Source organism: Salvelinus namaycush, chromosome 15 (assembly GCF_016432855.1).
Source record: "Salvelinus namaycush isolate Seneca chromosome 15, SaNama_1.0, whole genome shotgun sequence".
In the NCBI taxonomy this organism is placed as follows: Eukaryota; Metazoa; Chordata; class Actinopteri; order Salmoniformes; family Salmonidae; genus Salvelinus; species Salvelinus namaycush.
Window position 1 is genome coordinate 24,413,619 of NC_052321.1, and position 144,179 is coordinate 24,557,797.

General features: G+C 41.8%; 5 protein-coding genes and 1 pseudogene across 6 annotated transcripts in view; 3 read left to right on the forward strand and 3 right to left on the reverse strand.

Moving 5' to 3' along the window:
* The first annotated feature begins 464 nt into the window (after positions 1–464).
* On the forward strand, positions 465–9,123 carry LOC120060340 (pecanex-like protein 4). Its single transcript, XM_039009561.1, has 11 exons — positions 465–652; positions 1,334–2,100; positions 2,229–2,408; positions 2,594–3,132; positions 3,218–3,318; positions 3,416–3,538; positions 3,754–4,114; positions 5,800–5,903; positions 5,999–7,107; positions 7,250–7,436; positions 7,622–9,123. The coding sequence occupies exons 2-11, from the start codon at positions 1,403–1,405 to the stop codon at positions 7,871–7,873; spliced, it is 3,654 nt and encodes a 1,217-aa protein (XP_038865489.1). The 5' UTR covers positions 465–652; positions 1,334–1,402; the 3' UTR covers positions 7,874–9,123.
* Positions 9,124–10,713: 1,590 nt separating this feature from the next.
* On the reverse strand, positions 10,714–15,711 carry LOC120060010 (annotated as a pseudogene).
* Positions 15,712–41,062: 25,351 nt separating this feature from the next.
* LOC120060341 (protein phosphatase 1A) lies at positions 41,063–66,665 on the forward strand. Of its 2 annotated transcripts, none has more exons than XM_039009563.1 (6): positions 41,063–41,402; positions 42,401–43,246; positions 43,443–43,560; positions 43,699–43,810; positions 44,123–44,180; positions 66,074–66,665. In XM_039009563.1, the coding sequence occupies exons 2-6, from the start codon at positions 42,416–42,418 to the stop codon at positions 66,101–66,103; spliced, it is 1,149 nt and encodes a 382-aa protein (XP_038865491.1). In that variant the 5' UTR covers positions 41,063–41,402; positions 42,401–42,415; the 3' UTR covers positions 66,104–66,665. The 2 variants fall into 2 exon arrangements, with proteins under 2 accessions (XP_038865491.1, XP_038865490.1); XM_039009562.1 differs by lacking the exon at positions 66,074–66,665 and adding an exon at positions 48,954–49,586.
* Positions 66,666–97,143: 30,478 nt separating this feature from the next.
* LOC120059895 (homeobox protein SIX6) lies at positions 97,144–99,323 on the forward strand. Its single transcript, XM_039008967.1, has 2 exons — positions 97,144–97,715; positions 98,750–99,323. The coding sequence occupies exons 1-2, from the start codon at positions 97,144–97,146 to the stop codon at positions 98,913–98,915; spliced, it is 738 nt and encodes a 245-aa protein (XP_038864895.1). The 3' UTR covers positions 98,916–99,323.
* Positions 99,324–128,966: 29,643 nt separating this feature from the next.
* LOC120059896 (homeobox protein six1b) lies at positions 128,967–130,735 on the reverse strand. Its single transcript, XM_039008968.1, has 2 exons — positions 130,173–130,735; positions 128,967–129,263 (listed from the first exon to the last, which is right to left on the reverse strand). Exons 1-2 carry the CDS (start codon positions 130,730–130,732, stop codon positions 128,969–128,971), a joined length of 855 nt encoding a protein of 284 aa, XP_038864896.1. The 5' UTR covers positions 130,733–130,735; the 3' UTR covers positions 128,967–128,968.
* Positions 130,736–138,922: 8,187 nt separating this feature from the next.
* LOC120060012 (homeobox protein SIX4-like) overlaps positions 138,923–144,179 on the reverse strand; it is a 6,680-nt gene continuing 1,423 nt past the window's right edge. The window contains exons 2-3 of the mRNA XM_039009082.1: positions 140,536–141,221; positions 138,923–139,557 (exon numbers count right to left, since the gene is read on the reverse strand). Coding sequence (XP_038865010.1) covers positions 138,923–139,557; positions 140,536–141,221 — 1,321 coding nt within the window. The remainder of the gene's footprint in view (positions 139,558–140,535; positions 141,222–144,179) is intronic.

Genomic DNA, 144,179 nt, shown 5'->3' on the forward strand with positions numbered 1-144,179 from the left:
GTATTCTTGGATCAGGAAGCAGTTAATATTTAGATTGTTGTGTCAAATAGACCACTGAACCAGTGGAGGCTGTTGGGGGGATGGCTCATAATAATGTCTGGAAGGTAGCGAATGGAATGGCATCAGACACCCATGTGTTTGATGTAGTTGATACCATGCTATTCCACTCCAGCCATTTCCACGAGCCCGTTCTCCCCAATTAAGGCGCCACCAACCTCCTGTGTGCTGAACAGTTGGCTAGACACTAGAGAATACTGCTTATATAATTGATGCAGCCAGATGTTAGGGTTGTTGTTTGAGTTTCGTCATGGTATAGGTGTGTTTGGGGTGGGAGCAATGACTGTAGGCTATGAATGGGTGGAGAGGATGGATAGGTGGAGTTTGTCAGATTTCTTTTTCACGGCCACTCAGTACACCAATTGGTCGAAAAGTGCAAACCCCGCCTATCCTAGTTGGAGCACACGCCCTCATCTTGTTGTGGTTATGCTTTGTTAGCCAGCTACTGTTGTTAGCTAGCTAACTATCGTTGGTTATCACAGGGAAAGACGCATTTAGCCATCTTTTTTGTATCTTAACAAATTGCCATACTTACTATTGAAGATGAATAAGACAGCCGTTTGATTCGAAGGATATCCCTTCTCTCAATTCATAGGTAACGTTAAGTAACATAGCTAGCTAACGTTAGCTACTATAGGCACTGCAGTTTGCTAGCAATATTGGTAGTTAAATCTGAACATCTAGCGTTATTCGCCTGCTACAACGGTAGCTAGTTAATGTTATTGCGTATTTCAAGTAATATTCACTAACCTTGTGTCTGACATTCGCCAAGTAGCTAGTTAGCTACCCCCATAGATTAATGTAGCTAGCTTATATTATGTTTTATTGGTAACCTTGTTGCGCTAACGTTGCTAGCTAGCCAGGTTGCTAGCCATCATTGTTTACATTTCTGAGTCAAGGTTACTTCGTTTATACAACATCTACTGTAGCTATGCAATAATATTGACCTGACTACGAACTTAGTCACCACTATATACCACCACTAATGACACAGCCAGGCAGCCAGCTCTCTTTGTCAGCAGTTGAAAACTTAGCTAGCACACCTGTTGACAACAATGCATAGCCATGTTTGGTAGGTTGAGGGAGTTTGTTCCATTTAATTATGTGTTGTTTTTTACAATACATTAGGTGTTTCATGATATTCTACATTGTTTATCAATATTTTCGTAATATACCTGGCATTGGTGTTTATTCAACTGCTGTCTTTGTATTGAGTACATTTGGTCTCCTGCAGCATTAATTTTATGGCAGACAAATGACTCAAGCTGCCTCTTAGATCTTGTCCTATAGGATGACACGGAAGTGTACTGCGGCTCCGGGGAGATGACCTGCACCCCCCTAGGGCATGGTCAGGATGGGGCCAGATGTGCCCCTGCTCAATGAATACAAACAGGAGTTCTTCTGGAAGCGCTTCCCTCAGACGGTGCTGGGGGGTCCGCGCTTCAAGTTGGGCTACTGCGCCCCGCCTTATGTCTATGTCAACCAGGTGGTCTTGTTCTTGACACCATGGCTGTTAGGTGGCATTGGCACACTGCTGTGCCAGCTGCAACTGCTGGAGGAGCTCCACGCTGCCATGCTCTCTGGTCTGCTCATGCTTGGGGCAGCAGTGGGTGTGCAGGCTCTGGCACTATACGCTGCCCGCAGGAATGGCATGGTGGAGCGGCTGGGAGTGCCCAACATCCTGGCTGATGAGGAGGAGGTGGAGTTCACCCACTGTGTAGGCCCAGAGACGGTGAGGTTCATCGCCCCGGGGAAGAGGTTTGGGCTGAATGTGGTGCTTCACACCGTGCTGGCAGGGGCCCTCTGTGGCCTGGGGACATGGTATGTGCTCCTGGGCAGGTTGACTGCACTCTATGGCAGTGTGGGTGTAGCCTTGGTGGTATTTGTCCTGAGCTGGGTGACTCTGTGTACAGCGGAGTACTCCCTTATCGTCAACACGGCCACAGAGACGGCCACATTCCAGGCACAGGACACCTATGAGATCACCCCACTCACCCGACCACTCTACATATTAGCTTTCATAGCTGTGGACCTAGCTGATCGGTAAGATAGAAATAACTAAATTGGCCTCAATGACTGTTCTGAAACTTGTTATGGATACATTTTCAGAGATTATTCATGACATTTTGTGACTCTTTGCATCTTGATTTTTTCCCCATGCTGGTATCCAGATTTACAGGTCCAGTGCCAGAGCTCCAGCTAACCAGTCAGGTGCTTCATGTGGTGTTCCTGGTCCTACCTCTGCTGTGGGCGCTGGGTATGTTGTCACCACTGGACGCCCTCCTCCTTTGGGGCATGGAACAGGCTCTGGTGTTCGGTTTGGGCGGCTCTCCCATGTCCAGTAACCTTAGGTATATTTTCCTTGCTACATCAGTTGTTTTTGTCAACATTTACTTTGTCAACATGTAGTTACATCTGATTATACTTGCCACTGATTAGGTTCCCTGAGATCTTTACCATATGCCTGTTTCCTTGGCATGGTTGAGCTTGAGCAGCTCTTCTCTGACTCTCTGTGTGCTCTCTGTCCTTCCTACAGATTGCTGGGGATGTTCGCCATGTCTGTATGTGTTACTGTTTGTACCTTCTTCATCCCGTCCACCTTGGGTGTAGTCCTCTTCTCGATGGCCATGGGGTTTCTGCTTAGTTTGGATCTCAGCCAGTTTGGGACATATTGTGGAGGAGGGTCCAGGGGAGCCTGTGGTGACAGTGGATGGTGTAGGGGGGCATCACCTGCCCCTCCCAGCTGGTTTGGCTGGCGGCTGGGCTGCAGTGAGCTGCTGCTCTACCTGGGGCTGCTGCTGGGGGCCATGACTGAGGCAGGGCTCTTACATCACTTCCTCAGTCCCTCCCAGACCCAGAACTTGGCCAGGGGTTCTCAAGATGCTGTCAGTTACCTCCTCATCACCCTTTTCATCGTCTGCTGGGCTCTCCGAGAGATCCAAGGAGCCTATGTTTTTGGAGGAGTGTTCCTCAACCCCCTGTACCCAAGAGGAATGGCCAATGTCCGGGTGTTCAAGCAGCGGAGCAGGGGTCTCCACGTGGCTGGGGCTATCAGGAGGGTGCTGCTCAATCTGGGTGAGCTCATATTTTTAATATAGAGCTTGCCCTGTCATTACTGTAAAACTATACATGCATCTTATTACTTTGTTTTACTTTGCAGTGTCTCCCTTTGCAATGGTTGCTTTCCTGGCTCTGGATGGCTCTCTTCAGCAGCTCCACACAGCCTCTCTCAGCGTGGGATTCACCCGGGCCTTCAGAATGGTACACATGGATTCTCTTATGTAGAACCTAATCCTCAGACTGTTATTAATATGATTTAGGTCATGATGATTGAGTCGTGGGTCTCTGTGTTGTGCAGGTGTGGCAGAGCTCTGAAGATGCCCTGCTCCAGATGGTGGTGGTGGTGTCAGTGAGGCTGGCTGCAGGGGACACCAGACTGCCTGGGTGGGACAGCGTGGGCACAGGGGTCCAGCTCCTTCTAGTAATAACATATTCCATGACTTCTGGCATAGAGCTAGTTAGGCATGACATTTAGTAAGGTCACAGGTTAAACATTGTCATGCTTAAGTCATTGATTCATTGTCTAGTTGTTGTTGTTTCCCCCAGAATGTTTTTCTCCACTGAAAACAAAATCAAAGCAGTACTACTGAGTCATGGTTCAATCACACTCTTTACATCCCTCTTTGCCCTACCCAGGTGGGCCTGCTGAGTGATAGGCTGCTCCAGTTCCTGTCCAAGCTGAAGTTTGCCCTGGCCGTGCTGGTGACCTCCTGGACAGAGAAGAAACAGCGGCGCCAGTCGGCCGGGACCCTCCTGGTCCTGAACGCCTCCCTGTGTCCTCTGCTGCTCTCTGTGGTGGTCCTGTCAGCCATGCTCTCTGCTCCTTTGCTGCCCCTCTTCACCCTGCCCATCTTTCTGGTGGGCTTCCCCAGGCCTCAGCGCAGTTGGCCTGGGCCCGTGGGCACCGCCTGCCCCTGTCCAGACTCCATCTACTACCAGCAGATGAGTGGGAGCCTGGCCTGTGCTCTGAGGAGCGCCTTTGCCAGGGGATCACTTGGTTAGTGGGTCTCACTCTTTAGTTTTCTCCCTCTTACTTTCTCACGGTCTGTTTTTCTTCTTGAAGGTTTTTCCCATTCATTGGTGCCGTTAAAGTGCTTTGATATAACTGTTTAATCATTTCTAGACATGGCTTTTGTGTGTGTGAAAACAATGTAGCTTATACAAGATTTAATCTATTTTTTTGTACAAAAAAAGAAAAAAACGGACATACGTTGGTGTTCTGTTCTTACTGCTAGTGGTTGGAAAATCCTTTTCCCAACAGTAGGGTAAAAGAGTAAACTGAAAAAACCTAACGCAGTATCTCAATTAAATGATCTATGCTCTATTGTGAAATGTATACTATTTTCCATGTTACTGATAGTATACATTCCACAGTACAAAGCCTAGATCATTATATTGATATACATTATGTGTTGAGCATATGTTCTCAAGGTGTTAATAGTGCTCAATCACAGTGACACTGAACTTTTAGATCAGCCGGACAGGGAATGTATGCAGATGAAATAGCTGGGTGGGGGAGCCTCTTATGGTTTCAGATGAGTCGCTCAGTAGAGCCGCCCAGTATAATGCAAGCTTGCAGGATCCAGTTGTGCTTCCCGTGAAGTGATCTGAACAAAATCACTCTGATCTGTGTTAATTACATCAATGTTTCCACACCGTTAACCTCGTAATACTCTTAACCTAACTGGAGCCACTTCAAACATGTTGTTCAGTGCTCTATTTTCTGTCAGGAAGGGGGCAAGGAAAAAACAGCAAGTACAAGCTTCATTATTTATGGGTTGACGACTCAAAAGAGACAAACTGCTACAGGGATGTCATCACTCCATCTTATTGTTTTCTTGGCTAGCTGGGGGTGCCTGAGCTGTGATGTATAATTTAGGCTAAGCGCTTGTTGGGTCTTGATACACACAGTAGAAAGAGGAGGGTTTGGAGTGTAGTGTTCTCTTTTTTTCTTTGCCCCCTCTGTGACATTGGGGGCTGCGCATCAGTGAGCGGGAGCGGAAAACGCACAGCGTGTCACTTCCCATCACGAGGCGGCGTCTGACTATTCCGAGACGTCGCTATGGGATATGACATTATCCTTGAGCCATGAGAACACTAGTCAAACTTGAAACAAAGCAACCGTCGCTCTGCCACTACCATTTCACAAAAAACATCCTGTCCTTTCTCCCTTCTGTTAACCAAAAATGAAAGCCCCCCCTTGTACAAAGTCTAAGAAGAATGAATATTTAGAGACTAGTGGAAAGTCCAGGGCAGAGAAGGAATTCAATATTTAGATCTCTGTGCAGTCAGGCGGTTTAAACTGTATCATGACCTTCCTGTACAACTGAAATGGTAAGCATCAACCTGCAGCTCATCTGGCAGCCAAGTTATCCACAGAGTCAGCCGAGAGACTCACTACTGATGCTAAATGAAAGGGCTGTGTGACCAGGAGGCACTCGTCTATGTTGTATGGACTCCAAGCTTTATCATCTCCAGACCACAGAGGACATCATCTCTCTGACTGCATGACCTATAATAATAAATTACCACTGGGATGACTGGGACCAAATCTAACACCACTCAAAGGCTGTGATGAGAATATACTATGAGTAGAGTCAGCCTTGTCAAAAAGCTTGGCTGGGGGTAAGTGTATGAAGAAGCTGATAGGCCTAAGCTTGTTTTCTTTCCTCCCCTCGTAAGGTGCTCTGACTCCTGGCTCCCATTTCCTGGGTCGCTTCCAGGACCGTGTGGTTTGGATCATGATCTTAGAGCGAGGATATGGCTACTGTACTGTCAACATCAAGGTAGTGGTTCTTTAAATGGTTGTTATTTGTTTGAATCACTAATTTGGGGTGAACAGGCAGTGTAGACAACAGATTTGACGGTTGTTTTGTTTCAGGGTCTGGAGCTGCAGGAGACCTCGTGCCACACGGTGGAGGCTCGGAGGGTGGATGAGGTGTTTGAGGGGGCCTTTGAGCGCCCTGAGCGGCTTGGCCTCAACCAGGGGATAAACCTGCACTGGGGTAACGCCCTCACCCCATGTGCTGCCCTGCCTGTGCGCGTCTACTCCGACGCCCGCAATGTGCTTTCGGGCATCATTGACTCGCATGACAACTTGAGGAAGCTCCAGGATGACTTCCTGAAGGCCCTGGTGTGGCTGCTGCTGAGGAACTGTGTCCAGAGACTAAAGGCATTCCCCTGGGGCACTGAGGAGGGGACAGGGGGCGGAGGCAGGAAGTCCCAGTCCTCCCAGCTTGGCCAATCGACTGTCACCCAGCCTGCGGAGGCTATCATGGTGGAATCCAACATCTCCTCTCTCAAGTTTAGACGGGACAGCTCCAGTTTGACCTCCTTTGGGGACTGGTCAGATGAGGATGACCTGTTTGGGCCTCAGCCGGCCAGGCGGACAGTGGCGTTGGTGAGTACGGAGGCCCAGCTGGGACACACAGTGCTCCAGACAGGCCCCTCGCTGCCAGGCTCTGTGGAGATGGACAGTCTGTTTGAGAACATGGCCCTCTCTGCCCTTCAGCCCTTGCAACCTCTGGGTTTGGGTCTGGGTCTGCCAGCTGTGGACAAAGGCAGGAACCCTGAAGTCCCCCCCACAAAGTCCTCCGGCACCTTGGCCCATGAAAACTTCAGTTGCCCCCACTCTGAGCTGTTCAGCCTGCCCCCTGGGTGGAGGACAGCCCCCTTGTTACCATTCCGGTTACAGCAGCTCAGGCCTTTGTTCCCTGAGGAGTGGTTTCGGTTCACTTTGGGAAGGTTGGCGCTGGCCGTTCAGGACGACGCTTCGGAGGATGTGGTCAAAGCCCTGATGGAGGATGGGTGGCTGAGGGACCTCCATGCCCAGGTGGCACTGTCATGCCTCATCTCCCTGGGGGCAGAGTCTGCCTTCACCAGCCCCAGCTATGTGTACAGGGTGTACAGTGGGGACGTGCCTTGGACAGAGGGGCTGAAGTGGCTCTCTGAAAACAAAGACCTTTACCAGCTTGCACTTAAGGCTTTCAGGTAAAGAGGGCAGGGGTGAAACATGGGTGTAGTTTGTGCCCAACTTAGAGAATCTAAAACTTGCAAACTGGATGTGTGTTATACATATTCAATGTTTATATCCAAAGCTTGTCCCTGTAACTCCTGATCTATTTGCTTTCAGGTACAGTTTCAAGCTGCTGTTTGATCAGGCGAGTCTGGGGCCCATGGAGAGTCTTGATGAGCTGTTCAGCACCCTGGAGGAGTATGAGAGGGACTGGTACATCGGCCTGGTGGCTGAGAAAGGCTGGCAGGACAGTGTCCTACAGGAGAAACCTTTCCTCTTCTCACTGGGCCATGACCTCACCATGGTAACCTTACTGACCACACTGTTTTTCTTGTTACTAAGTAACTCACTATGGTAACCTAACAAACACATGTTCTTTGGATTAGCCATAAACTTGGTCTTTGTTGGTAGCATGTATTAAGTGGTCCTGTCTTTGGCAGTGGTCAGTACAGTAAGTGACCCCTACCTGCTTGTCTCCTCTCTCCACAGGGCACTTACACGGGGCGGGTTCTGTCCCTGCAGGAGCAGCTGGTTCAGGTAGGCCATCTGAACGGGGAGGGGGTGCGTGGCCAGTGGGCTAACCTGTCCTGGGAGCTGCTCTACGCCACCAACGACGACGAGGAGCGCTACAGCATCCAGGCCCACCCTATCATGCTGAGAAACCTCACTGTCCAGGCAGCCGATCCCCCTCTGGGGTACCCCATCTACTCCTCCGTCCCACTGCATCTCCCCTGCTTCTAACACCCAAACCTCGTCCTCTCCCTGGGACCTTCAGACTCCTCTGCTGGCCCCCTATAAACACCCTGTCTCTGGTTTGCCCAGCTTTATCACTGGGTAGGCCCTATGTTGTGGCCTGTATGTGTAACCCGCCTATTTCACTAGGGTATCCTAGGAGGGCACCTATAAGGCAGATCCAAACAAATGGTTTCATTCACAGCACAATACTTATGTTCAAAATATTTACGTAACTTTTCTTGTACGAATTACCAAATGTGTGGTACTAGTTCAAACAATGAAATGTGAGTGTTCTGGGAAAAATCTATATTTACAAGGGATACGTTTGTTCTGAATTATCATTCACATACTCTGGAGCAAAGAGTTATCACTTGTCAATGAAATGTTTTCTTTTTGTACTGTAACGTTAGTTGCAAATGTTTGTTTTTATCCAACTTATCCGTTGTACTTAAAGTGATCAGATACAACCACCTTCCGCAGAAGAAGACCGCCAACACAGTGCTCGCAATTACATGATCAACTTATCTTAAATATTTTCCCTCAAATACTGCTATGTAATGCTCCCAAAGGCAAAAAGGGACAACGAATTCGCTTTTTCGAGGATGTGCCTTGGGTTGGACTTTGCAGTCTTTGTAATGTGGTTAGTAATTTTTGATGCCATCCTTTTGTTTACAGTTCACTTGTTTACAGTTGAAGACAAATTTGTATTTGTCATGTTCTCCTGTATATACTGTTTTCGTATACTGTGATTTGTGTATGGTGTGTAATTGTACATACATAAAATAGATTTTTTCCCCCCAAAAGAAACCTGATCTGTTTACTGGAGATTTATCAGTGCTATAGACATTCATTACAGATGTGGTTAGTGCATTACCTAATTATACTTCACCTTCCAAAAAAATATCTATGACTAATTAGAATTAAGATTATTTTTCCGTCATCCCTATTCTTCTGCCTTGTAAATAGCGCTGCCAGCCTTTTAAAGCTTCCTAAAATATTTTCCTTTCACCTAAATAGAAGAGGCAATTAACCCATTTCAATGTGGAGCTCAAGCATTAGGAATGCAACAACATCATTGAAGTCCTCTTCAGGAAGTCTTGGGGTTTGTAAAGTAAGCAGAGTCTGCATCCTGTAAGAGAGTGCTTCATTTAAAAAGAAAAATATTTTTAAATGCAGATAGCCGCAGTGTTTTATGTCCTGGGAAGATACTGTCAATCAAGAAACAAGTTGAGGCTTTTGATAAAATATTAGATGGCATCTGCACACTAAACTTGTTAATTAAGTTGCCTTTGTGGAATGTTTAATGACACGTTTGACAGTGTGCATTTTCTTTCCATCTTATCTTTGCTTTATCTTGGCCAGGTCGCAGTTGTAAATGAGAACTTGTTCTCAACTGTCCTACCTGGTTAAATAAAGGTGAAATATATATATATATATTTTTTATAATTCTTAGACATACCCGTCTTGAGCATTTCTACAACACAACTGAACCAAAGGGTGACATTGTCCATCCAAACCCTGACACTAAAATGTCTGGTCAGTCAGAACATGACCTTTCTCCGTGGCCCTCAGCTGTCACTGTCTGGCAGAGCCCACCAGACGTAGTGGTCAGTAAGTCAGTTACTGCCGCTGGGAAGCAGTCATGCTCACTGCTATACCCTGGGTAGTGCCCACCCCCTTCTCTTTATCACACTGAAGCAAGGTCAGTAACAGCTGAGCCCCCCAGCTGCTAAGAGACAGCTCTAAATAGTGTCTGCCACACTGCTTTCCTCAAGTATTTTCAGACTGTTCACACAGAGTCCCCCTATCCATGGCTTGGAGAGGCAAGGTACACCTTAGAAAATGTGACAGCAAGCCCATGTATGAACAATGCCTAGTGTGATTCACCCATTCTGTCAGAGTGCTGGTCCTCCGTGTAATACACTGAGCTCTGAGTTATAGTCATTCTATAAGCAAGACAAAAAATGTATAGTTTGCGACTCAAAAACCACATTTCTAATCGACATGTTGAGAGACCTACAATAAACCAATACAAACCAGGCCAACCTTGAAGTTCTGCACCCTCTTCCTGCCCAGTACATCAGTGATGAACCAGGCCCAGATGGGAGCATACTGCCACACATAGTTGAACAGCAGAACATATTTATGCTGCAGTAGTTTATGTGTCGGGGGGCTAGGGTCAGTTTGTTATATCTGGAGTACTTCTCCTGTCTTATCCGGTGTCCTGTGTGAATTTAAGTATGCTCTCTCTAATTCTCTCTTTCTCTCTCTCGGAGGACCTGAGCCCTAGGACCATGCGTCAGGACTACCTGGCATGATGACTCCTTGCTGTCCCCAGTCCACCTGGCCGTGCTGCTGCTCCAGTTTCAACTGTTCTGCCTGCGGCTATGGAACCCTGACCTGTTCACCGGACGTGCTACCTGTCCCAGACCTGCTGTTTTCAACTCTCTAGAGACCGCAGGAGCGGTAGAGATACTCTTAATGATCGGCTATGAAAAGCCAACTGACATTTACTCCTGAGGTGCTGACTTGCTGCACCCTCGACAACTACTGTGATTATTATTATTTGACCATGCTGGTCATTTATGAAAATTTGAACATCTTGGCCATGTTCTGTTATAATCTCCACCCGGCACAGCCAGAAGAGGACTGGCCACCCCTCAGCCTGGTTCCTCTCTAGGTTTCTTCCTAGGTTTTGGCCTTTCTAGGGAGTTCTTCCTAGCCACCGTGCTTCTACACCTGCATTGCTTGCTGTTTGGGGTTTTAGGCTGGGTTTCTGTACAGCACTTTGAGATATCAGCTGATGTAAGAAGGGCTATATAAATAAATTTGATTTGATTAACAGTCTACCAGGCGATACACATCTCCTTGGCGCCATTGGTTATACCCACCAGGATGAGACACACACAACGACTAGTAGGCATCTTGTGTTGTTGGTCCCCAGCAGTGAGAATGGCCTTAGATAGGAAAGGGATGAGAAGTAAATTAATGTTAATTAAATTAACACTTTCACAAAAATGCATGGTCACCTGAATGACAATTATTTGAAGGACCATTGGCTTTCCAATGAATGTGTGTCTGTGACATCTTGACAAGAACAACATTTGTGATGCAATTGTAATGTGTCCAATGTCAATCAAACATTCAGTATGAATTCAGCAAAAATGTAATATGCGAGTTAAACCTTTTAATGAATTCTCACAAATTTGCAGTGAAACCCATCTTTCACACTTCCTCTGTGAAAGTGTTCTGGACTATCTGTGACAGTACAGGCCCTGGACATACTGTGCTGATGAGTATCCTTGGGAAGTCAACTCTGGGCAAAGATAATTGAAGAAGCCCTGTGGACAGAAGTGATTGTTATCTCATGTCTCACTCAATGTATGTGTCTAGATGGTGCAGCCCATGATTGAGCTCACTCGAAGAGCATGTTAACTGGTAGAGTATCACAGTTGCCAGGGGTGCTGCTTACAGTCACTACACTGCATGAGCCTCGCTGCATCATGTGGGGCAACACCTGCTTGGTGAATGACACTGTGCCCAGGAAGTTGTGTTCCATCAGGACCTGGTACACATCTACACTGGTCTCCAAGGACAGAGAATGCTGGCTGCGGCCACCATTGTTAATCAGGATGTCAAACTGAATGGGCATAGAGAGGGAGATAGGAACAAAGCAAGCCAGCGTAGACAGATGGGATGAGTCATGACTCATATCACCAATTACCTTTTTTTCTTTTAAAGGAATTAATTAAATGTATTCATTATACACAGGTAGGATATTCAAATACTGTCATGGGTATAACACAAAAAACACACACCCAGAATAAGAGAATAAGAAAACACAGTCTATTTTCGGCTGGTGCTAAGGAACCGCAAGTGTCAATATAGGGATTTGCAATTTTGCAATTTTGTCATGTAAAAACTGGCGCACTAGCATTTTCCACCCCTTACGCCAGGTTCGGCATTTTACCCATCTAACATCAGCTTGCTTGCTGTGGTGGGAGGGATGGAAATATTTGAGGTGTGTCCTTAAAAACATGCACCAATATGCCAATTTCAGTCAGAGCAACTGAAATATTGAGAATTTATTTGACCAAGAAAGATGCCTAAATCTCAGTTAAATCATCCAAGGGAGCTAAACAGCGCCTCTCTTTCTCAGTATGTGTACACCATGTATCTGATGCTGTCAGGACCAAATGATTATGGCATGTCATAGTATTTCTGGCCAGACAGCATCAGATACATGGGCAACATATAGGCCGTGTCTAGACTTGACAGTTCATGCAGCTTTAGTATTCTGATTAGAGTTCTGATCACGGAATTCTGAACGTGTCATTTGTCTACACTTACTTTAACGTGTCATTCGTTTACACTTACACTTTAAATGTGTCTACCGTGTCCACAGTGTGTCCGGATAACCTTTTCCTCGGCTATATTAAAATCCCAGTATGCATCCTACAAGTGGTGGAATAGGCAAAATATAATAGTTTAGTTTATTAATTCGACCATTTAAAAAAAAAACAAGCACACATAAAACTTGAAAAATCCATACATACACATGAGTAAAATCATAGAGGATAACACACAATAAAGTCTGGGACTTATTCCATTGTGGTCCACTCTGAGGCTCCAGTATACAAGAAAGTACCTTTCCCAGCATTACTCCTGAACCTGTATAAGCACACATTAGCAACATCTGATCTGGTGCAGTGATTGTGTGTATCCCTAACATCCTGAGCGCTCTGGAGCAGGATTTAATGAAGGATCTCTCTGTACTTTGCTCCGTTCACCTTTCCCTCAATTCTGACTAGTTTCCCAGTCCCTGCCACTGAAAAACATCCCCACAGCATGATGCTGCCACCATCATGCTTCCCCGTAGGGATGGTGCCAGGTTTCCTCCAGGCCAAAGCCTGGTTTCATCAGACCAGAGAATCTTGTTTCCCATGGTCAGAGTCCTTTAGATGCTTTTGGCAAACTCCAAGCGGGCTCCATGTGCCTTTTACTGAGGAGTGGTTTCCGTCTGGCCACTCTACCATAAAGGCCTAATTGGTGGAGCGCTGCAGAGATGGCTGTCCTTCTGGAGCTCTGTCAGAATGACCATCGGGTTCTTGGTCACCTCCCTGACCAAGGCCCTTCTCCCGATTGCTCAGTTTGGCTGGGAGGCCAGCTCTAGGAAGTCTTGGCGGTTTCAAACTTCATCCATTTAAGAATGATAGAGGCCACTGTGTTCTTGGGGACCTTCAATCCTGCAGAAATGCTTTGGTACCCTTTCCCAGATCTGTACTTTGACACAATCCTGTCTCGGAGCTCTACGGACAATTCCGTCAACCTCATGGCTTGGTTTTTGCTCTGACATGCACTGTCAACTGTGGGACCTTACATAGACAGGTGTGTGCATTTCCAAATCATGTCCAATCAATTGCATTTACCAGAGATGGACTCCAATCAAGTTATAGAAACATCTCAAGGATGATCCATGGAAACAGGATGCACCTGAGCTCAATTTCGAGTCTCATAGCAAAGGGTCTGAATACTTATGTGAATAAGGTATGTTTTTTATTTTTAATACATTTTCAAACATTTCTGAAAGCCTGTTTTTGCTTCGTCATTATGGGGTTTTGTACTTAGATTGATAAGGATTTAAAAAAATCAATTTTAGAATAAGGCTGTAAATAAAGTAATAAAATGTGGAAAAGGGAAGTGGTCTGAATACTTCCCGAATGCACTGTATACCACACACACATTGCTAAAGTAGACATTAACACTTCCTCTTTATATTGGATCTTTTTCAAGCTCCTGTGAAAAGTTTGGATGTGTGCAAAAACCCTCCATAGTCTATGTTGTCTTAGGCCTAATATTACACGCCCACGGGGAGCAATTATGGTGCCTGTAACTGTATTTAGATTATTTTAAAATAAGTTGTTTTGTTGTATTAGACTTTGATTAGAATTATTCAGTGTCTTTTTAGATCTTATGAATAGTGAATTTAATCTTGATTATTGACACCGTTTGGTCTATGGCTCAGACATAATGCATTTTAGGCCTACTGTAGGCTTATGTCAGTGTAAATGCTATGTAAGAATATATTTCCATATTGAAGCCATGCATTTAATTAGAACAATGTGGACTACAAACATGTTCAACATATTTAGCAAATATGGGATATCCTATATTTTGTTATTTTGTTTCTGTAGGCTATAATGGACTAACATTCTAATTGGAATTGATGACAACACAATACATAAAATACTAAATACACGGATTAAAGCAACCACATATTTAGCCATGGAGCACATAATTCTGGTTGTGAAAATAGCACAAATATTTCTGACACACCCCCAAACCTATATCACCTCCAGCACTAAGATTTACCATTGCGTTAGGCTTTGTAATATAGAGTCCTTAGAATAAGACAACACATCTAATAAGACTGAGCTGTACTGGACTTAGCCTTGAATTCCATTTTCATGTTGAGCATGTGCATTGAATACAATGTCTTGTCTTTTAAATAAGTAAGGCCAGTCTGGCCAGACTATTAAGTAAATGCTAAGAAACTATGTCCTACGTGACTAATGCCTGGTTACTTCTTAAACCTTGATTGAGTGGTTAATCAATTGGAAATTGTCAGACACTAAGTTGAGTTGAATTAAGCTTACTTAAAATCCCACTGAAATAAAGAGTGATAAGGGAGAGTTATAACTTGCCAAATTGCTGGATAGCAGTTTTAGTTTTTGCCTCTCCAGCAAATCAAGTGGAAGTACAAGAATATGCTTCTCTTGTAAATTGGAGCGCTCTTGGGGAAGAAACATTTAAAATGTTGTTAACTGCTCAGGAATTGAGGGGCTAGGTGTATAAAATCACAATTACTACTGTGAATATATTGAAGTGGTAGACTATGAAATGTTCCATTCTTAAGAGTAAAGTTAATTTTCTTGATTTATTTTATTTAACCTTTATTTAACTAGGCAAGTCAGTTAAGAACAAATTCTTATTTACAATGACGGCTTACCAAAAGACAAAAGGCTTCCTGCGGGGACGGGGGCCTGGGATTAAAATAAATAAATAAATACAATATAAATATAGAACAAAACACACATCACAACAAGAGAGACACAACACTACATAAAGAGAGACCTAAGACAACAACATAACAGCAAAACATAACAACACAGCATGGTAGCAACACAACATGACAACAACATGGTAGCAACACAACATGACAACAACATGGTAGCAGCACAACATGGTAGCAGCACAAAAACATGGTACAAACATTATTGGCCAAAGTCAACAACACAAAGGTCAAGAAGGTAGAGACAACAATACATCACACGAAGCAGCCACAACTGTCAGTTAGAGTGTCCATGATTGAGTCTTTGAACGAAGAGATTGAGATAAAACTGTCCAGTTTGAGTGTTTGTTGCAGCTCGTTCCAGTCGCTAGCTGCAGTGAACTGAAAAGAGGAGCGACCCAGGGATGTGTGTGCTTTGGGGACCTTTAACAGAATGAGACTGGCAGAACAGGTATTGTATGTGGAGAATGAGAGCTGCAGTAGATATCTCAGATAGGGGGGAGTGAGGCCTAAGAGGGTTTAATCAAGCGATGGTGTGCAAGAGCATGTGTGGCCTTCATTAGACTGCAGAACCTTCTCACTCACCCAACCAGTGACGTTTCACCCGATCCAACTCATCCACACAGCGGGCTGATAGAATCAGACGAGACCCACATCCAGCTAGTTGGTAAGCCAGCTCCTCCCCTATACCACTGGAGGCTCCAGTGAAAAACACCACCAGTCCTTTCAACTTGGTCTCTAGATAGGCTACAGTAGGGTGTTCACTGTTCATTCACCATTCTATTTGAAGGGAAATAGAATGGTGAATGAAGAGATTAGGCTGGTTCCACCAGGCTAGGGTTCTTCAACCTCTGACCTGAAAATACTGAGAAACAATACCACAGACAAAGATTATGGATATACTGACAAGAAGATACATGTCTCTCTGCCCTAACAATGGGAGTTGTTGTCCACAAAGCTGCACTACGGGCTGTCTAGCTCCCGCCTACCCTTTCTTTTGATTGGTGGATACATCTCATTATTGTAATCCTTTTTTAAATATTTGATGAGAGAGATGCTATGCTACTAGCCTCAGTTGCTCTTCCTCTCTGCTACTGCCTTGTTTGAGGGTGCTGGTGGAGGGTCATATTGTTTCATAGTACAGTTGTGGCTTTCATATGCCCTATTACCTGGCCTCATTTATCAATATTGCATGGAAACTATTCTAAAACACTACTTAAGAACTGAATTTAAAATGGTCAAACGCATAGAAAAAGTATGATTTATCAAACAATCCTATCAGTGTCTTACACACGCCGGTAGGAGAAAATAATAGATAAATACCAATTGTGCTCAGCCTCTTCTTCTTTGGTATTATGGCGGTCGGCAAACAAATATTATAGGTGCATGCCGCCACCTACTGTATTGGCTGTGTATCAGCCTACTATTCTGTAGTATGAATTAATTACACTTTGTGAAAAAATTGCCTTACCAACTAACCCTACACCCATTAAAACCTCATCACTACTCCACTACCTTGGCCCTATCTGATCCTACACCAGGCCATCAGCCTGGGAGGATAGGACACTATTGTTCAAAACAGATTGTACTGCAGAAGAGTTACAATCTCGTACACCAGGTACTTTTCTACAGCTGCCACCACAACATCCATCCTCTGTGATTTACGTTCCATTCCTGCGGTACAGTTGACAACCATGGCCATGGAACCATCTTCCTCTACTACTCTCTTCACTGCCTCAGCATACGACACCTTATGCACTACTCTGATCCTGGCAACCTCAACCTGCCTTTCTCTCACCGGACACCTCTGATCTTCAGCACCATGAGTACTCATACAGTTTACACACACACACACACAACTTTTTCCACTGATACTACACATTCCTTTGTCTCATATCCTCCTGCATACTTCTCACATCTAGGAATCTCCCTCCTACACCCTACTGCCACATGACAATAAGCTTGACACCTGAAACACCATAATGGGTTCGCGACAAAAGCTCTCCTGGGATAACTGACCCATCCTAACTTGACTTGATCTGGTAAAAACATTCAAACTCAGTAGTACAGGCAGTGTCTTCTCTGTTTCAGACACCGGGAATCTTCAACTTCAGTTGGTCCTTGTCAACACTTAACGCCACTCCAGGTATCACTCCTTTCAATGGCACCATGCTCCTGAGAGGAAAGCAAATCACAGTTCTTGTCTCCAGTCATGTGGTGCGAAGCGCATACTCCCTCTGGATGGCAGAAACACACAAAAAATCTACACAATTCCCCTTACAGTCACTTTCACCAACCTCTTCTCCATCCAACCTGACATCACATATGAATCAGCCATAAGGTAAGGATCCATTCTCTCCAAAAAATCTCACACACTGGGCAAAAAACATCTTTATTACCATTAGGAAGAGGCTCAAACTCTGTGATCTTCACCGCACCTGACACCGCAGTTAATTCATCCTCACTCTCATCATGTTCAATTTCCTTCTTCCTTCTGCAGTACTCTATATTTACTCTTAATAGCTTCCACTTTCTTCCTTTTTTTCCTGACCGCCTTTTTACCGCCCTCAATGGGTTCCCCTGACTGCCATCTTGTCTCTCTCTTTTCAGCCTCAGTGCTAGTGCACAACCATGGCAGTTTTCATTTCGAAACGCCCCTAATTAACCAAATATTGTCAAAATCATCCCGGTACCATGATATACAAGGGCACAATCCAAAATAGTTAAGAAAAAAAACTTTACGAGACTGAAATAGAGGTGCTAGCGTCAGAGATTGAGTACAAGCAAAATGTTTTATTTGGCTCGCTCAGTTGTGGCTTGACCAGTAAAAATAAAAAAGGACCATTAGGATAACTCAAGTTGCTTTAGCAATGGAAAATATACTTCAAATGAGTAAGCAACACTCACCAATAAGCCTTGCATACAAATCAAATCAAATGTATTTATATAGCCCTTCGTACATCAGCTGATATCTCAAAGTGCTGTACAGAAACCCAGCCTAAAACCCCAAACAGCAAGCAATGCAGGTGTAGAAGCACGGTGGTTAGGAAAAACTCCCTAGAAAGGCCAAAACCTAGGAAAAAACCTAGAGAGGAACCAGGCTATGAGGGGTGGCCAGTCCTCTTCTGGCTGTGCCGGGTGGAGATTATAACAGAACATGGCCAAGATGTTCAAATGTTCATAAATGACCAGCATGGTCAAATAATAATAATCACAGTAGTTGTCGAGGGTGCAGCAAGTCAGCACCTCAGGAGTAAATGTCAGTTGGCTTTTCATAGCCGATCATTAAGAGTATCTCTACCGCTCCTGCGGTCTCTAGAGCGTTGAAAACAGCAGGTCTGGGACAGGTAGCACATCCGGTGAACAGGTCAGGGTTCCATAGCCGCAGGCAGAACAGTTGAAACTGGAGCAGCAGCACGGCCAGGTGGACTGGGGACAGCAAGGAGTCATCATGCCAGGTAGTCCTGACGCATGGTCCTAGCGCTCAGGTCCTCCGAGAGAGAGAAAGAAAGAGAGAAAGAGAGAATTAGAGAGAGCATACTTAAATTCACACAGGACACCGGATAAGACAGGAGAAGTACTCCAGATATAACAAACTGACCCTAGCCCCCCGACACATAAACTACTGCAGCATAAATACTGGAGGCTGAGACAGGAGAGGTCAGGAGACACTGTGGCCCCATCCGATGATACCCCCGGACAGGGCCAAACAGGAAGGATATAACCCCACCCACTTTGCCAAAGCACAGCCCCCACACAACTAGAGGGATATCTTCAACCACCAACTTACCATCCTGAGACAAGGCCGAGTATAGCCCACAAAGATCTCCGCCACGGCACAAACCAAGGGGGGGGGGGGGGGGGGGGGGGGCGCCAACCCAGACATGAAGATCACGTCAGTGACTCAACCCACTCAAGTGATGCACCCCTCCTAGGGACGGCATGAAAGAGCACCAGTAAGCCAGTGACTCAGCCCCTGTAATAGGTTTAGAGGCAGAGAACCCCAGTGGAGAGAGGGGAACCGGCCAGGCAGAGACAGCAAGGGCGGTTCGTTGCTTCAAGGCCTTTCCGTTCACCTTCACACTCCTGGGCCAGACTACACTCAATCATATGACCCACTGAAGAGATAAGTCTTCAGTAAAGACTTAAAGTTTGAGACCGAGTCTGCGTCTCTCACATGGGTAGGCAGACCATTCCATAAAAATTGAGATCTATAGGAGAAAGCCCTGCCTCCAGCTGTTAGCTTAGAAATTCTAGGGACAATTAGGAGGCCTGCGTCTTGTGACTGTAGCGTACGTGTAGGTACAGGTATGTACGGCAGGACCAAATCGGAAAGATAGGTAGGAGCAAGCCCATGTAACGCTTTGTAGGTTAACAGTAAAACCTTGAAATCAGCCCTTGCTTTAACAGGCAGCCAGTGTAGGGAGGCTAGCACTGGAGTAATATGATCACATTTTTTGGTTCTATTCAGGATTCTAGCAGCCGTATTTAGCACTAACTGAAGTTTATTTAGTGCTTTATCCGGGTAGCCGGAAATTAGAACATTGCAGTAGTCTAACCTAGAAGTAACAAAAGCATGGATAAATTTTTCTGCATCATTTTTGGACAGACAATTTCTGATTTTTGCAATGTTACGTAGATGGAAAAAAGCTGTCCTTGAAACAGTCTTGATATGTTTGTCAAAAGAGAGATCAGGGTCCAGAGTAACGCCGAGGTCCTTCACAGTTTTATTTGAGACGACCTCACAACCATCAAGATTAATTGTCAGATTCAACAGAAGATCTCTTTGTTTCTTGGGACCTAGAACAAGCATCTCTGTTTTGTCCGAGTTTAAAAGTAGAACGTTTTCAGCCATCCACTTCCTTATATCTGAAACACAGGCTTCTAGCGAGGGCAATTTTGGGGCTTCACCGTGTTTCATTGAAATGTACAGCTGTGTGTCATCCGCATAGCAGTGAAAGTTAATATTATGTTTTCGAATGACATCCCCAAGAGGTAAAATATATAGTGAAAACAATAGTGGTCCTAAAACGGAACCTTGAGGAACACCGAAATATACAGTTGATTTGTCAGAGGACAAACCATTCACAGAGACAAACTGATATCTTTCCGACAGATAAGATCTAAACCAGGCCAGAACTTGTCCGTGTAGACCAATTTGGGTTTCCAATCTCTCCAAAAGAATGTGGTGATCGATGGTATCAAAGGCAGCACTAAGGTCTAGTAGCACGAGGACAGATACAGACCCTCGGTCTGACGCCATTAAAAGGTCATTTACCACCTTCACAAGTGCAGTCTCAGTGCTATGATGGGGTCTAAAACCAGACTGAAGCATTTCGTATACATTGTTTGTCTTCAGGAAGGCAGTGAGTTGCTGCGCAACAGCTTTTTCAAAACATTTTGAGAGGAATGGAAGATTCGATATAGGCCGATAGTTTTTTATATTTTCTGGGTCAAGGTTTGGCTTTTTCAAGAGAGGCTTTATTACTGCCACTTTTAGTGAGTTTGGTACACATCCGGTGGATAGAGAGCCGTTTATTATGTTCAACATAGGAGGGCCAAGCACATGAAGCAGCTCTTTAAGTAGTTTAGTTGGAATAGGGTCCAGTATGCAGCTTGAAGGTTTAGAGGCCATGATTATTTTCATCATTGTGTCAAGAGATATAGTACTAAAACACTTAAGTGTCTCTCTTGATCCTAGGTCCTGGCAGAGTTGTGCAGACTCAGGACAGCTGAGCTTTGGAGGAATACCAGATTTAAAGAGGAGTCCGTAATTTGCTTTCTAATGATCATGATCTTTTCCTCAAAGAAGTTCATGAATTTATTACTGCTGAAATTAAAGCAACCCTCACTTGGGGAATGCTGCTTTTTAGTTAGCTTTGCGACAGTATCAAAAATACATTTTGGATTGTTCTTATTTTCCTCAATTAAGTTGGAAAAATAGGATGATCGAGCAGCAGTGAGGACTCTTCGATACTGCACGGTACTGTCTTTCCAAACTAGTCGGAAGACTTCCAGTTTGGTGTGGCGCCATTTCCGTTCCAATTTTCTGGAAGCTTGCTTCAGAGCTCGGGTATTTTCTGTATACCAGGGAGCTAGTTTCTTATGACAAATGTTTTTCGTTTTTAGGGGTGCAACTGCATCTAGGGTATTGCGCAAGGTTACATTGAGTTCCTCAGTTAGGTGGTTAACTGATTTTTGTCCTCTGACGTCCTTGGTTAGGCAGAAGGAGTCTGGAAGGGCATCAAGGAATCTTTGTGTTGTCAGAGAATTTATAGCACGACTTTTGATGCTCCTTGGTTGGGGTCTGAGCAGATTATTTGTTGCGATTGCAAACGTAATACACAACAGCTTCCTCCTGTAGGCATATAGGCCAACATTGCTGTTCTACAGAATGAACTAACTAGTTGTGCGTTCCACCTGGCCACCTTGCTACCACATTCAGCTTTTGAGCTTCACATAACGTATCACCTACACATAAAGAGTGGAAGCCTTTTCTGTTCACATAGTTTGAAATCGTTTTGGGATGGTGATTTTATGGCGATGTGCCTTCTGTTGCTCCGTTTGTGTTTGGGAACCCATTGATGGCATCATGGCAACAAAAAAATCTCATGACTTTAACCCATTGTTGTGTTGTATGGAAATTATAGCCTGTGTTACTGTTAGTTTTGCTGATGATTGCTTCCAAAACATTGGCTTGTTGCAGCCTGGCCTCATAGACTAGACATAACATAGTAAATGTAAATCCGGGACACTAAAATTAGTATGATATTTACGTTTGGTATGGTTAATTATAGGGTGGATTGGATGGGCATATCACGCGAACGTCTAGCAACCCAAAGGTTGTGAGCTCGAATCTCATCACAGACAACTTTAGCTAATTAGCAACTTCTCAACTACTTACTATACTGAACAAAAATATAAAATGCAACAGTTAAAGTCTTGGTCCCAGGTTTCATTTGCTGAAATAAAAGATCCCAGAATATTTTGTTCACAAATTTGTTTACATCACTGTTAGTTGAGCATTTCTCCTTTGCCAAGATAATCCATCCACCTGACAGGTGTGGCATATCAAGAAGCTGATTAAACAACGTGATCATTACACAGGTGTAGCTTGTGCTGGGTAGAATAAAAGGCCACTCTTAAATGTGCAGTTTTGTCACACAACACAATGCCACCGATGTCTACATTTTGAGGGAGCGTGCAATTGGCATGGTGACTGCAGGAATGTCCACCAGAGTTGTTGCCAGATAATTTAACGTTCATTTCTCTACCATAAACTGCTTCCAACGTCGTTTTAGAGAATTTGGCAGTACGTCCAACCGGCCTCAAAACCGCAGACCACATAAAACCACGCCAGCCCAGGACCTCCACATCCGGCTTCTTCACCTGCGGGATCATCTGAGACCAGACACCGGGACAGCTGATGAAACTGAGGAGTATTTATGTTTGTCATAAAGCCCTTTTGTGGGGAAAAACAAATTCTGAGTGGCTGGGCCGAGCTCCCCAATGGGTGGGCCTGGCTACCAAGTGGGTGGGTCTATGTCCTCCCAGGCCCACCCATGGCTGTGCCCCTGCCCAGTCATTTGAAATCCATAGATTAGGACCTAATAAATGTATTTCAATTGACTGATTTCCTTATATGAACTGTAACTCAGTAAAATCGTTGAAATTGTTGCATGTTGCGTTCATATTTTTGTTCAGTATACTTTTTAGCTACTTTTCAACTCCTTAGCATGTTAGCTAACACTTCCCCTAACCCTTTTTAGATAACCCTAACTCCTACACTTAACCCTTACCTTAATCCTAACCCCTAGCCTAGCTAACATTAGCCAGCTAGCTAAATCTAGCCACCTAGCTAGAATTCATAACATATCAAACATTTTGCAAATTCGTAATATATTGTACTTTTGCAAATTTGTAACATATTGTATGTTTTGCAAATTCATAACATATTAATACGAATTGTAATTCGTAACATATCATATGAAATGGGGATGATGGACATCCACAAATGAATACATACCAAATTAAATGTAATTATATCATACTAAATGGAGTGTCTCGGATTTTCGTACAGAATAATACGAAATTCTCTGAGACCAGGTTGCTCGTGGAGGACTGTGACATGCAGATCGGCAAACTCCAACTAATAAGTGCTTGTTTGGGCACTGGAATGGCATGCGTTTGCCTTTTTAAAGTAGGTCTTAAATCCTCTCAAAAATCGGCTCATCAGATATCGTTTCCCAAAACCAACTGTACTTTCTGCAGATAAAGTCCCACCTGTCTCTAAAAACGTGCTCTATGAGAAATGCAGTGTGTACAATATCTTCAAACAGAGCAGGATCAGACATCTTTCATTCGATTTCCCATTATCTCAGTCTTTTATAGTATTTCAACAATGGTTTCACAAGTACCTCTAATTTAACAAAATACTTTACTTTATATGAATTATTATCATAACAAATGCACTGATGTGGTGAAATTATATAGCACTACCGTTCAAAAGTTTGGGGTCACTTAGAAATTCCATTAAAATAACATAAAATTGATCAGAAATACAATGTAGACATTGCTAATGTTGTAAATGACTATTGTAGCTGGAAATTGATGATTTTTTATGGAATATCTACATAGGCGTACAGAGGGACATTATCAGCAACCATCACTCCTGTGTTCCAATGGCACGTTGTGTTAGCTAATCCAAATGGATCATTAGAAAACCCTTTTGCAATTATGTTAACACAGATGAAAACTGTTGTTCTGATTTAAAGAAGCAATACAACTGGCCTTCTTTAGACTAGTTGAGTGTCTGGAGCATCAGCATTTGTGGGTTCGATTACAGGCTCAAAATGGTCAGAAACAAAGAACTTTCTTCTGCAACTCGTCATTCTATTCTTGTACTGAGAAATGAAGGCTATTCCATGTGAGAAATTGCCAAGAAACTGAAGATCTCGTACAATGCTGTGTACTACTCCCTTCACAGAATAGCGCAAACTGGCTTTCACCAGAATAGAAAGAGGAGTGGGAGGCCCTGGTGCACAACTGAGCAAGAGGACAAGTACAATAGAGTGTCTAGTTTGAGAAACAGATGCCTCACAAGTCCTCAACTGGCAGCTTCAATAAATAGTACCCGCAAAACACTAGTCTCAACACCAACAGTGAAGAGGCGACTCCGGGATGCTGGCCGTCTAGGCAGAGTTGCAAAGAAAAATCCATATCTCAGACTAGCCAATAAAAAGAAAAGATTAAGATGGGCAAAAGAACACAGACACTGGACAGAGGAAGATTAGAAAAAAGTGTTATGGACAGACGAATCTAAGTTTGAGGTGTTCGGACCACAAAGAAGAACATTCGTGAGACGCAGAAAAAATGAAAAGATGCTGGAGGAGTGCTTGACGCCATCTTTCAAGCATGGTGGAGGCAATGTGATGGTCTGGGGGTGCTTTGGTGGTGGTAAAGTTGGAGATTTGTACAGGGTAAAAGGGATCTTGAAGAAGGAAGGCTATCACTCCATTTTGCATCGCCATGCCATACCCTGTGGACGGCGCTTAATTGGAGCCAATTTCCTCCTACAACAGGACAATGACCCAAAGCACAGCTCCAAACTATGCAAGAACTATTTAGGGAAGAAGCAGTCAGCTGGTATTCTGTCTATAATGGTGGGGCCAGCACAGACATCAGATTTCAACCCTATTGAGCTGTTGTGGGAGCAGCTTGACCGTATGATACGTAACAAGTGCCCATCAAGCCAATCCAATTTGTGGGAGGTGCTTCAGGAAGCATGGGGTGAAATATCTTCAGATTGCCTCAACAAATTGACAACTAGTATGTGAAAGGTCTGCAAGGCTGTAATTGCTGCAAATGGATGATTTTTTGACAAAAACAATCTTTGAAGGACACAATTATTCTTTCAATTAAAAATCATTATTTATAACCTTGTCAATGTCTTGACTATATTTCCTATTCATTTTGCAAGTAATTTCATGTAAACTCAGCAAAAAAAGAAACGTCCTTTTTTCAGGACCCTGTCTTTCAAAAAGAATTCTTCAAAATCCAAATAACTTCACAGATCTTCATTCTGAAGGGTTTAAACACTGTTTCCCATGCTTGTTCAATGAACCATAAACAATTAAAGAACATGCACCTGTGGAACGGTCGTTAAGACACTAACAGCTTACAGACGGTAGGCAATTAAGGTCACAGTTATGAAAACTTAGGCCACTAAAGAGGCCTTTCTACTGACTATGAAAAACACCAATTGAAAGATGCCCAGGGTCCCTGCTCATCTGTGTGAACGTGCCTTAGGCATGCTGCAAGGAGGCATGAGGACTGCAGATGAGGCAAGGGCAATAAATTGTAATGTTCGTACTGTGAGATGCCTAAGACAGCGCTACAGGGAGACAGGACGGACAGCTGATCGTCCTCGCAGTGGCAGACCCCGTGTAACAACACCTGCACAGGATCGATACATCCGAACATCACACCTGCGGGACAGGTACATGATGGTAACAACAACTGCCCGAGTTACACCAGGAACGCACAATCCCTCCATCAGTGCTCAGACTGTCCGCAATAGGCTGAGAGAGGCTGGACTGAGGGCTTGTAGGCATGTTGTAAGGTAAGTCCTCACCAGACATCACCGGCAACAACATCGCCTATGGGCACAAACCCACCGTCGCTGGACCAGACAGGACTGGCAAAAAGTGCTCTTCACTGACGAGTCGCGGTTTTGTCTCACCAGGGGTGATGGTCGGATTCGCGTTTATCGTCGAAGGAATGAGAGTTACACCGAGGCCTGTACTCTGGAGCAGGATCGATTTGGAGGCGAGGGTCCGTCATGGTCTGGGGCGATGTGTCACAGCATCATCGGACTGAGGTTGCTGTCATTGTAGGCAATCTCAACGCTGTGCGTTACAGGGAAGACATCCTCCTCCCTCATGTGGTACCCTTCCTGCAGGCTCATCCTGACATATGCCACCAGCCATACTACTCGTTCTGTGTGTGATTTCCTGCAAGACAGGAATGTCAGTGTTCTGCCATGGCCAGTGAAGAGCCCGGATCTCAATCCCATTGAGCACGTCTGGGACCTGTTGGATCAGAGGGTGAGGGCCATTCCCCCCAGAAACGTCTGGGAACTTGCAGGTGCCTTGGTGGAAGAGTGGGGTAACATTTCAAAGCAAGAACGGGCAAATCTGGTGCAGTCCATGAGGAGGATATGCACTGCAGTACTTAATGCAGCTGGTGACCACACCAGATACTGACTGTTACTTTTGATTTTGACCCCCCCTTTGTTCAGGGACACATTTATTTAATTTCTGTTAGTCACATGTCTGTGGAACTTGTTCAGTTTATATGTCTGTTGTTGAATCTTGTTATGTTCCTACAAATATTTATACATGTTAAGTTTGCTGAAAATAAACGCAGTTGACAGTGAGAGGACTTTTTTTTTTTGCTGAGTTTATGTTTTCATGAAAAACAAGGACATTTCTAAGTGACCCCAAACTTTTGAACGGTAGTGTATGTTGCATGAATTAACAATGGAAATACAATGCTTGAATTATTACTCACAAAATTTCAGCATACACTACATAGCCAAAAATATGTGGACACCTGCTCTTCGAAGATCTCATTCCAAAATCATAGGCTTTAAAATGGAGTTGGTCCCCCCTTTGCTGCTATAACAGCCTCCACTCTTCTGGGAAGGCTTTCCACTAGATGTTGGAACATTTCTGCGGGGACTTGCTTCCATTCAGCCACAATAGCATTTGTGAGGTTAGGCACTGATATTGGACAATTAGGCCTGGCACGCAGTTGGCGTTCCAATTCATCCCAAAGGTGTTCTATGGGGTTGATGTCAGGGCTCTCTGCAGTTCAGTCAAGTTCTTCCACACCGATCTCGACAAAACATTGTGTGGACCTTTGTTTACGGGGGCATTGTTATGCTGAAACAGGAAAGGGCCTTCCCCAAACTGTTTCCACAAAGTTGGAAGCACAGAATCGTCAAGAATGTCACTGTTACGATTCCCCTTCACTGGAACTAAGGGGCCTAGCCCGAACCATGAAAAACAGCCCCAGACCATTATTCCTCCTCCACCAAACTTTACAGTTGGCACTATGCAGTCGAGCAGGTGTCGTTCTCCTGGCCTCCGCCAAACCCAGATTCGTCTGTTGGACTGCCAGATGGTGACGAGTGATACATCACTCTGGAGAACGCGTTTCCACTGCGCCAGAGTCCAATGGCGGCAAGCTTTACACCACTTCAGCCAACGCTTGACATTACGCATGGGGATCTTAAGCTTGTGTGATACTTGGCCATGGAAACCCATTTCATGACGCTCCCTATGAACAGTTATTATACTGACGATGACATTGCTTCCAGAGGCAGTTTGGAACTTGGTAGTGAATGTTGCAACCGAAGACAGACAATTTTTACACGCTCCGTGCTTCAGCGGTCCCGTTCTGTCAGATTGTGTGGGCTACCACTTTGTTGATCCTAGACGTTTCCACTTCCCAATAACAGCACTTACAATTGACCGGGGCAGCCCTAGCAGGACAGAAATTTGACAAACTCACTTGTTGGAAAGGTGGTATCCTATGATGGTGCCATGTTGAAAGTCCCTGAGCTCTTCAGTAAGGCCATTCTATTGCCAATGTTTGTCTATGTTTGTCTATGGAGATTGCATAGCTGTGTGCTCAATTTTTTTACACTTGTTAGCAATGGGTGTGACTGAAATAGTCATATCGACTCATTTTTAAGGGTATCCATATACTGTATAAAAAGTGTATATTTTCCCCATTACAGGCTTGACAAGCAGTTACCTTATTCCACCACTTGGCACTGTGGATAATTACGCATTGTGATGGCTGTGTGTAAAGTTACGCACACTCAAGCAAAAAAATCTCACACTGTGCGTGGAAATGATCCCACACAGGAAATCATTGTGCCTACGCATGATTGATAAATGAGCCCCAAGGTCCCTACACCTTGTTGTAATTGGCCCCTCTTGAACCTTGAGGGTAAGCAACCAAGGTAAAGGTTGTTTTGATTACATGTTCTGAAGTCTGAGCACCGTAACCAAACTTTGACGTCCTGGGATCTCCCTCAGATTTGCCATTTTATTGTGTGGACATTGCTGTTCTAGTTCTAGGACTAGCCCTGGATTCTCCAACATGCAACTGGCTCTGCTCTAAAACTGAAACGATGTAGCAATTGAAGGGAGAGCAACAAGTTACAATCAGTAGAGGTCCGTGTGTAAAATCATTGGGGAAGCCAAGCAGACAGACTTCTCACTAATCTTAGCTACTGTTGTATCAATATGTTTTGACCATGACAGTTTACAATCCAGAGTTACTCCATGCAGTTTAGTCACCTCAACTTTCTAAATTTCCACATTATTTATTCCAAGATTTAGTTGAGGTTTAGGGTTTATTGAAAGATTTGTCCCAAATACAATGCTTTTAGTTTTAGAAATATTTACGACTAACTTATTCCTTGCCACCCACTCTGAAACTAACTGCAACTCTTTGTTAAGTGTTGCAATCATTTCAGTCGCTGTAGTAGCGGACATGTATGCGGATGTTGCATACATAGACACACTGGCTTTACTCAGCCAGTGGCATGTCATTAGTAAAGATTGAAAAAAGTAATGGGCCTAGACAGCTGCCCTGGGGAAAACAGCCCCCACAATTTTTATCATCAATTTCTCTCAGCCAATCATCTGTTATTTCTGTAAGTGCTGTGCTTGTTGAATGTCCTTCCCTATAAGCATTCTGAACATTTGATGTCAATTTGTTTACTGTGAAATAGCATTGTATCTGGTCAAACACAATTTTTTCTAAAAGTTTACTAAGGGTTGGTAACAGGCTGATTGGTCGGCTATTTGAGCCAGTAAAGGGGCTTTACTATTCTTAGGTAGCGGAATAACTTTTGCTTCCCTCCAAGCCTGGGGACACACTTTCTAGTAGGCTTAAATTGAAAATATGGCAAATAGGAATGGCAACATCGTCCGCTATTATCATCAGTAATTTTCCATCCAAGTTGTCAGACCCCGGTGGCTTGTCATTTTTGATAGACAACAATCATTTTTTCACCTCTTCCACACTCACTTTATGGAATTCAAAATTACAATGCTTGTCTTTCATATTTTGGTCAGATATACTTGGTTGTGTAGTGTCAGCGTTTGTTGCTGTTATGTCATGCCTAAGTTTACTAATCTTGCCAATGAAAAAAATCATTAAAGTAGTTGGCAATATCAGTTGCTTTTATGATGAATGAGCCATCTGATTAAATGAAAGATAGAGCAGAGATTGCTTTTTTCTCAATTTCATTTAAGGTGCTCCAAAGCTTTTTACTATCATTCTTTGTCATTTATCTTTGTTTCATTTTGTAGTTTCTTCTTCCTTCTATTCAGTTTAGTCACATGATTTCTCAACTTGCAATACGTTTGCCAATCGGTTGTGCAGACAGACTTATTTGCCATTCCTTTTTCCTCATCCCTCTCAACCATACAATTTTTCAATTCCTCATCAATCCACAGGGATTTAACAGTTTTACAGTCATTTTCTTAATAGGTGCATGCTTATTAGTAACTGGAATAATGTTCCTCATTAGACACCACGGACCAACAAAATTCTTTACATCAACAACATAGGAATCACTACAAAACGTATTGTATGACCTCTTATAGACTATATTAGGCCCAGCCTTTGAAACTGGGTTTTTCCTAGATATGGCTACTATATTGTGATCACTACATCCGATGGATCTGGATACAGCTTTCAAGCAAATCTCTGCAGGATTAGAAAAGATGTGATCAATACATGTTGATGATTTCATTCCTGTGCTGTTTGTAACTACACTGGTAGGTTGACTGGTTACAATTTGAAACTTTTTCTTGAGTGGGCAGCTTGATGAAAGCCAGTCAATATTGAAATCATCCAGAAAATATACCTCTCTGTTGATGTCACATACATCAGGCATTTCACCCATGTTATCCAGATACAGACTGTTAGCTCTTGGTGGTATATAGCAGTTTCACACCAGAATGGACTTTAGGTGAGGCAGATGAACCTGTAGCCATATTACTTCAACAGTATTTAACATGATAGCCTCTCTAAGCTTTACAGGGATGTGGTTCTGAATATAAACAGCAACACATCCACCACTGGCATTTCTGATATTATCTTATTGGGTTTCAGAGATAGTCAGAATATGAATGTCATCTGTTACTGGCAAATTATTGATTTCATGAACCTTGTTTCATATGTTAACGTGGGCTATTTTGAGCACTTTTCTTCTGGGATGCTTACTTGTTTGTATTGCTTTACTGGGAAGCTTAGCAGAAGTAGATATGCTCATGCTATTTATGTTAGTGCAGGGTGAACTGCACACAATGAACTTCCTCCTAGGGCACACCGGCTCAGTGATAACAGTATAAATCTGGTTATAGGCACATGATTACTGCATACTATTGCTGTAGGATCAGCAGAGGCATTCAGGACAGTTAGAGGGACATAAATTAGGTTACTTACATTGTGTCTGCCAACGCCCCTGGTGTAATGTACATTTGCTGAAGCATTATGACAACTCTGCGTCACAATGGTAGGGATTAGCTGAGCTGGGCTATGGTCAGTGACAACTAAAAGATACCAAAAACAATGTAGTCCAATCAACATAAGCTAAATATGATGTGGCTTTCCATGTTTCTGATTTATGTTTGCGTGTGTGAGTTCGTACAAGTAGAAAAATATCTTGACTCACCCTACTTGTACAGAAACACCGAGGTAAAGACAGTTTCAGGTTGGATATTCACCTGTAGTTTTCCTTACGTCCACCAACAGCAGTTAGGGACCGTCAACATAGTGACAAATCTAATTTTAAAAATGTCAATAGCTCTTTAACCATTACTCCTAAAACTTTCAAAACTGGTTGTAGCTAATCCGATGGCATTGACACACTTTTTATTTGTCAATTTACATCTCGCACTATTTTAAATGATTTATTTACATTTTTGAATTTCAATAGCTCTTTGGTCATATGACCTACTGACTTCAAACAAGGTTCAGAATGTAAACTCAGTGGGCCTACACATTGCACACTCTTCAGTTTGTCCATTTTCATCTCACATGTTTTTACATGCATTTTTCAAACTTTAAAATTTCAATAGCTCCTTGGTCATGTGACCTACTGACTTTAAACAAGGTTCAGAATGTCCACTGACTACCCTTATATAGTCAGTGGACTATACACTACCTGGTTAAATAAAGGTGAAATAAAAATAAAATAAATCATTAAATAGTTATTCCATTGTACTGGATCTAATACATATTAGCATTTTACATACATTCATAAGTGTAATCATTTTTTATGACATACTGTGAAAAACTCTCTTGGCTGCTGGCTCTGTCACTTTCAGACATGCGCAGAGCAGACTGAAAAGGGAAGGGTAGCTCTTGACTTGAACCACAGGGGTTCTCTGTAAAGAGAGAGTAATCCAAAAGGCACAGACACACCCCTTGACTTTCAATTGGCACCCTTGACCTGTATGTATTCTCTCCTGATTGGTCTCCGTGGTGATTAGTCAATGGGAACTCAGTTGCCGTCCCCATCATAAAGTTTTTACACAGTCTGGCAGTCTGGAGGTATGAGGAGAGACATCCTCATTTGTATTTATAGGAACAAATATGTCCTAACACTTTGGATCCTATTCTTGGATAGTTAGAAGACACAATGCAATTTTTTTTATTTTTTTTAACTAATTACTGTCCATGAGTAACCTCAACCTTGTGGGTCTGTGGGTGTTTGGGCCAATAAAGTGCCAACTCAATTCTACCACTGACTAATCTCTCATGAACGGGGACACAGGGCAAACGTTTTTAATCTAAACCAGACCTTTTTTACTGGAGTACACTAACCCCTAATTGGGGCTCTTTTCTTGACACACAGTAGCAGTTTACCAGATAAGAAGTCAAGAAGATCAAAAAGTAGATTGTTGTAAGGGTGTATTACGTCCTGTGCTGGCCCATTATCATATCCATTCTGAATTATGAGTGGTAAAATCATATCTGAAAAATTCCTCTATGTATGTGTATACTGTATGTGTCTTATGTCCACCCTACATGTAGTGTTGGTACATGGAATATTCCTCAACTGCATTATCATAAATTGCTATTGTAAATAGAAGTATTATGTTCATCAACTAACATTTTCAGATATTATTTTGACAAACACACTTTAACACACTTTGATGCTTACAATTCATTCTCTATTGTCATAGACTTGATGGGCACTGTCTCCTTGCCTGCATCCGTATTGGGTCTGCGGTCAAACGACCACCCCTCATCACTGTCAAACGCTCCCTAAAACACTTCAGCGAGCAGGCCTTTCTAATCGACCTGGCTGGGGTATCCTGGAATGATATTAACCTCATCCCGTCAGTAGAGGATGCCTGGTTATTCTTTAAAAGTGCCTTCCTCACCATCTTAAATAAGCATGCTCCATTCAAAAAATTTAGAACCAGGAACAGATATAGCCATTGGTTCACTCAAGACCTGACTGCCCTTGACCAGCACAAAAACATCCTGTGGTGTACTGCATTAGCATCGAATAGCCCCCGTGTTATGCAACTTTTCATGGAAGTTAGGAACCAATATACACAGGCAGTTAGGAAAGCTAAGGCTAGCTTTTTCAAACAGAAATTTGCATCCTGTAGCACAAACTCAAAAAAGTTCTGGGACACTGTAAAGTCCATGGAGAATAAGAGCACCTCCTCCCAGCTGCCCACTGCACGGAGGCTAGGAAACACTGTCACCACCGATAAATCCACTATAATTGAGAATTTCAATAAGCATTTTTCTACGCCTGGCCATGCTTTCCACCTGGCTACCCCTACCCCGGTCAACTGCCCGGCACCCCCCACAGTAACTCGCCCAAGCCTCCCCCATTTCTCCTTCACCCAAATCCAGATAGCTGATGTTCTGAAAAAGCGGCAAAATCTGGACCCATACAAATCAGCCGGGCTAGACAATCTGGACCCTCTCTTTCTAAAATTATCTGCCGAAGTTGTTGCAACCCCTATTACTAGCCTGTTCAACCTCTCTTTCGTATTGTCAAAGATTCCCAAAGATTGGAAAGCTGCCGCGATCATCCCCCTCTTCAAAGTGGGAGACACTCTAGACCCAAACTGCTACAGACCTATGTCTATCCTACCCTGCCTTTCTAAGGTCTTCGAAAGCCAACAAACAGATTACCGACCATTTCGAATCCCACCGTACCTTCTCCGCTATGCAATCTGGTTTCAGAGCTGGTCATGGGTGCACCTCAGCCACGCTCAAGGTCCTAAACGATATCATAACCGCCATCGATAAGAGACATTACTGTGCAGCCGTATTCATCGACCTGGCCAAGGCTTTCGACTCTGTCAATCACCACATTCTTATCGGCAGACTAAACAGCCTTGGTTTCTCAAATGACTGCCTCGCCTGGTTCACCAACTACTTCTCTGATAGAGTTCAGTGTGTCAAATCGGAGGGCCTGTTGTCTGGACCTCTGGCAGTCTCTATGGGTGTGCCACAGGGTTCAATTCTCAGGCCTACTCTCTTCTCTGTATACATCAATGATGTTGCTCTTGCTGCTGGTGATTCTCTGATCCACCTCTATGCAGACGACACCATTCTGTATACCTCTGGCCCTTCATTGGACACTGTGTTAACTAACCAGACGAGCTTCAATGCCATACAACTCTCCTTCCGTTGCCTCCAACTGCTCTTAAATGCAAGTAAAACTAAATGTATGCTCTTCAACCGATCGCTGCCAGCACCTGCCCGCCCGTCCAGCATCACTGACTTAGAATATGTGGACAACTACAAATACCTAGGTGTCTGGTTAGACTGTAAACTCTCCTTCCAGACTCACATTAAGCATCTCCAATCCAAAATTAAATCTAGAATCGGCTTCCTATTTCGCAACAAAGCATCCTTCACTCATGCTGCCAAACATACCCTCATAAAACTGACCATCCTACCGATCCTCGACTTCGGCGATGTCATTTACAAAATTGCCTCCAACACTCTACTCAACAAATTGGATGCAGTCTATCACAGTGCCATCCGTTTTGTCACCAAAGCCCCATATACTACCCACCATTGCGACCTTTACACTCTCGTTGGCTGGCCCTCGCTTCATACTCGTCGCCAAACCCACTGGCTCCAGGTCATCTACAAGTCTCTGCTAGGTAAAGCCCCGCCTTTTCTCAGCTCACTGGTCACCATAGCAGCACCCACCCGTAGCACACGCTCCAGCAGGTATATGTCACGAGTCACCCCCAAAGCCAATTCCTCCTTTGGCCGCCTTTCCTTCCAGTTCTCTGCTGCCAATGACTGGAACGAACTGCAAAAATCACTGAAGCTGGAGACTCATATCTCCCTCACTAGCTTTAAGCACCAGCTGTCAGAGCAGCTCACAGATCACTGCACCTGTACATAGCCCATCTGTAAATAGCCCATCCAACTACCTCATCCCCATACTGTATTTATTTATTTATCTTGCTCCTTTGCACCCCAGTATCTCTACTTCTGCACATCAATCACTCCAGTGTTTAATTGGCATATTGTAATCACTTCGCCACCATGGCCTATTTATTCCCTTGCCTCCCTTATCTTACCTCATTTGCACACACTGTATATAGACTTTTTCCTACTGTATTATTGATTGTATGTTTGTTTATTCCATGTGTAACTGTGTTGTTGTATGTGTCGAACTGCTTTGCTTTATTCTTGGCCAGGTCGCAGTTGCAAATGAGAACTTGTTCTCAACTAGCCTAAATGGTTAAATAAAGTTGAAATATATATATATATATTTTTTAAACTGTCATCTGTGATCTTTGTGATATGACTTTAAGCACGTACTGATGAATCTGTCATTTAATATTTTTTTCTTAAAGTCTACAAACGCTCTACATTTATTCACTCTGTGATAGGGTTGGATCCTATATGCTACTTTTATTATTGTCCTGTAAATGGTTCAGTGCCTAAAATTTAGGCTGTGTGTAGAATGGGGCATAAAGGAAATTACCTCTATTAGATTATAGTGATAAGGAAATCAGCATACAGTTTTTGCCTGTGTATTCATTTGCCGATAATTAATCAGAATTCCATTATGTTTACATAAAAAAAGAGAATACTTCAAAATGAGAAAATCCTGCCACGGAAAAGATGACTGGGTGGACATAAAGTGGAAAGGAGGGGAAATATCTCACACCATGCAGCAGGACACCTTCAGCTGCTGGGTCTTTGTAATGCAGGTTCGATAGTTATATTTTCAATAATGAATGATTAGCTGTTATGTGACAATTAGGTCAAAAACTCTATTTTATTTTTTGGTGTAGATGGCCAAGGAAGTTGCACAGAACTTCGCCAACATCCCCTCCCAAATTGATATAGAACCTTCACAAAAACACATGGAGCAACTGCAAAAAGAAATGGCTAAGGGTATACTAAAACTGTCTGGTATGTAATGACATTTAATTCAAAGTAAATGTAAATTCTTTATTTTCATGTAGTTGTGAGGGACAGCCATATGTTCAGTCCATGTCTATGATTTCAGAGTTCAACAAAGCCAACAACTGCTTCATGTGTGCCACTGATAAAGAACCTGGATGTGGCCCAAAGACTGACTGGGTTAGTAACTTTATTTAACATGTATATAATCTTTTGACAACACTGACGGCATGTAAGACAATTTATGGTATAACACAATGGATGGCTAATTCGTCATACTGCATTGATATTTGATATTATTTATAACGTGTTACGCTTTGTTTTGTTTTAGATTGAATGTTTTGCATGCCAACGGTGGTTCCATGTGCTGTGCCTAGGAATGAAGACAAAAGAGTTCAGAGTGAAAAACACAAACTGGAAGTGCTGTCTTTGTTGTTGAAAATGTATGCTATACCCCATCCACACTGAAGAGGCTCTGAATGTACATCAACCAGGGATAAAGAGAAAGTTTACACTGAAATGTTTTGCACTTATTTGAAGTAACGTGTCTGTTGACATGTTGGAAAAGATTAAAGGTCTACAATTTCTGTTTAATTTGTCAAAATTAAATTTTTATTCATTGATTGTCTGGCCACCATTACTGTGGTTACATGTTCAGTATATGTATTGCCCAGCAAACTCACTGCAGCCTACCTTACTAGCTCACTCTCCATCCCTGCTTTGGACAATTAATAACATGACTCTCGTACTTTGCCCTTTTCCTTTATGGTTGATATTAACGACAAAAGGAGATATTATCTGTCTCTCTCCTATTGTGTACCGCTGTTAAATACTGTGGAAAAATCGAAAACAGGGAAAATAAGTACTTAGAACTACCAATTATTGTAGATAAATATTAAAGAAAAGGGTAAACACAACACTGGACTGAACCCCCTAATTGTCAAACTAATATTAATGTACAACAATATAGAGGATACATGACTAGAGGTTATGCAATATGGGTGTATATCCACTGCACACTTCTTAGGTGTGTAATTGACATGACCAAGGAGCTATTGAAATTTAAAACGATGAAAAATGTATGTTACACTGTGTGATTTTACAGTACACAAAGAGTGTGCAATGTATAAGGCAAGTCCGTGACATTCCGAAGTTTGTTTGAGTCCAGTAGGTCACATGAAAAATTCATGTAAAATCGAGTGAGATGAAAATGGACAAACTAAAGGGTGTGCAATATATAAGGTTAGTCAGTGTACATTCTGCAACTTGTTTGAAGTCATTAGGTCACATAACTAAGGAGCTATTGAAATTTGACATTTTGAAAAATGCATGTAAAAACGTGTGAGATGAAAATTGACAAAATAAAGGGTGTGCAATGTGTAGGCCCACTGAGTGTACATTCTGAACCTTGTTTGAAGTCAGTAGGTCACATGACCAAGGAGCTATTGATATTGGAAAGTTTGAAAAATGTATGTAATAACGTGTGAGAAGAAAATGGACAAACCAAAGGGTGTGCAATATAGAAGGGTAGTCAGTGGACATTCTGAACCTTGTTTGAGTCAAGTAGGTCACATGATCAAGGAGCTATTGAAATTTGAATGTATAAAAAGTTTGTACTTTGTTTACGCTCCCTAACTAATTCAATTAGGAATACAAAATGCTGCTCACATTTCCACATGTTTATTAGCTTTGGAAAGCGAATTAATGCCCAAATCGTGAAAATAAGACAATGTTGTGCACAATTTTTCCAACATCATGAAACTTATTTGGAGTCTGTGGCTCAAGTGGTTTGAAAGCGCGAATATCCAAGTTGAAATGGTCTTTACCTCGGTTAGAGAAACGCCTATGCATCCTCCTCTCTTTCATGTTGACGGAACAGTCTATCACTCTGTCATACCGTACACGCTTTGATTTTTTGTTGTCCTAAATTACCTGGCCAAAATGCTTGCTCGCTCGTCTAACTTCCATTCATCGGCAACGTTTGCTAGTTAACATTAGCCTTCTACATCTAGTTAATGTACATATTGAACTAACATCCTCTCAGACCAGGGGCACAACAATGGCAATGTATGAATTAATGGTTGGATCAGAATCAACATAATAATCACTGGCCAGTACGAAAAAAGAAGTAAAACCACAAGTCCAACTCCCTACCTCCATCCATGGCTAATTTAGTCCAATTTTAGCTAGCCACCGGAGGACAAGAACACAACGAGATGCAACAATTCAAGTTGTTTCTGTTAATGACATATCCTCTCAACGCGATTTGATAGGAGAGACCCCAAATCCAAGCTGGCTTCCCTTGACACTGCTTTTTCTTCACCAGGACCATTCACTGTTAAACTCGCTCAGTTTAGCTCAACGCTGATTGGCTAATTTGTTATACTTTTTTTGTCAAGGGAGGCCAAATCAAAGATTATTATTACTAAGATAGACCAGAGCCTGTTGTTTCCAATGGGAACAAATAAATCATAGCGGGCAGAACAAGCAAGGAGGTGGGCAGAGCCAAGTACAAACTAGCAAGATCATTTTGATGCGTTCTAGTATTCGTTTGCATATTTCTGTTAGGGAACGCCTACTCCATGAAGTGCGCGTGTGCAATAACTCAATTCGCCTTTGCACTCCTTCTAAACAACGCAATTTAAAAAAAAAACTTTGACGAAGGGTAAAGTCTACTTTGTTAAGCACAGATTCTAGTTTTGGGAACAGAAAACTGTATTGAGATAAAATGTTTTATTGATGAGAAAATGTGCAGAATGTCGGCCAAAATCCATCTCGTTACGTATTCTCCCACTGCAGGCCAATTGGCTTTCTCGCACTACCATATTTGGGAGTGAGTGGAAACGCCAAGCGGATGCTTCACATTTATACGTCCAGTGAAATATCTATGTCATTGTTCTATTTGTGTCCAAATGCTCACTAGCTTCCCTTGCATTCAATGCTACGGGCTGCAACAATGTCATACTCGTTCGGGCCAGACAGTATCAAATAGATGGCCTACACGCAGAGAGACAGAGGGGCACTGTTTCGCTCGCCCGTGTGCTTTCTTCTGTCAGATACTTTCAGCCTCTTGCGAATTGAAGGAACATTTTACAAAACACAACGAGATGAAAGATACATTATTTAATGTTATTTTTTGGGGGAAGCCTGGCTTCCCTTAGCGTCCATGAATACAGGCCACTGCTTACAGTGCATCTATATTGAAAAACTCATCATACAATGATACCAGTGGCAACTGCCTGGAGTTCTTGATCAATACAATTAAGGGACTGGTGCTGATACCCGGCTTGATCCCTAACAAAGTTGCCCATACTAAGGTAAAGTCAGAGTCTGCAAATATGAAGTGCACGAACTGTACAAGTGAAGTCATGCAACAGTCCATATTCTTCTGGCTGGTGTGAAAATGTTATGAAAGACAGTCACAACACAAGAACAATGGTCATATGCAGCCCTTGTGACCACTGAGCTTTAGAGAGGAAGAAGTGAAGAGAGAGGCCCAACTCGGTGGAAAATCTGTCTCCCTCCAGCAGTTGGCATTTTTTTGTTCTTATATGGAGGTCATATAAAACGTTTTGATAACCGTATAATCTCTCTTGGACAATGTGACTTTTATCAATATATTTGCCTGTATTTAACCCCAACAAATTAAATGCTAATTAACTACTAATGTGGCTATCATAAACAACTACAAAAATGCCATGATGATCTGGAGGAGGCTGCCGAATTGAGACAAAGGTAAGAATCTCTGGATTAACTATCTAATGTTAGCTAAATTGGCAAAAATATTTTTATATGTACCTGTTAACAAAGGTGGCAGCTGGAGATGACGTGCAGGGGTTTGTAGTCTTGCATGATGTCTACTTTGATGCTAATTAGCATTTTCGAATCTGAGACTAAATAGAGCTTAATATATTGATAACAGTCACCTTGTCCGAGAGATTTACATGGTTATCAAAAGGTCATGCCAGGATAAGCCTACACGAAATACAGCCCTTTATGTTTTCTAAAATCCTCTATGGGGAAAAACTATTGGAACCAATTAACTGTTTGATCACTTGGTTTTATGGGTATTATGACACCTCCACTGTGGGGCTCTATACTTAGGTTGTTATGAGTATACTGATATAAGTAGGATGTGGCATCCCCACAACTTTGAGATTTTTTTTAAATATCAGAGTTGTTTCGAGATGGCTATACATATTCAAGGTATGAGGCTAGTAACATAGCATATTTTTCCTTTGACTACAGGCGGTTGACCCCAACAACCCTCATTGAATATTTAAAAACGGATTACAATAATGAGATGTATAAGGCGGGAGCTTGACAGCCCGCTGTGCGGCTTTGTGGACATTGAACAACTACTCCTATTGTTGGGGCGGAGAGACATGTATCTTCTTGTTAGTTGTGTCGTGCATAAGAACACACCACAACTGGTGTGGCATATTGGCCATATACCACACCCTCTCGGGCCTTATTGCGTAAATAACGCATGGTATATTTGCACCATAGAATTGAATGGCTATCGTTCCTTTTTACATGTTTTCTTTGAGCTGCTTTTGAATGCAACATTTGAATTGAAAACCGCATTGGTATTGTTGAATTCAATTTTCATATTAGCAAGCTAGGACAGATGGTTTGGTTAGCTGTTTGGTTACCACGGCAACTACTGTAGCCATCTAGAACACTTGCTGGCTACTTCAGTGGATGTTGAACACATTTCTAGTGGCTAATGTGTTAAATTATAGCCATTGTATAAAAGGGTTAACTCGGGGCTCTATGCTTTCTATGGAAAATAACGCAACACCGTGGACGGTCAGTTCCACTCTGTTGGCGCGTCGTGGAACACACCTTTACGTCGTTCATTATTTTCCAGATAACGCATATGCCGCGTTCAAAACAATTGGGAACTGTGAACTCTGAAATCTCCGAGTTCCGACTTCAGTGCCTTCAAAACCACTGAGAACTCGACTGGGTAAAATCGATTTGAACGGTCATCCAACTCGGGAAATCGGGCCTCTTCTGGAGTTCCAACCTGAAGATCACTGACGTCATGATTCGACCTTGTATATATCCGAGTTCCCAGTTGTTTTGAACGCGGCAGCAGCCCTCCCACTTTTAGGGCGGAGAGAAAAGTATCTTATCAGTATTTTAATAATATTTGGCTTTAGCTGAAAATAATTTATCTCAATAACCCGGAAGCGACTATTAGATATACAAACACTTCTGGTTACAGTTTACTCTTATAGAAAAATATTATCTCGAATTTAAAAATATTTTTCAGTATGAATAGACACGATTAATGCTGATATTTGGCGCACTGTGCCACTTTAATAGAGACGGAGAGTGATACAAATTGTGACTGAAATAAATGCATACTGAGAACATTTTGAATCGCCACAGCCCACAGATATTTCCTTACGAAATGTGTTAATATGCGTGCTCGCCTTTACAATGTTGAATCCATAGAATTGGGAATTAAAATACTAATAATAGCAGTAATGTATGTAACTAGTAATTTAATAGGATCTATATGGTTGAATCAATGTATGGGCTTTTGTGTTGATTACCAACAGCCTCATAGGAATGATGTAATGCTTTCAAGCACGCAACCTGCAACATCCGGGTATTTTCTGAGTCCAGTGTTTGGTTTAGCTAGTTTGCAGGCTGTGTCAAATTCAAGTGAATAGGCTGGGGCTTGACACTAATTTGGCCATAACAGCTCCGGCCTAAAACTTCAAAGGAGGGACATTTTAATGATACTTACCGTCGCCAAATGATAAAGTAATGCATCCCTGGTTTAGTCAGAACAGGGAGTTCCGCACTTTCACAAATTGATGCACTGTAAGGTGATTGCTAGCTAGCTAACGTTACCCGCAAGCTCCCTCCATCTCGTCGGTGTTTCGGTCACAGCACCTCTGCTCTGTTGCTGTTTTTACAACTTCAAAACAGGTCTTGCGGATTTTGGTAAGTCACGGTGGTTTGTGCCTGTAAGAAATCTCTGACTGTCTACCAGGCTAGTCTGTTAGCATTACTGATTAGCTATACACAGCGGGTGTTTCGCGACGAGGATAGGCCGTGGGGCAGTGTAACTAAGGCCTGCCAAAGCTATGGTGCCAAGGCCCACAACGACGCAGCTGTTTGTTTATTTTGGTTTTCATATTATTGCGACGGGAGGATTTAAGCTAGCTAGCTAGCTACCATAGCCAGCCAGCTAGTTAACGTTGTTGAAAACATTGTTGTTCATAATTTTGTGATCATTAAAAATGTGACTTGTTATTTGAATTTAAGTAGCCCTGGCTCTGTCATTGACATAGTTGGACGATGTCTACAGTAACTAGCTAGTAGGGATAGGAGGCTATTTGACGTAACTAGCATTAGTTAGGTAAGATTACCTACGAACTAAGTTACTTCATTGATGGCTAACATAACTAAAACGCTAAACTAAATAGCTAACTACACTGTATTCTAGCTAGTTACAAAACAATAACACGTAGCTAGCTAACGTTGGCTTGGGCGTAAGGAAAGCGGAAAATAGCAAGCGGGAGGATATTGTTTTGCAATTTGGGTAGTTAACGTTAACTATTTGCAGTGCTGACTTTATTGTTGAACTCACACAATCAATGGCCAACACCTACAAAATAGGTTATTTAGCTAGCAGCTAACGTTAGTAATTCATTGATAGATGTTTCTAACTAACGTTAGCTAGTGTTTAAAATATGTATCTACAGTACTCACCTATTTTTAGACTAGAGGGTGCAACGTATGAGTGCAGCCCAATGTGCTATCTAATCTTTTTGCCATAAAAGGATTGTATCTGTGTCATCTGCTTCGAAATCATCCATATCTTAACTAATTATATTTGGCAAATATTTGGGCGTTTTAATTAGTAAACATGTAGCCGAGTTTAGCAGAATAACAAGTTATTATATTATATTATCCTTTGTTTTATTCCTGTTTTGAAGGTTTTAAGAGCTACAATGGGGGCGTTTTTGGACAAGCCAAAGATGGAGAAGCACAATGCTCATGGTGAGGGGAACAGTCTGACCTATGGCCTGAGCAGCATGCAGGGCTGGAGGGTGGAGATGGAGGATGCGCACACGGCAGTCATTGGCATGCCTCATGGGCTCGACCCTTGGTCCTTCTTTGCTGTCTATGATGGGCATGCTGGCTCCCAGGTGGCCAAATACTGCTGTGAGCACCTGCTGGAGCACATCACCAGCAACCCAGACTTCCAGAGCGGTCTGGAGCCCAACGTAGAGAGTGTGAAGACCGGCATCCGCACAGGTTTCCTGCAGATTGACGAGCACATGCGGAACATCTCAGAGAAGAAGCACGGTGTGGACCGCAGTGGCTCAACTGCGGTGGGGGTCATGATTTCCCCAGGCCACATCTACTTCATCAACTGTGGAGACTCCCGGGGTCTTCTGAGCCGTGGAGGAGCTGTGCACTTCTTCACACAGGACCACAAGCCCAGCAACCCACTGGAGAAGGAGAGGATTCAAAACGCCGGCGGCTCTGTCATGATCCAGAGAGTGAACGGCTCTCTGGCCGTGTCCCGGGCCCTGGGAGACTTCGACTACAAGTGTGTGCATGGCAAGGGCCCCACGGAGCAGCTGGTTTCACCAGAGCCTGAGGTGTATGCCATTGAAAGGTCTGAGGTGGAAGATGAGTTTATTGTCCTAGCCTGCGATGGCATCTGGGATGTCATGGCCAATGAGGAACTGTGTGACTTTGTCAGGTCCAGGCTAGAGGTGACCGATGACCTTGAGAGAGTCTGCAATGAAATTGTTGACACTTGCTTGTACAAGGTGAGACCTGTCAATTTATTGTTCACAGAATCAGTAACAGTTAAGCATTTGCATGTACCTGGATGTTACCACAGCATTTTGTCACATGAGTAGGCTTCATAGATGCCTTTTGGATTACTTGAATATGCTAAAGCAAATGTAAATGTTTTCATTTTTAACTCTGTCTGTATTGCTCTCGCTTTCTCCCTTTGAACAGGGGAGTCGGGACAATATGAGCGTTGTGCTGATCTGCCTCCCAGGGGCTCCAAAGGTGACTGCAGATGCCGTGAAAAGGGAAGCAGAGCTGGATAAGTTCCTGGAGAGCAGAGTAGAAGGTGCAGCATCTAAATATGCCATATAGAAACCTAGATAATATAAAAACATTGTCATGAATTTGATGTGGTTGAAGCTCACTTCACCCAGTGTGATATTGTTTTCTACTCACAGAGAATGTGGTTCTGCTATTCCCACAGAGATCATAAAGAAGCAGGGAAACGAAGGGGTTCCAGACTTGGTCCACGTGATGCGGACGTTGGCATCAGAGAGCATCCCTAACCTCCCTCCTGGAGGTGAACTGGCCAGCAAGTGAGTGAGCTCTTTAAACTGGACCTCAGCCAACTCAAAGTTTTTGAGGTCGATTAAGTACTAGGGAAATAGTACCATGCTTTGCAGGGTAAGGTTGAATGACTTTTCACTAAAGTGGTTTTGATAGTTTGGACTAGCGTGGAAGTTTGGGCTGTTAGTTGGGCTAATTGAATTTTGCCCTTCAATTCCAGCCTTGTATGCTCAGCATTTAGCTTTTCTGTATAAACTGTTTTGTTTTTATTGGGCTTATATACATTGGTATTTTTATTGCTTGCTAAGCTAAACCTGCATGTTAACTTTTATGTGTCCTAGGCGAAACGTTGTTGAAGCAGTGTACAACAAACTCAACCCATACCGAAGTGATGACACAGTAAGTATCTCCTGACGACTGCTATCCACTCACAAAAGCTTGTTTATTTGAATGTATGTAGATACATGTTTGTATCAAATAGTGTGTTTGTGCAGATCCGTTTGTATTTCGAGGGCAAAATACAATTACATGAATATTTTTGTGTTCGTTTTCTAACTTTCATCAACTCAATTTGTAACATTCAACATATCAATAACCATATCTGTTTTTAAAGATGAATCATGGGGAGGCAATATATGGATTTCTGTATGTTTTAGTTTATTGTCGCACTCATCTTTTGAGTATCATCCTTGTTTGTAATTCGCTTTTGATTTGCTCTGTAATCCACTTTACTCGTTACCATACCATCACAGAACTCATTTAGTTCTTCCCACAGTTAACAGCTGTTTCAGGAGTGAACTAAACTACACATAATGAATTAACACTGCAGCCAATATCACAGAACAGTTAACACATCGAGGCTGTGTTTACACAGGCAGCACAATTCTGATCTTTTGCCACAAATTGGTCTTTTGACCAATCACATCAGGTCTTTTGCCAATGATTGGGCTGACTGGGCTGCCTGTGTAAACACGGCCAATTCAAATCGTCAATGTACTTGTCAAGATAGAGCGCTACATTGTTGCTGGTCCCATCAGATAACCTGGCACAGGTTAGCCCAATGCTAACCTCACCAGCTGACAGTGAATATTTCCTGCAACAAATTCCACATCAGCCTATCAAAGATCTTAAACTTTATCCACTAATCAATGGCATTTCTTAAAATACAGTACCAGTCAAAAGTTTGGACACGCCTATACATTCCTTTATTTTTACTATTTTCTACATTGTAGAATAATAGTGAAGACATCAAAACTATGAAATAATACATATGGAATCATATAGTAACCAAAAAAGTGTTAAACAAATCAAAATATATTTTATATTTGAGATTCTTCAAAGTAGCCACCTTTTTTCCTTGATGACAGCTTTGAGACGCAGTGTCGGGAACCATCCACAACGGATGATTCTAAGAAGTGGCAAAGTGTGGCTCCGGCAGCTCTACACCCCTGTATAGCAGTAGTCTCAGTCTGCAAGAGGGACTCCAATAAGCTCCTCATTAAATATATTTGTAATCTTCATTTACAAGGTTTTGGCTATACCCTTCGCAACACACTAGCATAATAAACGTAATTATACATTTCCCAAAGGAAAAAAACAATCTCACCTGGGATTTGAATTTACCATGAAAGAACCCCCAAAAAACTCTCTCGCAATACTTTGAGCTATATGTCCAATTTTAACTTTTGTGCGTGTTTTAGTAACTTTGATTAGAAGATGGTGCCATGTGACTTCTGTTCACCTGTTAAATGTAATGTAAAATTGTAGATTTCCAACCTAAATAGACATACCCAAAAGCAATTATTTATCATGAGAGTCATAAACAATACCTAGTGATGCTTATACTGCCAAAAAATATTAAAATCTTACCTTTCTGTTTTAAAAAAATACAGAATATTTGCTTAGGTGTATTCATAAAGTATTCAGACCCCTTGACTTTTTCCACATTTTGTTAAGTTAGCCTTATTCTAAAATGGATTAAATACATTTTCCCTCATCAATCTACACACACTACCCCATAATGACAGTGAAAACAGGATTTATTTATTTTTAGCTAATTTATAAAATATTAAAAAACACCTTATTTACCTAAGTATTCAGACCCTTTGCTATGAGACTCGAATTTGAGCTCAGGTGCATCCTGTTTCCATTTATCATCCTTGATGTTGCTACTACTTGATTGGAGTCCACCTGTGGTAAATTCAATTGATTGGACATGATTTGGAAAACACACGCCTGTCTATATAAGATCCCACAGTCGACAGTGCATGTCAGAGCAAAAACCAAGCCATGAGGTCGAAGGAGCGTGAGAGAGGATTGTGTCGAGTCACAGATCTGGGGAAGGGTACCAAAAATGTTCTGCAGCATTGAAGGACCCCAACAACACAGTGGCCTACATAATTCTTAAATGGAAGACGTTTGGAACCACCAAGACTCTTCCTAGAGCTGGTCGTCCGGCCAAACTGAGCAATCGGGGGAGAAGGGCCTTGGTCAGGGAGGTGACCAAGAACCAGATGGTCACTCTGACAGAGCTCCAGAGTTCCTCTGTGGAGATGGTTGTCCTTCTGGAAGGTTCTCAAATCTCTGCAGCACTCCACCAATCACGCCTTTATGGCAGAGTGCCCAGACGGAAGCCACTCCCAAAAGGCATCTAAAGGACTCAGACCATGAGAAACAAGATTCTCTGCTCTGATGAAACCAAGAATGAAGTCTTTGGCCTGAATGCCAAGCGTCACATCTGGAGGAAACCTGGCACCATCCCTACGGTGAAGCATGGTGGTGGCAGCATCATGCTGTGGGTATGTTTTTCAGCTGAAGGGACTGGGAGACTAGTCAGGATTGAGGGAAAGATGAACGGAGCATAGTACAGAGATCCTTGATTAAAACCTGCTCCAGAGCGCTCAGGACTTCAGACTGGGGTGAAGGTTCACCTTCCAAGAGGACACTGACCCTAAGCACACAGCCAAGACAACACTGGAATGGCCTCAGGACAAGTCTCTGAATGTCCTTGAGTGGCCCAGCCAGAGCCCGGACTTGAACCCGATTGAACATCTCTGGAGAGACCTAAAACTAGCTGTGCAGCGACGCTCTCCATCCAACCTGACAGAGCTTGAGAGGATCTGCAGAGAAGAATAGGTGAAACTCCCCAAGTACAGATATGACAAGCATATAACATCATACCCAAGAAGACTCAAGGCTGTAATCGCTGCCAAAGGTGCTTCAACAAAGTATTGAGGAAAGGGTCTGAATATTTATGTAAATGTATAATTTTGTTTATAAATTAACAAACATTTCTAAACCTGTTTTTGCTTTGTAATTATGAGGTGTGTGTGTGGGGGGGGGGGGGGGGGGACAATTTAATCCATTTTCGAATAAGGCTGTAAGGTAAAAAAATTGGGAAAAGTCGAGGTGTCTGATTGCTTTCCAAATGTACTGTAAGCTCAAGTGTAATGAACATATGAACAAAATCTTCTTTTTTCTTCTATTCAACAAAAGTCGGGGAATAGGCCTTGAAAGGATTGAAATGCTTGTTATGTATATTACATATCAAATGATTATTTCACTTTTTAACTGTAAAATAAATATTATCGTACTCAGTGACAATACAAAATTGGTACCATTTCAAATTATTGACAGCATTTTCTGCCCAGTGTCTTCTGAGCGACGTGCAGAAGCCATTCAAATGTCTGCTGACTTGTACAACTTGAGCTGTAAACACGGGTGATTTAATCTTGTTTCAATTCTATGGAATGATTTTTGCATCCAACCATCTGACATCACAGCGAGATTAGACTGTGTTTGCTGCAATAGTCTCCCATTTCATATGCCTTATTTTAAGCGGAGCTGCAAATTTCAGACGGTAGTTCGATCCTTTGTCTGGATAAACCAGAAAATGTGATGCGTCGCCCCTTGTGCAAATTAGGAATCAGATTTTATATACTGCATCTCGGATGAGAGTGTAGAACGGCATGCGAAACGGGACAACCAGAGCTGTTACGTAGTGCACAGCAATCGATGTTGCACCGTTCACAGATCGCTCTCTAAACAATAAAGTTTGTCGGAACCGGTCTAGAACCGCTCAGTCCCCTAAATGGGGGACTTAACTTTTAGGACGCTGTCAAGAAAAAGTGACATCAACATTTATAATTGGTTGATATAGAATTTGTTACAGGAAATAATCACATCCAGCTGGTTGTGTTAGCATAGGGGTACGTATGCCAGGTTCCCTATGCTATCTGATGGGGAAAAGCTAACAAGTAGTGTTCTATCACGTGCAACCTCGTCAACAATTTTAATTGGCTGATGTGGATTTTGAGACGCAGAAACTATTTTAATTTAAACTGTTTCTAATGTTTCAAGTATGGCCCTCCCAGTGTTTTGAAGGCCAAATATGCTTTCTGATCTATGCGGGCAGGATTGTAGTAGCAGTGACAGCTGGCAGAGCAATCTTAGACCATTATTTAGGCTGCAATTATTTGATATCAATCTTGTGTACTTGCTCCCTAAAGTTCCATCAATGGGGATAATATTCAAGATTCTTCAAATGGGAGGATCTTACAAATAGTTTAACAAGCAATATATTCATTGACGCAATCATTCATAACAACCATTCATAAAGCAGTCATTCCTATACAAACATTCTCATGGTTACGTGAATGAGATGTTGTGCTTCTTTATTCTGACATGGCTTTCTCGGCAGGAAACATGAAATTTTATCACAGAAAATATAAGAGTGCAATTCAAACAAACCAGGAATACAATGCTGTTCCTAATCTGTGAAAATGCATTTTCTGGATTAGGAATAGCATCATTTGGGTTTGTTTGATCAGCCTTAAATTACCTTGTATCACTATCAAATGGCATATGACAAATAAAATCCCCTTATTTTACAGTCCAGAACTGGAAAAATGTAATTGGTTAAAGTGAAGACTTCAAGATATTGCTGTTAATACCAGGGATCTCAATCTCAATTGCCGGAAAGCTCTGCTCACTTATCCGTACTCTTTCTTGAACAATGTCTTATTCCTGTCCAAGTTCGTAACTAGTGTAGGACAAAATTAACCTCATGGGTGGAAAGATCAGCCCTCTTGCACGTCTCCAGGAGTTGAAATCGAGACCCCTTGGATGTAGACCCAGTGTCTGAAGGGTTTTTCCTTCCTTCCCTCCTTCAAGGACTCAGCGTCCACAGACGACATGTGGTAACACAACCCCTACCACTAACACAGCACAGAGTTTACAACCCGCTACCCTCTCAAGACCCACAGCAGCTCCGTTCAGCAGTCTGTCTCCCCACTACTCTGAGCGTTACATTTTTAAGAAGGGAATATGATGGGAGGACGAGGAGATGCAAACAGACCTCTACACCCCGGATTGTGCAGCACCAGTCCGCTCTGAAGTTTAGGATTCCCTCCATTTTGTCTCACCTTTTATTCCCCCCCTAACATTACCCATAACTAGCGAGTCCAGCAGGTTCTTAAAAAAACAAACAGCTGAAACAATTAATTTTTTTGCTGTAATTAGTTTGATTCACATTTCCTTGTGTGTTTTGTATATTTCTGTTTTTGTGAAGTGCAATTGTCGTGTACAAACAGCCTGTATTTAATGCAGCTTGAGTTCAAGTAAAACAAGGAAAGAAGTGAGAAAGAGAACCTTTTATGCACTATCTGCCTTTTTCCTGCTCTTCTGGAGTTCCAACAAATGTCTATTCAGTGAATATTACTGTTTGTCCTCCAGGTGATATTATCCTCCTGCTCTTGTTATTTTTTAGTTTAAGTCTTTGCTCATTAAAGAAACGGGTAAATTGTATAGGTTCACAGCACAGTAAGCTCTCTAAAACTAACCATATAAATCCTAATATTTACATGTTCAATTTTAATTATTTTTCATATACTTTTTTCTTTATACGCTGTAGTAACTATGGTAAAGTGTTACACAGTCCTTCATTGTGTTCCTGTCTTTTGGAGAGAAAGGATATTGTTGCTCTCCTGTAAACACAACAAAGCAGTTCCAAGATGCAAGTGAAGATTATCCCACCTGACACCTTTTAACACTTGCTGTGTTGGATTCCGTGTATGTGTGTGTGCGTGCGTGCGTATACTGGCAAGCGTGCCTGGGTGCTTGTGTGTATGTGTAGAGGTAGTTCTCTATCTGCAGCACTGTAGCTACCAGCTAATGTTTGCTATGGTTGTGCTGATGTCAGAACCACATGGGCTGGAGATTTAGGCGCCATTACTCCTACATACCTCTTCTGCACCTCATCAGTCTTTCATATCAGCACAATACAATCTCTCACTACCCCTCACTCAGATAACACTTTATTTGACAGTGGAAGGATTAAGTTGACAAATTGCTATTTGAACTTCAAAATGACATCTGCCACAACCACTTTGTAATTGTCAGTGAAGTCCGTGACACAGTTAACCTGTCTAATGACATAGTGATTTAAAAAAAAAAAAAAAAAATCTATATATTTTTGTCTGAACCTTGACTAGTTGACACGTTTTCATGTCATGAGTGTTAGATTATTTACTTTGAATAAACTACATGAGGTTGGTGTCACCTTAATTGGGGAGGATGGGCTCGTGGTACTGGCTAGAGTGGAAAAGTATCAAACGCATGTGTTTGATGCCATTCCATTTACTTCGTTCCAGACATTATTATGAGCCGTCCTCCCATCTGCAGCCTCCACTGGAATAAACATAATATGTCACAGATGCCCACCATACAGGTGCCACGTGGTCTATGATAGCATAGGTCAGCTTTATGACAGCCCATGCGAAGTTTTCTAAGTTTCAGAGAGGAGTTCAAATCACAACATTTATCTGATTTTACAAGTGTTTAAGTGCTGATCGTTAGAAACCCTAGTTACCACCACCAGTCTAATTGAACATTCAATCTTCTGTTTCCAATTTCCAAGTGGTGTTTTTTCTAAAGAAGCAATCTCCAGTTGTTACATCAATTTTTGGATTTGTAAATGAATGGTATGTTCACATTTGTTTCTTGAAGAATATAACTTATAAATGCCTCGGGCTTAGAACTGCCGTACCCCATCAGAACCCAAAATATACGCTTGTTTTACTCAAATTCTTGTAAACCAGGTAAATGTGAAAAAACGCTAGCCTAAAAATATGGATGACTATCATTTTGATATCATGGATGGTCAGTCTTTGCATGCATAGCTCTATGAATTTGATTGGTTACATTTCTCCAGCCTCAACCCTTAGGTTTTTACAGAAACAGGGGTGTTATAGTTTCAACTGCTGATTGCTGCTTTAAATGTTGCTATATTCAACTATACAACCAAGAACAAATCCACTAAATGCATTGAGCTCTCCTAGAGCACCTTGTATTTACTGTGTGGTTTGGGGTGCTCTTAGTGTAGAGACCTCCGCCACTGCACCAGGAGCTAGAGCACGGTATGCTGCTAAAGTGTATGATTGATTGATTTGCAGTTAATTTTTTACTTTTAAGAAAAGTGTATAGTATGTATTTTGTGGAGAGATGGTTTTATTTAAATGTATTTTCTTCCATTGTTTAAAATGCATTGTTGCATATGTATGTATATACAGTTTATTAGGTACATCCATCTAGAACTGGGTCGGATCCCGCTTTGCCTCCAGAACAGCCTGAATTATTCAGGGCATTCTACATGGTGTCGGAAACATTCCACAGGGATGTTGGTTCATGCTGACGCGATGGCGTCGTGCAGTTGCTGCAGATTAGACGGTGGTACATTCATTCTGCGAACAGCCCGTTCTATCTTATCCCAAAAATGCTCTATTGGGTTGAGGTCTGGGGACTACGCAGGCCACTCAAGTAAGCTGAACTCACTGTCATGTTCCAGGCAATGTTTTTCCACTCCTCAATTGTCCAGTGTTGGTGATCGCGTGCCCATTGGAGACGCTTCTTCTTGTTTTTAGCTGATAGGAGTGGAACCCGGTGTGGTCATTTGCTACAATAGCCCATCCGTGACATGGATCAACGAGTTGTGCGTTCCCAGATGCCGTTCTGCACACACCACTGTTGTACTGCACCGTTATTTGTCTGTTTGAAGCCCGCCTGGTAGCTTGCATGATTCTTGCCATTCTCATTCGACCTCCCTCATCAACGAGCTGTATATGACCTCCCTCATCAACGAGCTGTTTTCACCCACAGGACTGCCACTGATTGGATGTTTTATTGTTTGTCGCACCATTCTCGGTAAACCCTAGACACTGTCGTGTGTGAAAAGCCCAGGAGGGCGGCCGTTTCTGAGATACTGGATCTGGCGCGCCTGGCACTGACCATCATACCACGCTCAAAAGTCGCTTTGGACACTCGTTTTGCCCATTCTTACGTTCAATCAACCCGTAATTGAAGGCTTCGATACCTGTCTGTCTGCTTTATATAGCAAGCCATGGCCACGTGACTCACTGTAGGAGCGATCCATTTGTGAATGGAGTGGTGTACCTAATAAACTGTCCACAGTTTTATTAGGTTAGATAAGTGGTGAGCAAGATGCTCTTGTTTTGTTTGTTGATGTTTAATCAATTAGAATGGAGCACTGTAGGTTAAGGTGCTCTTCTAATCCCGTGGGCTCTGCTCAGGGTTGGGACACTATCCTGTTTGTCTGACACACAGGGTAACATACTGAATTTGAAATTCTCTCTCTTTAACCAACTGACAATCTAATGATGTAGGCTAACTTCAGGCAACAAACTACTACGTTGTCTCCTGAACTTGACCCCTATATATTGTTCAACATTATGAGGTCACTTAGAAATGTCCTTGTTTTTGAAAGAAAAGCAACATTTTTTTGTCCATTTTTAAAATAACATCAAATTGATCAGAAATACAGTGTGGACACTGTTAATGTTGTAAATGACTATTGTAGCTGGAGACGACTGATTTTTAATTGAATATCTATATAGGTGTACAGAGGCCCATTATCAGCAACCCTCACGCCTGTGTTCCAATGACACGTTGTGTTAGCTAATCCAAGTTTATCATTTTAAAAAGCTAATTGATCATTAGAAAACCCTTTTGCAATTATGTTAGCACAGCTGAAAACTGTTGTCCTGATTTAAAGAATCAATCAAACTGGCCTTCTTTAGACTAGTTGAGTATCTGGAACATCAGCGTTTGTGGGTTCGATTACAGGCTCAAAATGTCCAGTAACAAAGCACCTTCTTTTGAAACTCGTCAGTCTATTATTGTACTGAGAAATGAAGGCTATTCCATGCGAGAAATTGCCAAGAAACTGAAGATCTCGTACAACGCTGTGTACTACTCCCTTCACAGAACAGTGCAAACTGGCCCTAACCAGAATAGAAAGAGGAGTGGGAGGCCCTGGTCCTCTTGCTCAATTGTGCACAAGTACATTAGAGTGTCTAGTTTGAGAAACAGACGCCTCACAAGTCCTCAACTGGCAGCTTCATTAAATAGTACCCACAAAACACCAGTCTCAACGTCAACAGTGAAGAGGCAACTCCGGGATGCTGTTCTTCTAGGCAGAGTTGCAAAGAAAAAGCCATATCTCAGACTGGCCAATAAGAAAAAAAGATTAATATGGGCAAAAGAACACAGGCACTGGAGAGAGGAACTCTGCCAAGAAGGCCAGCATCCCGGAGTCGCTTCTTCACTGTTGATGTTGAGACTCAGTTGTGCACCGTGGCCTCCCACTCATGATGATGCTGATGCTCCAGATACTCAACTAGTCTAAAGAAGGCCAGTTGTATTGCTTCTTTAATCAGAATAACAGTTTTCAGCTGTGCTAACATAATTTCAAAAGGGTTTTCTAATGATCAATTAGCCTTTTAAAAGGATAAACTTGGATTAGCTAACACAACGTGTCATTGGAACACAGGCGTGAGGGTTGCTGATAATGGGCCTCTGTACGCCAATGTAGATATTCCATAAAAAATCAGCCGTTTCCAGCTACAATAGTCATTTACAACATTAACAATGTCTACACTGTATTTCTGATCAAATTTGTTATTTTAATGACAAAAAAACTTTTTTTCTTTCAAAAACAAGGACATTTCTAAGTGACCCCAAACTTTTGAACGGTAGTGTGTATGTGTGTATATAAAATATATTATATTACACACACACACACACACACACCGTTTTAGAGATGGTTTGATATGCCACCCTTTTGTTACTGTATTTTATGCGTACTTGCAGTCGTTTAGAAAGTAAACCATTTAAAGTATGTCTCAGATTAACGCTTAAATATGTTTGTCCATGAATGAGGGACTTGGACCCAGGTTCTTTTTTGTTGTGAACTTGATATACGGACAGTTGATGTACCCTTAAACTGCTGAAATGTCAATCACACAAACACTTATTGTTCAATTGTATACTTAAGTCAAACAATGCCTTCATAATTATTACACAGCATTTGCGATCTTAGAAAAAAACATTAAGTGACTGAATGAATCAGCTACCCAAGTCACTTTTTAAAAATGAGAAATGTGGTTATATTGGTTAACGTAAAAAAAGAAAGAAAAAAAAGTTGTATTTCCCCACTGTGGTTTTGTGGAAGGGAACCAAGTTTTAGGAGCACAGAGCGGGTCAGCAGTAACACACAAGCCCTAGCTGTTTTAGCGCCTGCATAGGCGTTTGGATCTTCCCCTGAGGAGTGCAAACATTCATTGTCCTTATACTCAAGTATTTTCTCCAGAAATACTGCAGTATGTATATAATTTTCAAGTACCTAAATGAAGTCAAAGGAAAATCTGTCTTAACCTGTTTTAAACTTGCAGGTTACTCATTTACTGTCAATGTTTTTATAAGGCTAGACTGGAAATAAATACATTTTATTTCAGAAATGCATTACTTTTATCTTTAGGTTAGCCGCATATTTTTCAGTCATCTGTACAGCTTGACAGTGATTTTGTGCTGCGGCGCTTTTGTTTTTAAAGAGTTTTGGATAGTAGGTTAGTGTTCTGTTGTCGACACACCAGTTTGAATGCGGACTACTTGCATATATACTGTAAGACTTGCATAGTGACTAAGGTGTTAGAGATGGGGTCTTACATGAACATGTCATGTAATTATGTGAGCCTCATAAGGAACGTATGTACAGTGCCTTCAAAGTATCCATACCCTTTGACTTATTCCACATTTGTTACAGCCTGAATATAAAATGTAAAAAATAGATATTTTCCCTCACCCATCTACTACACACAACACCCTATAATGACAAAATGAGAATGTTTTTCTAATTTATTGAAAATGAAATCCAGATATAATTTACCTAAGTATTCACACCCACGGGTCAATAGTTTTTAGAAGCACCTTTGGTGGCGATTACAGCTTTGAGTCGTCTTGGGTATATCTGTATCAGCTTTGCACATCTAGATTTGTGATTTCCCCCCCCCCCCCCCCCCCCCCCCTTCCTTGCATATTTTCTCAAGCTCTTAAGTTAGATGGGGAGCGGTGGTGAACAGATATCTTCAAGTCTTTCCACAGATTTAATGGGATTCAAGTCTGGGCTTTGGCTGGGACACTCAAGGACTTGCACATTCTTGTTCTGAAGCCATTCCAGCGTTGCTTTATGCTTGAGGTCATTGTCCTGTTGGAAGGTAAATCTTTGCCTCAGTCTAAAGTCATTTGCACTCTGAAGCAGGTTCTCATCAAGGATTTGCCTGTATTTGGCTCCATTCATTGTTCCCTCTATCCTTACCAGTCTCCCAGTCCCTGCCGCTGATGGTAGGGATGGTGTTAGATTGGTGATGAGCTGTGCCTGGTTTTCTTCAGACATAGCGCTTTGCATTCAGGCCAAAGAATTACATTTTTGTCTCATCAGACCACAATCTTTTGCCTTATGCTTTCAGTCTTTCACGTGCCTTTTTGCAAGCTCCAGGTGTGCTGTCATATGCCTTTTTCTCAAGAGTGGCTTCCGTCTGGCCGCTCTCCCATAAAGCCCAGATTGGTGAAGTGCTGTAGAGACCGTTGTCCTTCTGGCAGGTTCTCCCATCTCACCCAAGGAGTTCTGTAGTTCTGTCAGTGGTTATTGGGTTCTTAGTCACCTCCCTGATTTAAGGTCCTTCTTGCTCAGTTTGGTCAGACGGCCAGCTCCAGGCAGAGTCTGGGTAGTTCCATTTTTTTTTTTTTTTTTTTTCAAAAAATGTGCTCTTGGAAACTTTCAGGACTCTAGAAATTGTTTTATACCCTTCCCTAGGTATATTCCTTACCACAATTCTTTCTTGGCGATCTATGGACAGTTCCTTAGACTTCATGGTATAGTTTCTGCTCTGACATGCACTGTCAACTGTGGGACCTTTTTATATAGACAGGTGTATGTCTTTCTAAATCATGTCCAAACAATTGAATTGGCCACAGGTCACTACAACTTGGAGTCCACATCTCAAGGACGATCAAAGGAAATTGGATGCACCTGAGCTCAATTTGGAGTGTCTTAGCAAAAGGGTGTGAATACTTATGTAAATAAGATTTCTGTATTTCGTTTTCAATAAATGTGCTAAAATCTCAAAGTACGTTTTCACTGTAATTATGGGGTTGTGTGTGTGTGGGGCTGGAAAAGGAAAAAAATGTATTCAATCAATTTTGAATTCAGGCTGTAACACAACAAAATGTGGAATACGTCAAGGGGTATGAATACTTTTCTGAAGGCACTTTTATACTTTTCTGAAGGCACTTTCAAAATTCAGAGTCCATATCCTGATCTTAGATCCATTCACCATGCTTGAACCTTTATGTAAATCTTTCTTTGCCTCCCATTTGAAATAGGATATGGCTCTAAAAGAATGGTCAATTAGGGTGTATTTTTTTTATATTTGACTTTTGACTGGTACCATACAAGACTGACCTAATTGTTCAAAAGCGTAGCACTTACTAAGCATCCAATGTATTATTTTTTTCTTATATACCATAAAACTACAGTACCTCATAAGTTCATAGAAAACCTATTTGTCTAGTATTGGTTGTTGTTCTAGACCCCCTCTGTAGTTTTGCTTTGAAAACAGCCATCATACCCAGATTGGGCTGTTCTGTCAGAATCTGTGGAATGTCAGACTGAGTTGTCATGGAGTCGGGCAAACCCATTGTTAATGTATTTGACTGAAATGTGCAAATTTGAAATATTGATATCTATAATGTATCCACTGCAAATGCTAGTTTATTTTATTAACTAGTAAAATCATTGACCTTATACGAAAAAGAATGGCCTCAAACCCTTGCTTGTGTAATTTCACTAACTTGTTTCGCTTTTGTGATATTCAACTAGTTCAGAGATCTAGAATTGTAACAATGTTCAGGGTTCTAGAAATGTAAGATGTGTGAGAGGTATTTGGTGTAATTAATGACAATGTTTAAATATGCACTGATAGTCTTTCTTATCAGCTTTTTCACAAAAAAGTATTGTTCTAGAAAAAACTATAAAGCTATTTACAGGTTGTCCCTTTGCTCCCCTGGAACTAGTTCTGTTAGGTTCAGAGGTATATCTGGCTGGAGTAAAATAGATTTGAATGCTCGTTCCCATATTGTCCATATTGATGTACCTCAGTTGTGACGTTACTGTGTGACCCTTAGCAGTGGTGGGTTGTGTCCCCTTAAACAGGGGACCTGAACCCCATGTTGCTGACCTTTTCAGCTCACTAATAAGCTCACCGATTTGCCTTACCCAATCTAACCCTATCACTTAAGTACTTGTTTATTGGAACACTTCAAGGAGAGATGTAGACATTACTTTCTTGTAACTGAGAAATAAATAAAATCAAGTGTTTCCATCTTAGGGTGCTTCTCTTCAAAGTGGCATACTATGTTGGTAGTCACATGGTACACATTTTCAACCGTTTCTGGTTTGTATACTTTTTTTTTTTTTTTCATGTTACCTTGTTGAATCTTGAAAGCTTATTTAATTGCTCACTCCTGCAGATGATGTAATACTTTAAGCAAATGCAAGTGTATAACAATTGGGTAACCTTGTAAGCATTAGAAATGTGCATACATACATTCATGTCTGCTATATTTATAAATACATTCAAGAATGGCTTTAGACTGCTGTAGATAATAAGTATTGTCTATGTTAATTCAACTGCTTCTCAGAGGCCTCTGTGATAGACTTTGCAAAGTTCAATAACTGTATATTTTGTATTATGTCCCATCTCCAAAGGAAAGACCGAAAATAAAATGTTAAAAAGCTTTGTTCCCTGAACTAAATTGTACTACTTGTGTTGAGTCGATTGAACAAATTGCATTCCTTGCTTGTGAATTTGTGTTTTTTCTCTTCTTTCCCTGAATTTCCTCGCCGCCTTTCCGTCCTTATTTCTTTCATTTTTTTTAGCCTTTGAAGTTTGAAATAAAATGTATAGTTTGCAGAATGTATCACTAAATAAATGGGTTGTTACCTTACATAGCTCTTCTCATTTCCTGTCTTGATCTGTTCAATTCGTTGTCACATTTAAATAATTATATAAAATTGAACTCAATGTCAGATTCCTGCATAAAATACCAATGTTTTCATTAACACAGTATACTGAAAGACCCACCAACTCACTAAGTACTGATTCATGTTTTGACGATACAAAAAGTGCATCTCCCCTGGTTTGGAATAAAGGTGATCTCTAAAACTGGGGTACTTAAATACTATTTGAGAAGGTCCAGTCACACACACTTCCTAGGTGGCAAAGGTCTCCGGATGAATGTTATTTATCGGTGTAGTAAGAAACCCCTACCTCGTAACCAATTCAACCCCCAAACTGTCCACACCCCTCTTGTTGGCAGAGAGAGAAATTAGCAGTTTTACATTGTGTTTCCTTTAATTCTACACATTATGCCAGGGTGCTAAAGAAACATTTTGCAATTAAAAAACGCATTTCATTGCAATTCCACACATTTTCCATGTCTAATGTGCATGTGCTCATATGATACCAGAAGTTGAATCCCAACCGAATTTTAAAATAAAATAAAATTGTATTTAAGTTGACCCTCAGTCTGTATTGACCCACTTCTGTGTCTGGATCCGGCCTGCTGTCTGCCTGTTGAGTATGGCTGCTCTAAAAGATACAATGTAACTGTAATTGATCCTAGCCAACAGATCTGACCTTTTTAGCAGTGAATCCTCTTTTGGACTGTGCTGCTGTATGCAGCAGTATAACATTATCCAGTCATGCATGGACAACAGAGGAGTGGAGTCAATGCCAAATGGGTGTAATTGAAGCACTGAGCTTTGTGGGGTGTTTTACCCTGAGGTGGCGGATGTTGTAGTATTGTGTAGTACAGTAGACTGGTGATGACTTGTGGGGTTTATTTCTGCTTTTATTGAGTGCTACACATTCACATGTACTGTTGAAGTCGGAAGTTTACATACACTTAGGTTGGAGTCATTAAAACTAGTTTTTGAAATCACTCCACAAATTTCTTGTTAACAAACTATAGTTTTGGCAAGTCGGTTAGGACATCTACTTTGTGCATGACACAAGTAATTTTTCTAACAATTGTTTACAGACAGATTATTTCACTTATAATTCACTGGATCACAATTCCAGTGGGTCAGAAGTTTACATACACTAAGTTGACTGTGCCTTTAAACAGCTTGGAAAATTCCAGAAAATGATGTCATGGTTATAGAAGCTTCTGATAGGCTAATTGACATAATTTGAGTCAATTGGAGGTGTACCTGTGGATCTATTTCAAGGCCTACCTTCAAACTCAGTGCCTCTTTGCTTGACATCATGGGAAAATCAAAACAAATCAGCCAAGACCTCAGAAAACAATGTGTAAGTCTGGTTCATCCTTAGGAGCAATTTCCAAACATCTGAAGGTACCACGTTCATCTGTACAAACAATAGTACGCAAGTACAAACACCATGGGACCACGCAGCCGTCATACCGCTCAGGAAGGAGACGCATTCTGTCTTCTAGAGATGAACGTACTTTGGTGCGAAAAGTGCAAATCAATCCCAGAAAAACAGCAAAGGACCTTGTGAAGATGCTGGAGGAAACTGGTACATAAGTATCTATATCCACAGTAAAACAAATCCTATATCGACATAACCTGAAGGGCCGCTCAGCAAGGAAGAAACCACTGCTCCAAAACCGCCATAAAAAAGCCAGACTATGGTTTGCAACTGCACATAGGGACAAAGATTGTACTTTTTGGAGAAATGTCCTCTGGTCTGATGAAACAAAAATAGAACTGTTTGTCCATAATGACCATAGTTATGTTAGGAGGAGAAAGGGGGAGGCTTGCAAGCCGAAGGGGGTGGCAGCATCATGTTGTGGGGGTGCTTTGCAGCAGGAGGGACTGGTGCACTTCACAAAATAGATGGCATCATGAGGAAGGGAAATTATGTGGATATATTAAAGCAACATCTCAAGACATCAGTCAGGAAGTTAAAGCTTGGTCGCAAATGAGTCTTCCAAATGGACAATGACCCCAAGCATACTTCCAAAGTTGTGGCAAAATGGCTTAAGGACAACAAAGTCAAAGTATTGGAGTGGCCATCACAAAACCCTGACCTCAATCACATAGAATATTTGTGGGCAGAACTGAAAAGGCGTGTGCGAGCAAGGAGGCCTACAAACTTGACTCCGTTACACCAGCTCTGTCAGTAGGAATGGGCCAAAATTCACCCAATTTATTGTGGGAAGCTTGTGGAAATCTACCCAAAACATTTGACCCAAGTTAAACAATTTAAAGGCAATGCTACCAAATACTAATTGAGTGTATGTAAACTTCTGACCCACTGGGAATGTGATGAAATAAATAAAAGCTGAAATAAATAATTCTCTCTACTATTATTCTGACATTTCACATTCTTAAAATAAAGTGGTGATCCTAACTGGCCTAAAACAGGGAATTTTTACTTGGATTAAATGTCAGAAATGGTGAAAAACGGAGTTTAAATGTATTTGGCTAAGGTGTATGTAAACTTCCGACTTCAACTGTATGTATGTATTCACATACACTGTGGTGTTCATACCCCTTGACGTATTCCACATTTTTGTTGTTGCAGCCTGAAATCAAAATTGATGAAGTAAATAAAAAAATATCACCCATCTACACACAATACCACATAATCACATTGAAAATGTTTTTAGAAATTGGTGCAAATGTATTGAAAATGAAATACAGAAATAACTCGTTTCCATAAGTATTCACGACACTGAGTCATTACATGTTAGAATCTCCTTTGGCAGCAATGACAGTTGTGAATCTTTCTTCAAGCTTCAAGCTGATCATTGCTAGACAGCCATTTTCAAGTTTTGCCATAGATTTTCTAGCTGATTTAAGTTAGAACTGTAAGTAGGCCACTCAGGAACATTCAATTTCGTCTTGGTAAGCAACTCCAGTGTATGTTTGGCATTGTGTTTTAGGTCATTGTCTTACTGAAAGGTGAATTTGTCTCCCAGTGTCTGTTGGAAAGCAGACTGAACCAGGTTTTTCTCTAGGATTTTGACTGTGCTTGTGTATCTTTGTTCAGGTACTTTTTATTCTACAAAAAACTCCCTTGTCCTTGCCGATGACAATGATGTTTGAAAATATAAAGAGTGTTACTCTGCAATGTGTTGTGTTGGATTTGCCCCAAACATAATGCTTTGTTTTCAGGACATACAGTTAAATTCTTTGCCATATTTTTTGCAGTATTACTTTAGTGTGTTGTTGCAAGCAGGATGCATGTTTTGTAATATTTTATTCTGTACAGGCTTTCTTATTTTCACTCTGTCATTTAGGTTAGTATTAGGGAGTAACTACAATGTTGTTGATCCATCATCAGTTTTCTCCTATCACAGCCATTAAAATCTGTAATTGTTTTAAAGTCACCATTGGCCTCATGGTGAAATCCCTGAGCGGTTTCCTTCCTTTCCGGCAACTGAGTTAGGAAGGACGCCTGTATCTTTGTCGTGACTGGGTGTATTGATACACCATCCAAAGTGTAATTAATAACGGCACCATGCTCAAAGGGATATTCAATCAGTTTTTTTTTTATTTTTTTTTTTTTAACCCATCTACCAATAGGCACCCTTCTTTGCTAGGCATTGGAAAATCTCCCTGGTCTTTGTGGTTGACTGTGTTTGCAATTCACTCCTTGTCACGTTCATGTGTAGAGACGGACCAAGGCGCAGCGAAATGTAGAGTTCCACATAATTTATTATAAAGTGAAACTTAGCAAAACAAACAATAAACGAACAACAAACCGTGACTACAGAGGTGCAACGTGCACTACTCAAAACAATATCCCATAACACACAGGTGGAAAAATGCTACTTAAGTATGATCCCCAATTAGAGACAACGATAGCCAGCTGCCTCTAATTGGGAATCATACCAAAACACCAACATAGAAAAAACAAACTAGAACCCCACATAGAAAATATAAACTAGACTAAATCCCTAGTCACGCCCTGACCTACTCTACCATAGAAAATAAAGGCTTCCTATGGTCAGGACGTGACACTCATCGACTGAGGGACCTTACAGATCATTGTATGTGTGGGGTACAGAGATGAGGCAGTCATTCAAAAATCATGTTAAACACTATTATTGCATACAGAGTGAGTCCATGCAACTTATTATGTGACTTAAGCACATTTTTACTCCTGAACTTTTTTTTAGACTTACCATAAAAAAGGGGTTGAATACATATTGACTCAAGACATTTCAGCTTTTCATTTTTAATTTGTAAAAATGTCTAAACATAATTCCACTTTGACATCATGGGGTATTGTGTGTAGGCCAGTGACACAAAATCTCAATTTAATCAATTTTAAATTCAGGCTTCAACACAACAACGTGGAAAAAGTCAAGGGGTGTGAATCATTTGGGAAGGCATTGTAGCTCATATTAGGTTGAGAAGGTAGGGTGCAATATCCCTCTCTTTTACACAACAATGAACACATTTCATATTATGTACCGATAATACACATGAACATTGATTCCCATGCCTGCATGTATGTCTGCATTTGTCCCATAACCCGAGTGTGGTTGCACATGTGGGCTCTAGCTTAGCGTGGAATCATTAGCCCTAACATGGATATTGCTTGTCTCTGACTGCCTGTCTGCATCCATGGCGTAGTTGCAGCTCAGGGGATGGTCCAGGGCCATCTACAGTGACTGAGATTAGGAACCGTGGGAGGGATTACTTGAAATGTCAACATAATGTCATGAGCCGTGTTAAAAGGTCAAACGTTCAAACGGTGCTCAGTGCCAAGCCGTTGATAGATCAGGTATAATTTGGATTGTTATGATCCCCTGAATGGTCTGGTTGGGGGACGGGGAGCAGAGCAATGATCTTTAATCCCTGATTTAGTCAAGAACTCAAATCTTATTTGTCACATGCGCCGAATACAACAGTGAAATGCTTACTTACAAGCCCTTAACCAACAATGAATGCAGTGTTTAGAAAAATACCTCAAAAATAAGAAATAAAAGTAACATAATTGAAGAGCAGCAGTCAAATAACAGTAGCGCGGCTATATACATGGGATACCGGTACAGAGTCAGTGTGCAGGGGCACGGGTTAGTCGAGGTAATCGAGGTAATATGTACATGTATGTAGAGTTATTAAAGTGACTATGCATAGATAATAACAGAGAGTAGTATCAGCATTTAAATGTAAAGCATGCACTCTGTTATATAGTCCGGTTTGTTTTCAGAAGAATAGAGTAAGTGTATCCGATTCAAAGTAACATAATACTGTAAATTAATTAATAGTTTAGTCCAAGGATTTTTTGTGACGCTATTTGTCTTTTTCTTTAACAATCATCTGTAAATGGCACTGTAGTTATCCGTTTATAGACAGTCGTCCTATGTGCATCTCCGTTTCTGGAAATAAAATTGGATAAAGGTATTTTTCTTCAGCCCCCTCCTTTTCCTGCATCACCTCTTCCTATTCAGATCTGTGAATGTGACTGGAGGAATGAGCAAAGTCACAGTTACTGGTAGATCTGCATGAAGCCAGCCAGCCAGAGGGTGGCAGTGTTATTAACTGTGTCAATTAGAGTTGTGTGGAAACACATTCTCACTGACAAAACAGTAGTGGACAGTGAGCAGACATTCCACTAAAGTTATTGATCAGTGTTTTCAGAGTGGTGTCTGAATTATTTGATGACACATTTCTCAAAGACCATGTCAAGTACTTATTCCCATATTTGAGCTTTTGCTTAAATTCCAGATGAGACCATAACTCACCATTGGGTGAATTTATCAATGTTACATTTCCTGTAGTTATTTTCTATTTGCATTTTGAGATGTGTGTAATGTGGATGACTCATTAGGTCTGCGGCCAGCTGCGTCTCATACTGATTTACTACGCTGCCCTGATATTTTTCCACATCAAAAAGCGTCCGCATCAGCGGCGGCCATCATCAAATGGAGCTGGCCTGTCATCCGCCTGGCGTTGTTTAGTGCATGTCATGCTCTGTTTCTCATGGCAGAAACCCATTTGAGCCTTACTAATGCAGACACAGCAGAAAGAGGCGGGGGCGGCGGGGCTCAATGCATACTCTGCATTTGGGTTTTATAAACTGAGGTCACTGATTCCTGTAGTTGTTAGTTAGCTTTCTCTTGGTAGCCCAGTGAAAAAGACCTGACACTGAATGCCATCCCTTTAGAGGATAGGCATTTCTCCTGGATGGTATATAGAGTGTTCATGAGCCTTAGCTCATTGATAATGATTGAAGTGGGCCATACAGTAGCTCCTAGAAATGCAAGTTAAAAGCCAACAACACTTAATGATAATATTGTGGTGAATCAACATTCAAACTTTTTGAGGACTTGCATGGCTTGTCATCTCCTTTTTCTCTTGTTTGCTTCTAACCCTGTCTCTCTCATCTTGCTCTCTCTCGCTCTTGCTCTGTCTACCTCACCGTTTCCTCTATCCGTGAGTGTACTTGTTGCCCGAGGTCAGTTTGTAACAGAGAGCCAAGCTTTTCTTTCTTGGTCACAGCAATTCAATGATGGGTACAAACAAGCGTATCAGGCAGGGATGACATCTAGCTGTTCTTTCCCCTCCTCCTCTCGCCCTTTCCCCCTCTCACAGACACACTGTATCTCTCTCACATACTCACACTCTCTCTCCCTCCCCCTTTTTCTATCACACTCTCTCTCACACACACACGCATTGTGGGAGTTTGTGTCCCCCTTTTGAGGTGGGTTACACAACCCTCTGCCCTGGGAATCCCAGCCCAGCTCATTATCCTGCACCCCTGAGACGCGGATCACTGTGAATTAGGACACCAAACGAGACGGCCTCATTAAGGGCTCACGGATGCACTCATTAGCATCAGCACCTTTCCTCGTTAGGCCCTGTATCAGCATTCTCTCTCTCTCTCCCACCAAATCGTGTCCTGTCATTCCTCCACACTGACTGGAAGGTTTAGGATTAATGTCAGATATGGCCCACAGGTCACTACTGTTGTTTTTGTCCAGTTATGGGACTGATTGATTTATGTCAGCTTGAAACTTTGATATGTGACCCCCAGCCACCCTCCCTCCCTTCCTCCTACAAATATCACTGCAGGGAAATAAATCCATTGTTAGGATCCCCCTTGTTTTGATATAGCATGACAGTCGAGTTGCGTCAGAGATTCATTATGTGATGGGGCATGGAAACCATCTTCTTGTCACCTCTCCTGTGTTCATTCAAAGTTCACAGCTTTTTTCTGCCTTGTACAAAGCCTGGTCCTTAATTCCAACTTCATGCTTGCCTATTGTATCAAATGTATTATTTTGACTTTTACTTGATGTAAATTGCACCGTTCAACCATCTGCTTATTACAACTTTAATAATATGCTATCACATTCTGCTTCCCTTCGACTGGAAACTGACCTTGCGTGTTCAGCATAATTTCAAGCTCTACCTGCTGATCTGTTCATTCCTTTCTCTCCCCAAGATCAAGTATACTATTTGTTCTTATTTAAATGTGTTGATGAATACATGGCTGTCTGCTTTTTCTCTGTAGCTGACTACTGAAGCACCTGTTCTAACTAAGCATGGTCCGTGTCTGTCTGTCTGTCAGCTTGTGCTTTCTGCTTTGTGGACTGTGCTGTAGTGAGGTGGAAGTGTTTATCTCCCTCTCTTTGAAATGTTTAATTGCCTCTGCCTCTGCCCTTCAGTCAGTGGTTGTTTTCTTTCTCGGAATGCAATGCGGAAGTCAGTTTTTCCTTTGTACCTCTGAGAAGGTAGTGAGTCACTTTTCTGTCCCTCTGCATACAGACAGTTCTCAGGTTTTTGCATCTCTTTTTAGCATGTAGTCAGTAATTTTTGGTATCCATGTCCCTGCATGCTGTTAGTTACTCTATTTCTCCATCCTTCACCTACATCCTCCCCTTTTCCTCCCCAGGACATCCTCTTCTTCCGGGGTTTCAGCTAAAACAGGAACTAAACCGATGATCTCCACCCACCTTTCCCCCTGAGTGTTTGCTGTTGTCTATTGTCAGATCTTGAAGTGTTTGAATTATTATTTTCTCACACATATTTTATGAATTAGAATACACCGGCCCCCTTCCTCCCAAAGAGGCTGAGAATAGTCTGAGAATCTATCAGTGATTATCTGCACCCTCTTTGGCAAAACTGAATATTTTTCCACACACCTCACCTGTCTGAATCGATCACATAACATCCTTCCAACCAAAGGTGCGGATCTGAGAGATAAACCGGTACCTCAAAGATGTTAAATCTCTTCCTATGACCACACAGTCTATGGGCTAGCACTTACTAGTCTAAATGGTTCTCTCTTTATGATGTACTGTATTTTGACAAGAGTGCTTTGAAAGTATATTTCATTTTGTTTGGGTAAAGGACATCAATGTAGAAAGAGATTAGGGCTTCCTCAGCCTTGGAACCACACACATAACACGCTCAGTGATTCTCTGTTTGATGTTTAGTGCCCAACACCTTGTCAAGAGCGACATGAATAAAGACTCATGTGAGCAGATGACGCTCTTTCTCGAAATCTCTTCTTGTGTGGTTGGTTTGTAGGTGTGTGGTTGGTTGGTTTCTAGGTGTGTGGTTGGTCGTTGTGATACCCATGCTAATTTAGGCTAATTGGTATTCATAGTGGGTAAGTATCTGGGGGGGGAAAGGTCACTTTTCACCCTTTCACTGACACTGAGGGGTCAAGCATCCTCATTGTGTAGGCTATACATTCACAAAGACACACAGACCAGTACACTATATTGAACCTCTGATTTGGTTATTACAAGCAGTATGTACAGTTGAAGTCGGAAGTTTTCATACACTTAGGTTGGAGTCATTAAACTCTTTTTTCAACCACTCCACAAATTTCTTGTTAACAAACTACAGTTTTGGGAAGTCGGTTAGGACATCGATTTTGTGCATGACACAAGTAATTTTTCCAACAATTGTTTACAGACAGATTATTTCACTGTATCACAATTCCAGTGGGTCAGAAGTTTACATACACTAAGTTGACTGTGCCTTTAAACAGCTTGGATAATTCCAGAAAATTATGTCATGGCTTTAGAAGCTTCTGATAGGCTAATTGACATAATTTGAGTCAATTGGAGGTGTACCTGTGGATGTATTTCAAGGCCTACCTTGAACTCAGTGCCTCTTTGCTTGACATCATGGGAAAATCAAAAGAAATCAGCCAAGACCTCAGAAAAAAATTGTAGACCTCCGCAAGTCTGGTTTATCCTTGGGAGCAATTTCCAAATGCCTGAAGGTACCACGTTCATCTGTACAAACAATAGTACGCAAGTATAAACACCATGGGACCACGCAGCCATCATACCGCTCAGGAAGGAGATGCGTTCTGTCTCCTAGAGATGAACATACTTTGGTGCGAAAAGTGCAAATCAATCCCAGAAAAACAGCAAAGGACCCTGTGAAGATGCTGGAGGAAACTGGTACAGAAGTATTTATATCCACAGTAAAACGAGCCCTATATCGACATAACCTGGAAGGCCGCTCAGCAAGGAAGAAGCCACTGCTCCAAAAACCGCCATAAAAAAGCCAGATTACGGTTTGCAACTGCACATGGGGACAAAGATTGTACTTTTTGGAGAAATTTCCTCTTGTCTGATAAAACAAAAATAGAACTGTTTGGCCATAATGACCATCGTTATGTTTGGAGGAAAAAGGGGAATGCTTGCAAGCTGAAGAACACCATCCCCAACCGTGAAGCACGAGGGTGGCAGCATCATGTTATGGGGGTGCTTTGCTGCAGGAGGGATTGGTGCACTTCACAAAATAGATGGCATCATGAGGAAGAAAAATTATGGGGATATATTGAAGCAACCTCTCAAGACATCAGTCAGGAAGTTAAAGCTTGGTCGCAAATGGGTCTTCCAATTGGACAATGACCCCAAGCTTACTTCCAAAGTTGTGGCAAAATGGCTTAAGGACAACAAAGTCAAGGTATTGGAGTGGCCATCACAAAGCCCTGACCTCAATCCTATAGAATATTTGTGGGCAAAACTGAAAAAGCGTGTGCGAGCAAGGAGGCCTACAACCCTGACTCAGTTACACCAGCTCTGTCAGGAGGAATGGGCCAAAATTCACCCAACTTTTTGTGGGAAGTTTGTGGGAGGCTACCTGAAATGTTTGACCCAAGTTAAACAATTTAAAGGCAATGCTACCAAATACTCATTGAGTGTATGTAAACTTCTGACCCACTGGGAATGTGATGAAAGAAATAAAAGCTGAAATAAATAATTATCTCTACTATTATTCTGACATTTCACATTCTTAAAAGAAAGTGGTGATCCTAACTGACCTAAGACAATTTTTACTAGGATTAAATGTCAGGAATTGTGAAAAACTGAGTTTAAATGTATTTGGCTAAGGTGTATGTAAACTTCCGACTTCAACTGTATACTGTATATGCAGTTTGTATACTGTATGTAGAAATATGATGAAGTGGCTAAGAAAGCATGGATAGGAATCCAGTAGGAATATCAACCCAACACTTTTTCACTGTTCTCCTATTTGTGCTATATAATTACCAGGTCTGTGGCCATTTCCCTGTCACAGTGTAGTGTTCTGCGTTTCCTAGTTTAATTACATATCATAGACACAAACCGTGATTAGGTGACAACTACCATTAGCCTAAGTGTGATTATGAGAATTGGAGGTTGGAAGGTTACTTCCGTTTGCATTCATCATAACAGGCAGTTGTTGAGTATGAGGCAGTTATTTTGCTACATCCCCTGTAGTGTTCTCAGTATAGAACCGCTTCAAGCAAGATAAATGCATGAGCCCCTTTTTAAATACATACAACCACCCCGTACAGTTTTGTAAGGTAATTGGTTAAACTGCCTGTCTGACTGAGGTCCCGTCATTATGACTCACACACAGGCCTACAGTCTTTACAGAGAGAACCCATTTCAGAGCCAGGTGTGGGAGGAAATATATTTTTTTCTACATGAGGATGTGGGTTAAAAAGCCACAGTGACAAGAGAACAAAGGGTCTTTTAAAATGGACATTCAGCTTCCCGATGGGGACTCCTCCACTCTCCACTTTAGGAATGCTTGGGCAGCCTGGCAGAGTTAAGAGACAGTGTGTGAGAGAGAAAGATGGGAGGAGGCAGAAATCCTATATGTTGAATTCTAACCTAAACAAGTGAAAATGATTGTAGAGAAGGGTGACATGGGTGAGTTAGAGCAGTGAGGAGGCCTGAACACATTGTCAAGGACATACATATTACCCATTAACAAAAGATACTGAAAAATGAATCATCAGTCTTTGTGGTTGAGTAAAATGTCATGTTTAAATTCTGTTCACTGTGAATGAGGAATGTCAAACTTGGTTGAAAGTTCAAAGCCAGCTCATCAAGGTTAACATTTCAATAAATAATACTTTCCCTTCATATTGAAGTGTGTATTTTGCTAAATGTAATATTTTGTATCCTGGAGGAAAAATACATTTTTATAAAGATTATAGCCTTGGTGTTTTATAGTTCACTGTTCTATCTTTATGAAGCATTATAATAGAAGACACTAGCTAGGTTTCCTTCCAATTGCCGATAGATTTTCATGAGAATATTTTAAAATCTGCATAATGTAAACGTGCTTTTTCCCACCAGTGGTGTGTTTACACCAAAATTACTTGTTGCGGATAAAAGTCGGTGTGTGATGACGTAGTGCACACAATGTACTTTTTCGCTTAAGTTTTCATGTACCGAATAAAATTCTAAAGTTCAATATCTTTCCATCACATTTTTAACTCTACCATAGTTTTGTCACTAAATCTGTTGCGTTAAAATGCAAATGTGCCTACTCTGGTCTTGGCACAAGCGCTCTAGCCAACCGCTTGCAGATAGGCCTAAAGTGCGGGTAGGCTGTGTGGGTTGCTGAGTCTACATGATGAGATTATTATGGATAAGAGCGAGAATATTTTTATTTGTCAAAAGGCAGTCCAGCAACGATCATCATGTCTCCAGAATGAGACCCTCGATTTTTATTGGAAATGCGCATCCAGCTCATCACCATGCACTTCACCCTCCTGTGAAGTTCATCATCATTCATTTCACCTGTAGCCTAATAAACTGCATGATTTCCCGAGTCATAATGGGAAGACCACACACATAATCGCGTGATTCCAAGTTTACTTATATGATGGTTATTATATAAATATTTGCCCATTAATGCGTTTCCACCACAATTTCTCGCATAATAATTTTTACCAACACAAAAGATCCCACCATGTCGAGAAAACAAACTCTGTCGGCATTTATACAATTTTACCGAAACTACCTGTTTCCATCACAGCTGTCGTTATTTATATATATGTGTGTGTGTGTGTATGTAGATATATATTTTATGTGTATGTATATATATTTTATATGTATATATATATATATATATTATGTGTATGTATGTGTATATATGTATGTATGTATATGTGTATATGTATATATATATATGGGTGTGTGTGTGTGTGTGTGTGTGTATATATATATATATATATATGTGTGTATGTATGTATATATATATGTGTGTGTGTATATGTATATATATGTATATGTGTGTGTGAATACACACATGCACACATGTACATATATGTATGTGTATATATATATGAATGGTATGACTTTACTCATACAAACTGTGGATGGAAACGTTAGTTTAGCCATTTTCAATTTTGACAGTGGTGAAATCCTATATGCTCCCCGTTGGTGTGCAAAATAGGTTTCATTCTTTATATTTCGCTAGGAATTTTTGGCAGGTTTTGAATGAACTTTTTAAAATTAAGTTATAAAGCAATGAAGTCCACATTACAATATAAAATACTGAGAACAGGGACTTGTTGAATGTGATTCTTGGTGAATGACTGATCAACTATTTTTAAATGGATTATTCTAAGATTTCATAAATCAAATTAAATTTTACGTTTTGTAAATCATAGGCCATAATTAGGGAATATGTGTAGGTGAATTAATTACAGTAGGCTGTGTCAATGTTGTGTGAATGAGATATTTGGAGATATTGAGATGTTTAATATTACAACATTAGTCTAATTACAACGTGATGTATAGCCTACTTTTATTTGAACTTCTATGAAATCAAAGGACAACTTTTAAAGCTTTGTTTAGCGTATAACTGTTCAGGGGGGGGGGGCTAAGTCTACAAGCTATACAAACCCAGGATATTTTAAACCGAATTTTCAAAACAGTACTTTTAACAAAACAAAAGAGAAAAGTTGATTGCAGACGGACAAAATGAAACTGATTATAGAATTGTATTAAGATTTGTATAAGCTTAAACAATGTGTTCCCTCATGAAATTAGCCTAATTATGCACAGCGGACTGGAGCCGAGTTAACAATAATTAAAACAATAGCTAGGGTTCCATCCAATTGAAGACAGATTTTCATGGGAATATTATAAAATAAAAACATTATGCTCATTTTCCCACAGAGGGGTGTTTCCATCAAACTGATTTGGTGTTGATAAAATTCTATGCGTGATGATGTAGTACACATACAAAGAGAGAGATAGATTTTATTTGTCAAACGGCAGCCAAGCATCAATCATCATGTCACCTGAATAAGACCCTCGATATTTATTGGAAATGCCCATCACCATGCACTTCAGCACCATGTGAAGTTTATCAGAATGTATTTCATCTGTAGCCTAATAAACTACGTGCTTTCCGGAGTCAGAGAGAGGACCGCACAACATATCGTCACATGATGATATGACGATTATTATAGCCTATCAATATTTGCTCATAAATGAGTTTCCACCGCCATTTCTTGCATAATACATTTTACCTACACAAAAAGATCCCACCCTGTCTAGGCATTTTTTGGTCAACATTTGGAAAGTTTACCGAAAAAGTTTACCGAAAAGCCCTGTCATTCTTCTTTTTTTATTCGACATGTACTTTATCACATAAAAAGGTTGGATGGAAACCTGGTTAATGGCATACAAATTTACCCCCAATAAAACATTTAAAATGTAGGCATACTTAACAGTTTATTGCACAGCCATTAGGCCCATTCCTTGCATTGGTTTTCACTACGATTGCACACATTTCATGATGTGGACAAACGTGTGGTATATAAAATAACCAAATTAATGAAATTGAAAGTTCTGTCTTTTGTTTCCAAAATAGTTGAGCCTTGTGAAATACTTTTTTTCCTTCTCAGTTAACTAGGCCTACACCCCGCGATAGGCCTGTACTGGAAATGTGACTGTATAGGAGAACATTGCTCTTGTGAATGTTCATTCATGGTTTTCAGAGCATGGCAGACTCGAGTATCTTTACATTGTCCGTCAAGAAACTAGGGAGAAAATGCTGTCCTGGGTGGTCCAACTCATTAATACACTCCTTAGTGCTTGATTTACGGCTCGCAGTTCAACTGCTACCAATTAACGTGAAAACAGACAAAAAGAGAATTCTCATGATGGAGGAAACCAGCTCTAATTTTTACTCTTTCTTATAAAATTTTAAGATTAATCATACACTCGACATAAAGGTAAGACATCATAAATCTTAACAGTTTGGCTGATACGTTGACGTTAACTTATTATATTTTAAGCTGTGTGATCCCGGAATAGGCTGTTGTTTCATCTTTCTTTTCAAAATGCCGTGGGCCAGTAGAAATTCATGTAGCATTTTGCCTATATGCTCACTTTGAAATTGGTGGCTATTGTGTTGGTTATAGGCTGAAATTAATGTAAATAATTTTGTCCTACACTACTAATAAATGTTGGTCCAAAATGTATCCGGCTATTGAATTAATGTACTTAGCCTACTGATGTAAGTCATAGGACCAATTAAATATATGGTTTGATTCTATGGCTGGCTGGTTCTAAATTAGGTGGCAAACTTTGAAGTATTCTATGTGTTATTCGTGTATTATTGTAAAGTAAAACATGGCCAAGTAGCCTAACTTCATGCATTAGCCTATTACTAGCTTGAACTTGAACTGAAAGAGATGAGCCGCTCTGGTTTTCATGCGCGCGCCATTGTTGAGACGAGATGACCTTGGATCTTTATCCTCCAGCCCTAGTCATGTTGAACTAGGCTACAGTAGACACTGAAAACGTTCACAATAACATAATAAACACATGCATGTAGCCTACAATAAGTAATCCCAACCAAAATGGCACGTAGGCCTATGTCCATAACATGCAGTCTATATTCCACTAAACTTTTGGTAGGCCTAATTGCACAACATGTGGGAAGACATGTTGTGGTTAATTCAAACCTGTACAGTAAAGAGCACACATCTTGCACTAAACTATCCAATCAAAACCGGTTGGCCTGTCTGTCTGGCATAAGACAAATCATTATTATCCTTGTGTGAATGCGTGTTTGGAGTCATTCAATCAGTAAAACCAATTATAAAATTGATATAAATTCAAATTAAAACAGGCTTTTTACACAGCACTGAAACTAACATGCTACTGCACATGTTTGTTTTATTTAGAACAAGCATGCATAGGGAGACATGTAGCCTATTCTGACCCTTTTCATAACAATGGGGATGTTCACAATCAGCATTCAAACATTTTCACCATCATCTTTCAAATGTTTTTTCCATCACATAATATGGCTAATATCATATTAATTTCAGTTGGTAATAGTTGAAAACAGACCACCCTTTTCAGTTGTGTCCCTTTGTCTATCATATTTGCAGGTGTGTCCTTTTGTCAGTGTTTTTCAGTTATATGCCAACCATAATTGGGTATTGGAGATTGCTAAATGCTGAGAGGAATAGTTAAATTGGCATTTGTGTAGCAAAGTAAATTTCTGTTAAGGTCATGCACTGTTGCATGGCCCCATGACCTTGTCAAAAGCAATCACCGTAGTAACAGAGACGGTTATAGCTTTCCTCTTAGCTTAAGACATAATCTCTTTAATTGGTGTCAGAGTTGGGGTCTTGATGGTGAAAGAGTTCCAAAAACACCCACAGACCCACACTCCTGCTTGTTGCCACTTTTAAAAACAAATAAAACAGGCTCTGGTCAATGTGGTGGAACTCGTTAATTCCTTGAGAGTTGTCACCGCAAGCCCTCAAGCAACTCAAGTGTTACCAAGCCCCTGAGACCACTCACAACTGACCTCACAGACTATTAATTCTTACTTTATACACCAGTTGAACCCTAAATTAACGATAGTGTTACAGAGATTAGGGAAATTGACTATAGTTCTTAGGGATTGTATTTGTCTGAAATCCCACTGCGGTTGTGTCGATGAGAGAGACACTTATTAGTAAATACATGTCCTTTAAGAGATGTACTGAAAGAAGTGTCCTATTCAGTGTGTGTGTGTGTGTGTGTGTGTGTGTGTGTGTGTGTGTGTGTGTGTGTGTGTGTGTGTGTGTGTGTGTGTGTGTGTGTGTGTGTGTGTGTGTGTGTGTGTGTGTGTGTGTGTGTGTGTGTGTGGAGAATCATCTAGATTTTTGCTTGCTAACTGGGAAGACTGAATATGTTTGCTGAGTGCCAGTCTCTGACATTAGTTTACGTAAGAAAACATGTGGACACTATCAAAGAAAACAGTTACATGTGTATGAAAGCAACATAAAGGGTTAAAATAAGCCAGTGGCTCAGAGAAGGGCATAAAAAACGGAATATCGATGTACCGGGGTCAGAAATACTGTCTCCTTTTCCCCGTCTCTTTGAAACGCCTTATGCTCACTCATTGATGTGCAGTGAAGGCAGGAGATAGGACCACATCCCAAAGCAATTAAGTAATTCAATAGCAATCCATATGAGGTGTGAGGAGAAACCTTGAGGAATACAACAACACCTTTGCTCTTTGATGGCTACAAGTGTAATTTAACATGTCATCAGTCATGACAAGACTCTGTGGCTGTACATTGGCGAAAAAGCTGCTGACCCCTTGGAGAGAGTGGAATGTTGTTGTTTTTTTACAAAATTCTCTCAAGCATAATACAACCCTTTCAAAGAACAATCAAATCGAGGGGTCTTGAAATGTGAGGGTTTTCTCTTTGTTTTTTAACTTTTCCTCCCTTGTACATTCACCTGTGTGTTTATTCACCACCTTTTCCATCCGTTAAGGTGGAGGATAAAAGGAAGAAAACCAAGTGGATGTGGAATGTGGAAAAGTCCAGTTAATGAAACCATTAAATTAGAGGATGAAGTGTGCAAATCACCAGTGGTTGTGAATGTGTCCATTGAGGCAGTGTTCTGGTGCTAGCCCGATGCTTCCCCTAATGGCCTGTTTATCTGAAGTAGCACAAGGAATGCTACCTCCTCAATACCTCCCAACTCACTGCAGGTTTTAGAACCGCATAACAGAGCTATGTGTGAGTGTGTGCACACCCTTTTCCACTCTGAAAACCCAAATTCCAGCATCCTGTCTTCCATCCTGTATTGAACCAGGTCTTCAGATTGATGTTGTTGTCGCTGAACACTTTAAACACAAGAAGGGTTATAGTAAAGAGAGGGTGGGCCTTTGGGCTTTTTTCAATATTTTCCCCCAGTGCCCCCACAGGGTGGGGGAGGGGGGCTTCTTTACAATAATCAGGTGACAAGAGGAAAATAGTGTGGCCTTAACAAGCCCAAATTTAAAAAGAACATCATTTTCATTACGCAGTCAAACACAATTACAAGCAAATGTTTTCTCTGTGGAGCTGGCCCTGCTTTCAGGGCCTTTGTCCCCAGCTCCTTAGTGTGTGCAGAGAAAGGCCCCAGTGGTCAATGGGCAGCTGAGTGGCGTGTTCAGCGGAGGCCCACGTCCTTAGCCCCCAGCACAGAATGCGTTTTGTCAGGAGAGCAGCCATACATTCTGAGCAGATTTGTTGAATTAGAGAGCACAGCAGGAGATAGGGAGGACTTGTTGCTAGGTGACTGACAGACAACTGCAGCATGCCAGTTCTCACTGCTTGGCACTTCTTTCTGTTTTCCTTTTTGTTTTGTTTTCTTCCTACCCTCCTCCCACCAATTTACTTGTCTGTCTTCCTCATTGATGAAGTGTTGATAATGAAGGTAAAGAGAGAGTGGCTAAAACATGCAGGAGTTGTACTGTATATACCGAGCACTACTTAGGAACCCAATCATCATCTTTTTAACTATGTAGACACATTGAGAGAAAAAAACCTAAGTGTTGTGAGAAGTGCTTCAGAGATGAGGATGTAGAAGCGAATAGCTTCTTTTTTTAATGCAAAGGTGAGTTTGGAATCTGACATTAAGTATTAGCTTCATAGAGACACGTTTGCAGCATCAGCAGAAATCTGGTATTTTCCAGAGGCTGGTAAGTCACACACAAGAACATGCTGAATTCCCCCCCCCCACCCCCCCCACCCACCCACCCTCCTTCGTAGCAGGGTTGCTGCCAGGGAGTATCAGTCCTCTCTCTGCTCTTTATTGTACACATATTTTTGTTACCAAGGAATGAATCTACATGGCAGTGACATATGTCTTATAAAGTATTCCTTCACTACCTATTCCTACAAACAGTAGACCTAAAGATATGCACAAATGGTTGTCTTTCTCAGTTTTGGTCAGCCATATTAACAAACTTATATACACAAAGAAGCTGTCTCTTTATTCTTCCTAATAGTTAACATTTCCTGTGTAGACACTCTTGATCTTCCATCCTCTGTGTGCCTGGCTCCAGCACTCTCTGACTCAGCAGTCTGGCCACTCACCTTGTCGCCCCCCATTACAGCATGTCAAGCATGGCACCTCCACTGCACTGATAGCCTGCTCAGGGGCCTCTAGGGCGAGGGAGGGAGGGAGACTCCTGAGACAACTCATACACTGTAGCCATCATTGATGTAAGCTTCTGCAGATTGAAACAGCATGTGTACAACAGACTGTTTATTGAAACCTTTGAAGACTGTAGTAGGGTCTGCAGCTTGATCTTTTTATCTTTCACACAAGGAAGTGTGTGTGTGTGTGTGTGTGTGTGTGTGTGTGTGTGTGTGTGTGTGTGTGTGTGTGTGTGTGTGTGTGTGTGTGTGTGTGTGTGTGTGTGTGTGGTGGTGGTTGGGGGGGGGGGTCTTCTTGCCCCTGACTGCATGAATATTAAGGATGGGTCGAAATTACTTTAAAATGCTGACACCACACACTGAGACAGGGAGCATCTTAATAGTTTAGCATCACCCTGATGTGCCAAGGAGCCTTGGCCCCTGTGGAAGGTTATGCTGTTTATTATGTGCATTTGTTAGTTTGGCAGAATTATGTGAATGTTTGTCATGGTAGAATTTTGGTGCTGGTACAGAATTTTCCCAGGTCTCTGTCTGAAAATATAACAAAACATTAAGAATTTGTATCTTTAAAAAAAATACCGTCTATCAACATCACGTATTCATCCTAGGCATGGTGCAGAAATTCAGGGCCATCACAATGTTTTGATTTATCTCTTAGTGTTGCATTTATTTGAAGCTCAGCTTGAAGGTCACAACCGAATAGACCGGAAAACATATTGTGGATATGCTTCTCCACCCTGACTGTCCTCTTCCTCTCCACATCGAAAGCACCTTCCCTTCCTTTGTGCTGCCGGAGGCTGCTGAGATTATCAGGGCACACCTGTGCCCTAAGAAAAATCCCCCTGCTCACTCGAAAGCTGTGTATTAAGCGCAAGGCCATGACAGGCAGTGTTTCTAAAAGCATTCGAGGTTTGAAAATGGCGATGAGAGAAACTCTCTGGTTCTCAGTTATCCACAAAAGACACAACAACATTAAAAAAAATACAATTATCTCATCTGACACGCAATTTCTCTGGAATAAACGGCAGGCAACTCATCTGACAGTAAGCCTTCTGATTTAAAGGTCCAATGCAGCCATTTTTATCTCGATATCAAATCATTTCTGGGTAACAATTAAGTACCTTACTATAATTGTTTTCAATTAAAATGGTGAAAAATAAACAAAAATAGCATTTCTCAAGCAATCATTTTCCTAGGACTGTCTGGGAGTGGTCTGAGTGGGGAGGGGAAAACTGAAAACTAGCTCTTATATGCAGAGTGGTTTGGAACTCTCTTTCTTTTGGCCTCCAGAACAGCCTCACTGCATCGGGGCATGGACTCTACAAGGTGTCAAAAGCATTCCACAGGGATGCTGGCCCATGTTCACTCTAATGGTTCCCACAATTGTGTCAAGTTGACTGGATATCGCTTGGGTGGTGGACCATTCTTGATACACACGGGAAACTGTTGAGTGTGAAAAACCCAGCAGCTTGCAGTTCTCGACATAAACCGGTGTGCCTGGCACGTACTACCATACCCGCTCAAAGGCACTTAAATCTTTTGTCTTGCCCATTCACCCTCTGAATGGCACACATGGACAATCCATGTCTCAAGGCTTATAAATACATTTTTTACCTGTCCTCCCCTTCATCTAGACTGATTGAAGTGGATTTAACAAGTAACATCAATAAGGGATCATATGTAGCTTTCACCTGGCCAGTCTGTCATTGAAAGAGCACGTGTTCCTAATGTTTTGTACACTCAGTGTATATAAAACGGGAAAATCCTATTTTTGATTGCACTGAGCCTTTAACATTGTGACATATAGACAGTCTACATAGTGTATATATATACATGGTCTGACCTCTCTCTTTGCATTGTGCAGTGAGACAGACACAGTGTGAATATCCTTTGATATCATAACAAGACCCATTCATCTTGATATAATGAGATGGGACACGTATGGGCTTAGAGTGAATATAACTCAGGCATCTGTCATGGATCTTTACTGACCTCATCAGTGTTAACCCTGTCTCATTGTTAAACCAATTAGTCTCTAGTAAGTCAATGGGCACAGCAATACAGGTATGTACTGTATATGTGGGGGGTTTGAAACATTTGTTCTGTGTAAAACAGTAAAGGTTTTATCAAAAAGAACATAACTCCCTCCTTATCCCATATCAACTGTCCCCACAACTCTTAATAAATTTAGTATTTTCCACTCTCTCTCTCTGTCTCGTCTTTCTTTCACTCGCTCAATGGCTGTCATTTTATACCGATATCCTCCATTGAATACTTCATAGAATACATTTATTTCCACATGAGGGGTTGTTGATCAGAAGAAAAAAAGTATTTTGTTCTCCTTAAAAAGTGACTCCACATCGAGCTAATTGCATAAAGTAGAGAATGTGATATTGCACTTGAGTGTTTATTTTTCAGTTCCAATGGATCATCATTTCGGGTATGAAAGCAAAGGCTTACATGTAAAAGGGGGTCGAAAGCCGATAGGTGTGTATGTGTGTGCAACATAATGTTTTCTGAGAGAACACATACTGAGTTATTTGAGGCATTTTAGGATCACAACAGAGTCATTAAAGGACCAGTGCAGACTACATTGGAATCAGGAGATAGATGTGGAGGGAGAGAGAATACTTCAGCCCAAATACCAAAACCCAGGTATAAGTTCACAGGACAGTGTACACGGAACACTTTATGTTTATTGTTGTGAAAAGGTATGGATTTGTACCTTGGAGAAATTCAAATTACATTCTTTTTTTTGTTGTAACAGTACTACTGTAGCAGGTTTGAAGTGTGTGTGGTGTAGTTGCATATTCAATCAGTGGTTTCTCAGAATTTTGCCATTGTAAGGAACTGTTAGAGAGGAGAGCAGGAATTATTGATTGGCTCAATTCAAAGCCTGGCTGAAAGCATATGGGCTTGTCTGTTAGCTGATTGGATTAACATCCCCTTTGGCCACCCTGCATACCGCTAAAGGACTAAGATGTACCAAGGAGAGCCTCTCTAAGCTATGAGGGCATTATCACTGCCAAGGATTTTACTTATCTGTGTGTGTGTCTGTCTCTGTTGTGGGCTACAGTAATGTACCCCTTGACTTATTCCATATTTTGTAGTGTTACAGCTGGAATTCAAAATTGATTAAATTGTTTTATTTTTACACACAATACCCCATAAAGACAAAGTGAAAACGTGTTTTTATCAATTTAAGCAAATGTATTGAAAATTAAATACAGAAATATCTAATTTACATAAATATTTACATCCCTGGGTCAATACTTTGTAGAAGCACCTTTGGCAGTGATTACAGCTGTGAGTCTTTCTGGGTAAGTCTCTAAGCACTTTTTACACCTGGATTGTGCAACATTTACCCATTTATTTATTTCAAAATTCTTCAAGCTCTGTCAAATTGGTTGTAGATCATTGCTAGACAACTATTTTCAGGTCTTACCATAGATTTTCATGTAGATTTAAATCAAAACTGTAACTCTTCCACTCAGGAACATTCACTGTCTTCTTGGTAAGCAACTCCAGTGTAGTTTTCGCCTTTTGTTTTAGGTTAGTGTCCTGCTGAAAGGTGAATTCATCTCCCATTGTTTGCCTGTGCTTAGCTCTATTCCATTTATTTTTTTATCCTGAAAAACTCCTCAGTTCTTAACGATTACCCATAACAAGATGCAGCCACCACTATGCTTGAAAATATGGAGAGTGGTACTCAGTAATATGTTGGCACATTTTTTCAGTATTACTTTAATGCCTTGTTCCAAACAGGATGCGTGTTGTGGAATATTTTTATTCGGTACAGGCTTCCTTCTTTTCACTCTGTGAATTAGGTTAGTATTGTGGAGTAAGTAAAATGTTGTTGATCCATCCTCAGTATTCTTCTATCACAGCCATAAAACTCTAATTGTTTTAAAGTCACCATTGACCTCATGGTGAAATTCCTGAGAGGTTTCCTTCCTCTCCGGCAACTGAGTTAGGAAGGACTCTTGTATCTTTGTAGTGACTGGGTGTATTGATACACCATCCAAAGTGTAATGAATAACTTCACCATGCTCAAAGGTATATTCAAGTATATTTATTTTTAATTCCTGAGGCATTGGAAAACCTCCCTGGTCTTTGTGGTTGAATCTGTGTTTGAAATTCTCTTATCGACAGTTAATTGTATGTGTGGGGTACAGAGATAAGGTAGTCATTCAAAAATCATGTTGTCCATGCAACTTATTATGTGACTTGTTAAGCACATTTTTACTCCTGAACTTTTTTTAGACTTACCATAACTAAGGGGTTGAATACTGATTGACTCAACACATTTCAGCTTTTCATTTTAAATGAATTTGTAAAAAATATAGAAAAACGAAATTCAACTTTGACATTATGGGGTATTGTGTGCAGGCCAATGTAATCCATTTTAAATTCAGGCTGTAACACAAAAAGTGGGGAAAAAGTCAAGGGGTGTGAATATTTTCTAAAAGCACTGTATAATGTTAGCTGAATTTCTATTAAATTGAATGGTGGCATTATGCTTCTATGTTGGATCAAGGTTACCTAGTTGGGATGAATTATATTTTAATTCAGTGAAATTAATAAAATAATTGTTCAGGTTCATTTAATCAAGGATTTGTTTTGAAATGACTACAATTTAGATTAAAAAGACTTCAGCCAAGGAAGGTAAATGTGATTCATTTACACTTTGAACATATGCAGCCATGTGCAAGGATTTTTATCATGCATTTTGACGTTATCTTTATGCCCCCTTTTGTACAGTTATCTGGGCAACTGCTGACTTTGGCGTCCCACAGTTTGCTCATTTACATTGACCCTAATCCTGAGAATGTGTATTAAATATGATGATTTAATCTTCTCTGACAGTGTACCCCTCTGCTTGCCCTCCAAACATCCATTTTTAATCAGCATATTAGAAAACTACCTTAAGATGTCACATAACAGTCTGGTCTCATAGCCCTCGCCATTAGCCATAGCAGATGTGCATTAGACTATTTACAGTGGCATTGGACCTCAGCCGCCAACAGCAATACAATAATCAGTGTGTTTGCTGAATCTGTTAGTATAATGAGGGGTTCTTTTTATTTACCGCATCATTGTGTAAACATGTTGTAATGTGATGCTGAAGGGATTGCGTGTACTTTGCTTATGCACCCAGTGTTTCCTAGTTATGAGAGTGTAAGGAAAGCCATGTTCATGCTGTATGATGTTTTTTGGTATGGTTGAGACTGATTGAGAGAGGATCAATGTGAAGTCATTTCACTCACTCAGTTGGATACCTCTGCAGTGCCTTGTCCTCCCAGTGCCTTGTCCTCCCAGTGCAGGACTGCTGATGTGAGGCACTGCACTGAGGAGGCTCTGCAGAGATAAATATTTGAATACGTGTAAGGGGCGAAAGGGAGACGACTCACAGCCTGTCAGTTGTGATTCGAGTCATGGCATCAAGCAGGAGACCTGCTCTGCGACACAGGGTGACTCAAGTAGTCACGCGGACACACACACACACACACACACACACACACACACACACACACACACACACACACACACACACACACACACACACACACACACACACACACACACACACACACACACACACACACACACACAGACCTGTCAGCAAAGCCCTGTCAAACTCATCACCACATCAACCCCCTGGTACTAGTACAGCAGGGTTTGCACAGACAATGATGGGGCATCGCGACAGCTCTGTCTTCCCCTGCCTTCCCTCTACCTAGCAGAGCCCCTCAGCCTAATGAGCTCTGTCAGAATGGCATTTGACATAAGCCATCAATAAAGCACGGTTGACAGACATTAAGAATGTGGACATTCAGGAGATTCCTGGTCTCCTGAAGAGGAAAAACACACAACAGCAATGCTGACCTTGTAATCTGTCTGTAATCTGAACACGAGGCCCTCTCTGGATGTTCTGATCTATGGCACAGCTGACGGTTATCCATGTTACATCACTCAGATTGAAATCTGACTTCTGTGCTGCCACACATATTACACAAATGTGCATCCTTTATGCATTCTCAGAAACGTTATGGCTATGCAATGCATACTTTGGCGATTGCAAGCTAAAACACTGCCTTCTATTGGTTATCACACTGGGAATGCTTTTGTTGCGCAGTGCTGCAACATTCTGCTATATGTTTTGTTGTAGTTTGAAAAAGTACAGTACCAGAGGAAGTGTATACACTACCGGTCAAAAGTTTTAGAATACCTACTCATTGAAGGGTTTTCCTTTATTTGTACTATTTTCTAAATTGTAGAATATTAGTGAAGACATCAAAACGATGAAATAACACATATGGAATCATGTAGTAACCAAAAAAGTGTTAACAATATTTTATATTGAGAAACACACACAGTGGGAAACACACATGCGGAGATCATCCATTCACCCACACCGCATCTCACACAGACATGGCGGTTGTAACAAAAAATCTCCAATTTGGGGACAAATTTCCACTGGTCTAATGTCCAGTGCTCGTGTTTCTTGGTCAAAGCAAGTCTCTCCTTCTTATTGGTGTCCTTTAGTAGTGTTTTCTTTGCAGCAATTCGACCATAAAGGTCTGATTCACACAGTCTCCTCTGAACAGGAAATGTTGATGTGTCTGTTACTTTAACTCTGCGAAGCATTTATTTGGGCTGCAATTTCTGAGGCTGCTAACTCTAATGCCGTATCCTCTGCAGCAGAGGTAACTCTGGGTCCTCCATTCCTGTGGCGGTCTTCATGAGAGCCAGTTTCATCATAGCGCTTGATGGTTTTTGTGACTGCACTTGAAGAAACTTTAAAAGTTCTTGACATTTTCCGTATTGACTGACCTTCATGTCTTAAAGTAAGGATGGACTGTCGTTTCCCTTTGCTTATTTGAGCTGTTCTTGCCATAATATGGACTTGGTCTTTCACCAAATAGGGCTACCCTCTGTATACCCCCTACCTTGTCACAACACAACTGATTAGCTCAAACGCATTAAGAAGGAAAGAAATTCCACAAATTAACTTTTAACAAGGCACACCTGTAATTGAAATGCATTCCAAGTGACTAACTCATGAAGCTGGTTGAGAGAATGCCAAGAGTGTGCAAAGCTGTCATCAAGGCAAAGGGTGGCTATTTGAAGAATCTCAAATATAAAATATATTTTGAGTTGTTTAAAAAAAAATTGGTTACTACATGATTCCATGTGTTATTTCATAGTTTTGATGTCTTCACTATTATTCTACAATGTAGAAAATAGTAAAAATAAAGAAAAACCCTTGATTGAGTAGGTGATCTAAAACTTTTGACCGGTAGTGTATTTCAGGGACTTTTCCCTGTAATACGAGAATAGTGGTGGCCAGGAATGTTCAACATGTTCCAGACAGCTATTCCAAAACATAATCATCATGCTTTACTGTTAAGTAACATATTGGTGTCTGTAAGCTGCTCGCAGTGATATATGTAGCACTGCTTAAGTTGCCTGGTGATGTTGCCCCTGCACTTTCTACGCAAAGCCCAAATACCCATTCCCGCTACAGAAGGTAATGGTGGGTGCCTGGTTGTATTACGGCTGATTCTATTGAAGGGCTTACTTCTAAATAGGAAACAGAACAACTCTATTTTTAAGGAGACTAATCTAAGGGAGCCTCATCATGGAAGTGGTGATGACGGAGTCTCCAGACCGAAGTGTAGCCTAACGATGAGTGTACTGTACTGTAACTCTGAGATCAGGATGAAGTCACTGTGCTACCAGGGACTTGTTATGAATCACCCAGCAGAGCTAATGGACAGACTTCAGGCTCTGTGCAGCTTTGTCCCATTGTCAGTCAGAGCAAGAAGGAAACATGCCGGAATTAATACCCTATTTGGAAGGGCTGGAGGCGTTTCAATCTTATGGTATCACTCCTCAATACTGATGAACTGGCCAGTGAATACACAGATTTTACTGCATTATCGTCCCTCTTCACACAGTTACACTACACAGACAGCACCATGTATCAAAATACACTAGCTAGTACCCCCGGTTTGGGTGTCTAGAGGTCGTTATTGCCTAAAAGCTAAGATTTGCAGAAAATAAAAGAGCAACGGCTGTGAGAGAGAGAGAGAACACTGCAGCACCGTGACCTGTGCCCTGACTCGCGCATCATTTGGGTCCCTGGCCCCCTCACCATGATGAGTTTTGACTCCTGTCACCATTGGGTGACATCAAGACCCTTTGACATGTACAGGACAGGAGAGACACTCCATCTGTCACAAAGGTTCTGCAGGTGACCATCTGTCCTCTGGCTCAGAGGATGAGTCTGAACATTCAGTAAAGGTGAAAAACATTGTGCAAAAGCGAAACTCGATCTGATAATTCTACCCATGTCATCACAATGTTCAGTGTACAAAACATTAAGAACAACTGGTTTTTCCATGACATAGACTGACCAGATGAAAGCTATGATCCTTTATTGATTTCTCTTGTTAAATCCACTTCAATCAGTGTCAGTGCCAACTTGACACAACTGTGGGAATCATTGCAGTCAACATGTGCCAGCATTCTTGTGGAACGCTTTTGACACCCTATAGAGTCCATGCTGCAACTAATTGAGGCTGTTCTGAGTGCAAGGGGGGGGGGGGGTTGTACATTCAGTGTATGTTAGCAACCTGAAATGCTATGATGTTAAGATTTTGGGGATATTCTTCAAAAGTATTCAACATTTTTGCATGGAAAACAAAACTTTGTGTTTCTGTTTTAAAGTGTAATTAAGGGTAAAGTGTACACTGAAAAGCTGGTATTTTGGAACAATAGATTCATCAGAAAAAATGATTGCTGTTGATACTTCCTTGCTGAACAGCCAGGTTGCTAGCCTCCGACTGTGTTTTTGACATCTGTCAAAGATAGTTGTCATAAGGGATACCACTGTAGCTATTTGTTCTCCTATACCTCCCATTAACTAAACTTAACAAGGTAAAGTACTGTAACACTATACAATAACTATTCTGCTTAACCATTACAGATATTTTCTTCTGATTTATATTTTCAGGATTAATTTTTCGATTAATATATCAGTCATATTTCAAGGATTTCTGTGTAAAGTAATTCCGGCTTGTACTGTATACCCAGTTCATCTACAACTTATTACACCATGGTTATGCATATTCATCATAATTCCAGAGTAAGTGGTTGAATGTGAGCATGTCCACATAGAAGGAAGTGAGAAGGCTTGTGGCAGGCATACTTATCTAAAAAACATACAGTACCAGTCAAAAGTCTGGATATACCTACTCATTCAAAGGTTTTTCTTTATTTTTACTATTTTCTACATTGTAGAATAATAGTGAAGACATCAAAACTATGAAAGAACACATATGGAATCATGCAGTAACCACTCTGTGAGACGCAGAGTAGGTGAACGGATGATCTCCGTGTGTGGTTACCACCGTGAAGCATGGAGGAAGAGGTGTGATGGTATGGGAGTGCTTTGCTGGTGACACTGTCAGTGGTTTATTTAGAATTCAAGGCACACTTAACCGGCATTGCTACCACAGCATTCTGCCGCAATACGCCGTCCCATCTGGTTTGCGCTTAGTGGGACTATCATTTATTTTTCAACAGGACAATGACCCAACACACACCTCCAGGCTGTGTAAGCGCTATTTGACCAAGAAGGAGAGTGATGGAGTGCTGCATCAGATGACCTCGCCTCCACAATCACCCGACCTCTACCCAATTGAGATGGTTTGGGATGAGTTGGACCGCAGAGTGAAGGAAAAGCTTTCAACAAGTGCTCAGCATATGTGGGAACTCACTCAAGACTGTTGGAAAAGCATTCCAGGTGAAGCTGGTTGAGAGAATGCCAAGAGTGTGCAAAGCTGTCATTAACTTCTCTGCGCTACGGATCCCTTTTACGGGATCATTTTCCTAAACAACCGCTGAATTGCAGGGCGCAAAATATTACTAAAAATATTTATAATCATGCAATCACAAGTGAAATATACCAAAACACAGCTTAACTTGTTGTTAATCCACCTATCGTGTCAGATTTTGAAAATATGCTTCACAGTGAAAGAAATCCAAGCTTTTGTGAGTGCATCAATCAATGCTAGAACAGCTAGCCCCAAATTAGCATGGTCACGACAGTCAGAAAAACAATACAATTAATCGCTTACCTTTGATAATCTTCGGGTGTTTGCACTCACGAGGCTCCCAGTTACACAATAAATGTTATTTTTGTTCGATAAATATTACTTTTATAACAAAAAAACGCCATTTGGGTTGCGCGTTATGTTCCGAAAACTACAGCCTCGTTCCGGTCCTGAAAGGCAGAAGAAAATTCCCAAACGTATCAGATTCAAAAATATTACTAAAAATATTTATAATCATGCAATCACAAGTGAAATATACCAAAACACAGCTTAGCTTGTTGTTAATCCACCTATCGTGTCAGATTTTGAAAATATGCTTTGCAGCGAAAGCAATCCAAGCTTTTGTGGATCAATCCTCGCTAATTTTTCAAAATAAAAGCCTGAAACTATGTCTAAAGCCTGGTCACAGCCTGAGGAAGCCATTGGAAAAGGAATCTGGTTGATACCCCTTTAAATGGAAGAAAGACGGTCCAGGAAACACAGATTAAAAAAATAATAATAATAACTTCTGGGTTAGATTTTCTCAGGTTTTCGCCTGCAGAATCAGTTTTGTTATACTCACAGACAATATTTTGACAGTTTTGGAAACTAATCTGTAAATTATATGCATATTCTACGATCTGGACCTGAGAAATAGTCCGTTTACCTTGGGAACGTTATTTAAAATAAAATAAAAAATCTGACCCCTAGCGTCAAGAGGTTTTAAAGCAAGGGTGGCTACTTTGAATAATCTCAAATATAAAATACATTGATTTGTTTAACACGTTTTTGGTTACTAAATGATTCCATATGTGTTATTTCATAGTTTTGATGTCTTCACTATTATTCTATTATTGTAGAAAATAGTAAAAATACAGAAAAACCCTTGAATGAGTAGGTGTATCCAAACTTTTGACTGGTACTGTATATAAAAAAATGTAAGCACACGAGACACCTGTCTTATTCGCGCCCATCTCAGCGGAGGCTGCCAGGATGGCATAGTCCAAGAAGAAGCCAGCAGCATACCACCCTGCATCCCGCTGCTGGCTGCCTCTCACGCTAAGCAGGGTTGGTCCTGGTCGTCCCCTGGGTGGGAGACCAGATGCTGCTGTAAGTGGTGTTGGAGGGCCAGTAGGAGGCACTCCAGGGCAGTGATTGGGGACATTGCCCTGTGTAGGGTGCTACTTTTCGGATGGGATGTTAAACGGGTGTCCTGACTCTCAGTGGGCACTAAAGATCCCATGGCACTTATTGTAAGAGTAGGGATGTTAACCCCGGTGTCCTGGCAAAATTACCAATTTGGCCCCCATACAATCATGGCCACCTAATCATCCCCAGCTTCCAGTTGGCTCATTCACCCCCCCCCCCCCCCCCCCCCCCCCTCTCCCCTGTACCTATTCCCCAGGTCATTGCTGTAAATGAGAATGTGTTCTCAGTCAATTTACCTGATAAAATAAGGGTTTAAAAAAAGAGGGTAGTGTGGCTAAGCTACACAATGCATGTCTCTCTCCAGAATGCGCTCTCTCCCGCCAATTTGTGCACATTCATTGTTTCATAACTTAATTTGTTTGATTGTTAGTGTCTATCAATTCCCAATTAAATATATCACCAGTAGTACATTTACCGTTAATTAATTTATAATCTACTATATTTGTTTGGCTATGGTCATTTCTGTTAATGCATTCAATATATTATTATTCCAGTCGTTTACCGTTCTCATTGTCGGAGTGGACACGTCTTTTGCAGAGCGCACAACCTATGCTACACAGTTTTGGTATATTTCATTCCATTTATGAGTTTTGTCAATTTAGTCATTGTCTTTTGTTTGGAGCGCTACTTTCAATGTTGAGTAATGATGCGCACCTGATTATGCATAGAAATAGGCCTATAGGCTACCTGTCCTGCGAGCAAATGTAGGCATATAAATATAGTATAGTATTTCTGATTGGTTTAACACACCACCACTGATGACCTGTGGAGCTTCTCAAAGTAATGTTTTCCTCACCTCAAACTGCAAGCAAAGTCTGTTTTTTTACATCCATTGAGAATGACAATAGTTCCTCAATGTAGACTATTTGAAAAATATTTCCAGCTCTCTCCCTTTCGATAACCACTCAGCTCAAAAGGAAAAAATGCAATGCTCTGATCCAGTGGAAACGTCATGAAATAGACCTACCTGATTACTTCTTATCCCTTGCGCAAATAGCCTACAGCTGTGTCTGTCCCGAGTTCAGTGCCGCGGGAAATTATGAGGGCCTAGAATATTTTATATAATGTTGCAAGCTTTGGCCCGGACTCTAGTTAAGTTAATTGTTTCAAGTTATGCAGACAGGCCATGCGTAGCCAATGTGAATGATAGAATATTTATTTTCATCAGGATATTTTCTACCTGCAGGCTGCAATGTTTTTATATTTTGGCTTTACATACTATTTTTTACATAGGCTAGTTGGCAATGGCAATATGAGTTCGTTTTTAGGTTTGTATCATTTTCATTTAGATTTGAATGAGATTTTTGATTAACGACATGATACTGATTTTTTAAAGATATGAAGACGTTATTATAAATGAAATGAAATAGTTACACGAAAATGTTCATATGAAAACCATAGCTGGCACGCAGATTGGTAGAAATTGTAAGATAAATTGGCATTCCACATGAGAACGGTTGCCGACTCCTCGTGTAGTTATTACTGGAAACTTCTGGAGAGTAACGGCAGAATCTGCAAAAGCCAGCGGGAGTAGGAGTAATGTCGGGTCTTTTTTTCATGTTAGTTTTTTAAAATTCTGGTTATCTTGATCTCTGGCTCCCTCTATTTCATCAAACGGTGCGCTTAAAGCATCAGACAATCTCAATACATATATAGTTGATTTTTATTCAAACAGGGTTTGTCTCTATATGAAATAAAAATACACGTTTTAAAATGTCGACCAATCCATTGTTGAAAGAACAAATGACTTTCGGTTGACCCCGCAAAATAATTGTAGGGGACAGTCCTGATCATCTATCCATTTAACCTCTTTAGAAACTTTAGAAAAAGGGCATAAACATGGATTGGACACAGTTACTGCATGGCTCTACCATGTGCTGTCAATGTGGTTAAAAAAGAACACCAGGTAGATTCCATGAAATTCCTAATTGCTTTCTGTTGTGTCCAGATACTATGTAGATTAAGACAGCGGTCTGCTCGGGCGTGTTTGTTTGCATTAAGCCAAATCTAGTTTTCTCATTTACTATTTGTCTTGAGAGGGAGATTCTATCGAGCGTTTGATAAGACCTCTCTCCCCTCAGCCTCACAGCATCTGTATTCCATTAAATTGTATTAAGATTCTATTTCAGAGCACAGATTGTGGAACAGCATATGATGTCAGAGCACAGATTGTGGAACAGCATATGATGTCAGAGCACAGATTGTGGAACAGCATATGATGTCAGAGCACAGATTGTGGAACAGCATATGATGTCAGAGCACAGATTGTGGAACCGCATATGATGTCAGAGCACAGATTGTGGAACAGCATATTATGTCAGAGCACAGATTGTGGAACAGCATATGAAGTACAAGGTGGATGTTCATGCAATGACAAATCTGTCAGTAAATCTGCTTTGCCTGATATAAAATTACACTGACTTTTGCACTCATTCCCTGAGTCTATAAATACATGTAATTACACAATAGTAAATGAATAAAATGCACATGCCTTAGCATGTTACAACACCTGTAGTATACTGTAAGTAATGGTTCTCTTCTCACCAGTAACATATTCGAGACTAATCCCAATTTAACTTAATTTAACATACACATACAGTATTGTAAAAGAGTATTGTAAAACGTCATAAAGGTAACATTTGTTCTGTTTTATCATGTGCTGATTACACCCGTATTGTGATGCCTATATGCTGTGTGTCTTGAGACAGTGTTGTGTGCAGTATCTGTGTCAGGCAGCAGACCATGTGGGTACATCCCCACGCTGGCGGGTGGCTGCACTAGCCACGGCCCTCCTCTATCCTTGTCAGCAGGGCTCTCTGACTGAGAGTCGGTGGATTATGCACACTGCAGGCCAATGGGTCACTGGATAAGAAGTCTTCTCTGTTACCGCAAATCCACAGATTAAACGCAGCGTGGAGAGCTAGTGCTACCCCGAGGGCAAATGGGACTGAAAACATCGCTCTGCGAGGTCTCCAGCTTTGGCTTAACCCTTCTGTCTGTGTAGTGATGAGACAATGTATGGATGGAATGGCTTATTTTAAAGTCCTCTGTCGCGGAGTTAAATACATCCAGGGCATCAGAGGGTTATGGCCAGTGTTGTTTTTCATGATATCTTAATTTGAAAGTTAATCCTGTGGCAGCTGAGTAGTATGAGACGAGAGGGAAACAGTCGGTCATGCAGAATGAACTGAACACAATACTACTGAGACAAATCATTCTGTGAACAATAATTAGACAGTAGTATTTGATGGCTTCCTCAGTGTTTGGCAAGCCAGGGTGACTAACTCCATGCCCTAGGCAGCTCCAGGAAAACAGAGCATGGGTATGTGCTCCCCTGTATGCCTGCCAGGGAGATATATGTTGATGTTGTTAGGCTGCTTTAGAATACAGGGTTTACCGGGTTCCGATCTTTAGAGACCGGTCGAAAGGTAGCATGGCGTGGTCGCATCAGCGTTATACAGTGCCTTCAGAAAGTATTTATACTCCTTTAATTATTCCACATTTTGTTGTGTTACAGCCTGAATTCAAAATGGATTTAACAATTTTTTATACACACAATACCCCATAATGACCAAGTAAAAACATGTTTTTAGAAATGTTAGAATTCTTTTTGAAAATGAAATGCAGAAATATCTAATTTACATAAGTATTCACTCCCCTGAGTCAATACTTTGTGGAAACACCTTTGGCAGTGATTACAGCTGTGAGTTTTTCTGCGTAAGTCTCTAAGCGCTTTCCACACCTGGCTTGTGCAACATTTGCCCACTTATTTATTTCAAAATTCTTCAAGCTCTGTCAAATTGGTTGTAGATCATTTCCAGACAACTATTTTCAGGTCTTACCATAGATTTTCAAGTAGATGTTGTAACTCTGTAACAGCTGTAACTCGGCCACTCAGGAACATTTACTGTCTTCTTGGTAAGCAACTTCAGTGTAGATTTGGCCTTGCGTTTTAGGTTATTGTCCTGCTGAACGGTGAATTCATCTCCCAGTGTCTGGTGGAACCAGGTTTTCCTCCAGGATTGTGCCTGTTATTAGCTCCATTCTTTTTTATTTTTGTCCTGAAAACCTCCCCAGTCCTTAACGTCTACAAGCATACCCATAACATGATGCAGCCACCACTATGCTTGAAAATGTGGAGAGCGGTACGCAGTAATATGTTTTATTAGATTTACCCAAAACATAACACTTTGTATTCAGGACAAAAAGTAAATTTCTTTGCCACATTTTTTACTGTATTACTTTAGTACCTTGTTGCAAACAGGGTGCATGTTTTGGAATATTTTTATTCTGTACAGGCTTCCTTCTTTTCAAACTGTCAATTAGGTTAGTATTGTGGAGTAACTACAATGTTGTTGATCCATCCTCAGTTTTCTCCTATCACAGCCATTAAACTTTGTAACTGTTTTAATCTCACCATTGGCCTCGTGGTGAAATCCCATTGCGTTTTCCTTCCTCTCCGGCAACTGAGTTAGGAAGGACTCTTGTATCTTTGTAGTGACTGGGTGTATTGATACACCATCCAAAGAATAATGAATAACTTCACCATGCTCAAAGGGATACTCAATGTCTGCTTTTTGTGTTTTTACCCATCTACCAATAAATGCCCTTCTTTACAAGGCATTGGAAAACCTCGCTGGTCTTTGTGGTTGAATCAGTGTTTGAAATTCCCTGCTCAAAAGATACTTGTATGTGTGGGGTACAGAGATGATGTAATCATTCAAACATCATGTTAAACACTATTATTGCATACAGACTGAATCCATGCAACTTATTATGTGACTTGTTAAGTACATATTTACTCCTGAACTTATTTAGGCTTGCCATAACAAAGGGTTTGCATACTGATTGACTCAACACATTTCAGCTTTTCATTTTTAATTAATTAGTAAACATTTCATGAAAACAAATATTCCACTTTGACGTTATGGGGTATTGTTTGTAGGCCAGTATCAACAAATCTATTTTTAATCCATTTTAAATTCAGGCTGTAACACAACTAAATGTGGAAGAAGTCAATGTTATTATTCAAATGTTCAAGTGTGTGTGTGTTTAGGTTAGTGTGAGTAAATGTTACTATACAGTGTGCGTGTGTGCTTGTAAGTAAGTGTTTTTATTTTGCATGTGAGTCTGAGGGGGTACTAATAGTGTGGTGTATAGTTAGTAGTGGAAGGGAATGACGAAGGTGGTCAGAATGGGACAGTGGCAGGATGGGTGTTGGTGACAGGGCTCTTGTACCGTCTCGTCTGCTCGACTGATCCGAGGGAATCTGGGTCACTTCCAGCCCGTTCACATGCTACTGTGTGTTCCCATCTCCTTTCCTGTTCCCTCTCCTCTGCCCTGGGCACGCTACGACCCAGCTAACTCCATGCTGATGACTCAAAGAAAATGTACTTGTCTCTTATGGCAAATTGAGAGAAAAATGAACAGGATTAGTCTTTGTGGTTGCCTGCACTATCCCCTCCTCTCTGGTGTCTCAATCTTCTGTTCTGTAATTTATTCTAGTATAAAGACATATCTAGTGGATAGTTATTGTTGAAAGCCTTATCTATCATGGCTTTCATGGCTGTCAATTTTTCTCTTCGTGTCTCTACTCTGCTCTCCATTTGTTGTTGAGAATGAGCACAATGGACAGGTACAGTACTAGTAAATCAAGCCAGCCAATGGAATGGTAGACTACCTCTCCACCTTTCCAAATAGCGCCATAGTCTGTGATGCTGTCCAGTCAAAAAGAAAGAAAGAATGAATCTTGATTGAAAACAAATGTCAAAATATATTAAAACAAACAAAAAAAACTTAATGCTGCTCTTAACTTCTAATATATACCAGTAGGCCTATTAGTATTATAAACTATAATATCATCATAGGGTATAGAATTGTTCTCTCTATCTCTGTGTGTGTGTGTGTGTGTGTGTGTGTGTGCGCGCGCGCGCATGCGCGTGCGTGTTTAGCAGAACATTTGAATTACTCGACAAATAGAATGGACGGTGTCCCATCTCACAATTAAAATTTGCCATCTTAAATAACAGAACTTGTTTGGACAATCATGCCCACAATCAGTGCCGAGTTTGGTTGTGGATGGGGCTGTGCGGTCTATGACGAACAAAGCAATAGGCAGAACAGACGTCTTTGTATGAGATCCACTGTCTGTGTTTTGTGTGGTTGAGTTGGTGAATGTCAGTCCGGGGATATCGGTGTAAGGATACTGTCTTTTGGCACAGTTGTATATGCACTTGTAATATGCTCACTGTAGGCCTGCCTACCTTTTAAAACGGTATATTCCACAATGAATAAGTAAGTAATCCATACATGGATTGGCAATGTAGCCTAATTGTTTATTTTTGTGTTAATCATCGACAAATATTCATGATTTCATATTTTGCCCCTGTTAACCAATTAAAGGCCTATTTGAAAATGACAAATGCGTACATTATGCATGATTTGGAAAATGTGGTAGTATGAATACGCTATAAGCTACTTAAAACCATAGACTTAAACACAACCATATACGTAGTAATTATATATATTTTTCTATTAGTTACAGTATTTTGGTTTTAGCTTAGCCTATGTGTGTCTATTTGCCCCTCAAGAAATGTCCGATTTTAATTTCTAAAGACGTGAATGCAGTGTTATCATAGGTCTAGGGCTAGGCTGAGTAAAAGAGTAACAAGCTAATGTTAATTACTATTTTTCCATATGAAATCAAAATGTACTCCTCCATATAGTCTTACTGTAAGCTTGGACATAGACTAAAGGCTTCTGTTATGTTTGCGCGCTGTTCTACTGTCGTGCATAGCCAAATTGTTTATTGACAGACCTCCGTTTATGATATCGAACATTTTACCATCTTTTATTGATGCGCTCTTCATAGAAAAAGAAATTGTCCTTGTAAATTTAGGTTAGGATTACAGCATGAAATATTCAAAGGCATCTAAATATTTCAAACCTACACCTTGTCACTCATCTTCACAATGACTTTTCCCGTTTGTCTGTGTCCGTTCTGGAGTTCTTCTCCTTTCTTTACGCTTGTTCTCGGATCGGTGCTAAACCTATAATAATATGCTATGGTTTTATGATTAGACCAGTAAGAACTTGAATCGTGTTAATCCGTATACTGCTCTCATATAGACGATGTCCATCTGGTTACTCTGCAACATTACAGTGACAGTATAGACTTACAACCTACTTTTATCACCTTGTTGACAAATGTGCAAATAACCCTTTTCTGTGTTTGATTATTATTAAGCTATTATGATCATATCAAACATTTTGATAAAATATTATTTATTTTGATAAAGTAGGCCTGTTATTTACACTTTATGAAGGCAGTATACAAAGGTTCAGAAAAAAATAGCACATTTTGGAGCTATTTCTGTGATGATGTGGAGAAACTGTGTCGCCGAATAGCCAAGCGCACGTTGCATGAGATGAACAGCTTCTTGCGCAGAAGGCAGGCCGTTTCATAACCCCGCGCCATGAGCCTTCTATAATTCATGCAAAAAGAGCCCTAAAGGATTCAGTTGATCTCTCTATCTCTCTCTCTCTGTGTGTGTGTGTGTGTGTGTGTGTGTGTGTGTGTGTGTGTGTGTGTGTGTGTGTGTGTGTGTGTGTGTGTGTGTGTGTGTGTGTGTGTGTGTGTGTGTGTGTGTGAGAGAGAGAGCGAGAGAGAGAGAGAGAGAGAGAGATAGAGAGAGAGAGTTTGAAAATAATATCAGGCTTTTCCGTTAGAATGAACTTTACCACTGTAGCCAGCCATGAAATAATGTGACCCGACACTTCAAACCATCTGCGCTATCTATCCGCCTTCTTATTTACTAAATCAGCCCGTGCACAAAACGGAGTGTATCTGATACTAAACCCGAGTAGCCCAGCAGTGCCACGATAGTTTTATACACAAACGTTCCGTTTTTTTTTGCAGTGTTTAGCAAAAAACGTCTCTTTGATGGATTAGGCTATAGGCTAGTGTGCAGTGTGAATTAGAAATAGAAGCAGTGATTTTATCTGAGAAGAAGCAGATGCAATACAGTATGTCATGGCAGATCAAATGAAGATACATCTGTCAAACATGTCTGATCAAATAAAGATACGCCTATAATATGTCGATGTAGCCTACATCATCAAAATAACCGAATTTGATGCGAATGACTTCAATTGTTCCAGCATAAAATCCTAGATTCATTCAACATATAGCGTAGTGCCATATTTTGTATTATCAAATGAGTCCCAACAATTCTAGAGCGTGGATGAACGGGATTTTCTGCGTGCGTTCGCCTATACAACCATTCAATATCATGCTATTGTAATCGCAGAACATTCGTTGTCGGTTTTTATTCTTTATTTGAACCATTTTTAAAACGGTATGATAATCAGCCAATATCTGTCGTGCCTGCTGCGGGGTCGTATTTTCCATGTTCAATGAAAGAAGTAGGCTAAACGTGTGAACGTATTGCGTTTTAATTGACTCGTCGCTTTTCTTCTACACAGCCATGACTTACAAAGGAGGGGATGTAGGAAAACATGGAAGGCAATTAAAGGTTTGAAGACAAAAAGCAAAGGTCAAAATGTTTACATTCTAAAAAGCCGCTGTCGAGCACTGGGAGGTGCTGCATTCTCTTAGCGCTCCTTTCCGCGTGATTGGTAAACTTGACAGTGATTGACGGGCATCCATGGCAACCAATCTGCCAAGTCCAATAGAAAATCAGCAGAGGGGCTGACTGTATTTCCCCCCTTCAAAATACATCTCGGGTCTAGTTTTTATACTCTTGTAATTTCAACATACCAAATTCACCAGCCGAGGGCATAGTTCCTCCGTGTTTTTAACGGTTGATCTGTTAACTTTGGGCTTGCCTTTTTGTCTGGATCCGACGATCAGAGAACGAGAGGGAGAGAAGGGTAGGCGCGAGAGGGGAGCGTGTGAGTCAGAGAGAGACGGAGGTGAAACGAAAAGCCTCCATGTTTCAGCTGCCTATCTTGAATTTTAGCCCCCAGCAGGTTGCGGGGGTTTGCGAGACTCTGGAAGAGAGCGGGGACATTGAGCGCCTCGGTCGCTTCCTCTGGTCTCTGCCCGTTGCCCCAGCTGCCTGCGAGGTCCTCAACAAGAATGAGTCGGTGCTTAGGGCGCGGGCCATCGTGGCCTACCACACCGGGAATTTCCGAGAACTCTACCACATTCTGGAGAACCACAAGTTCACCAAAGAGTCTCACACTAAACTACAGGCCCTGTGGCTCGAGGCGCACTACCAGGAGGCAGAGAAGCTGCGGGGCCGCCCGCTAGGGCCAGTGGACAAATACAGGGTGCGGAAGAAGTTCCCTCTACCCAGAACGATATGGGACGGAGAGCAAAAGACCCACTGCTTCAAGGAGAGAACCCGACATTTGTTACGAGAATGGTACTTGCAGGATCCTTACCCGAACCCGAGCAAAAAGAGGGAGCTCGCGCAGGCTACTGGACTTACTCCCACACAAGTGGGAAACTGGTTCAAAAATCGTAGACAAAGGGATAGAGCGGCGGCTGCGAAAAATAGGTAGGCTACATGCTGCAGTCTGTACCTTTTTGTATTTTTTTATCAATGATGGTGTGAGGTGGCTACAACGTTTATTGTTCAATTCTTAACGAAAAGGACCTTGCGTTGCGACTGCATCTCAGTCAGCCTATTTTTCAATAAAAGCAATTATTTGTGCAAATATTGTTCTATCGAATTGTTTGAATGATGTTATTTTTAGTAAACATTGTAATATAGTTGGCTATAATATATAAATAGTATATTTAGATTACATTTGTTCATAAATATTCTCAACGGAAATGACACCATAAACGCTGTAGCCTATTGAAATGAAGCAAACTGTATGACAAACTCCATTGTGTGACTATAGCCCTTGTCATTTTCATTGCAAAACGAACCATAGCATGTCTTAATAATGCAGTGTTTCCCCAAATTGACCATTAGCCTATGTATTCTTGCCAAAGCTAAATTTGAAGCATAGGCCTAGCTATCAAGTGTCTCAATAATTCCGTTCAGATTATCCTTCTTTTTCCACAATCCATTTAGATTGTATTGACAGCTGTCCGTGTTAAATCTTTGAACATAATTTAACAACAAACATGCAATTGTCTGAAACATTTTTTTTATCATGGATGTTGCTTCATTGAATGAAATACAGAAACACAAGAGCCCTGCGGTATTAGGTTATTTGTTCAATCATGTCTGATGCCACTTGTGCTGAACAGCAAATCATGAAGGCAGCACGTGTATTGAACGAATCTAAATGATTTCCTATAAGAAAATATTCAGGCTAGTCTGACTATCTTTGAAATTGTGCTCACTGTGTGGGCTTGGGATTGTTGTGTCTTCATTGTGTTTGTGCATTTACTTGTAGGCTATATAATATTTTTTTAAATGCATTTGTTTGGCTCCTGGTCTGGCACGTGTGTATCTGATGCTAGACTTCACTACAGCAAAAATTATGTTTCAATTGAGGATTTACTTTGATAGAACCTATTCGTATTGTATTGTGCTTTCTAATTCTAGTATTCCCTCCATGTCTGTCTTTTACCCAGGCTACAACAGCAAGGGATGTCCCAAGGCTCGGTTCGGTCTTTGGCAGATGATGATGGAACCGTCGATCGACTCGGTCCCGCCTCTAGTCCCGAGGCAAGTTTGTCAAGCAAAGCCGCCACCTCGGCTATCTCGATCACTTCCAGCGACAGCGAATGTGACATCTAATGGCGCACGAGGCAGTCCAGAGGAGGGAGAGGATAAATTCACAGGAGATAAATAAAGGAGATCCTAAAAGACAATCTAACAAAAAAACAGTCAGTGCCTGCGTTTGAATTTAAAGAAACCGGTCTTCTTTGATGGCTGCCAAAACATGAGGGATCTGACGGAATGCCCTGTCTTAAAGCTATACTTTCTTTTTGTTGTCGTTTTTCCGCTATGGATGGCTGAAGCTAATACAAGCGGACAGAAAATGTAAAGAAAAATCATATTCATATTCATGATCCCTTTTTAGGGAGGACTAATAAACCAATGCCTCAAGATACAACTAAAACTGGAAAAAAAAGACATTTGAGCGCCTAACCTGCTATTTTCTGTGGGTATTTCATGTTGAAAAGACGCTGTAATATTTTTACTTTACTTTTAAAGTTTTATAAATAATGTTTATTTACCTATTTAAATGATTGGCTCTGTTAGAATGTGATATTATTTTGCTTGGTGTTTTTAATATTTACCTTGTGCACAGGTGAACCCGTTGAGCATGTGCGCTTTAGTAAACATGTGTTTCAGTAAAAAAGTTTTTTTTAAAGAAGTAAAGATAACTTAATAAAATAATTGTTTATCAAAAGAACAAAACATCTGCTTTTTTATTCTCAGATTACAACGATTGAGAATGGTTTTTGCAGTTATTGTATCACTCGATTATTACTTGATATTATTAGGCAATCTAGTAATTTGCCACAATAAATTAGATTATAGTTTGGGGATTTGTGACGATATTTATAATATGATATCTGTGACAGAATATTTAAAGTATCATCCTATGATAGACCTATAGTGTGATGCAGCGTACTGTATCATTTTGTGCCTCTGCGTTGCCCTGATGAACTGGTCTAGGTTATATATCTGGGTATTTCAGGCATGTTAAGTATTTAACTACTAAAAAGGCATGAGGTGGCGCACAACCCAAAAAAGTTATTAGAGTTGCTGACTAGCGGAGAGCGAACTGTAGTAGGCTATACAAATAAGCAGTCGCACGATAAGCTCCTAGAAATATGTTGGATAAATCAACGTTTCTGCATCACATTGTGTTCTTCACGGTGTACGTATTTAACTACCACATAAGCTACAGATCTTCAAATGTGGAATCTGAGTGATTAAAAAAAATATATGTTTGTAATGCCACACTTTGTGCCCTGACACGTTCTCGACATATAGCCTAATTGACCAACAACATGCTTTGCGTCATGTAATACGGCATGACAGCCAGAGGTCAGAGAAAGGCCGGCTCACAAAACGAGACAGTCTCCCGGAGTAAAAACAAATTGTCCTACACAACAGCATAATATGAAATGCGCTCTGGCTGACGGATGTGCATGGAAATATATAGGCTATTGTCCAACATTTGAATCTCAATAATGCTATTGTTGTGTATTTCAAATTATGATTTTGTAGCCTAAGCCTATCACATTTAATTTAGATAATTTAATCATCGATTTCTATCTGATAGGCTAAAAGATGTCAAAGAATTGCCTCTGCATGGTATGCGATAGGCTACTACTATTCGATCGTGAATCTATTCTAAACCATATTTTCTTCATCGCAGAATGAATGTTTGATAACCTAATGTCTGCCACGATTAGCCTATACGCCTATGGCCTATTTTTCAAGGATGATAGAATACAAAATGATATTTCATTTCATGGCTATAATGATATCATGTTAGCAAAACTGGTATTTTAGTAGTCTGTTATTTATATTTGGTCATTAATGGTTCAGTCAAAACACAACGTTTTTAAGAGTAGACCTATAGGCATATGGGTTTGTAGCAGACCAGTTATGATAGGCTGAAAAACGTAATGGCCAGATAGGCCTGCCCTGCATTTGGTATTATGATGATATGATCGGTGATGCGGGGTTTACCCATTTAGATAGGCCCTTTAGTGTTTTTTTGCGTTAGGGTTTTGCCTAGCCTACTATTTGCAACTTTTACCGCTAGCATACATCCCTGGTTCTGATGAATATATGCCTATTAATTAGAACGTAAAGACGAGAGTTAGCTATTAGAACGTATATATGAGGGTAAACCGTGCATATATAGGCCTTAATCTGCTGTAAAAAAAAATCCATCCCTCTTTACGTGCGCTTATAGGATGTCAGCCCAAATGAGCATCGTAAATAAGGAATGAAAAACACAGAAGTACTGTTTTTCCAACGCATCCAGAGTTCTGGGGTCTACACCTGGGTTCTCATCCAATTTCCAATTAATTCAACTAACCAGTGAAAGGAACAAGCTGTATTTCTCTGCACGTTTTTCAGTTGGAACAACACAGAAGTCAATGCAGTGTTTCGTTTTTGGGATAAAGAGAGGAAGCATGTGAGGGGACGAAAATGGTGCTTTGAGTTTCTTTCAAATGATGGGGACAAAATGGCTGAATATTTCCGTGTCTATTGAAAATAAGGGCGACCAGGGGGATGCATGAAAAGGTATTTGTAGCAGTCAATAAGGTTGTCAAACTGGTCAGCGGTAATCAGCACTAATGATGAGGTCTAGGGTCCCCGCGTGAACAAAGGGGCGCTCCCAATGTTTTGTGAGCGGAAGCAACACGGGTTCCCCTTCAAAGAATGAACTGCAGTCAGGGTAGTCTGCCAGGGGTACGGAAATCAGAACTTTTGTGTAGTGTGTGTGTGTTTGGCAGCTGCTGCAATGTGAATTCGTGAGTTGGGCGATTAAAAGGATTTAATTACCAATTGATTGACTGTTTTCTGACTTGTACGTTTGCAGCAGTCATAGCACGTTAATTGTGCTCCAATAAACACGTCGAACATTTTGAGTAATAAAGAAAAGGCCTCTACGTTTTGTAAAATATGAAACGACGTTGGATATAACCGCTGAAACGGGTTAATTTAAAGACCATTGACTCTCATCCGTTTAGACCTCCAGCCCTTTTATATCTTGGTAACATGATATCTTCTGGATATTTGTGTCGTTTTTAAGCTATTTATAAAAATTAAAGCAGGTGCAACACCAATTTCAATGTAGCCTATGTGTCAATCATAATATGAAAGAAGGTTCTCCTTCTCTTGAACTCCGACCTCTCTATGCTGTTGCGACTTTATTATGATCGAATCTGTCAAAGCAGTTCAGCAGTGATAGCTTTCACTATGTGATGCGAGCTGGTGTCAGCACTAACAGTGGGCTATGTCAATGTGTACTATTTCTCCTGTAGCAGTTAGGGCTACATGATAGTGTCTGGCTATTTACCACATACTCTTGTCTTTAACAATATATTTTTTAAGTAGGCCTATAACTAATTGGTGTTAGTTTATCTCTAGGTTATTTTATGCATATTTCTTCCATATTTATATTCCATATTTTTTGATTGTAAGACCACGCTATAGCCTAATATACAACTAGGCTGTATATAGGCCAACCTACAACTTCTCCTTTGATTGGTCTGGAATATTTTACTCCACTATGCTTCCTGTTTAAATCCTCTGGTTTTAGGTTAATTTTTTTATGAACACATTATAGGCTCTGCTATAGCCAACATGGTACCGTGAAAAACATATTCAAATATAGGCATATATGTATTATTATTATTACTGTTCTTTTTATTGTTGTTATTATTGTTATTCATATTATCAGCTGTAACCAAGAGACATTTCCAAAATCTATTATTTTCGTAAAACAGATATTGCGACAGAATAGACCCCTTGCCATAGAGCGGACCATTCACATTTTGCTTGAGTTTTCCCTGTTTTATCTAAAGCGGATGAGGTCATTAAATTATGGAGAAACATAAAAGCATTTAAGAGCCTTGTCCTGCTCCATCTTAATTAGCAAAGCTCTCAAGAAGGACCCCTAACTGCCCCATCCCAGTAGACCCAATCTGCCGCGTCTCCCAACAATGTGTTCATTTGATTTGAACACTTTCTTGATCTCGTCTCTGCCAGTGACTGTCGTTTAAAACGCATGTCGCTTGGTTTGTTTCTCTTAAATGTCCATGAATGTTTCATGTGTGTTTCGACCGGTCCCCAAATTAATATAGTTGTTTCACTGTTGGTTTTGGTATTTTAACCTGCGGCTAATGAACGCGTCTAGTAAAGATAGACAAAATCAACATGCGCACGCGTGGAGCCAGTTCAGCCAAGGTGTTTGAATGTAACAATTTCATTTTGGCTTCTTCACAATCTTGTTTTATTTGTTCGGTTTTTTATTGTTGGCTATATCCCAACCAGGGCCACATTCGTTTTTTTTTTGTTCGTTCACTCAGCAAGAACAGCGCATTCACTGGAAACAGTCAGCTATCCATACAAATTACCCAGCCCTATTTTGTATTATTAATAGCAATCCTCAACGTATTTTATACTCCAGAAAATTGCTTATTTGTAAGTAGGCTACATTATGTTGGCTCCTGTTTGTGTCGCATGTGTTTCTTTGAAGTCAGATGGACCATTTTCTCTTTCATAATTTAAGTTCGCAGAATGATGCTAGTGTATTTATCCCGTATTCAAGTTGATTAATATTTAACATCTAAAAAATGTCATGAAGGCAGTCGTTTCATAATATTCTCACTGAGAATGCTATGGATGCCCTCTGGTGGTGATATCGGGTAGTACTGACCTGCTTACCAGACACCGCTGTTACACTCCTACTATCATAACGAATTATAGGCTATATATGTTAGAATTGGTTTCTAGAAATATTGCTATTTTCTTGGTATGCATCCAACAGGCTGCAATAAATCCACAGCGCTTAATATCCTCCATAACCTGTTGTTCTATGTCTAACACAATATCTTAAAACTGTCCTGAATTGAGAGTGAGACTAAAGACTGGGATATGTTCTGCACGAATGCGCCGTTTCTTTGTTTACATCTTTACACAAGGGGCAACAATCAACCAAATAAAATTAAGCAAAATGTTAACTTAGTTGTTCATGGAGGAGTGTGAAATAGTTTGTAATCCTATAGCCTTTTGTCTGATCGTGTTGCACCGCACCCCTTTAGCAAGAGGCAGTCAACGGCGATCATGATGACACGTAATAGAATACGAGGCGCGTTTCAGAACCTTGGACAGGGCACAACTATTCACCGTACTGAAGTGCCGCCTGCATGTTTGCTCCTGAGTCAGGCTGTTGGCATATCAACTCTTTGTCACCTAGGCCTCACAAAACATCGTCCATTTCGATTGAAAAAATATATAATACAATTATAATTTAACTATGAGCTTGAATATGTTTTCCAGATACTTTAATTGATGTGGTCTATGTATCAGGCATGACGCCTCTGGTTTCGTAGGTCTTTCTATAGCTTCTGCAGAATGCCATCCCTTACCGGCTGTATAGGCGAGCCTGCTCAAAATGTATAGGCTATTACTAGCCTATGCTATAGCCTTATATTTAAGCAATAAGGCACGAGGAGGTGTGGTATATTGCCAATATACCACGGATAAGTGCTGTTCTTAAGTGCCTGCATACAGCCCTTAGCCGTGGTATATTGGCCATATACCACAAACCCCGAGGTGCCTTATTGCTATTATAAACTAGATACCATCACAATTAGTAGAGTAAAAATAAATGTGTATTTTTATCTCTCTAACTACATTGGTAACTAGTTTATAACAGCAATAAGGCACCTCGGGGGTTTGTGGTATATGGCCAATATACCACTGCTAAGTGCTGTAGGCAGGCACTCTGCGTTGCGTCGTACACGTTGCGTGGTTGTTAATAGCAATGCTTACATGCCATTGAAGCGGTCAAGTAGCCTACATCTATGTTTTGACGAACTCCTGAGTGAATTCTACAAAACATTGACTCTAGTGTCTCAAGTGTTCTAGAACTTTGTCTGAAATAGCTGACATGATCTAGTCCTTGTTGTTAATCACCCTGTCAGCATGCTGTAGGTTGTGCTTTTTACATTGCTCCAGACAGATCAATAGCCTGTGTCTGCCTGGGCCCGCCTGCCTCACTCACAATTTCTCATTTGTTACAAGATACAATGCAGATAATATGGACCTATATCTGACTGGTACCTATGTAGTAAAGTCAATCAATGTGCATATCATCAAGATTGTCTGTTCACACAAAGGGCCTAATGTGAACTTGGATCTTCTGTCATTTTCCCTGACTCAAATAATTACTAGCAATAAGTGGATATTGTATTGACAGGCGCTGGTGAGAGTTCTGTGAAATTATGCGGGTATAAATATGTGAAAGGGAAATAATGATAAGAACAGACGGAGGTCAGAAAACTAGGCATTTTACCATGACAGTGGTGCATTGTGGGGGTTCTATTGACAGGGTATACACACAGCACGCTGGGGGATTGAGGTTAGTTTGTTTCCAGCAAAGTCAGTCTACTCTGTAGTTGCTGTTGAAATCTTTAGGTGGTAATGTATGACTGTTCATTCCAAACTAAGTATGATACAATTTTTGGAGCAATGCACATCATTTTAAAAGATGAACAATACTCAGTGTATTTCTTGTTTTAAGTAAAGAATATGTATTAAAGTGGAGACTTACATATAACAGACATGGCCTCATCCATAACCTAAGGCTGGTCTGATGTCCAATCAGGTTATTCTTCTGCAACAATTACGTTATTTGGATCAAACATACATATAATATTCTTATTACACCCGCTAAGGTTCAAAGTTCATGATCAGGGGTCTCCCTGATTACACTCAATTTTAGTATATATATATACTATATATATGAAGGGCTCCAATGTCTGCTTTTTCTCTCTTCCTCTCCACACCAACAAAGAAAACTACCACACACAAGGCATGGTATGCATGAATCATTGTGATGATATAACTTAAATATGTGACATCAAAGTCATAATTAAGGGCATATATAAACTGCAAAATGCCATCTTAGATTCCTTGATTCGTAGAAGACATTAATTTATCATTTGGAAACGAGAGAGCAGAACAACACAAAGGCTGGTGAGAAATATTATCGGCCACTAGATGGAGGCAGTGACCATAGAAATGCATCAAAGAGAACATGCTTTCTCTTTGTTCTAATATATAACAGTGGTGTGCGATGCCTATTGACTGTCTATTTTATAAAGGATAATCCGTTTTTTTCAGTTTAGTAGGTGCAATTAACAAATCTCCGATATTCTCTGTATTACTTATTATGTATTGTGTCTTTAAGCGCATTTTGTCTGTCAGTAAAGTATTTGAATAGTCCCTCCTATGACCCTCCCTGGATACAATGAAGACATGCTTTTAAGAAAAAACAAACATGAATCTCAGCATGATTGTGGATATCACAAAAAAATGTGTATCACTGAACTCACACCTGCACACATCTTGATGAGCTCACAACTCCACATATATTGGATTAAACACTATGTAGATGAAGTATGGGACAGGCAACATGAGCCCCCCAGTACAGTACATATTATCTCACGTTGTACAGTAAAAACATGCAGTAAATCAACATTGCCACATGGTGGCGAAACGACCCAGTGTTATGTATTTGTAATACGCATGTAAATCAGGGATGGGCAACTCCAGTCTCGCTCAAAGGCTACAGTGTCTGCTGGTTCTCTCTTCTCCCTGGCACTTTATTGATCCATTCATGTCACTGATTGTTCAGAAAGTGCACACAGATGGTTTTCCAGGTCTAAGTCATTCACTGATTTGAAGGAAAGAACCAAAACCAACAGACTCTGTGGCCCTCGAGAATTAGAGTTCCCCCAAAATCACACAGTCTGAAACAATCTGAACTCTATTAAACATTAAACACCAATCTCTTAGGTCACGTTCACTGACATACAAATAATAATATTTTTGTCATGTAACTATTAGTGACAAGCACTCAACATGGGTAAATCACAGATTTCTGTTGGGCAAGTTCCATATAAGCCTACAGAGCCGTCCAAATAGTAAAACGTTTTAGGGGGATCTGTATTCCTGGGCCTGTATTCATAAAGCGTGTCAGAGTAGGAGTGCTGATCTAGGATCAGTTCCCCTCTATCCATGTAATATTATTAATGTACTAAGAGATCAGCACTATTACTCTGAGACGCTTTATGAGTACGGGCCGTGTATTTCAATTTGAAAATCAAGTAATGAATATGAGGCAAAAGTACATAATGTCACTTTTTAGCTGGGCTTATTTTTACGCATGTTTTCTTTTTTGCAGTTTAGACCCCATATTTGGACAAATCAGTTAAAAATAAATTAATGTAATACAAAGGCTAGTATTTGGTTTGAAATCCCTTGCCAAAATAACTACACCAAGCCTGTCTGCAACCCATTTACTTCACTGAGAGCATGGGACATATATGATCATCGTGTCATGATATTAGATCTTGTAATAACACCTAGCATCACAAATCCTGATGCTGAAATATATAACTGTTTCAAGACTACCAGACTGCCTAGAGAAGTACATTCTCTAAAGGAGTAGGAGGCTACCTCATCTGGGTGCCTTTTTCTTTTGTGTGGATTACTGTGTGGTTTACTTTCTGCTTGTCTGCGTAGGGTAAAGCATGTGTGTTTGTTTGCGTATGCCATTGTGCAGATGCATGAAGTCATGCATCCCTGCATGAGAGTACTCTTTATGTTGATTAATATGGTGGTGTACTATCGAGCAGCACAATATTCTATGCAGTAGATTCAGATTGTTATTGAGTGGATTTTGGAGTGTTAATATCTGGCTGTGTAGCCTGTATCACTGTGGACTATGACATGATAGTGGGTGTGAATATCTATGTGTAAGAAAGTGTGTTGAGCACTGCAAGTGATCCAGTTGAGGTTCTATATTTAAACTCCTTGGTCTCTAGTTTCTGCAGCTGTCACCAAGTTTAAGTTCAGCACCTTGAGCTTTTCTCCAACTGCTCTTGGGTCAGAGTTATAAACCTGCCAAACCTTTAAAAGAGAGTGACAGTGAGGGACTCTCTCTTACCCTTGAGGTGGTGGCGGTGGCCCCTGAGCGCTGCAGAATGTGCTTACTGGTTCATCAGCAGATCATCCTGTTGAACATGTCACCCTTGTGCACAAGTGACTCCCATCACACACAGCTGCTACTGCGAACCAACAGTTCTGTCAGCTAGTTGCAATCAGCTTTGGGTCATTGCATAAAGTTGCATTAATACCACTTAGTTACTTGCTGTGTGATCAAGTCATAAATGTATTTGTCTGCAGAATATGTATGTAGGCCGACTCAATGTTTGACTCTCAACTACATACTGAAACTGCTTATTGTAAGTGAGTAAATCATTTGACCAGGGACAATAGCTAGACATTCTAGTAAGAGCAGTGTCTAACACATACAGAAGACAACTCTCTCTTAACTGATTAGGCCTGACTAGGTCAATGATATTTTACATTATGTTAAGCTAGTCTGGGTCATGATGACAGCAGCACATCCTTTTTGCTGTTCTCCCCTGTGCCAAAGCCTGTTCACAGATATGCTACAGTGCATACCCAAAGGACTGCCATTGGCTTCCTTTGGGCCTTTGACCACATAATATCTGCATCTAACGGTAGACCTATAAACCAATGCTCTGTAAGGGTGGTCTTCAGTCCCTCTAGCTGCTGTAGGTGGTGTGGAGGCCAGAGGAGTGGCCTGTCTGTCCAGTGGCATTGCTGTCCCTAATAACAGAGCTTAGCTGGCATTCCACACGCTGTGGCACTAAGGGGGAAGTAACCCAGGGAGAGCCTGGTAATTACCCAGGGCCACTGTCACCACACAACGAATGCACAGCTCCGCAGAGACATGACAACCATGACACAACCCCTTCTCATTCCTCTGCCTTTAGGTGCGTATCAAGGAGGCTATTGCTAACATTGGTGGTGTATCATGCTCCTGACCGTATAACTAGCCATGCATGATCATATACGCTGAGTATACAGAACAGGACATAGACTGACCAGGTGAATCCAGGTGAAAGATGTGATCCCTTATTGATGTCACTGGTTAAATCCACTTCAATCAGTGTAGATGAAGGGGAGGAGACAGGTTAAAGAAGGATGTTTAAGCCTTGAGACAATTGAGACATGGATTGTGTATGTGTGCCATTCAGAGGGTGAATGGGCATGACAAAAATGTAAGTGCCTTTGAACAGGGTTTGATAGTATTTTAAATGTTATTTTCTTTTAACTAGGCATGTCAGTTAAGAACAAATTCTTATTTACAATGACGGCCTACCCCGGACGACGCTGGGCAAATTGTGCGCCACCCTATGGGACTACCAATCACAGCCAGATGTGATGCAGCTTGGATTTCAACCAGGGACTGCAGTGACGCCTCTTGCACTGAGAAGCAGTGCCTTAGACCGCTGTGCCACTCGGGAGCCGGTGCCAGGTGTACCGGTTTGTGTCAAGAACGGCAATGCTGCTGTTTTTTTCACGCTCAACAGTTTCCTGTGTGTATCAAAAATGGTCCACCACCCAAAGGACATCCAGCTAACTTCACAAAACTGTGGGAAGCATTGGCGTCAACATGGGACAGCATCCCTGTGGAATGCTTTCGACACCTTGTAGAGTCCATGCCCCGATGAAGTGAGGCTGTTCTGAGGGCAAAAGGAGGTGCAACTCAATATTAGGAAGGTGTTCCTAATGTTTGTTATAATGTATGTATCTCTCTAACTGAGGTTGCATGCTGTCAATAGCAATCTAGCAATGTTGTCTGACTTTAAAGATGCTCATAAGGATGTCATGTTCTGATACAGGTTGAGAGGTCCATGTTCTGTCTCTGAGGGAAGAAAAGGCTGGAGAGGAGATCGCTATGGATTGAAGAAGAGTAGGAGGACAGATGAGGTGGGAGTGGTGAGAGGTAAGAAGGGAATGGACACACTTATCTCTCTGGAAACGAGAGATCTCTCTCGCGCGCACAAGCAAGCAGAGTAGGTTACCATATATTTTATCTCTCTTCTGGACTCACTTACAGTTTTTTCATTCGCTTTGGTGCTATTTTCACGAGTATGTGGTGAATTTTCAAAACTCTTAGTACAAAACTCCAAACTGGTAACGTAGCAAGTCTTATATTCAAAACTGTTTGGAGACATCTTTCACCACACAACCATTGATCCTTGGCACGCTTATGGGGATGGCAATCACACACCTTCCTCCTGTATTGTAATCATGTATTGCATTTTACAGTAATGTATTGTACATACTGTATGTATTGTAGTTGTCCTGTGTGGCTCAATTAGTAAGAGCATGGCACAAAAGTTGTGGGTTCGATTCCCACTAGAGTCACATATGAAAATGTATGGACTCACTGGATAAAATTGTCTGCCTCGTAAATGGCAGGTATTACAGTACTGTATTGGCCGTTGTAATTTTAGTAAAGCTGTTTGAAACCCCCCCATCAAAATACCCCAGCAACTTAATTTTGGATACATGTTTAATAGGGATGCATTTGTTACATGGAGTACTTCTCTGCTCTAGTCAATATCAGATTTTTTGTAACTTTTTGTGAAGTAAAATCCTAAAAGTCAACATCATAATAGTACATTACAGTTGTCACGCCCTGACCTTAGAGAGCCTTGTTATTTCTCTATTTGGTTAGGTCAGGGTGTGATTTGGGTGGGCATTCTAGTTTGTCTATTTCTTTGTTGGCCGGGTATGGTTCCCAATCAGAGGCAGCTGTCTATCGTTGTCTCTGATTGGGGATCATACTTAGGCAGCCCTTTTTCCCACCTTCAGTTGTGGGATCTTGTTTGTGTGTAGTTGCTTTCTGTACTTACGTTCATTTTTGTATTTTGTTGTTTTTCGGTGTCATTTTAAATAAAGAAAAATGTACGCCTACCACGCTGTACCTTGGTCTTCATCTTTCAACGAGCGTAACAGAAGATCCCACCACCAAAGGACCAAGCAGCGTGGCCAGGAGGAGCAGACATCCTGGACATGGGAGGATATATTAGACGGTAAAGGATCCTGGACGTGGGAGGAGATCCAGGCCGGAAAGGATTGCCTTCCATGGGAGCAGGTGGAGGCAGCGAGAGAGGAACGGCGACGAAACCAGGAATCAAGGACACGACGCAAGCACGAGAGGCAGCCCCCCAAATGTCTTTTGGGGGGAATACGGGGTGGTTGGCGGAGCCAGGTTTCAGAGCAGAGCCAACTCCCCGCACTCGCTTTAAGGAGTGTGTGACCATTCAGGCACCATGTTTTGCAGAGATACGCAATGTGTCTCCAGTGCGCAGCCACAGCCTGGTGCGTTCTGTGCCAGCTCCTCGCACTTGCCGTGCGAAAGTGAGCATACAGCCAGGACGGGTTGTGCCGGCTCAGCGCTCCTGGTCTCCAGTACGCCTCCTCGGTCCAGGATATCCTGCGCCGGCTCTACGCACTGTGTCGCCAGTGCGCCTTCACAGCCCAGTGCGTCCTGTGCCAGCGCCCCGCACTTGCCGGGCTAAAGTGAGCATTCAGCCAGGACGGGTTGTGCCAGCTCTACGCTCCAGACCTCCAGTGCACCTCCACGGCCCAGTATATCCTGCGCCAGCTCTACGCAGGGTATCTCCAGTGCGCCTGCACAGCCCAGTGCGTCCTGTGTCAGCGCCCCGCACTTGCCGGGCTAAAGTGAGCATCCAGCCAGGACGGGTTATGCCAGCTCTACGCTCCAGACCTCCAGTGCGCCACCACGGTCCAGTATATCCTCTGCCAGCTCCATGCACCCGACCTCCAGTGCGTGTCTCCAGCCTAGTACGTCCTGTGCCTGCTCCACACACGAAGCCTCCAGTGATGATCCATGGCCCGAAGCCTCCAGTGATGATCCATGGCACGAAGCCTGCAGTGATGATCCATGGCACGAAGCCTGCAGTGATGATCCACGGCCCGGAACCTCCTGAGACGGTCCACGGCCCGGAACCTCCTGAGACGGTCCACGGCCCGGAACCTCCTGAGATGGTCCACGGCCCGGAACCTCCTGAGACATCCACGGCCCGGAACCTCCTGAGACGGTCCACGGCCCGGAACCTCCTGAGACGGTCCACGGTCCGGAACCTCCTGAGACGGCCCACAGTCCGGAACCTCCTTAGACGGTCCACAGTCCGTAACCTCCTGAGACGGTCCACAGTATGGAACCTCCTGAGACGGTCTGCATTCCAGAGTCTCCAGCGACGGTCTGCATTCCAGAGTCTCCGGCGACGGTCTGCAGTCCAGAGTCTCCGGCGACGGTCTGCAGTCCAGAGTCTCCGGCGACGGTCTGCAGTCCAGAGTCTCCGGGTATGGTCTGCAGTCCAGAGTCTCCGGCGACGGTCTGCAGTCCAGAGTCTCCGGCGACGGTCTGCAGTCCAGAGTCTCCGGCGACGGTCTGCAGTCCAGAGCCTCCGGCGATAATCCACGGTCCGGTTCCTCCGGCAACGATCCACGGTCCGTTTCCACGGAAGTGGACGGATCAGCGTGCGGAGTCAGGTTTTGTGGCCGGAGTCCGCACCTTTGGGGGGGGGGGGGGGGGGTACTGTCAAGCCCTGACCTTAGAGAGCCTTTTTATTTCTCTATTTGGTTAGGTCTGGGTGTGATTTGGGTGGGCATTCTAGTTTGTCTATTTCTTTGTTGGCCGGGTATGGTTCCCAATCAGAGACAACAATAGACAGCTGCCTCTGATCATACTGATCATACTTAGGCAGCCCTTTTTCCCACCTTCAGTTGTTGGATCTTGTTTGTGTATAGTTGCTTTCTGCACTGCATATAGCTTTACGTTCATTTTTATATTTTGTTGTTTTTCAGTGTCATTTTAAATGAAGAAAAATGTACGTCTACCACGCTGCACCTTGGTCTTCATCTTTCAACGAGCGTAACAACAGTATACAGTGCATTCAGAGACCCCTTGACCTTTTCCATATTTTGTTGTGTTACAGCCTGAATTTTAGATGGATTACATTGAGAATTGTTTTGTCACTGGCCTCCACGCAATATATAATGAGATGGTTATGACAGTGTCATATCATGACATGACGCTGGGTGTCTAGTGTTACCGAAATATCTGTTAATGCCACATGTATGTACACATAATGTCAACCTGGAGTTATATTTTTTTTTAACAAATTAACAAAAAAAATGAAAAGCTGAAATGTCTTGAGTCAGTAAGAATTCAACCCCTTTGTTATGGCAAGTCTAAAAAAGTTCAGCAGTAAAAATATGTTTAACATGATTTTTGAATGACTACCTGATCTCTGTACCTTACACATACAGTTGAAGTCGGAAGTTTACATACACTTAGGTTGGAGTCATTAAAACTAGTTTTTCAACCACTCCGCAAATTTCTTGTTAACAAACTAGAGTTTTGGCAAGTCGGTTAGGACATCTACTTTGTGCATGACAGAAGTTATTTTTCCAACAATTGTTTACAGACAAATTATTTCACTTATAATTCACTGTATCACAATTCCAGTGGGTCAGAAGTTTACATACACTAAGTTGACTGAGCCTTTAAAAAGCTTGGAAAATTCCAGAAAATTATGTCATGGCTTTAGAAGCTTCCAGTAGGCTAATTGACATAATTTGAGTCAATTGGAGGTGTACCTGTGGATGTATTTCAAGGCCCACCTTCAAACTCAGTGCCTCTTTGCTTGACATCATGGGAAAATCAAAAGAAATCAGCCAAGACCTCAGGAAAACAAAGTGTAGACCTCCACAAGTCTGGTTCATCCTTGGGAGCAATTTCCAAACACCTGAAGGTACCACGTTCATCTGCACAAACAATAGTACGCAAGTATAAACACCATGGGACCACGCAGCCATCATACCGCTCAGGAAGGAGGCGCGTTCTGTCTCCTAGAGATTAAGATAGTTTGGTGTGAATAGTGCAAATCAATCCCAGAACAACAGCAAAGGACCTTGTGAAGATGCTGGAGGAAACTGGTACAGAAGTATCTATATCCACAGTAAAACAAGTCCTATATCGACATAACCTGAAAGGTCGCTCAGCAAGGAAGAAGCCACTGCTCCAAAACTGCTATAAAAAAGCCAGACTACGGTTTGCAACTGCACATGGGTACAAAGATCGTATTTTTTGGAGAAATGCCCTGTGGTCTGATGAAACAAAAATAGAGTTTGGTCATAATTTTTAGTTTGGTCATAATGACCATCCTTATGTTTGGTAGAAAAAGGGGGAGGCTTGCAAGCCGAAGAACACCATCCCAACCATGAAGCACGGGGATGGCAGCATCATGTTGTGGGGGTGCTTTGCTGCAGGAGGGACTGGTGCATGTAACGTCCTGACCAGAGTTCGTATGTGTTTTGCTTGTTTAGTGTTGGTCAGGACGTGAGCTGGGTGGGAATTCTATGTTGTGTGTCTAGTTTGTCTGTTTCTATGTTGGGTTAAATGTGTTGCCTGATATGGTTCTCAATTAGAGGCAGGTGTTTGACGTTTCCTCTGATTGAGAACCATATTAAGGTAGGCTGTTCTCACTGTTTGTTTGTGGGTGATTGTTCCTGTGTCAGTGTTGGTGCTACACAGGACTGTGACGGTTAGTGTGTTTTGTCAGTTTGTATAGTGTCTTGTTTTTGTTTGATTAAATTCATTATGTCTAATTACCACGCTGCACATTGGTCCTCTGATCCTTCCCGCCTCTCCTCGTCTGAGGAGGAGGACGACGTAGACTGCCGTTACAGAATCACCCACCAAACAAGGATCAAGCAGCGTGGCAACGGGCAGCAGCGACAGCAGCAGCGGTACCAGGAGGAATGGTCATGGGAGCAAATATTAAACGGAGAAGGACCCTGGGCTAAGGTTGGAGAGAATCGCCGCTCTCGGGAGGAGATGGAGGCAGCGAAAGCCCAGGATCGGTGGTATGAGGAGGCAGCACGGAAGCGTGGCTGGAAGCCCGTGAAGAAACCCCAAAAATGTCTTCGGGGGGGGGGGGGGGAGGCTAAAGGGTAGTGTGGCGAGGGCAGGTAGGAAACCTGCGCCCACTTCCCATGCTTACCGTGGAGAGCGGGAGTACGGGCAGACACCGTGTTATGCGGAAGAGCGCGCGGTGTCTCCTGTACGGGTGCATAGCCCGGTGCGGGTTATTCCACCTCCCCGCACTGGGCGGGCTAGATTGAGCATTGAGCCAAGTGCCATGAAGCCGGCTCTACATATCTGGCCTCCAGTACGTCTCCTCGGGCCTGTGTACATGGCACCAGCCTTACGCATGGTGTCCCCGGTTCGCCAACACAGCCCAGTGCGGGTTATTCCACCTCCCCGCACTGGACGGGCTACGGGGAGCATTCAACCAGGTAAGGTTGGGCAGGCTCAGTGCTCAAGGGAGCCAGTACGCCTGCACGGTCCGGTATATCCGGCGCCACCTTCCCGCCCCAGCCCAGTACCATCAGTGCCTACACCACGGACCAGGCTTCCAGTGCGTCTCCAGAGCCCTGTTCCTCCTCCACGCACTAGCCCTATGGTGCGTGTCTCCAGCCCGGTACCACCAGTTCCAGCACCACGCACCAAGCCTCCTGTGCGTCTCCAGAGCCCTGTACGCACTGTTCCTTCTCCCCGCACTCGCCCTGAGGTGCGTGCCCTCAGCCCGGTACCACCAGTGCCGGTACCACGCACCAGGCCTATAGTGCGCTTTGAGAGTCCAGTGTGCCCTGTTCCTGCTCCCCGCACTAGCCTTAAGGTGCGTGTCTCCAGTCCGGTACCACCAGTTCCGGCACCACGCACCAGGCCTACTGTGCGCCTCAGCAGGTCAGAGTCGGCCGTCTGCCCAGCACCGTCTGTACTGCCTGCCTGCTCAACGCCGCCTGCACTGCTCGTCTGTCCAGCGCCGTCTGAGCTGCCTGCACTGCTCGTCTGCCCAGCGCCGTCTGAGCTGCCTGCCTGCCCAGCACCATCTGAGCCATCCGTCTGCCCAGCGCCATCTGAGCCATCCGTCTGCCCAGCGCCATCTGAGCCATCCGTCTGCCCAGCGCCATCTGAGCCATCCGTCTGCCCAGCGCCATCTGAGCCATCCGTCTGCCCAGCGCCATCTGAGCCATCCGTCTGCCACGAGCCTTCAGAGCCGCCCGTCTGTCCCGAGCCATTAGAGCCGCCAGCCAGTCAGGAGCTGCCAGAGCCGCCAGCCAGTCAGGAGCTGCCAGAGCCGCCAGCCAGTCAGGAGCTGCCAGAGCCGCCAGCCAGTCAGGAGCTGCCAGAGCCGCCAGCCAGTCAGGAGCTGCCAGAGCTGCCCTCCAGTCATGAGCTGCCTTCCAGTCATGAGCTGCCCTACAGTCATGAGCTGCCCTACAGTCATGAGCTGCCCTACAGTCATGAGCTGCCCTCCAGTCATGAGCTGCCCTCCAGTCATGAGCTGCCTTCCAGTCATGACCTGCCTTCCAGTCATGAGCTGCCCTCCAGTCATGAGCTGCCCTACAGTCATGAGCTGCCCTACAGTCATGAGCTGCCCTACAGTCATGAGCTGCCACTCAGTCCGGAGCTGCCACTCAGTCCGGAGCTGCCATTCAGTCCGGAGCTGCCATTCAGTCCGGAGCTGCCATTCAGTCCGGAGCTGCCATTCAGTCCGGAGCTGCCATTCGTCCTGAGCTGCCCCTCTGTCCTGAGCTACCTCTCTGTCCTGAGCTACCTCTCTGTCCTGAGCTACCTCTCTGTCCTGAGCTACCTCCTAAATCATGTGGGGGCATTGGGGAGGATTCTTAGGCCAATGTCGTGGGCGAGGGTCGCCACTCAAAGGACGCTAAGGAGGGGGACAAAGACAGTGGTGGAGTGGTGTCCTCGTACACCGCCGGAGCCGCCACCGCGGACAGATGCCCACCCAGACCCTCCCCTTGAGTTTTAGGGGTGCGTTCGGAGTCCGCACCTCAGGGGGGGGGGGTACTGTAACGTCCTGACCAGAGTTCGTATGTGTTTTGCTTGTTTAGTGTTGGTCAGGATGTGAGCTGGGTGGGAATTCTATGTTGTGTGTCTAGTTTGTCTGTTTCTATGTTGGGTTAAATGTGTTGCCTGATATGGTTCTCAATTAGAGGCAGGTGTTTGACGTTTCCTCTGATTGAGAACCATATTAAGGTAGGCTGTTCTCACTGTTTGTTTGTGGGTGATTGTTCCTGTGTCAGTGTTGGTGCTACACGGGACTGTGACGGTTAGTGTGTTTTGTCAGTTTGTATAGTGTCTTGTTTTTGTTTGATTAAATTCATTATGTCTAATTACCACGCTGCACATTGGTCCTCTGATCCTTCTCGCCTCTCCTCGTCTGAGGAGGAGGACGACGTAGACTGCCGTTACAGTGCACTTCTCAAAATAGATGGCATCATGAGGAAGGGAAATTATGTGGATATATTGAAGCAACAACTCAAGACATCAGTCAGGAAGTTAAAGCTTGGTCGCAAATGGGTCTTCCAAATGGACAATGACCCCAAGTATACTCCAAAGTTGTGGCAAAATGGTTTAAGGACATCAAAGTCAAGGTATTGGAGTGGCAATCCCAAAGCCCTGACCTCAATCACATAGAACATTTGTAGGCAGAACTGAAAGGCGTGTGCGAGCAAGGAGGCTTACAAATCTGACTCAGTTACACCAGCTCTGCCAGGAGGAATGGTACAAAATTCGCCCAACTTATTGTGGGAAGCTTGTGGAAGGCTACCCGAAACGTTTGACCCAAGTTAAGCAATTTAAAGGCAATGCTACCAAATACTAATTGAGTGTATGTAAACTTCTGACCCACTGGGAATGTGATGAAAGAAATAAAAGATGAAATAATTAATTCTCTCTACTATTATTCTGACATCTCACATTCTTAAAATAAAGTGGTGATCCTAACTGACCAAAGACAGGGAATTTTTACTAGGATTAAATGTCAGGAATTGTGAAAAACTGAGTTTAAATGTATTTGGCTGAGGTGTATGTAAACTTCTGACTTCAACTGTACAATTATGTGTGAGGTCCCTCAGTCGAGCAGTGAATTTCAAACACAGATTCAACCACAAAGACCAGGGAGGTTTGCAAAGAGCACCTATTGGTATATGGGTAAACATAAAAAAGCAGACTTTGAATATCCTTTTGAGCATGGTGAAGTTATTAATTACACTTTGGTTGGTGTATCAATACACCCAGTCACTACAAAGTTATAGGCGTCCTTCCTAACTCAGTTGCTGGAGAGGAAGGAAATCGCTCATTGATTTCACCATGAGGCCAATGGTGACATTAAAAGAGTTACAAAGTTTACTGGTTGTGATAGGAGAAAACTGAGGATGGATCAACAACATTGTAGTTACTCCACATTATTAACCTAATTGACAGTGAAAAGAAGGAAGCCTGTACAGAATACAAATATTCCAAAACATGCATCCTGTTTACAACAAGGCACATACTGTAAGTATGCTAAACAAAAATAGAAGCACAACATGCAACAATTTAAAAGATTTTACTGAGTTAGTTCAAATAAGGAAATCAGTCGATTGAAATTAATTCATTAGGCTCTAATCTATAGATTTCAAGTGACTGAGAATACAGATATGCATCTGTTGGTCACAGATACAGTACCTTAATAAAAGGTAGGGGTGTGGATCAGCAAACCAGTCACTATCGGGTGTGACCACCATATGCCTCAAGCAGCGCAACACATCTCATTTGCATAGAGTTGATCAGGTTGTTGATTGTGGCCTGTGGAATTCTGTCCCACACCTCTTCAATGGCTGTGCGAAGTTGCTGGATAATGGCGGGAAATGGAACACCCTGCCGCACACTTCGATATAGAGCATCCCAAACATGCTCACTGGTTGACATGTCTGGTGAGTATGCAGACCATGGAAGAACTGGGTTGGTGGTTTTTGTAATGATTTCAGTGACCATTATTCTGTTGTTGCTGTTAGAAATACTAAGGTTCCTAAGACAAACCCACATTTTATTTGTAAGAGAAATTTGAAGTGTTTTAATGAGCAGGCTTTCTTTCAGGATTTGTTTTATTTTGACTGGAGCAAGATTGAGCTTATCCCTGATGTGGAAACTGCCTGGAAATTCTTTCATTATGTTTTTTCCCAAATAGTAAACAAACATGCCCCATTCCGCAGGTTCAGGGTTAAAGGGCGGGATAATCCATGGTTTTCTTCTGAGCTGTCTTGTATTATTCACGACCGTAATCTAGCCTGGGCTAAAGCAAGGAAATCATGTTCTGATGCTGATTGGCTTATTTTTAGGCAGTTACGAAACAAGTGTTCTTTTTTTCTCACGAAGGCCAAGTCTGAATATTTTATGTCTGTTACCACTGATAACCTGAATGACCTTAGAAAGTTTTGGAAGGCTATTAAGTCTATGTCTGGTAACAGTAATGTTAATGATGTTATGCTGATGAATGAGGACCCAAAAGCGACGTAATAGTAACAGAGTCTTTATTCCAGTAATAAACAAATAATGATTCTCCTGGATATTAACAATGGTCAAATCCTCTCGTCAATAGAGAGGAACGACTGGAGACGCGACCACAGACTGCAGGTCGCTTCAGGAAGGCACTGGCCGTAGCTGACATAGACACCTGCTCACACGCAGCATCTGAAGAAGGCAAAGAACACGACAGGGCGGAACAAGGACACAGGAACAGCAAACATCAAACAAGAATCCGACCAGGCAGAAGCGGAAAACAGAGGGAGAAATAGGGACTCTAATCAGAGGGCAAAATAGGGGACAGGTGTGAAAGAGTAAATGAGGTCGTTAGGAGAATGAGAAACAGCTGGGAGCAGGAACGGAACGATAGAGAGAGAAAGAGGGAAAGAACCTAATAAGACCAGCAGAGGGAAGCACAGGGACAAGACATGAAGATCAAAGACAAAACATGACAAATGAATTACCGTCATGTATATTGAAGGACTCTGTTGCTATATATGACAAAACTGAAATGCTGAATTGTTTCAATGAGCACTTTGTATCATCTGGTAGGCTGTTTGATTCTGTGTCCTCTGTCTCTGTACAACCCTGTGTGGATGAACCAGTAAGAGCTGGTCAAACTTTTAGATTTTTGCCATTCTCAGTGCAGGTGGTACATAAAGCCCTGAAATCCTTAGATCAGAGAAAGCCTGCAGGTCCTGATCTTTTGGATCCCTGCTTTTTAAATCTGGCAGCTGATTTCATAGCTGAACCACTTACATATCTGTTCAATCTAACCCTGGAATGTAATGAAATTCCAAAGATCTGGAAATCAGCATTTGTCCTACCACTTTTAAAAAGGGGAGATCCAACTCTTTTAAATAATTATAGGCCAATCTCAAAGCTGTCACCCCTGGTGAAAATACTTGAAACCTTTGTGAGTGAACAGCTAAAAGAGTTTTTATTTACTAACTCTATTTTATCAATGTACCAATCGGGCTTCAGGAGCACAATTACAGCAGCCATGAAGGTTTTAAATGATATCACTGAAGCCCTTGACAAAAAACAGCACTGTGTCTCACTTTTTATTGATCACTCTGAGGCTTTTCATACAGTTGATCATGCTATACTAAGGCAGAGATTGTTGAGTGTAGGTCTTTCGGAGCATGCAGTTGCATGGTTTGTTAACTATCTGTCTGATAGAACTCAGTGCACTCAATTTGATGGGCTCATGTCTGTTAAATTGTCTGTCTGTAATGGTGTGCCCCAAGGCTCTGTACTTGGTCCTCTCTTATTCACTATTTATATAAATAATTTAGACAAAAATGTCCAAAATGCGCAACTTCATTTTTATGCTGATGATACTGTTATTTACTGTTGTGCCTCGTCTCTTACAAAAGCTTTCCAGAACTTGCAAAATGCTTTTTATACTGTTCAACATACCCTGTGTCAGTTGAATCTTATCCTCAATACTGACAAAACTAAACTAATGGTGTTTTCTAAAGCAAGAAATAGACCTCTGAAATTTTCACCTATTATTACCTGTCAGGGCATTGAGATTGAGACTGTAACCTCATATAAATATCTTGGAATTTTAATTGATGACGGCCTCTCTTTTGAATTGCATATTCAACAACTTACAAAAAAATTGAAGCTTAAAATTGGGATTTTATTTTTGGAATAAGGCCTGTTTTTCTTTTGAAGCCAGAAGGAGGCTAGTATCAGGTACATTTATGTCTTTACTAGACTATGGGGATATTTTATATATGAATGCTTCCGCTCAGTGTTTGAGATCAATTGACACCCTTTACCATGGCACTTTGAGATTTATTTTAAACTGCAAAACCCTTACGCCCCACTGCACTTTGTATACCAGGGTTAGTCACTCGTAGGCTCAGTCACTGGTATACTTTTATTTACAAAGCCATTTTGGGTTTACTACCTTTTTATTTGGGCATTTTTATTGTTCAAAAATGGGGTGGGTACTCTCTTCGTTTGCTGGACTTTATCCTGCTAACTGTTCCAAATGTCCGAACTGAATTTGGTAAAAGGGCTTTTATGTACTCTGCGCCATCGTCTTGGAACGCCTTACAAAATACTTTTAAACTGGAAGAACTTGTCCCGATTGGTATTTTTAAATCACTGATGAATGATCTTGAGACTGATTTAAATCTCAATGATCCCTTCCTGGTTAAATAAAGGTTTAATTTTAAAAAACGGTGACATTTTCAGCTTCCAGGAATTGTGTACATGGGCTTGCGACATGGGGCCGTGCATTATCATGCTGAAAGATGAGGTGGCACGACAATGGGCCTCAGGATCTCGTCACAGTATCTCTGTGCATTCACATTACCATCAATAAAATGCAATTGTGTTAGTTGTCTGTAGCTCATGCCAACGTCACCATGGGGCGCAGTGATCACAATGTTGACATCAGCAAACTGCTCGCACACACGACACCATACACGTGTTCTGTGGTTGTGATGCCGGTTCTCTAAACAACATGGTAGAGAAATTAACATGAACTTCTCTGGCAGCAGCTCTGGTAGACATTTCTGCAGTTACTATGCCAATTGCACGCTCCCTCAAAACTTGAGACATCTGTGGCAATGTGTTGTGTGACAAAACTGCACATTTTACAATGGCCTTTAATTGTCCCCAGGACAAGGTGCACCTGTGTAATCATCATGAAGTTTAATCAGCTTCTTGATGTGCCACACCTGTCAGTTGGATGAATTATCTTGGCAAAGGATAAATGCTCACTAACAGGGATGTAAACAAATTTGTGCACAAAATGTTTAATAAATAAGCTTTTTGTGCTTATGGAACATTTCTGGGATCTTTTATTTCAGCTCATGAAACATGGGACCAACACTTTACGTGTTGCCTTTATATTTTTGTTCAGTGTAATACTGCTAAAAATGTGGTAAAGCAATTTACTTTTTGTCCTCAATACAAAGTGTTATGTTTGCGGCAAATCCAATACAACACATTACTGAGTACCACTCAAGCATAGTGGTGGTGGCTGCATCAGTTTATGGGTATGCTTGTAATTGTTAAGGAATTGGGAGTTTTTCAGGATAAAAAATAAACGGAATGGAGCTAAGTACAGGCAAAATCCTAGAGGAAAGCCTAGTTCAGTCTGCTTTCTACCACACACTGGGAGATTAATTCACCATTCAGCAAGACAATAACCTAAAACACAAGGCCAAATCTACACTGGAGTTGCTTACCAAGAAGACAGTGAATGTTCCTGAGTGTTATGAGTTAAATCTACATGAAAATCTATGGCAAGACCTGAAAATGGTTGTCTAGCAATGATCAACAACCAATTTGACAGAGCTTGAAGAATTTTGAAATAAATAAATGGGCAAAAATTGCACAAGCCAGGTGTGGAAAGTCCTGAGAGACTTACCCAGAAACACTCACTCATCGCTGCCAAAGGTGCTTCTACAAAGTATTGACTCAGGGGTGTTTAATTTAGGTAAATTTGATATTTCTGTGCTTCATTTTCAATAAATTTGCAAACATTTCTAAAAACATGTTTTCACCTTGTCATTATGGGGTATTGTATGTATATGGGTGACACAAATATTTAATACATTTTGAATTCAGGCTGTAACACAATTCTTTTTTGAGTAAGTCAACGGTTATGAATACTGTCTGGAAGCACTAGTATTTTAGTAGTATTTTTTTTTTTTTACCAATGTTAGAATTTTTCTTCCGCTTTGACATTACAGAGTATTTTGTGTAGATCGTTGACAAAATAAATGACAATTAAATACATTTTAAATCCACTTTGTATCACAACAAAATGTGGAAAAAGTAAAGGGGGTGAATACCTTCGGAAGGCACTGTACATCATACTTTATATGTTTATACTTTACAAACATACATTTTCATTATGTAGTTCTCAAAATCTGCAGTAGATGAACCAGTTTAAAATATATAGGTTTACTAAATGGTTAAGTTATTATCAATTAAGAGCAGTCTGATTAAGTAATAGTCAAATGTATTCTAACAAATGAGAAGACAATCATATCAAAAGTCATGTGAGCATTGCATTGTAAAACGCCATCACTTTATATGACCATGTACTGCATTATAAAACATGCATTTCTAGATGAAACACTGATTAAGTTTGAGGAAAAATAGTCTTTGTGACTGTGTGTTGTACTTACAGTAGACAATTGAAAATGTGCCTAGGGTTTTGAAACAACTGCCTTTTTGATGATTTGGTTTGAGTTTTGTTCCAAGCATTGTGAAAATGTACTACATACTTGTGAAAATTGCACCACAGCGATGGAAAAAGACTGTAACTAGAGCATAACCAGTGAACCTCTTCTGAATGACTAGCCTCAGAGGCATTCCCACAAGAGAGGCTTGCTCGAAATATAGGATAGGGCAGAAATGAGATGTTTATTTTCCTTAGTGCACGTGTATCTGTGGCATAGGGGTCCTGTGTCCAAAGTGCTGTTAGTTTTGTTTCTGCAAAGAGTTTATAGCAATTCCCATCCCCCTCCTTATCCTTTTCCTTCCCTCCCCCTTTTGATATTATTTTCTTTCCTGTCTCTCTTTTTTGCTACTTTCTCTGAATCTTTCTCTCTTGCACTTCCTCTCACTCTTCACCTTTTCCTCTGTTTTTGCGCTCTGTTTCTATCCCTCATTCTCTCTCTGTCATTCTCCTTCTCTCTCTCCCTCCTTCTCTCTCTATACCACCTGCTCCCTCTCTCCCTCTCTCCCTCTATCATCTGCAGGCTAAAATAGCCTGAACAGATTTCTCTGTGCCTTTTGTCCCTGCTCAGGGAGACATTTGGCACACAGAGGATCGTGTTACAACTTTCATTTCCTGAAATATTTTTTTGAGAACCAAATCAGGGTATTTTATCCTGTACTGGAGTATGGGGATGAGAGGTGAGAGGAGTGGGGAGCGGGATGGAAGCTCAATTTCTGGGACCTGTCACTCTCATGTCACCAAACAAACACAAACTACATTTAGCCCCAGGATCTGGAGGGAGGAAGCAGTGTGGTTTGTGGCTCGGGGGGGGGTGCACTTGAGCTGTTTATGAACCACTGGTGTAGGTGAGGTGATGGCCCATGGGACAGTGGGGTATATTTAATTATCCCATATCCCATACCACTTCCTCCTGTTGTGTCTGCCTGTGCCCCAACGCCCCTGGGACCACTGCATATAGCCAGGTAACATTAGGTCAATCAGCCCTCTCTAAGGTGGGTTCACAATGGATAATATTGGTAGTATTTTCTATTATGAAATAATATTATTGATTTTTAGTTTAATGGTTTTCTTTAGTTTAGTTTTGAATAGTGTGTGGTGCTTGTATATGTATGTGTATACGTGTGTGTGTGTGTGTACCTGCTCTGAGGCATATCACAGTAGTGTGCTCAGACTATAATTGGCAAAGGATAACAAGAGCTGACAATCTGGGGAAATATTCAGTTCCAACATCCCAGACTGAAGTCACCTGTGTTCAAAATTCTATATTAGAATATAAATCTAGGTCTCCCGAGTGGCGCAGCATTCTAAGGCACTGCATTGCAGTACTTGAAGCGTCACTACAGACCCGGGTTCGGTCCCAGGCTGTGTCACAGCTGGCTGGTTTGGCTGGCCTGGATTTCCTTGTCTCATCACGCTCTAGCGACTCCTTGTGGTGGGCCGGGTGCCTGCAAGCTGACTTCGGGTGCCTGCAAGTTGACTCCGGTTGCCAGCTGGACAGTGTTTGCTCCGACACGTTGGTGCGGTTGGCTTCTGGGTTAAGCGAGCAGTGTCAAGAAGCAGTGCGGCTTGGCAGGGTCATTTTTCGGAGGACGCATGGCTCTTGACTTTCGCCTCTCCCGAGTCCGTGGGGGAGTGGCAGCGATGGGACAAGACTGTAACTACCAATTGGGGACAAAAGGGGGTAAAAGTACAACAACAACAAAAGATCTAGATATCGCTTTTCCTGCTAAGCTCCTAAAATACTGATATCTGATTTTCTGAAACCAGGACAAGCTTTGTCTTTGTAAGGGTCGGTTACATGAGCCTGGGCCTTCCAGGCATATTTCTCTTTACAAACCTCTTTCAAATGCATCAGAATCGAGTTGCATCTTGTCCATCACCTTATATATTGGAAAATATATAAAAATTCCCATTCATTGTCTCCTCTACATGACGCCCTTCATTTGACACACATGTTATTTTACACCCTAATAGCTTGGGACCATCAGGAGTCTGTGCTCCTCCTTGTCTTTGAAATCTGGGTCATGCATCACTCAGCATAGTGGGAGATAGAGATAAATATTTATTTCGCCAACGCTACTTGGAGCTTCCTGTTGTACCAGAGGCTTCCTGCTTGACCACTTGTCTGAGAGGAGACTTTCTATGGAGCTCGCTGTTTACAATGAACAACACACTCCCAATATTTACAAAGACACACTACAGAGAACAGCTGTTCAAAGGTGTATAGCACTGTATTATAGCACACGCTCTCTCTCTCACAGTCTGCCTCTTGGGCAAGCCAGGCTGGAGCGTTGTCAGATCCATGCATCATTGGTAAGGAAATCTCCCCACAACCCCGCCACCCTGCCCCGTCCCCGTCCCTGCGGCAGACCTGAAAAGATCCTTTTGTCCATCATCACCCCTCTTCTACCTCCACCTCCCCATGCCCACACCCCTCATACAGCCCGTGGTTATGGATACCTGGGATTGTCTCACACAATGCTCCCATGTGGGGGTAAGGCTACCTGCAGGCACTAGACCTGAGAAAGCCAGCCCAAGAACAAGTTCCTTACCTTTTGCTTTGTCCTCATTGTAGATGGATCATTTTACTCACTCTGAGTGCTTAACCAAAATCGACATACCAGAACCCGCTCCCACGCTTTAGAACAGACTCCGGCCTTTAATTTACTCTCTATACATTTATTTACACCCGACAAGCTATTTCCTGCCATTGATTTAATGCCACTGCAAGTCATATCCATGAAAAACAAAATGCCCTTCTGACGACTCTGTTGTCCATTAGCAGCCGCTCTTACTGGTGCTAGTCAGCTCACAGTGGACCTGATGGCACATCACATTCAGCTCTAATGAAGGAGCCCAGTGCCTGAGGCTTAGGCCTATTCCTCCTACACATGCTGTACTGCTGCACCATGGCTCCACTTGTGGAACTGAAAGGAGGAATGCTCTGTCTGCCAGATACAGTAGACTCACAGTTTATGTGTGTATCCATGTTAACTGTCCAGTGTGAACGCACCGTGTTCGGTTGGGATCCGAAGTGCGGAATTCAGGCGTGATTAAAAGCCTTGTTGGAGTTTCCGCAAGAGATTGAATTCATATTCTATTTCCACCCCTGTAGAGGTGACATTGATGGCTTAATTCCTGTATGGCACATAGTAATCTCCCGTGTGTCCATCCTTTACCAGACATATTGTCCCTAGATTAACTGGCACATTCACTTTGGTGCCTTTGTTATTGGCTGTTAGCCAATCAGGCTATAATTTTTCTCTGCCTGCAGTCACATGGTAGATTTCTTGCAAATTTGGTCTAAAGAGTCTATTTTGTAAATCAAAGGTGTTCTGCACATTATTTGTGAGTGGGAGGCAGAGTGCAGAAAATGCCTAACCTACATTTGAGTCCCTGGCACTTTTTTGAGACAGACTTGTTTATGTGTCTCCTGTAAATCAAATACAGTGGGGTTGATAAAATAACAGGTTCCTGCTTTATTTAGAGTTCAAATGAGGTCCAAATGTTCCTGCATATTAGATTCAAAGGATATATTTATATACAGGGAATCCCAAGGCATAACTACTTTCAAGTTTATTTTAGTAGTATGGTAGCTGTAGGGCTAGTATAACATATTATTAGAAAACTATTCAAAATGTAACAACCGCATCACTTAAAAATATGAACTGCATGGCTGTAAATGGTAAATATTCACTCCACTGTATTTGGTAGTCATGGTAGGTTGGTGGTCATGATAGGTCAAGAAACAGTCCCAAATGACAACCGCCTCTGGGATGCAGACTGCCCCAGGCCAGGGTTCCTCGTGCTATAGCCCGGCATAGCCTTGCAATCTTGGCAATCAGGATCTAATGCTAGCAGCAACTGGTTCAGATTAGGCCCAGGAAATCCTCCGTGCTCTCTGTTCAAAACAATTTACCCTGACATGAGCCGAAGGGGTCGAGGGGCAGAGGAGTTGTCCTCTGTTACCAGAAACTTTTGGAGTGCAAGTGAGACATTTTTTAAAATATGACGCAGATATTTGGCCCATAAAGTACGCTATAAATGTTATTGTCCTTTGAGGATTGCTTTACAGCCTAACGCGGGTGTAGACCCTACACAAATCAGTCTTACATTTGCTTTTTCGATATATTCGAATGACAATGATTGCAACAGCAATTATTCATATTATTACAGTAGTGTTATTATTTGTATATTGTTTTTATTATTCTAAGACAATTTTAGTAATATGCTAATAACTAAAATAAGAAGCAGATTAGGCTACTGTTGTTATTATTGTTGTTGGTGATGGTGGTTTATCATTGAGCTTTCAATTCCCATCATTATTATAGGATAGTTAGCCTATAACATGAGTGATAACAGGGTTCAATACTAATTGTATTGTAATTCTAAAAGTTGTGCATGATGTTGAACAAGGATGAAAGAGGAAGTATTTAAAAAACATAAATCAATTTCTAGGTTTATTTGTTCTTCGTAGTAGGCTACAGATTAATGTAGAATCACGCCTTCCGCAGATGGTGTTGCTTTTCCGTGGCCCAGAACCGACAGAACAAACACTTGGAGAGAGCAAAGTAAACACCTCAACACAGACGTAATGATCCGCAGCGCTCATGGAGCACCGGCGAGAACCAGGCTTCTTCGCCTTGGGAAAAACATGGCTTTAAATATCATCGACAAAACTCCTCTGTTGTGCATACCTCGTGGTCCTTTTTTTATCGAATTAAAACATTTTGGGGCCCACATTTTACAGTTCCCAATCCGGATGTTTTGTTGTTATTCTGAATCGATCATGTTTTGAGTTTCAACACCATTAACATATCTGAAATCCCACGTTGGGTGAAAATTAAAGCATCAATTTCAAGGAAAGATTAAATATGTCAATTTTGTCTGGAGAGTTAAACAGAGAACTTTGACCGTGGTTTCTATCCATCCAAATAGTGACATAGAGGCCTAAGAAACTAAATGTGCTTTTCGAATACACCCTGCCCAAAAGTTGAACAGATAGTTTGAATTGTTTGCTATCATGGACGTGCGTAAAATGTAGATGGCTCAATGCTATACCAAGGAAGAAAACCTGACCAAAATGTTTTGGTTTATTATAGCCCATATTTGTTCTGCATGCCCTACATATCTTTGAGGGATGAATATAGGCTATGGTATAATGCTATTTATTTTATTGACTGGACATACAAATAATACACATTAAACAAATTGACGTCTCTTTTTGTTTTATTGGAAACTAATAGGATTTTAATGAAAACGTCGCTTCTTAGTTTCCATAGCAGGAGGTTGCTATAAATTTTATCTGAACAAAAAATATCATAAATTAAGCAAAAGGGCAGTCCAGTTTAAGTGTCTCGTTGACTTAAGAGTTCGTAAAAGGGGGTTTGATTGTATTTTCACGGGAAGGAGGGTACCTCCTAAGTCAGGATAAGCGCATAAAATAATTGCGTTATAGTTCTAACCAAATTTAACGACAGACAGAGGTCAGTCTAGTTATAAGGTACCATAGTGTAATTTCATATATGTACTCAAGCTGGTAGAGTTATCAGTCTTTTCAAAGATAGTATCAGTTTGCCTTTAGGAGCCTAGATCCACAAGGCTCGATGTTAGAGGTCCCAGCAACGAGTCTTGGAGTTGGTGCGGGTGTCCGTGCATTCCATGCACCGGCTGTGCGCCACCGAGACCCGTCATAGGGTAAGAGGAGACGCCGGGGTGACTCATATTTCCCTGGAGCAAAAGCACAGAGTTCTGATCAGGGCTTTGTGGTGGAGAGAACTCATCTTCCGAGCTGGACATGAGCGACTTGCCGCCATCGAGGGGAGACAGCTGGTTCTGTTTGTTGTTGCCGGAGTTGTTGTTTTCGCTGTTTTCTCTGAGAAGGGAAGATATGTAAAAACTTTAGAAATATAAATGTTTATAGCATACTATCATACCACTTTGAGGACTATAAAGATGTTGACACAAAAAGAAACAAGTCAACATATAGCCCAACCAATTCCTAACACTCGCATTGTCGTGTAACTATTTTAACTATGCAAAAGTTGAGTACTGTCATCATTGGTTTGTTGCATGATTTCGTGGTGGTGATTTTCGGTTGTGAATAAACAATCTTGGACCCAGGTTTACAGAATCGATAGGCCAAATACAAGCTAGACATTTCAATCATAAGCCAAGAACAAGCCATTAAAATTGGTTTAAACTTTAGGGTAATGCAATTAAAAATATATTCAATCCGTTATATTATTTTGACATTTCAATTGCAAAAGGGAAACTTTTGATCACACGCAATACTTTTAATTATTGCATTAGAATAATATCTTCTATCATACTGATTCGATATCTTGACCACTGAAACCGTGACCTGTAGCTCCAAATGTACATGTATCACTGTCTAAATAGCTATAACTTATTCTGATGCCAGAAATATTTAGAACACTATCGAAATTATAAGTCAATAGTTTGTCATTGGTTCCATTTCAAACGTATGTTGGCCATAGGTTTTTGTTTTGGAGTATCACACTAAATGTTTGAAATGTAATTTACAGTGGATAAATTGTAATTTAAAATTGTTAAAACCCTTTAGTATAAATATATTGTAATATTAGTTGGGCCTTCTAACAATCAGCAAAAGGGCATGTCACTTTAAATAAATTAGTTGGGAATTTATTCAACACAATTCCAACTCTGGTAAATTACGCATGTGATTATGTTTAGTTTATTCTTTCCTACTATTAATCGTACTATGGCAACATTTGATTGTACTTTTTTGGTCAAAACATACCTTTCTTTAGCTTCTGCGGCTCTGTCTCTCTGGCGTCTGTTTTTGAACCAGTTGCTGACCTGCGTAGTGGTCAGTCCCGTGGCCTCGGCCAGCTCCCTTTTCTCTCGCGGGGAGGGATATGGGTTATGCGTGTACCACTCTCTAAGAACACCCCTGGACTTCTCCTTAAAGCAATAGCTGGTCTCCTCGCCGTCCCAGATCGTGCGGGGCAAAGGGAATTTCCTTCTTACCCTATACTTCCCCACGGCTCCAAGCGGTCGGCCGCGCAATTTCTCCGCCTCCACGTAGTGCGCTTTCAGCCACAGCTGCTGCAGCTTGGGATGGTTGTGCGGGGAAAACTGGTGGCTCTCCAGGATCTTATAGAGCTCTCTGAAGTTCCCTCGGTGGAAGGCGACCACCGCCTTTGCTTTCAGTACACTTTCATTCTTGTGGAGGTGGTCACAAGCTGGGAGAGACCAGAGAAAACGACCGAGCCTCTCCAGGTTACCTCCTTGTTGCAGGACCTCGCAGACGCAGGCGACTTGCTCCTGGGTAAACCCAAACGAAGGTAGTATTGACATGATGTCGGGTCTCAATCCCCAGCCCAACGCCGATATCCAGAGGGATGCTGTTTTTCTGTCTATATATTCTTCACTGGTTTGTTATTGTGTTCCAGAACCCAGTGCAATCCGGCGTCCGGACAATATCCACTCCACCCCTGATGCGCACGGGAGATTCGGATGTTGATTGTTGGGACAATTTGTTCCTGTTGGAGATATGTCAGGCTTAAAGAGAGCGCTGCGCGATTCGTTGATTGGCTCTCCCACTGCCCTATACCCTGGCAGCCGAGCAGAACTGGGTTTGCAGCTCCGTTTCCTCCCTGGAGGGAGTACGTCAGGGGCTGAAATTGGAGCCCCCCACCCCATACTCCTCTCCAGCTTTAGCTGAGGGAGCAAAGGTACCTAAATGCTAATCAATTATTACAGACTTCTTAAAGAGCATTTTTATCATTCTCTTCATGCAGGACCTCCCATGTTTTTGGAAAGTTCCAGACAAGGCTTGAAGTGAAGTACAAGAGATCGATGAATATAGCTGAAGTAATTTATTGCATCACCATGCATTATTAATTATTGTCACCGTTAACCCCCCTCATCTTGCTACCGAGTTAATAGCACGCAGATTGTGTATTTCTCTCCTATTTTTCATAGTCCATTAATTATCAAGTAGTGTATTTTATGAGGTGATATAATTTAATAACTTCCTATGATAGTTATACGTGCCATTACGTAGGAGTGCCTGCCAAAAAGGTTGGGGCTTTTAGACAGGAAAGAAACGTTAAGAAACGTACAGGTATTGATAATGTGAATAAACATCTTATTCCAAAAATAACTTAGGATAGTTCTTTGTAAGGCTTCTATGTCAATATTGCAAGATGGGCTATTGATGAAAGATATATGCCCAGGCCTTATATTGTGGAATAGTCGTCTAACACGTGTAGGATATTTTACTGAGCTTTCAACTGAGATTTGCAAACGGCATCGTGTTGTATAGAACCTGGAATCTGATGAAATATATTTCCTCTAACTTTATGTCTAAATAAAGGCCCCAATGAACCAACAGTTATGATATTCAGTTTGTGCATCAGTAATAACGTATATGCCTTATATTTGATTGGTGGGGAATGCCTCCTCTTTACGCGTTACGATGGACATTTCCATTGATATTATTATTCTGTCTTTTTTTTAATGTAATTTTTTTGCAGCTTGTTTAATTCTTTCAATTTCCAAAATCCTTGCCTAAACCATTAGTCATCCATAGAATCATTTTATATCTGTGTTTTCGATTTTTTTTTTTCGTTTCAATTTGTATCAGTACATTTTAGGCTACTAATAGTACTGCATTAGTTGTTCATTTATTATGGTGTGAAATCTTTATATTTCTACGAAATTATGTACATTTTGATTCCGGCCTCCCCAAGGTTATTTCCCTGGAGATAAATCGTCTCTCCACTGCTGTCCTCAATGTTGTGGCGTGAAACATAAAACCTGTCCATTAGTAAATGAGTTCTGTGAGTCACGGGCTCTTGGTCGTTGAGTCGTTGTTTTGAAGGATAGATCAAATTTCTTTATCTTTCCCAGGATTTGCAACTTGACTCTCCGGCAACACGTTGAGAAGTAGACACCGGAAAGGAGCATTTCTAGGGCAGCCAATATTATTTCCAATATTATTTATTCTGTCCGTTAGGCCTACATCTTTAGCCAATATCTGATTTTACAAATGAAATATAGATCTCGGGTTAAATGTTATAGGTAATTTACTGTTAACATATTTGGTATTCTACACACCACTAGGCCTACCAGTTATAAGGGTTTAATCGAGCGTTGGTTTAATACATTTCTGTGGTTTTAGACACGTGTAAAAACTAACCTCGTGCTTGGATGAGAGGCGAATCTAGAATATCCAGCTTCATCTGTTTGAAAATAATGGCCTATACCATAAAGATTATAAAATTGATTTAGGGGCACTTTTGTAAATGGACCTTCTATCATAAAAGCAAATGAACGAGGGTATGCAATAAATGAAGTGTAAGACCCAACCATTTGCTGAGATTATTATGATCTCAACATAACTGCCTCCTGATGAATTCATGGACAATAATGTATAATTGCTCGACCTATTCCCAGTTGTATTGATTATAAAGGAAAACAATATCAAACGAGCATCCAAAGTATAGCCTAAAATTGGCTGAGAGATGTGCATTCTGTCATGCAAATGAGAACATACAAGAAGTTATGAAATACGTTGAGGTAGGCTATCGAAAACGAAGGTCCCATCATTCAGTGAATAAAAGGTGCATATTGTGCGGTTGGCTGGTCGGTCCTCGACATTAGGCGGAGGCCTATGGGGTTCGCTACGCTCAGTTCTCTAAACCCCAGCGCTCCAGCAAATGAGCTGTCTTATGGGCCGCTCTCAGGTTTCTCTAATATCTCTACCACATTGCGCCGCGCCTCCTCCTTTAACCCGAGAAGCCAGGGGGACGTGCCCAATCTTAGTTCAGGTCGTGATTATTTCAAGATGTGGACTCCCCTCCACTGCCCCCGGGCAACGATGACGATGGGCGACGTCTCTGCTACTGCACACAACGTCGGTGGATGGAAAATGAGAGGGAGAAAGAAAACAATCCACAAATACATACCGAGAAAGCACTTCATAAAAACGTCACCATATCTCATATCAAACCGTCTATATGTGGCGTTTTGTGACTGAAGCTTTTTTCTTTATAAAAAGGAGAAGAGAGTAAAATGATGAAAGTCCAGCAAGGCCGGGTTCACACAAGCAAGCAGATGGTTTTCGCTTAATCAAAACTGCTATTTCAGCTGTTGACTGGAACAATGCTGATACTGTTCAAATTGGCTGAAACATTTGGAATGTAGCCTATGTAGTCCATGGCTTTCCTTAATATATCTAGCCTACTTGGATAAATCAAAATAATTCGAGACATAGCCCAGGCCTAATAATTCATTGCTGTAAAACCTTTTTTCAATTAAAAGGTGGGCCTATAATATTTGACACCCCGTATAATTCGTTGCATAGGCCGATATATCTTCAAACTATGCAAAGTATGCAGCAAACATTTTTAAACGAAAATGAGTGCCGTTAGGCAACTTCAAGTCTGGCTTAGATTACTATATTTTTATAACCCTAATGTTGTTGTGTCTGTGTAAATACAATTTTAGATTTTTTTGCAGAATCTTTTGATAATTTAACTCACTCACTTGAGACGAAGTATAGGATATGTGATTATTAATTACCACAATAGGACTTGTTTTCAATACTATTAGTTTGAATTGGCCTATAGGCCCTGCCCAGACCTACTTTTTTGTTGTAAAACATACAAGCCTATTCATCACTTTAAGTGCAATACACCGAATTGGTTGCTTTCTCAAAACACAACTGTTGACATGAGTGAGTTAAATGAAATTGGAGCCGCAATTATCAGCTTAACAGAGTTTCCTGTCATGTTAGAAAATTAGCCTTGTATAAGAGCACTGCGGTCACCTCCCATCAAAATCATTACGGCTCACTTTCCTCGCAGGGCCACCTCATAGGCTACAAAAGGCTATATAGCAGGTTAGTAAACCAACTTTGGTCCTGATGTTGTTAAACGATCATTCGATTAAGAGGCTTTACCGTAGCGTTCTATGTAATAAAACAACCACAATGTTTTGAAATGTGTTGTCCTCATTTTCTAAACCACTTGACCATTGGTTTCAGACAATGTGTAGGTTACTGGTAGGGAGGGGGCGCCAGTTTATAAACAACAACCCCATGACGTTATGCACAGATCGATATTTGAAATTCACAATGCCTAAAACGGACTATTTGGAGAGAATATTTAGTGTTCATGTTTTTATGTGCTAAATTAAGTTTACCATTATCTTTAAAGGCCTATGAGTGTTGGTAACACAACTAATAAAACATCTATAGTAAACATTGATTGGGCAGGTGACATTTGGCATGGGGGAAAGGAGCTGTCATGTTTGTATTGCTTTCAGACAAAGTCAAACTCCTTAATAGTCATATGAGTCTTATTTGCGTCCCTCCTGTTACAGAGTGGCGTGTTTCTATGGGAAATACAATTTCACCAGTGTGGTGTGGCGATGATGCGGACTCCCAGCTGTTGCCTCTCTCTCAACATATCCCATTTCAGTGGAGAACAACACCCCAACATGTGTGCGTGCACCGGTGCGCGTGTGCGTGTGTGTGTGTAAAGGGGGGGGGGGGGGGGGGGGGGGGGGGGGATATAGATATGGGTGGAAACACACTGGCATGTGTAGTGCACGTTTGGACCGTTTTTACGCATATGTTATACGTTGCGGTTATAGTGCAGAACCGAGCATTAAATTGCCCCAGGTCGCACCTTTCCTTTTATTTTTCGTTGTGGGTGGAGGACTGAACATGTGCAGATATTTTCTCACGCCTGATAACAACTCAATTATCTGATGTCGAAGTCAAATATTGCGTTGTGGTTTTGATGGCGAGAACAACTTGGCCTATAAGCTAACCTCAGTCGTTCCCAATGGATTTTAGGCACACACACATCTCACATTATAAACGCCATAGAGTGCGCGTTTAAACATCAATTTATAACTGTACTTATATTAGCTAACTTTAGGTTCATTTATTTACATTTCACTTTCGGAACCCCACAAATGAATCTCCGTGGGTAAAGCATTGGTGGTGGGTCTTTTGGAACAGCGCAGCACCCAGCGACCCCTGGCCTCTCATTAGTGGGACGTGGAGCAGCGGAGTACCGCGCTCCCCAGGTCATGTTACATATGGCTTGCAGTCTGCTGCGCCGCATTACATGTCAGCTTTGAAACCATCCAAGAGATCAGAGGTCACCGTTTTTAATAAGGCCTCGGTTCTGGGGGGGTCCCTTCTTTTACTGCTCGCCCGCGCATGTTTTACAGTGCACGTTTTAAATTGTGGACGAAATTATACATCTTACTTGTTACACTTTTTGGTAACATTATTATGTGGTTGGATTGGTGTATTTGATGGTGAGCGATAGCCGCTGGACACATCTCATGTATAAAGTGTGTTATTTTAAAAGTGACATATCTATAAGTTACTTTTTAAACTTTTTTTTTCTAAATATGCAATACATCCATCTATTAAGGTTGCGTTGTAGGCTATACTGTAATACAAATAATGTAGTAATATTGCAAACAGATGTTCTTCAAACTAGTGTTTAGTCTTCCTTTAAAAGGACTGACTGTGCTGTTCATTTTCTTCTAATCTACAGGCACAATAAAAAGGGGAAATTTTAAGCTTTCTGGGGCCCACACCCCATGAGACCAAGAGAACATTGGCTCCCTTTTCCAATCAGACTTTGTTCAGTGCTTCAACAAAGCCGTTTCACCCTCTTCAATATTACAGGAGGCATCACCTGATACCTAACAATCAGCTAATCCAATGCCATGGCGACAAAGTCACCAGTGCACAGGTAACCATACACCAGTTACCTGCCTCTCCTTTTTCTTCCCCACTCTCCCCCTCTCTCTCCATTGAGTGAGCAGAGACAAACACCTTCTGTTTATTTGGGTCATCCGTATAGAACCCATAAAAATTATCTCCGAAGAGGATAAGACCTGAAGTCCAGTCTCAAAACCACTATACATTCTCCATCTACCTATCCACCCATGCATCCATTCCCCCGCCCCTTCTCCCCCCTTTATCTTAACTAGCCTTACTTAGGAGCCGGCGGAGTGAATCAGAATTGGGTGGAAGATCATTAAAAATCCCCCAAAGCCATGTGAGCAGTTCAGGATTTCTCTGTACAGACACAGAGTGCCTGTGAGTGACAACACTTCAGACTCATTCATCCATATGTGGATCAGCTGAGTGAGCCAGGGAGAGCTTTCTCTGGGTTATCCCAGGGAGAGGGCCCATAGACAGGACTGTGTGGAGCTATGGACCCCCCACCCATAAGAGCAGTACCTCTGGAAATCTCATTGCTGTTTATTTGAATTACGGCGGCTGAGATGAGAATAGGAGGGTTAATGAACACCAGGTTGCCAGGCATGTGCAAATGATCACTGCAGGTTTGCAGAGCGCAGTTCTAGGCTTGTTGGATCAGGGCATGCCTGTTATACCCCCATCCTCGCAGAGGTTGGCTTTTTAAGCCTTTTAAATATATAGAAGACGTACGCTTCCTGTCTGGAGAATTTAGGTCCACTGTAGACATAACATTAAACACAAACCCAACTCACATGTTTAATTAAGAAATAATCTAGAAATTATTTAGTCATGGTAAAGGAGCCAAATGAACACTTTTTTCATGACAAAAACTAGTAACAGTTTTATATTTTTATAAATATAAACTTTTAATGCAGTATGGAGATTTAGAAAAATACATTCACATCATTTCAGATTACAAACATACAGTTCAAGCTAAAATAAAAAACAATCTGTTTTACCATATGCCTATGGCTTATTTTTGGTATATGACATCAGAGCATGTAGACAAAGTTGTTCTGTAATGTAATCTTTACGTCAGTTTGCAGTCTGTTCATAGCTCTACTCTGAGTGAGGGTTTAGGTCATGGAACTTGACAAAGGAAAATGTACTGGCAAGTCTCTATGTACATGGATCTGTGTCTTAATGTTTTACTGTTATGTGTAAATGACATCTGTTGGTCATGCGGTTGAGATGGGGTATTATGGTTTTGTGTTGGGTGTCTGTGTGGAGTTCATGTCTTCAGTTGTGAAGTGCTCCACATACATTTGTTGACGTATGAGGCCCACTTACTCCCTACCTCAACATCACAGGAGATGTCTGGCTTATGCACCTATCTAATAATACCAGAAAATTACCCAAAGTGGTATAGCATTATCTGAAAACCATGGAAGTTTGCATGTGTCTCACTCTGCACCTATGCATCAATCATAGAGTGTAGAGAACTTGCTAGTCACACTCAATCGTATTTAGAAAATAACAATTAAAAGTAAAAGGCACTAGTAACCAGGACATTGTAATATTCTTAACTCAGTTTGCCATGCAAAGGGACACAATAGAAATCCCTCTCCATATTAAACACTTCGGACTGCATGTGGTTCTCCTCCCTCAAACACAATGCTCCCCTTCCAGTTTCTCATACAAACACACAAACAGGCACAACAGTCAATAATATAAATGTGCTTGCATCTTACTGTGTAGACAAATATAACTGATGTATATTTTCACAGAGACAGTTTGAGAGACATTTCAAAATGAATGATGGGACATACTGTTGCCAAAATTAACAAACAGCATATAGTGGTCTTACTACATTCAAATAGATACAGACTGTGTCACACCCCCTTTATAACCTCTCCCTGTCTCCAATAACGGATTAAGCTTGAAATATGTTTTCACAGTATAGATTTGCTATGATTTGATCAGTCCAGAGGGAAAGGTAGGTTCTTTGAAGCTACAATCTTCTGTTATAGTGTTTTGATGCTAGTGCAAATTAGGAGAGGTCAGTGCAGACTGACATTCTACGGGGCAGAAAGGTACATTCATTTCTTCTTAAGTCCCCCGAACAGAAACCATGCCATAAATATGATGAATCATCCTCAGCCCACATGATATGTAACAAATTATGAATGTACTATGGAGGATGGTAGACTTGAATGACTTTCTGAGAATTTGAAGAGGACTAAATTGCATAAATCAGCAACTGCTGTGCACAGTGATGGTCCTGTTATTCATATGTGGTTTTATGTGTGGTTTTCAGTTCAGCAGTTGTAGTGGTTTAGTGAACATTTTCACAGAGACGCTCCCCTCCCCCTACTAAAGGACCTTTTTGAGTTGACCCAGATGACGCATTTAGTTTGGAGGAACATCCTGGTCACATGACCAGGGCCATTCCAACACCTGCTTCTGTGGATCAAGTCCACTCAATGGGAAGTAGCAGGTGTTGTATATAAAAAATGCTCACTTAGAATGTGGTTCATATGCATGCAAGGGACTTCTAGTTCTGACTTTCTGTGAGGCATAGAGGTATCGGGGGTTTTAAAATCATTCATTAGGATGACTTCCTGGTGCCAATCCAAGGGGTTTGTATCTGAAAAGAGTGCATTGTAAGGTAAAATGAACACAACATTAGCAAATAATTTAACACTTAGAAGAAATTAATGGTAAAAAAACACACAAAAAAGTAAAAATATTCATCACATCACTGCTTGGGCAGATATGAGTGCTTATGAAACGTCATAGGTTACAGGTTAAAGGTCAGCCATATCCTCGTCCATCTGCACTGTCTGTAATTTGGCCAGCTCCTTCTCCTCCCCCGGCTCCATCTCCCCACACATGACCCGCACCATCTCATTCACCCCATTGCCACTAGCGTCCACCTTACTCTCTGACACAGACATGTAGTTGTTGTTCATGCCAGGGCCCAGGAGGTGTGAGGAGGGGACAGGTTGTGGGTTGTGGCCCCTGAGGTACTCCCCAGGCTGGAGGTGGTGTCTGTTCGGGTCTGTTTGGGCCATCAGAGGGGTGCTGACGGTAAGGGTGGTGTAGACCTCAGGCTCTGGACTGGAGGAGCTGACCATGGTTACATCAGAGGAGGGGGTGGGACCCTGGCTAGAGGGGACCTCCTCTGAGTTTAGGGGGGCTGAGGAGTAACTGAGCTGCCCACTGGGGTCCAGGTGAAGGCCATGGTGGTAGGAGTACACCCCACCGCCCCCGCCTCCCTCCAGGGGCTCCTTCTTGATGGAGGTCTGTCCAGTGTTGCCCATGCTGTACAGCACCGTGCTGGGGTGCATGGGGGCCATGGCCAGCTTGTCCTGATGGTGCTGGTGGTGGTAGGAGTCCTCACTGGAAGAACTGACTGCTACATTGTTCACTTGGATTGTACCTGGGATAATCAATGACAGGGCATTATACATCTTATACTCCTTACAAACAATACTTTATACCCTTATCTCTGAACCACTATAACCCACTCCTGTTCGACTCGACTAACACAATCTTCCAAATCTCTGGCTTCACTCTTACTGTACTGTTGCTGTATGTTCTTAACTTCCAGCAGAAATCCATCAGAAATCTCTGCTGTGTCTCTCTCACACCTGGGTTTTGAAGCTGACCCTGTGGGACCCAGGAGAGTTGTATTGATGTAAAAGCCTGCTATGGGCCAACAAAAAGGCATTTTTTCTTTCCATTTTACTTTTCTTTTGTCCTGGTATGAAGTCTCTGCTTTTTGTCAAAGTAAGTGCTGTAATGACTCTCTCCTCGTTAGTAAGTTTTTCAGCCCTGTAATTGTCTGAAACAGATTCTCCTCCTCTCCCCCTGAGGTCAGGAGTGTGCAGTGATGATGACTTCAGAACCTGTGTTCTATTCGTCTCTATAATTTTCCAGGACCACCATATATCGCCACACAAGATAATGGAGTGTGTGTGTGTGTATGTGTGTATGTGTGTGTCTGGCATTTGCGCCGAGCCCCAACTCATTGCAGTGCAGTAACAAGCCTCTGGCCTCAGACCCAAAGTCAGGAAGGCCAAATGCTAAGGCAGCTTAGACATATTGAACGCATAACAGAGCTGATGACTACACCCATTGCTATTTCAACCCAGGACTCATTCACTTTATTGAAGAAGAAGAAAGAGATTTGGTTGCAATATTTGTTATATTTGAAAGGTTAGGGTCAACTACCACCATATTCTTGTAAATGCACAGATAATGTATCTTTCATTAGCAATGAAGAAGACATTGAATCCTAAAATACTCTAAGCATAATTATTTCTCACCAATAACCGTTATCGGCAAAACTTCAATGTGGGTTTTAAGTTTTCAATGTAGCTGACATAGAACTGACAACCAGTTAAAGTCAACCCACCTTGTGAGAGTGCTGAGGTGGAGGAGCCAGAGGGGAGCTGCAGAGGAGGAAGACCTACATTGCTGTTGAGCAGAGATGCCCCGTTGCCGTCAGATATGCCGCTGTGCACATGGACCTGACTGTAACCGCCCAGCTGGAGCGCCCCTGAGGACGAACTGAACGTGAGGACGGACGAGCCGGCATTTTGAGCTGCCATGCCGTGAACCCCCTCCAGTTTCACCTCTGCCCCGTTCACACAGCCGGAGTAGGAGGCGTAGTCCACACTGGAGCTGCCCAGCCCCTTCTCCTGGCCTGCCTGCATCTGCATGTCCACACCAGAGCCCCCCATCAAGACCCCCCCAGAGAGCCGCTGGGGGTTGAAGGCCAGGGGCTGGACACCCAGGTTGAGCCCGTTGAACAGGATGTTGCTGGGGGCCTGGAGGTAAGACGAGCCACCGTTATGGAAGACAGTGGAGGGGTTACTGGTCACTAGGTTCCCGTTAAAGAGAACCCCACTGCTGGATCCAGGGGGCATCTTGATGTCCCCAATCTGTTTGATGACCAACCCACTGTCCAGAGACCCTGTCTGCAGGGGGAGGGCCCCATGGGTCATCGCCCCGTCAGATGAATTGGAGAGGGGGAGTGGAGAAAGCTCTTCCTGTCCTTTACTAGACTCATCCTCTGTGCTGTGGTTGCCATCAGATTCACTATGGGAAAAAAGCCAGAGAGAAGGGACAGTGAGATATAGAAAGAAGCTCGTGGACTGTCTGAATGAAATATGTCCTCTTCTACACTTTTGATAGATTTTAATAATAGAATTGTGTGAGGCAGAATAGAGGTCAGAGAAGTAAGTTGTCCTACTAGTTTGACTTACAGTATGTTGCTGTCATTTGTGAGCGCAGAGGTGGAGTTTTACTATTGACAAAGTGAGTGAGACAGACAGATTTTGAAACCAAGATAATCATAGGCAGACCTGTGAGAATGTTGAGAAAGTGGGTGTGCGTGTGTGTTTCTCACTCAGAGTGGTAGTGTGTTTGTGTGTGTGTGTATGTTGGGATGTAAACATTGCATAAATTAATAAAATATTGCATCACTCACTACCAAGGAATAAACTGTCATTGCCTGTAAACAGAAGGCTACAGAGGGTAGTGCGTACGGCCAAGTACATCACTGGGGCCAAGCTCTCTGCCATCCAGGACCTCTATACCAGGCGGTGTCAGAGGAAGGCCCTAAAAATAGTCAAAGACTCCAGCCACCCAAGTCATAGACTATTCTCTCTGCTACCGCACGGCAAGCAGTACCGATGCGCCAAGTCTGGAACCATTAGGACCCTGAACAGCTTCTACCCTCAAGCCACAAGACTGCTAAATATACTGAACAAAAATATAAATTCAACATGCAACAATTTCAAAGATGTTGCTGAGTTACAGTTCATTTAAGTAAATCAGTCAATTGAACTAAATTCATTAAGCTCGAACTATGGATTTCACATGACTGAACAGGGGCATTAGGCCCACTAACTTGGGAGCCAGGCCGAGCCAATGGGGAGCCAGGCCCAGCCAATCAGAATGAGTTTTTTCACGCAAAAGGGCTTTATTACACACATAAATACTTCCGCCCCCAACGATTCCGCAGGTGAAGAAACCCGGACGTGGAGGTCCTGGTCTGGCGTGGTTACACGTGGTCTGCGGTTGTGAGGCCAGTTGGACATACTGCCAAATTCTGTAAAACGATGTTGGAGGCGGCTTATGGTAGAGAAATGAACATTAAATTCTCTGGCAAAAGCTCTGGTAGGCATTCCTGCAGTCAGCATGCCCATTGTACGCTCCCTCAAAACTTGAGACATCTGTGGCATTGTGTTGTGTGACAAAACTGCACATTTTAGAGTGGCCTTTTATTGTCCCCAGCACAAGGTGCAACTGTGTAATGACCATGCAGTTTAATCAGCTTCTTGATATGCCACACCTGTCAGGTGGATGGATTATCTTGGCAAAGGAGAAATGCTACCTAAGAGGGATGTAAACAAATTTTTGCACAAAATTTGAGAGAAATAAGCTTCCTTTGTGTATGGAACATTTCTGGGATCTTTTATTTCAGCTAATGAAACATGGGACCAACACTTTACATGTTGTGCTTATATTTTTGTTCAGTGTAGTTACCCAACTAGCTACCAGGACTATCTGCATTGATCCCTTTTTGCACTAACTCTTTTGACTCACCACATATGCTGCTGTTACTGCTTATTATCTGTCCTGTTGCCTAGTCACTTTAACCCTACCTATATGTACTTGTCTACCTCAATTACCTCATACCCCCACACATCGACTCAGTACCGGTACCCTGTGTATATAGCCAAGTTACTCATTGTGTATTTATTGTTTGTGTTATTATTTTTAAATTTTTCTCTCTGCATTGTTGGGAAAGGCCGTAAGTAAGCATTTTTACTGTTAGTCTACACCTGATGTTTACAAAAGCATGTGACAAATAACATTTGAATTGTTTTTGATTTGAACATGAAAAATACCTTATTATTTGCATACTAAGAAATGTGGCTGACTTGTCAATGCAACTTAATCCATCCCTCAACTGTCTTAGCCAATTGAAATAGTGATACAACCTCAAGCACAAGTACATATAGAATTTTATAGAATCTTTGTGGGCACAACAACAGAGGTGAACCATGGAGATCTCACAAACATTGCTTCAAAGAGATGTAGTGACTACCAAAAGTTTTACCCCGTGGAGAATACATTGAATTATATCCCTCCTTTATATAAACTCCTTCGGGACCTAGTAGGCTTATACGACAATACAACCAACAGTCGACCTACCATTTGGTGCAATAAATTCCAGGGTGACAAATGTCAGCGGTCGCAGCGTGACAACACAAATGGTCAACTACATTTATTTGTAATTTGGTGGTTATTGGCATATGTTTTGGTTTATTTTTTTGTTTGCCTAACTTCACCTTTTAAGTTTTGTAATGTCAGGAAAATATTAAGAAATCGAACAATGCCATTTCCAATTGTATTTTTCATCTTGAGTGAGTGACTGAAACAGCTGCATTTCCCTCGCTACAAAAAAGACTCTCTCTCTGAAATAAAGAACCTCATTGACTGAGAAACTTCTGCTTCATCGTCCTGAGGCCTGCAAGCCAGTTATTGAAGAAGGATAGCTTATTCCTCTTCTCCATAAATTAACTTAATAACTATGGCTTATAATCACTTATTTTGTCACTCAAAGGACAATAATTTTCAGTCATTGGCAATATAATTATTGGCCTCCACATACTGGAATGAAGTGGATTGCAAACACAAAAAACGTTCTTCAAGCAAAAATGCCTTTGAGCTGTTTATGACATCATCTTTCTGGAAGTGTGTGTGTGCGTGTGTATGTGCGTGTGTATGTATGTATGTATGTGTGTGTGTGTGTGTGTGTGTGTGTGTGTGTGTGTGTGTGTGTGTGTGTGTGTGTGTGTGTGTGTGTGCTTCAATGGCTTTGGCAATGTTAACATATGTTTCCCATGCCAATAAATCCCTTGAATTGAATTGAGAGAGAGAGAGCGAGAGAAAGAAGTCACCTCCACCAGGTGCGCGCGAGCTTTGTTCACAGAGAAGAAAACATAAAAAGAAGGGAATATATCTGCCTGCCTGTGGGTGGGGTTT

What these genes read in the sequence shown, in the direction of transcription:
- LOC120060341 (XM_039009563.1), top strand. Translation starts at nt 42,416, where the DNA reads ATGGGGGCGTTTTTGGACAAGCCAAAGATGGAGAAGCACAATGCTCAT. An exon ending in TTGACACTTGCTTGTACAAG is followed by an intron (nt 43,247 to 43,442) that starts GTGAGACCTGTC and finishes CCCTTTGAACAG; the next exon opens with GGGAGTCGGGACAATATGAG. An exon ending in CCTGGAGAGCAGAGTAGAAG is followed by an intron (nt 43,561 to 43,698) that starts GTGCAGCATCTA and finishes CTATTCCCACAG; the next exon opens with AGATCATAAAGAAGCAGGGA.
- LOC120059895 (XM_039008967.1), top strand. Translation starts at nt 97,144, where the DNA reads ATGTTTCAGCTGCCTATCTTGAATTTTAGCCCCCAGCAGGTTGCGGGG. An exon ending in GCGGCGGCTGCGAAAAATAG is followed by an intron (nt 97,716 to 98,749) that starts GTAGGCTACATG and finishes TCTTTTACCCAG; the next exon opens with GCTACAACAGCAAGGGATGT.
- LOC120060340 (XM_039009561.1), top strand. Translation starts at nt 1,403, where the DNA reads ATGGTCAGGATGGGGCCAGATGTGCCCCTGCTCAATGAATACAAACAG. An exon ending in GCTGTGGACCTAGCTGATCG is followed by an intron (nt 2,101 to 2,228) that starts GTAAGATAGAAA and finishes GCTGGTATCCAG; the next exon opens with ATTTACAGGTCCAGTGCCAG. An exon ending in TGGGCCATGACCTCACCATG is followed by an intron (nt 7,437 to 7,621) that starts GTAACCTTACTG and finishes CTCTCTCCACAG; the next exon opens with GGCACTTACACGGGGCGGGT.
- LOC120059896 (XM_039008968.1), bottom strand. Translation starts at nt 130,732, where the DNA reads ATGTCAATACTACCTTCGTTTGGGTTTACCCAGGAGCAAGTCGCCTGC. An exon ending in GCCGCAGAAGCTAAAGAAAG is followed by an intron (nt 129,264 to 130,172) that starts GTATGTTTTGAC and finishes TTCCCTTCTCAG; the next exon opens with AGAAAACAGCGAAAACAACA.